This window comes from Leptodactylus fuscus, chromosome 2, assembly GCF_031893055.1.
Source record: "Leptodactylus fuscus isolate aLepFus1 chromosome 2, aLepFus1.hap2, whole genome shotgun sequence".
NCBI classification, from domain to species: domain Eukaryota; kingdom Metazoa; phylum Chordata; class Amphibia; order Anura; family Leptodactylidae; genus Leptodactylus; species Leptodactylus fuscus.
The window spans coordinates 229,301,855-229,446,033 of NC_134266.1; the positions used below are offsets into that span (position 1 = coordinate 229,301,855).

At 42.5% G+C, this 144,179-nt stretch overlaps 4 protein-coding genes across 6 annotated transcripts; all 4 read right to left on the minus strand.

Annotated features, from left to right (window-relative positions):
• Nucleotides 1-13,773: 13,773 nt before the first annotated feature.
• LOC142195749 (keratin, type II cytoskeletal 6C-like) lies at nucleotides 13,774-20,916 on the minus strand. Of its 3 annotated transcripts, none has more exons than XM_075265767.1 (10): nucleotides 20,440-20,916; nucleotides 20,168-20,382; nucleotides 19,847-20,067; nucleotides 19,326-19,386; nucleotides 18,743-18,838; nucleotides 18,034-18,198; nucleotides 17,145-17,270; nucleotides 16,351-16,571; nucleotides 15,179-15,213; nucleotides 13,774-15,098 (listed from the first exon to the last, which is right to left on the minus strand). In XM_075265767.1, exons 1-10 carry the CDS (start codon nucleotides 20,813-20,815, stop codon nucleotides 14,704-14,706), a joined length of 1,911 nt encoding a protein of 636 aa, XP_075121868.1. In that variant the 5' UTR covers nucleotides 20,816-20,916; the 3' UTR covers nucleotides 13,774-14,703. The 3 variants fall into 3 exon arrangements, with proteins under 3 accessions (XP_075121868.1, XP_075121866.1, XP_075121865.1); XM_075265765.1 differs by having other exon boundaries at nucleotides 20,437-20,916; XM_075265764.1 differs by having other exon boundaries at nucleotides 20,168-20,916.
• Nucleotides 20,917-32,289: 11,373 nt separating this feature from the next.
• On the minus strand, nucleotides 32,290-121,204 carry LOC142195748 (uncharacterized). Its single transcript, XM_075265763.1, has 17 exons — nucleotides 120,615-121,204; nucleotides 120,245-120,465; nucleotides 120,087-120,147; nucleotides 119,902-119,997; nucleotides 119,502-119,666; nucleotides 118,620-118,745; nucleotides 118,311-118,531; nucleotides 116,791-116,825; nucleotides 116,664-116,696; nucleotides 64,382-64,588; nucleotides 36,526-36,722; nucleotides 36,192-36,424; nucleotides 35,977-36,037; nucleotides 34,585-34,680; nucleotides 33,389-33,553; nucleotides 33,146-33,271; nucleotides 32,290-32,514 (listed from the first exon to the last, which is right to left on the minus strand). The coding sequence occupies exons 1-17, from the start codon at nucleotides 121,143-121,145 to the stop codon at nucleotides 32,290-32,292; spliced, it is 2,799 nt and encodes a 932-aa protein (XP_075121864.1). The 5' UTR covers nucleotides 121,146-121,204.
• Nucleotides 84,970-89,464, minus strand: LOC142195751 (keratin, type II cytoskeletal cochleal-like). The gene is made up of 9 exons (XM_075265769.1): nucleotides 88,830-89,464; nucleotides 88,460-88,680; nucleotides 88,283-88,343; nucleotides 88,079-88,174; nucleotides 87,700-87,864; nucleotides 86,808-86,933; nucleotides 86,499-86,719; nucleotides 85,947-85,981; nucleotides 84,970-85,852 (listed from the first exon to the last, which is right to left on the minus strand). The coding sequence occupies exons 1-9, from the start codon at nucleotides 89,415-89,417 to the stop codon at nucleotides 85,527-85,529; spliced, it is 1,839 nt and encodes a 612-aa protein (XP_075121870.1). The 5' UTR covers nucleotides 89,418-89,464; the 3' UTR covers nucleotides 84,970-85,526.
• Nucleotides 104,455-108,969, minus strand: LOC142195750 (keratin, type II cytoskeletal cochleal-like). The gene is made up of 9 exons (XM_075265768.1): nucleotides 108,332-108,969; nucleotides 107,962-108,182; nucleotides 107,785-107,845; nucleotides 107,581-107,676; nucleotides 107,196-107,360; nucleotides 106,302-106,427; nucleotides 105,993-106,213; nucleotides 105,441-105,475; nucleotides 104,455-105,346 (listed from the first exon to the last, which is right to left on the minus strand). The coding sequence occupies exons 1-9, from the start codon at nucleotides 108,920-108,922 to the stop codon at nucleotides 105,021-105,023; spliced, it is 1,842 nt and encodes a 613-aa protein (XP_075121869.1). The 5' UTR covers nucleotides 108,923-108,969; the 3' UTR covers nucleotides 104,455-105,020.
• Nucleotides 121,205-144,179: the final 22,975 nt, after the last annotated feature.

The window sequence follows — 144,179 nt, forward strand, 5'->3', positions numbered from 1 at the left end:
AGTGCAGATCTGAAAATAGCCATAGAGTAGGGGACAGGAAAATCAGATGACACACACTGCTGAACATTCAATACAGCAGGCAGTGGTAGTATAGTGAGGGATGCCTGTGGGAATTCCTGACTTAGGCCGGGGGCCCACATGGCATAAACATTTTACAGTCACTACAAAATGGATAAAATATATATCCTTGTACCGTGTTAGCCAGTGGATATGAAATGAAAGAAATTTTCTGAGAGAAGTCCTCAGTAGTTGATACCTTTTTTAATGGCTAACTCAAAAAGTTTTTTGATGAAGTATCGAGCTTTTGGGACTATAGATGTCCCTTCATCAGGATGGTATAACACAATGTCTGAAGGTAGGCATGTATATATACAGAGAAATGGAGTGTTAGATGCAAAATAGATGGAAAACAGAACATAAACAGTTTTAAAAAAAACACATATATATCAGTTCGCAGGAAAGTTCTCTGGGTTTATGGCTTCTTTGGTCAGTGACGTGGTGTCTAGTGGTTATAAAAGGCCATAAAACCCTGGGCCCTGTTTAAACCTTGTTGGAGAGTGCGAAAGGTCTTCATAAGTTTAAATTCCCATATGAGGCGATCTTTTCTGTCTCTGAAATTCCCCCTTAGTACCAGGATCTTCATATCCTGGGTCATATTATGATTTTGATTACAGAAGTGTTCTGGCATCGGGAGGTCCATTCTTTGCTCTCTAATCGTATGTCTGTGTGAGTTCATCCTCATCCTAAGTGACTGTCCTGTCTCACCTACATACAGGCCCTCAGGACACTTAGGAGGAGTCTATAAGAATACACAGGAGTCTATAAGAATACACACAGAGCAAAAGCTATACCTAACAAACGGGACCATCACTCACACTCAGATTTGGAAACACCGAACTGTGTGATCAATCTCTCTACTTATGAACCCACTGAAGCAGAATTTGGGGTACTCTCCAGGGGACTCTCATTTTGTCCGTCAAAAACCGTGGACAAAATAGAACTGTGCAGTGACATGGAGGATTTTTTCAGGAGACTGCGCCTGAGGGAATATTTTCATGACACGGATGACACAGAGGGAACCCAATCTACTCATACAGAGGGTCCAACCTTTGTAAAAAAGGAGACATCTGATTGGACTCCTCCCAATGGACGCAATATCCATCTTGATAATTACATAGACTGTTTTAGACACATGGTCAAATCAACTATACTGGATACAAATAAAGCACTGCCATCTAACATCAGTGCCTAGGAAAGAAGGGCCATAAAATCTCTGAGAAATAATAACGACATCATCATTAAACCAGCGGACAAGGGTGGCGCTATAGTCATAATGAACACATCAGACTACATACAGGAAGCACACAGACAACTGAATGACACACACTACTACTCCAAGTTGGATTCAGACCCCACAGTGGAATACTCCAAAAAACTAAAAACGGTGATCTCCGGTCTATCTGATGGAGCCAAATGCCTAAGCAGCCTCATACCAGCAAGTCCAAGGACAGGGACTTTTTATATGCTTCCAAAACTGCACAAACCTGGGAACCCAGGGAGACCGATCATCTCATGTGTTGGGACTCTTACTGAACAGATCTCTGGATGGGTGGAGGGCATCCTCAAACCCTTAGTGAAAGATACAGCCAGCTACCTACAGGATACTACAGACCTATTAAATAAACTATCCACTATAGGTCCCCTTCCAGATGGAACCATCCTGGCCACCATGGATGTAGAATCCTTGTACTCCAACATCCCACACCAGGATGGTGTAAACGCCTGCCAGTTTTTCATGGAAAGACAAGGTATGAATGCTGAAGCTGTGGTGAAACTCACAAAATTCATCCTCACCCACAATTACTTCTCTTTTGGTGACTGCATCTACCTACAGCAGACTGGCACCGCAATGGGGAGCAGAATGGCGCCACAGTACGCTAATCTCTTCATGGCCAAGCTTGAGAGTGACTTCCTCTCCACCTGCACCACCAGGCCTCTGGCCTACTACCGATTCATTGACGATATCCTAATCATTTGGACTGGGTCTGAACAACAGCTGAAAACCTTCCATGAACAATTCAACCAGTTCCATCCCACCATCAACCTGACGCTCAATCACTCCTTCTCAGAAATAAACTTCCTAGACACAGTCATCAAGATACAGGACAACAAAATTGAGACATCACTGTATCGGAAGCCGATTGACCGCCCTACCTACCTAAGATGGGATAGCTTTCATCCGAAACACATAAAGAAATCCATTGTCTACAGCCAAGCCATCAGATACCATCGCATATGTTCAGACCCGGTGGACAGAGACAAGCACATTGGGGGCCTCAAAAACACATTCTTGAGGCAGGGTTACCATCCAAGAACAATTGATAACCAAATCACCAGGGCCACCAGAATATCAAGATCGGAGTTATTAAAATACAATACCAAACAGGAGAACACTCGGGTGCCCCTGGTGGTCATATATAACGCCCACCTGGAGACGCTGAGAGGAATTACACGCAAATTACATCCACTACTGCAAAAAGACAACCATCTAAAATCCATATTTCCAGAACCCCCTCTCCTGTGTTACAGACAGCCACCAAACCTCAGGAATATGATTATTAGCAGCTCACTGTCACCTCCAACTAACAAAGGAACATTTCCATGTGGACAGAAGAGGTGCAAAACCTGCCCGCACATACTGACTACGGACAAAATAAAGATCCCGAACTCTGATCGACACTACAAGATCCCAGGTAACTTCACCTGCAGCACACCTAATGTAGTGTATTTGATATTGTGTACTAAGTGTCCTGAGGGCCTGTATGTAGGTGAGACAGGACAGTCACTTAGGATGAGGATGAACTCACACAGACATACGATTAGAGAGCAAAGAATGGACCTCCCGGTGCCAGAACACTTCTGTAATCAAAATCATAATATGACCCAGGATATGAAGATCCTGGTACTAAGGGGGAATTTCAGAGACAGAAAAGATCGCCTCATATGGGAATTTAAACTTATGAAGACCTTTCGCACTCTCCAACAAGGTTTAAACAGGGCCCAGGGTTTTATGGCCTGTTATAACCACTAGACACCACGTCACTGACCAAAGAAGCCATAAACCCAGAGAACTTTCCTGCGAACTGATATATATGTGTTTTTTTTTAAAACTGTTTATGTTCTGTTTTCCATCTATTTTGCATCTAACACTCCATTTCTCTGTATATATATATGCCTACCTTCAGACATTGTGTTATACCATCCTGATGAAGGGACCTCTATAGTCCCGAAAGCTCGATATGTCATCAAAAAACTTTTTGAGTTAGCCATTAAAAAAGGTATCAACTACTGAGGACTTCTCTCAGAAAATTTCTTTCATTACAAAATGGATGGCATTCTAGTTAATTCCTTTACCATGGTGTCACAAACCCAACTCCTAGCCCTAGCTACTTAGCATAGTAATATATAAATATTAACATTAATAAAAACACAACAACTTTATTTGTGAATAAAATAAGGCTGCAATGTTTGTTAAAGGTTACATAAAATTTAAATAATAAATCAATAAATCAATCAATCCATAAAATAATTAATCAAATAAATAATCAAATATAGTAAACTCAACCAAATCAACGTAACCATAACCAAAATAATCCGATTTTCATCGGTATGCAAATGAGTTTTCTCGCAGCACTGGGGGTGTACCCAATGCTGCCATAGAACTCTCCAGCACTGCCTCCATCTTCTTCAGGAACGGGCCTTCTTTGCGTCTTCTTCCGGTGGTAGCTTCAAACTTCTAGGCCTTGGGCAGCCGACTGCGCCTGCCAGACAGTCACTAGAAAATGGCCACTTACAATACTGTGTAAGCGGGCATTTTCTTGTGGCCGGTGGGCATGCGCAGTCAGCTTTGCTCTAGACCTGAGGCATACAAGTTTGAAGCCTCTGCCGGAAGAAGACGCGAAGAAGACCCATTCTTGAAGATGGAGGCGGCGCTGGAGAGTTCTCTCACAGCAGTGGGGACACCCCCAGTGCTGTTTGAGCGCTGGGGCCCACCCCCAATGCTGCGAGAGAACTCATTTGCATACTTACGAAAACCGGATTATATATCGAACAGCGGAGCGAGGAAGACATCTAAAGGTAGGAGAAGAATAGCCTTTCTTAAGACTATTCCTACGTGTTAGACAGAAAAAAATGAGTTTTAATGATAGGATCCCTTTAACTATTAGAGTTTGTCTCTGAAGGTAAAGTTCCCTGATTTAAGGCAAGATTAGTTTCATACGGAAGCTTGCAAAGGTGTGACGGTTGCTGTCACATTTACTCCATTGGTTAAATAAATCACATTCAGAACATTAATGTCTTTATCATCTGTGCTAAAGAAGACAGTGAGACATTTTGACATTAAGATAGCCTTTACAAATAGTGACATTGTCAAGGAATTGTACATGTCCCAGCCTGAAGGTTATATTAAAAAGGGAAGACAACCTTGTTTGCAAGCTGCAAATATTTCTTTATGGCCTAAAGCAATCGGCAAAAACCTGGAATACAAAGATGAACAAGGCTCAAAGTAAGTCAAGCTGATCCATGTTTATACACAAAATGAGCAGCTCAGTGGCGGATCCAGGGTTTGCGGGGCCCTGGGCAATTGACTTTGGCGGGGCCCTACTTACTGGGGGTCTCGCACTTCTAACCTGTACTTCCCAACTGTTGAAGACTAGAAAGAGGGAACAAAACGTGCGGCGCGCGCCGCAGCAAATTAGGCCCTGCCCACTTTTATGTTGACTCCACCCATTCTCATTCAATTCTCATGTGATTCCACACAGTATAATCCTCCTACAGTCACCCGTAAATTATATCTCCCCCCATTTTCATATACACCCTTCATCTACCCCTAGTTTCATGTCCCCCCCTCTATCTCTGTCCCCAGTTTCATGCCATTCTCCCCCTTTATCTGCCCACAGTTTCATTTCCCCCCGTCTCTGCCCCAGTGTTATGCCGTTCTGCCGTTCTCCCCCCTTCATCTGCCCCAGTGTCATGCCGTTCTCCCCCCTTCATCTGCCCCAGTGTCATGCCGTTCTCCCCCTTCATCTGCCCCAGTGTCATGCCGTTCTCCCCCCTCCATCTGCCCCAGTGTCATGCCATTCTCCCCCCTCCATCTGCCCCAGTGTCATGCTGTTCTTCCCCCCTTCATCTGCCCCAGTGCCATGCCATTCTCCCCCCTCCATCTGCCCTAGTGTCATTCTGTTCTTCCCCCCTTCATCTGCCCCAGTGTCATGCCATTCTCCCCCCTCCAACTGCCCCAGTGTCATGCTGTTCTTCCCCCCTTCATCTGCCCCAGTGTCATGCCATTCTCCCCCCTCCATCTGCCCCAGTGTCATGCTGTTCTCTCCCCCTCTTCATCTGCCCCAGTGTCATGCCATTCTCCCCCCTCCATCTGCCCCAGTGTCATGCTGTTCTTCCCCCCTTCATCTGCCCCAGTGCCATGCCATTCTCCCCCCTCCATCTGCCCTAGTGTCATTCTGTTCTTCCCCCCTTCATCTGCCCCAGTGTCATGCCATTCTCCCCCTCCATCTGCCCCAGTGTCATACTGTTCTTCCCCCCTCCATCTGCCCTAGTGTCATGCCGTTCTCCCCCCTCCATCTGCCCCAGTGTCATGCTGTTCTCTCCCCCTCTATCTGCCCCAGTGTCATGCCATTCTCCCCCCCTCCATCTGCCCCAGTGTCATGCTGTTCTTCCCCCCTCCATCTGCCCCAGTGTCATGCCGTTCTCACGTTCTCACACACACACACACACACACACACACACACACACACACTCACCATTCCTCGTTCCCTCGCAGCTCTCTCCCTCATACAGATATTGTAGCCGCGATGTGATGACGTCATCACATCGCGGCTACAAATGCCGGAGGCCGGAGCTCAGCGTTAAAGTAGGAGCTGAGCTGTGACAGCTCCAGCTTTAAACGCCTATGCATTCGGCTCATCGGCGTCCTACCGCCGATGAGCCGAATACATAAGCGTTTAAAGCGGGAGCTGTGAGCTCAGCTCCTGCTTTAACGCCGAGCTCAGTTGGAGTCGGGACATGCCGACCGGGACCATTTTGTTAGGTCCCGGCCGCGCCGCGGGGCCCCGGGCGGTTGCCCGGCTCGCCCGGCCCTGGATCCGCCCCTGGAGCAGCTGAGAAGTGGATAAACATTCTGTATAGGTCATGTCATTACAGATGACCAAAAAGACACAGAAATGTGCAATTTAGGTAAAATTTTCAACCAACATGGAGACAAAGACATTTGATTGTATTATCCGGGAAGTAGATAGGGTTTATCTTCTCAAACACTGTCTTAACATGACCACAGTCTGGAATAGTGATGGACAAATCTCAAAAGATTTAATTCTGGCGTACTGAAACATGAGAGATGCACCAGAATCATTAAAGGGGTTGTCCCATCACAAGGATCCTATCTATACTGCTTGTTAATGTGGATGTAAGACTTTTCCTAAATACATTGCTTCAGCAAAACTGCTTTGTTTGTCCACTATCTTACTTTATTCAATTCATTGTTGACTTATTTGCTCAAAAGTCAAGTGATGTGTCTGCTGCTCTCAGGGGGGAGGGAGGAGGGGCTAAGTGCACGGGAGCGAGCCTGTGTTTCTAGCTATTCCTGTGTCTACACCATGTGACCTAGCTTCCTGCTTTCAGATAGGGGAGAGGAGCTGCTTTCTTTTCTTCTGTTCTCCCCAGTGGCGGATCCAGGGTTTGCGGGGCTCTGGGCAATTGACTTTGGCGGGGCCCTGCGCGCAGCGCGCCACAGCAAATTAGGCCCCGCCCACTTTTATGTTGACTCCGCCCATTCTCATTCATTTTTCATGTGATTCCACACAGTATAATCCTCCTACAGTCACCCGTAAATTATATCTCCCCCCCATTTTCATATACACCCTTCATCTACCCCTAGTTTCATGTCCCCCCCTCTATCTCTGTCCCCAGTTTCATGCCATTCTCCCCCTTTATCTGCCCACAGTTTCATTTCCCCCCGTCTCTGCCCCAGTGTTATGCCGTTCTGCCGTTCTCCCCCCTTCATCTGCCCCAGTGTCATGCTGTTCTCCCCCCCTCTATCTGCCCCAGTGTCATGCCGTTCTCCCTCCGTTCATCTGCCCCAGCGTCATACTGTTCTCACACACACTCACCTTCCCTCCCTCAACTCCCCCGCAGCTCTCTCCCTCATACACATATTGTAGGCGCGATGTGACATCATCACATCGCGACTAAAAATGCTGGAGCTCAGCGTTAAAACAGGAGCTGAGCTGTGACACCTCCTGCTTTAAACGCCTATGTATTCAGTTGAAATCGGGACATGCTGACCCAGGGCCGGCTCCAGGTTTTTATGGGCCCTTGGGCGACAGAGCCTCAGTGGGCCCCCTTGTAAAGGAGGCGGGGGAGTCGAGACACTGTGCGTCACAGATGAAGCGAGTGACGTCATGCAGGAGTGTGGCGTCACCAACGCCATACCTCCTAATTTATAATGAGTAGAAAGAGGGGTAAAATGTGCGGCGCGCTCTGCTTGGCTCCACCCACTTTTATGTTGATTCCACCCATTCTCATTCATTTATCATGTGCTCCCACACAGTATAATCCTCCTACAGTCACCCGTAAATTATATGCCCCCCCTCCATCTCTCCCCCAGTTTCATATACACCCTTCCTCTGTCCCCAGTTTCATGTCCCCCCCTCCATCTCTGTCCCCAGTTTCATCACGTTCTCCCCCTTCATCTGCCCACAGATTAATGTCCCCCGTCTCTGCCCCAGTGTCATGCCGTTCTCCCCTCCCCTTCATTTGCCCCCCAGTTTCATTGGGCCCCCTCCATCTCTGTCCCCAGTTTCATGCCGTTCTCTCCCCACCCCCTTCATCTTCCCCAGTGTCATGCTGTTCCCCCCTCCCCTTCATTTGCCCCCCAGTTTCATGGGCCCCCTTCATTATGTTCCACCTTAATATTTAATACAAAACAAACACTTACACTCACCTTCTATCACTCACCTTCCATCGTTCCCCCGACGCTCCTCTCTCTCACTCCAGTCACATACGCGATGCAGGAGCTGTGACCTCAGCTCCTGCTTAGCTACGGCCCGGCTTGCGTGTGTAGGCGCGATGTGATGACGTCATCGCGCCTACACACGCAAGCCGGGCCGGAGCTTTAAAGCAAGAGCTGAGGTCACAGCTCCTGCTTTAATCGCGTATGTATTCTAGCTCATCGGCGGACGGACGCCGATGAGCTGAAATCGTGACAGGCAAGTGCCGGGGGGCCCCCAGAGGCTTTGTGGGCCCCGGCACTTGCCCGACTGCCGAGCTGACCGGGACCATTTTGTTAGGGCCGGGCCGCGGGGCCCTGCTAAGCGCGGGGCCCCGGGCGGTTGCCCGGTTCGCCCGGCCCTGGATCCGCCCCTGGTTCTCCCAGTTATTAGGCTAGCTAATTCAATTGTGTTCATTATGGCAGAGACAGGCAGTCTCTGTATGTAATACAGAAAGGAGTTGCTCCTGCCTGTACTTCATAGTCCAATATTGTGCATATAGTGTTGTTTGAGGACCTTTCATGACATCACAGGCCCTTCAGCCCCCCCCCATAGGATCACGCTATGCGGTGGATGGAGCTACATGCTAATTCGGGGGCGGAGCTAAATGGCAGGTTGCATATGAAACCCCGCCCACCAAATGACGTAAGAAGCCAGGAAGAAAGAAGATTTTACAGCAGCGAAGACTGGTGAGTAGGCAACGTGGGAATACCCCTTTAAGTGCCCAGAGCTTGGGCCTCTTTATACTTCAGTATCATCTTGCTCCATTGGGGGAATAGATTAAGACTAACATACGGAAAACCAATCTTGATAAATTCTCCCTATTGTGTCTATGGAACATGCTCCATAGACACAAGAAGTGAGTAATTTAGGTTTAGAATTTAAGATTTTTAGGATTTTTTTTCAAATATACAGTGGGTACGGAAAGTATTAAGACCCCTTTATATTTTTCACTCTTTGTTTCATAGCGGCGATTTGCTAAAATCAAAAAAGTTCATTTTATTTCTCATTAATGTACACTCAGCACCCCATCTTGACAGAAAAAAACAGAAATGTAGATATTTTTGCAAATTTATTAAAAAAGAAAAACTGAACTATCACATGGTAATAAGTATTCAGACCCTTTGCTCAGTATTGAGTATTTGCACCCTTTTGAGCTAGTACAGAATTTTTAGCCCAGACTTACATTCAGGTTCTTCTTCCTTCCTATCTTTGCATTGGCTCAGGGCATTCTGTATAAGGTTACTTTCATACATTAATAATATTGCTGGAATGTAACTTGCCAGCCCTCCTCTCCCTCCAGCAATGTCTTCTAGGTGGCAATTTCAATTCCAAAGACAGTTTAATGTTCAGCAGCTTCTGGTATTCTTTAAGCTGACGAGCCATCTCTTGTTGACTTTTAACACAATTTTGAAATTTTCTGAAAAAAAAAGTGGAAACTTTACCTGTATTTTTACATTTTTCTTTCTGTTCTTCAGCTCAATTCCATTTTGCAACTGCTCAAAGTGTTGATAAAAACAACAATCTAATAAGAGTTAAAAAAAAAAATGTTTGCCATTAAAAAAGGTATCAACTACTGAGGACTCTCAATTTTTACATGAAAAAAATTTATTTATACAATTCCCTAATATATTAAGCTTGTCAAAGCTAATATCCCTTGAACACGCCCAAGTGCATTTCCAATAAAGGGGCGAGTTTGTAGCTGATGCAGTTGGATGACACTCATGTCCAGGGGTGAACCTACCTTTTTCGCCGCCCGAGGCGGACGACAGAAAACCACCCCCCACCCACCCCCGGAGTAGGGGGCGGAGCGGAGGGGGCGGGGAAGAGGGAAAGGGGGTGGGGTGGAGTGAAGGGGGCATGGCGGAGCGGCGTTAGCAGGCAGAGAGCAAGCAGGGAGAGGACCTGCTCTCTGCCTGAGCGTCAGGGGAGGCCGGTGGAGCAGCGCTGCGTCCACAGGGCCTTCCCAATCCACTGCTCGATGACAGTGACGCTAAGCCAGTCCAGGACAGCTTGTCCTGGACTGGCTTAGGTAAGCAAAAATGCCACATGATGGCACAATCGGACATGAGCATGGAGCCTTAATCTACAGTCAGGAGCAGGGGGGCCCACTAGTCTGTCCCAAAAGTGCCTGAAGCAATAATCAAAACTTTAATTATGGATTATGGTTTAGTCACAAACTCATCCCAAATCGTGAAAATCCCAAACACTACAGGATTTCACATATCTGACAGATTTATTCTTGATGTCAATATAAGGAAGACAAAAAGAAAATTACATTTGTGAACATGAAACTGGATTGGGTCTGAGACACCTCTACCTGATGCCATTGATTAGATCTGACATTGCCAATGGATATGCCCAATGATGCCACTGTCATCTATTATTTTCCATACTGTACTGCTCCTCTTCTTGCTTCTACTACCTCTGCACAGCCAGACTTCTCCTGCCTTGCCTGTCATGTTTCATTCCGGTGCTGCTGCTTCAAATACCCCGACACAACTTCTATATTGTACTGCTGCTGTTGCATCCATTACTATCCTTTTTGCCACTACTACTACATATCTCCTACATATCTCCTGCATTGTCCATAATGTAAAGGTAGAGTATCTTCAGTTATGGATGAAGCTGGCACACACCACATTTCTTTATAGATTGCTGCTTCATAGAGTAACATCCCTGCCTCTTCGGACCTCCGCACCATCCTCCGGCCCATGCTACGACATAGGAGGCGTGTCCATATATAATCCTCTGCTCCTTTTGTGATAGCACAGCTGAGAATTCGGTGCAGTGTGTTAGCTCAGCCAGTCCTATTTGTCCTCTGGTTCCTATGGAGTTAACTTTTGTGTGCAGATGATTGACAGTCTATCTGCCAATCAAACCCGGGGCAGGTTTTGAACTTCCTTTAACTGGCCATCAGTCCACACATGTTTGCTGGCTATTGTGACTTTGTCTTTGCTAAGCATGTCTTTTTGCTCTTTATTGTATTTACCGACCTCTGCTTTTTGGGTTTTGGCTACTCTTTTGGATTGTGATTTGGTATTGCTTTATCTCTTTGGCTATCTCTCTGGCTTTGACCCTTAGCTTGATGTATTGTGTTTATGTTTACGCTTATCTAGAGAAGGCACTGTCGCCCAGTTGTCCTTAACATTAGGACAATTGAGGCAAGTTGGCAGGGACAGGGGCTGGGTTGAGTTTAGGACTCACTGACTCTGTCTTTCCCTTCCTCCCAGGTTTCAGCAGCAGCCACTGAGAAATTGCTCAACTGGCAATTCCCTAACACATAGAGTGGACAACGAAGTAGAGACTGTCTTAAGACCAGACAGCCAGGAATAGAAGTGTTGGATGATCAGTGAGCTGAAAATGACTGTTTTTATTATTTTATACCATTGTAACTGGACATTGACATTCATTATCTGGACAACCCCAGTAATATTGTTTCTAAAGCTGCTCCAAAATATATCCATACAAGAAAATGGTGACACCAGTCTTTGTTTATAAGGTCATGTTGATTATGTGGCTACAACAGTCAAGTAAACTTCATAATACACAAAAAAAAAAACCCCGTCTCTTTGGCACATAAGCAAATTCTAACACATTTACCGGCAATAAGGTATTGGCATGGAAGATAAGAACAAGACAATTTGCAGCAATATATTGAATTAAAACAGCAATTGGTATAACATAATATACTGCAAGTTATTTTTACTTGAACATAGTAAATACAACACACAGACTTACAACATTCAGTCTTGTACTGGTTTACTCTACTCTATAGTCAAAAGTTGAAGAAACCGTTTATGTCTGGAGGGTCAATTCCACTATTACAACAATTTTTGCATAGTGAATAATTGATGGATCTATTATTCATGCAAATAGGCGAGATAGCAGACTATTTATATACCGTATGGAATGTGGACACTGTGATACTGGAGGAAATACTGATAAAAATTTATTTTTTTTCCCTTAAATAGCCAGCTGAGGTCTAACTCTGTCTCAAGACAGTTTAGCTACCGTAACCCCCCCATACATTTCACATATTCTAATGCATCTACAATATATGTATCTCTTTGTTAGTTCTCCTAACTAGAGATGGGCAAACTCCTCCATAACAATCCTGATTCGATCCAGTTTTACAAGAGTTTAGTTTTTTGGCAAAAATGAAACATTTGCCATTTGTCTCAGCAAAGCCAGCAACCAGCAAAGTCTCCATTGTCACGTGTAATATAAGGATGAGTAGTATATAGGAGGAGAATCCCATGGCCTGTGACCCAGGTGGGCTGTTGTCTTCATCACCAGATAGCCTGTAAGGCAATGATGAGTGGTGGTTGGAGAGGGGACAGTTAGATATGGATAAGCCCTGTTTTTGCAACCTTGTGGCACGGAGTCACTGCTGAGGCCTGTGATTGGGTTTCACTGGTGACATGGGCACAGGATGACATCAATCTACTGAAGTTTGCCCACCTTTAGTGATAATGATGATGGCATATGCGCCATATAAAATTATGCCCAAGCTGTGATGCACTGTACTTTTACTGTCCACTGTCTGGCAGTGCAAAATCTCTTTTTTAACTTTTTTTAATGCAAATTCAAAAATGTATTTAAATTCAGCTTATATTCTGAATGCAAATGAGTAGTTGGCACATTAGGTGTGGGTCCACACGTGCTGGAGCCCCCATTTTTGTTGCTCATTTCCTGGGCAGCAATTTGCAGCAACCAAAAAAGAAGATGGTGCTCTAACAGGTCCCTCCCTCAGTGCACCAAACAGATCATTTTCATAGGGAGTGAAAGTTGAATTTCTCAGCAACAAGATTGCACTTTGACATAAGAAAGGTATGATCACTATGTCACTAAGGGCCCCTACAACAGCATATACGTGGTTTAGAAGTGGTTTGGTGGTGGCAGACTTTAAAGCTTAAAATGTACCTGTGCCTTTGTACTGAATATAAAGTCAGTAGTAAAAGTGAGTAGATCAGTCCTAAACCCATTCAGTTACATGAAATCTTTCATATATAATGAAAATAGTAAAGCCTCCAGGAAAATGTAATGCCACAGTGATGCAGTCTGCAGATTTTACAGTAATGTAATATTCATGGCAATTTGAATATGCGTCTTCCATATTCTTATATGTATCACCACAAAATAAATCTTTGCCTCTAATAATGTTATTAAAATGGCTGCAGGGTCATAGTTGGGGGGGGGGGGATACAGGGTATTAGAAGTCAGGAAGGGAGCCAATAAACTACTCCGACTAAATCAGGGTATTAGGATACAGGGCTAGGGGACAGTGGTGTAAATAAAGTCTTGTGGGCCCCGGTGTAATATTTTGTCCGGGACCCCCTACCTCATCCCTACAGTGAATTCTTGATAGTGATGGTTATGGGGGCTAAGGAGTTTAATCCACCTTAGTGTGGTTAGGGTAATCTGGGGGTCTCCTTGGCTTATGGGTCAGATGGAAGCCGCAATCTCAATACTGATGCCAGTGCTTATGGACCCCCTAAGGCTCCTGGGCCATGGTGTGACTGCACCCTCTGCACCCCCTTAAGTTCAGCTCCTGCTAGGGGACCAAACTGAATTTTTATGTGAATAAAAGCTTGCATATGACTACGCTGAATTGCAGGTCTGGATTGGGTACTTTTTTAGGGGATTAACCCCCAGATAACTACTTTCCTTCTATTTTAATTGGTAAAAAAAATACAAATGCAAACAGATATTTTGTATTATCATTTCTGCAATTTATTAGACAAACAATACAGCCAGATAGGAGGTTAAAGATTAACCAAAATGAATTGATGTTATATCTAGGACAAGCAGCCTATGTAAAAATAGTACAGTAATACAAGCGTAAAGTGCAATATACAAAACATAACATGCGCAGATGTACAGAGTAATGCTTAGAAAAAGACCTAAACGTGTTTACCAAGCCTACTTTGCCAATATGTCCTTTTTCTTCAATGTATAGATCAGTGTGTATCGAATTTGCCCCACTTTTCTGGACTTACTAACCAGTTACACTAAAAATCAGATCATTCGCATGTGACTACAGTCAATTCCAATCTCTTCTCTATCCACATGGGAAGACTAATGGTCGCTGAGGATTTAAGTTCTGAGACTTTCCAAAATTGTGTTCCCAAATATTGTCATCTCATGGACTGGATGAGTGTGACATGAAACTGAGAAGATCTATATGGGTGCTAAATACAGTCACCTCCGGATTAAGAGTGTCAGTAGGTATGTCAATGATTCTATGAGGTGAAGAAGCAATGGAGTTCTTTTTTTTTTTTTTTTGGTAGATTGTGAGCCCTATATAGACACACACAATTGCTCTAACAATGTTCCTGTGTACAAGCAGATGTAATCTGGAATATACAAATGCCACTTTTTGATTTACTTGACCACAATGGTTGAATTTCCTTAACAATTTGTGTTATTATTGAATCAACATGACAAACTCTTTCCAATATTAGAGGACACATAGTTGTAATAGTGATGAAACCACACCATTGGACCACCCCATTGTTGTATATCAGTGTATTACTGGTTATAATGCCAATAACATTCTTGTTTCAATGAGGTGAGGCATGTAGGAAAGAAGAACATAACCTAGCAGACAGAAAAGAAACTGGTCGAGAGAAAGGTAGGCTTAATTTGCTTTCCTGACTGATGAGGAAGATAATGTCTTAGAGATGATTGTCATGCCTTGCCCTTGTCTACTTGATGAGCTAAAGCCACCCCCTCCACTGTAATCTCCTCCTCCAAATCCACCACCTCCATATTCCATGCCTCCTCCTCCATATCCACTACCGCCTCCTCCATATCCACTAACTCCTCCTCCATATCCACTACCTCCTCCTCCATATCCTCCTCCTCCAAATCCTCCACCAGCAGCTCCGAATCCACCTCCTCCTCCAGCACCGTATCCTCCTCCTCCTCCAGCACCGAATCCTCCTCCGCCTCCTCCAGCACTGAATCCTCCTCCAGCTCCAAATCCACCTCCTCCTCCTCCCATACTGTATGAAGTGGAACCACTGACCACAGCTGCAAGAAGAAGTGCTCATATTAAAAGTCAATTTTTATAAATTCCAGAAAAATGAATACATTAAACATGGATTACTTACAGATGTTCACATCGTTTATGATCTCTCCTGACATCCTATAATTGACAATGCAAACAAAAAATTAAGTTTTGTAATATAAAACAAGTAAAAAATAAAGATCCAGGTGAAATATTGGCTATATGTGAATAGAATGTATACTACCTTATCATTAAATATTCATTGAAGTTGACAAGTTTGATAAGTAATTTTCTTTGAGTTCTCTTTAAAGTTACTATAAGGCGTTGGTCACATCTGCGTTCAGTAATCCATTTGGGGAATCCGTTGGGGACCCCCCGAATGAATTACCGAACGCATTGACAAGCAATGAAAGCAAACACACCCCATAGACTATAATGGGGTCCATGTGTTTTCCAACTGGTGTCTGCACAAATCATGTGGAGAGGAAAGTAGTTCATGAAGTACTTTCCTCTCCATATGACTCGTGTGGACACCGGTTGGAAAACACATGGATCCCATTATAGTCTATGGGGTGCGTTTGCTTTCATTGCTCACCGCTTGTCACTGCATTCGGCATTCCGTTCAGGGGGTCCTCAAATGGACTCCCCAAATGTAATACTGAATCCAGATGTGAACCAGGCCTAACTCCTAACTAAACTCTCTTTATACACTAGATGCATATCCTCACAACTCTCCAGTGTATAAGAGGGCCTCCTGATTCACCTCCTATAGGAGATGTCAGGGATTTTAACACACCCAGTCCTCTTCTTCTCAAGGAAATATACCACTGCTAGACATGTCTAGAAGCAGCTATCTCCCCTTTCACATACAGAACACATGCATGCTCAGCTAAAGTGGAAATGTGTATGGGGGGTAACAGGAGAGATGGCTGTTCTATCTGTCTATCTAATGTCTATGGCCAAGTATTTGTTTCTAAAATGTTTAATCTACCAACATTTTAGTCAGTGACTACAGGAAGGGGTTAATGAGATAGATGACAATTACTCAAGCTGAGTAACACGTCATGCTTTACTGTAGACCTGCTGTATTGCCAGTTTATCATAACTTAGAGCTATGTAGAGTCATCACTTTGCATCCAATATCATAGTCTGCCAAGTGATAGAGTGGTGAGGTCCTATAAGAAGGCTCCAACATCTCATACTTATAGAATTCTGATTAATGCAGGTAATAAATAAGATATTGGAATAAATACCCCATGATAGCCCATAACATACCTGCTCTCTTCTCCTTCCAGCAGCTTCCTGTAGGTGGCAATCTCAATATCCAGGGCCAATTTCACATTCATCAGCTCCTGGTACTCACGCAGCTGCTTAGCCAACTCTTCCTTTGCCTTTTTAAGGGCTGCCTGAAGTTCCTCAAGTTTCTTCCTGGCATCTTTTAGAGCAAGTTCACCACGTTCTTCAGCTTCTGCGATCTGAGTTTGTAGACTAGCACACTAAAAGCCAAGAAAATAATTAAAATAATTTGTAAATGTGAAAAAGTATATTTGTATCTTTACCGACACCCAGGACTCTCATGGATTAGCTGTGTAAGGAAGATGAACATTGCTATTGCGTCACAGGACATATGACGTCATGTTCATCAGTCACATGGCCTGATCGTAGCTCAGTCCCTTTCAAGTGAATGGGTTTGTTGTACAAATGTATGACATTGTGCATGGTAAGTGGCACTCAGCCAAATACTACAGTCTGTTCTAACAACTGATTGGCCAGGGGCCCGGGTGTTGGACTAGGGATAGGTCATCTACTATTTAGCCTGAAAACCCCTTTTAAGGCCATAAACCTTAAAATTGGTCCTGAATGGATATTTATAATAATGAGTGTGTGGTATTGGCATCTATGACTTGCAGTAAGTACCACTAAATACCATAGACAGCTTACATCCTTTGTTTCTAGGTATTTGCTTCACACATATGCCTATCCATGCCAGTCAGGTATATTGAATAGAATGATAAGCTTTTACATGAAATTGATAAAGTTGTGTATTTTTCTGTAAATACTGTTTTTACCTGTTTCTTTATGCTTTCAATTTCTGCCTTCAGTCTTTGAATCGCCCGGTTTAGCTCGGCTATCTCAGTCTTGCTGTTTTTAAGACTGCTACCATGTTGACCTGCAGTATCTTGTAGTTGCTGGAACTATAGAGAAACATAGGGATATTACATGATTATTTCCCAAAGGTATTAATATTACCATTTATACCATTTGTTCCACATGATATAATGTATCAACACATAATAGGCAACATTAGTATATTAACATTCATTATAACATTGGTTAAAATATCAAATCGACTAATAGGATTTAAAAGTCTGCTTATATAAGATGCCATTTACAATGATACTGGGCAAAATAGTCATTGAGCAGACTGGGTATGTTTTTATAGCACACAGATAGTAGTTGTATGTATAACCTGCTGTATTTTCCTCTACTACTATCTAATACATTCAATGTTCTTTGTTATGACCACCCAAAGCAATACTTTAAAGAGGGGGTGGTCACCACAAAGAAAATGGCCAGTATGCATAATGTATACCTGTATCCACATTTAACTGAATCCAATTCAACACAATATCATGATATACTAACAAGAGCCTAAAAAGATACAACTCGCAGCAGACATACGAGTATAGGATAGTTTGGTCATCACATTTTCCGCCCCCAGAATTGACAAGAAAGGGAGCGTCTTCTGAAAGATGTGGTTGTATGGAGAGACTTGACTGTACCTGATGGATATTGCCACACCCCATATCTGCCAGTATTCACATTCGATGATGATAAAATAGCGTACTAACTCTCTGGCCTGTAGTTAAAGTTCCTAAACTGCTAAGTCCTTCCATTTAAATATATTAGTCTTAATGCAACATGGTTTAGACATTACAAACATGGCAATGTTGTTACCTTCATGGCATACATGGCTTCAGCCTCTGCTCTGCTTTTCTGTGCAATCTCTTCATACTGAGCCTTAACCTCGTTGAGGAGGCTGTTGAGATCTAGAGATCTATTGTTGTCCATGGAGAGAACGACTGAAGTGTCAGAGATCATGTTTTGTAGATCATTCATTTCCTGCGATTTAAATACAGAAGCTTAGTGGTCATCAAAAAAGGAAAATGCCATATCTATCTATCTATCTATCTATTTTATATGCCTATAAATATAGCGAACTGAGCTGGGTAGCAAAAATGGATGTTCAGCTGATAAGCACAGTTGATTCTCTAAAATGTCTTATGTCATATTTATGTAGTTGGGTGGTTTAGAAATAAGATTTTCAGTATTTCTCACTTAACATGTGAGGATGCAAGACCCTGATTTTTATGGGTAAAGACTGACTACAGAGAGTATCTCTCATTCTGGAGGACCAAGAATGTCCATGTACTACACGGATAGTCTAATGATTTATGTGGGATCTGTGTAATGCTTCTTTCCACCAGTGGTGGCGCTGCAGAGAAACTGATTTGTTCCTGTCTGGTTTACACACAGATTAGAAGTGATCACTGATGATCCCTGCAATGAGATACCCAATGATCAGCTTGTTGTTGGGGAAAACTTCCAATTTGCACAACCTCTTAAATGAACAGACATGGCATTTATAGGTTGTATCTTAACTTACCGCATCATAGAGTGTCTTTAAGAATTCGATCTCATCAGTCAAAAGCGCTACTTTGCCATCTAGCTCCACCTTACCCATGTAGGCAGCATCCACGTCCTAGAAATAAGTTAAGACACTGAATCAATTTGTGCACAATGAACAGCCCTAAGGGGACCTATGGAAAACACTGGTAGCTGAAAGTCAACTTTTCTAGTTTGTGGTATACAGCTAAGCTGTACTGCTATCTCATGATAGCGGCACATTATGGTGCAATGTAATATAACAAATCCAAACATCTTGGAAAATTATTATTCATGTACGGATCTAGCAAAAGTTAACTTGTTATTTACTGAAATGCATGCCACTGAATTGAAGGGTATGTTAAATGTCAAGATAATATTTGTTACATCAAGCTAACATTTGCTACAATTGGAAACACTGGGCTATACAGCAACATAGTTCAGAATTACACCATTTGGTTAATGTGAGAGTTTAGGAACTTAATCATTATGGATATAGAAGAGTATAGAAAGAAACTGCACGTGTTACATAGATAATGCAATACTATAATCCTTTCTAGTGTCACACTTTTGGTAATGCTGACCTTCTTCAGGATCACAAAGTCATTTTCAGCAGTTGTGCGCTTGTTTATCTCATCCTCGTATCTACCAGGAAAGAAAACAAATATGCAACATACTGTATATTCTACATACTGTATATATAGCACATTATAACTGTTTTTATTTAGTACCTTTTTCCTAATATTAGGAGTACCAGAGTACATTAAAACAATGCAAAGGTTCTGGTATAAACATTGTATTTTGAATTGCAATACCAATTGGTAGCAGCAGCTCTGTATTCTGCGTACATAACCCATGCTTTTTTTATGATATCATCTTATTGGCTTGGAGAACTTGGCTCACATTCATTAGCAAGTCTCATAGTGATACAAGTATTAGCACATACCCACCTTTCTAGACCTATATCAGTAATATCTACTTAAATAAGCACACTTCTATCAAATGGCCATTACTATGTCCTAGCCTTCTAAACATATTTGCAATACATATAATACATGGAAGGATCTTTTTGTGTTCTAGACATATGTAATGAGATGAATCATACTTGTTTTTGTAATCTTCCACAAGGTCCTGCATATTTCGCAGTTCACTATCGAGACGAGTTTTTTCATTAAGTAATTGATCTAGCTGTCGCCTCAGGTTGGAAATGTATTTCTCAAAAAATTGGTCCAAGCCCGGCCTCTTTCCTCCCCCTTTTTGTCCTTGCTCCTGTAAGAATCTCCACTTTGTCGTTAGAACTTGATTTTGTTGCTCCAGGAATCTGACCTAAAACATATCATAATACAGCAAGCATATAATACAATGCTAAAAAATCCACAGAGCTTCAGGATAATGACAATGGGAAGTATTTAACAAATTACTTTACCTTGTCAATGAAGGAGGCAAATTTATTGTTCAGGGTCTTAATCTGCTCCCTTTCTTCTGTTCTCACTTTTTGAATGTTTGGATCAATTTCGAGATTAAGAGGTGCTAGCAGACTCTGGTTAATGGTGACTTGTTGAATTCCACCAGGTGGGCATACAGGAAAATTTGGGCCACCAAAACCACCATCTGGGAAGCCTCCTCCAGGTCCACCAAATCCTCCAGCACCGCCTCCCATTCCGCCACCAAATCCACCGCCACCTCCCATTCCACCACCACCTCCCATTCCACCACCAAATGCTCCAGCACCGAAACCACCTCCACCTGCTCCACCACCAAACCCATAGCCGCCGCCGCCACCACCACCACCACCACCACCACTACGGGAACCAGTTGCAATAGATAACCTCTTAGTTCCCCCAAGTGAATAACAACTTCTAGAGCCAAAGCCACCAGAATGTCCAAAACTGCCACCACCACCACCTCCACCACCACCAAAACCAACACCTCCTCCTCCACCTCCTCCTCTAGCTACAGAAACTGAACTAAAACTGCTTCTTACTCCACCACCACCACCACCTCCCCCAAGTGAAGAAGCTGTGAAGCTCCTGCCACCTGCCACAGACTTACTACCAAATTGACTTCTACTCATTTTGGCAAATTTTGGAATAAAGAAAAATGAAAGAAATGAATAAAATGATCCAGGAAAGCAAAAGTCAGAGGGAAGGAGTCTGAGCCCCTCTGTGCAGATAGGGTGGTTGTCTTCCCTTTTATATCATCTAATAAGTGGGTTTGGCTGCCTAGGGAGTCAGAAAATCAATTTACTGTAATCATGGGCTTGGCAGGTTTGGCATGCCTGGCAGCACATCTTTTATCTTAGCTGCTTATTGGATTGATAAATTGGGACACACCTCTAAATGAAGAGAAAGAAGAATGCGTTGAGATATTACTTCATTTGGCTTTGGGGTTATGAAATCCTTTCATGTATAAATTAGTGAACATATCCCAGGAAAGATCTCCAGGCTACATTTTTTTTGTTATCAATGTGCAGAATCAGCATATTCTAATCTGAGTTCCACCTCTTCATGTCATCCCAACTCATTTTAGACTCGGTGCCAAGTCATTAATATGGAAATTGCACTGAAGAACAAAAGGTTCTTTTGTGATCCCCTAGGTAGGCTACAATTGTCATTATTGTAAACTATAACCTAAACTAGTAGGAAAACAAAATGACACTAAACATACACAAAAAGAGACAAAACACAAGCTAATCTATATATGTATCTCACCTGCCACATAATATTCAGTGATGAAACAACAAATAATACATGTTCATAAGACTTCTATTCCACTAAAATCCTAAAAGAAAATTTTTATCGTCAATAACTAAAAATTGGGGCAAGTAATTTCGGTGTCAACTACAGTAACACACTATGTGTGTTCTAGGTACGTCTCAACTCAAGGATCCCAAACATTTCCTCCAAACCATGCAATGGGTCAAGCAGATTAAGACATTTTACAGTAGGTCTTTGTTTAGGTCGTTACTTAATAATAGAGGTCATCTAGAAGGTCAATAGTTTGCCTTCAAGGTCTTCAAATGTCCACATATTATCAGCGTCTATCATCACCAGTACTAAAGTATAGTAATATGAGAAGTTGTGCTATATTTTGCAGTCATTGTAACTCTAGGTTCACATCTGCGCTTGGGTTTCTGTTCTTCAGGTCCACTTAGGGTGGAAAAAGTAGTTACCCGTGAAAATTTGTGGTCCCCATAGACTGTAATGCGGTCCGTGGGGTTTCCACCCGGTTTCTGTGCAAAAAATGTTGTGCTTAAAATGAGGAGACAAGTACTAGGAATGATATGTGATAGAGAACCATGTATTGGCAGAATATTTTTTTTTATATTTTGGTTATTATAAATTTGATGCATTATTTAGAGAAAAAAAAAACCTGAATTTCTTTAAAATAAACTTTATTTTGCTAATAAAGAAAAGGTTTAATAACAATAATTTCTAAGCATTTCAAGGAATTATATATTTCATGGGCGCAGTTCACTAATAAAATACTGATTTGCATAGATTAACAAATCCCATAAGAACAAAAACATCTTTCATGAAATTCACATGGGATAATGTAGTGATAAACAATATAAAAGCTTCACTCATCGCTTGTCCTAGTGTTACCTATCAATGAATCATAGTCTATAAGCAATAACCTGTTTAGTGGAGCTCATGAAACAATGCCAGATATACACCTACTGGAACAATAGCCAATGAAAATCATCTCTGAATTTCCAACTAAGAAATAAAATTTTTTTATTGAGATCACTTTTTTCACACCGAACTGTAAAATAAAGTTTACAGGGAGTCTGTGACCAGAACCCAGCATATCAATCCAGCCCCATAGATAGATAGGTTAGATTCACCTGAATCAAACAGTGTTTCCCTCCTGGTGCACAACTGCCTCCATTGCTGAGATATCAGCATTTATGTCAATGTGCAAATGAGTTACTGAGGGTACTGATGCTTATATGTTAGGAACAATGATATCCCCCTTGTCGCTCAGAAGAGCTCATTTGCATATTGAAAAAAACAGCAATATCCCTACAACTGAGGTAGTGATTCCCAATGGGAAAACACCACTTGATTAAGGTGACCCTAACCTATCTGCTGGGCTGCTTTGATATACTGGGTTCTGATGACCCTAACCTATCTATCTGCTGGGCTGCTTTGATATACTGGGTTCTGGTGACCCTAACCTACTGTATCTATCTGCTGGGCTGCTTTGATATACTGGGTTCTGGTGACCCTAACCTATCTATCTGCTGTACTGCTTTGATATACTGGGTTCTGGTGAAACTAACCTATCTATCTGCTGGGCTGCTTTGATATACTGGGTTCTGGTGACCCTAACTTATATATCTGCTGGGCTGCTTTGATATACTGGGTTCTGGTGACCTTAACCTATCTATTTGCTGGTCTGTTTGGATATACTGGGTTCTGGTGACCCTAACCTATCTATTTGCTGGTCTGTTTGGATATACTGGGTTCTGGTGACCCTAACTTATATATCTGCTGGGCTGCTTTGATATACTGGGTTCTGGTGACCTTAACCTATCTATTTGCTGGTCTGTTTGGATATACTGGGTTCTGGTGACCCTAACCTATCTATTTGCTGGTCTGTTTGGATATACTGGGTTCTGGTGACCTTAATCTATCTATCTGCTGGGCTGCTTTGATATACTGGGTTCTGGTGACCTTAACCTATCTATTTGCTGGTCTGTTTGGATATACTGGGTTCTGGTGACCTTAACCTATCTATTTGCTGGTCTGTTTGGATATACGGGGTTCTGGTGAAACTAACCTATCTATCTGCTGGGCTGCTATGATATACTGGGTTCTGGTGACCTTAACCTATCTATTTGCTGGTCTGTTTGGATATACTGGGTTCTGGTGGCCCTAACCTATCTATCTGCTGGGCTGCTATGATATACTGGGTTCTGGTGACCTTAACCTATCTATTTGCTGGTCTGTTTGGATATACTGGGTTCTGGTGACCCTAACCTATATATCTGCTGGGCTGCTTTGATATACTGGGTTCTGGTGACCTTAACCTATCTATTTGCTGGTCTGTTTGGATATACTGGGTTCTGGTGGCCCTAACCTATCTATCTGCTGGGCTGCTTTGATATACTGGGTTCTGGTGAAACTAACCTATCTATCTGCTGGGCTGCTTTGATATACTGGGTTCTGGTGACAGACTCTCTTTATCTAGTTATTTTTGCCAAGATAATAAAACAAATGGAAACATACATTGGTTGGATTGCTGTTATTTTTACGTTTTGCCACTGAAAGAGTTGACAGAAGTTGATCAATAAGTTATATGTGCCCCGAAATGGTACAATTGAAATACAGTTCTTCCCGCAAAAAAAAAAACACATTACGCTGGGTTCACACCAGCGCCTGAACTCCGTTTTCAGGTTTCCATCATCTGCATGCCAAAGACGCAAACCTGTCATGCCAAGTCCGGAGCGTTTTATGCGTTCTGTGGCGAAACAGTTTTTTTAAAACCGGACACAGAGTACTGCATGTCCGACTCTGTGTCCAGTAAAAAAAAAAAACGCTTAGCGGGGCCCCGCGGCCCGGCCCTAACAAAATGGTCCCGGTCAGGCAAGTGCTGGGGCCCACAGAGCCTCTGGGGGCCCCCCGGCACTTGCCTGTCACGATTTCAGCTCATCGACGTCCGTCCGCCGATGAGCTGAATGCATACGCCATTAAAGTAGGAGCTGTGAGTTCAGCTCCTGCTTTAAAGCTCCGGCCCGGCTTGCGTGTGTAGGCGCGATGACGTCATCACATCACGCTTACACACGCAAGCCGGGCCGTAGCTAAGCAGGAGCTGATCTCACAGCTCCTGCATCGCGTATGTGACTGAAGAGAGGAGCGTCGGGGGAACGATGGAAGGTGAGTGATGGAAGGTGAGTGTAAGTGTTTGTTTGTATTAAATATTAAGGTGGAACATAATGAAGGGGGCCCATGAAACTGGGGGGCAAATGAAGGGGAGGGGGGGAACGGCATGACACTGGGGAATATGAAGGGGGTGGGGAGAGAACGGCATGAAACTGGGGACAAAGATGGAGGGGGCCCAAAGCAACTGGGGGGCAAATGAAGAGGAGGGGGGAACAGCATGACACTGGGGCAGATGGAGGGGGGGAGAACGGCATGACACTGGGGCAGATGAAGGGGGGAAGAACAGCATGACACTGGGGCAGATGGAGGGGGAGAACGGCATGACACTGGGGCAGATGGAGAGGGAGAGAACAGCATGACACTGGGGCAGATGGAGGGGGGGATAACAGCATGACACTGGGGCAGATGGAGGGGGAGAACAGCATGACACTGGGGCAGATGGAGGGGGGGAGAACAGCATGACACTGTGGCAAATGAAGGGGGGGGAGAACGGCATGACACTGAGGCAGATGGAGGGGGAAGAACAGCATGACACTGGGGCAGATGGAGGGGGAGAGAACAGCATGACACTGTGGCATATGAAGGGGGGGAGAACGGCATGGCACTGAGGCAGATGGAGGGGGGAGAACAGCATGACACTGGGCAGATGAAGGGGGAGAGAACGGCATGACACTGAGGCAGATGAAGGGGGGGATGGCATGACACTGGGGCAGATGAAGGGGGGGAGAATGGCATGACACTGGGGCAGAGACAGGGGGGGACATGAAACTGTGGGCAGATAAAGGGGGAGAATGGCATGAAACTGGGGACAGAGATAGAGGGGGGGACATGAAATTAGGGGTAGATGAAGGGTGTATATGAAAATGGGGAGAGATGGAGGGGGGACATATAATTTACGGGTGACTGTAGGAGGATTATACTGTGTGGAATCACATGAAAAATTAATGAGAATGGGTGGAGTCAACATAAAAGTGGGCGAGGCCTAATTTGCTGCTGCGCGTAGGGCCCCACCAAAGTCAATTGCCCAGGGCCCCGCAAACCCTGGATCCGCCACTGAGGAAACGGAAACCTGCAGAACGCAGTACGGGCGCAGATGTGAACGAGCCCTTATACTGAAGGACACATTAAAGTTATGGCTCATCAAAAACTATAATAATGTAAATAATAATGTAAAAAACACAGCTGCGCAAGGTATTACAGCTCATTGGAATAAACAATCAAAGTACAACAGTCCCTTGAAATAGTTTATCGGCAAGCTTGCTTAGACACAGACCCCCCACGTATGCTAAGGATGGACCACCAGTTTTTAAGTCTTGGGTAACCCCTTTAAATATTTATTTCCACATGTAAAGTGTATGTAAATGGTGCTTATATACAGTGGACTAAAACTGAAGTACAGTAAGAAATATCATTACTTTACTTCTCAACCATTTGTGTGAAGGAGAAAACTCTAAACTCAATATTTTCCATGGAAATTTTTTGATATCTTACCATAGTGACCTCTATGAAATGAGGAGAAAACGTAAGATTAATAGCAGGCATTCTTTTTTTTTCCCAAGAGGGCTTGTGAATTTAAAAGGGTTCTCTAAGGAGTTTAATTTTACTTACTTCCCCTGGAAATTTATTCAAGCTGGATTTTGGGTTTCTGGGCTGGTTCCAACTCCAGGTCATGTGATCGGAGTCAGAACCCAGTTGCTCCATCTACTGCTTCCTCTCCGATGTCCCAAGAGTTGGCAGACTATAGTAAAGTCTCCAGTAGAAGTAAGTAATATGAAACACCTTGGAGAACCCCTTGAATATCGGTGTCGGTATAAGACTTCATGCATACACCATGAACAGGAATAGTTACATGGTCTCTGCAGCTCCGTCATATGTGTGCTGCTTTATGGTGATCGAATAGTGAAGCGAAGGATGTATGCACAAAGTCAGAGTCATATGGTACCCTAAGGCTTAGTTCACACATAGATTACGTGTGGCTTATTTTGGCATCGGAAAAAAATGCTTCCTAATTAGGAAGCGTTTTTTTGGACCATGGCCCGCTTCTTGTGGAGCGTTTTTTTGTAAAAACCGCTTCCAACAAGGCCAGGCGGTTTTCTGATCCCTTAAAAGAGAACGGGCAAAAACGTGCTGTAAAAAACGCGTGTTTTGCGCTTCCCATTCACTTCTATTGCTTTCTTCAGGTAGAAAACACCTGAAGAAAGGTCATGTCGTTTCTTTTTTCGCCTAGCATAAAAAAACGCTAGCGAAAAAAAAAAAAAGCAAGTCCTCTACATAGACTATCATTGTATGGAGGTGAATTATGACGTGGATTAAGCTGTAAAAATCCGCCTCCATGTCCCCGTGTGAACTAGCCCTAAGGCTTCTAGGGAAGAAATACATATGCAAAAAGAGAAAGACATGGCCCGCACATCCCAATCTTATACATTGATCCAGCGCTTCTCAGCAAATTCTACAATACTGAACATGAGGTTCTTAGTAGACATATTGATCAAGGTGTATAAGCCCACTAACCACTTCACGGCGACCTCTTTATAGTGGGTCCCTACTGTACTGGGTGCGGCACCACACAGCGACCTGAATGTGGAGATACAGTAAAGTCTCATAAAAGTATATGAGTTCCCTGTTTTATTATTAGGCTCTATGGAGCCATCATGCGTTCCTGTACTTGAGTCCAGAAATGCTTTCCAGTTGAATAATATTCCAAAAAAAAGCCACACAGGCATGACTGTATGATACACGAAAGAGTCTGAAGTGGAGAAGGAGGTCAGGAACAAGAAAGTGTTTTTGCTTGAATTCATTGGTGTTGTTTTGGTCTCTGAGACATGGACTGTACCCCAAGGCTACTACCCTTTTACTAGGACCCTTCAAGCAAACGGCTGAAAAATGAGGAAGGTGTGAGAAAACAAGTAGTAGCTGTCACATACTGACTGTTTTGTCATTCATCAATAACCCTAGTTGTTACATAAGTCGAGCTCTGAGGCCTGAGCTCCTAAATAACTATCTCTGCGAAATTTATCTGCAGACAAAAATATGTCAAGTGCTTGGCAAGATGGAGAAGCCACTATGAAAGAAATACCAAGAACGCATATAATGAAATAACTGGCAGTCATAGCAGTAGACACGAACCTGCAAAGCTGCCAGAGTATACAACTAGATGGTAATGTGTACTGACGGATATGGCTCATTTCTAGTGAAGCATATCATTAGTATTTTCATTCATTTATTCCTGTACATTCATTTACAGCCAAAACAACAGTGTAATATGCTCATATTACAGTATGGCCAGCACTTCCACTGGACATAACTGATACCTACCGGTACAGCAGGGGTTAACATATGAACTTAAAGGGATTGTCCTCTTTCAGACCAATATTGAGTGACAAATGTTATTGTTTGAATAATAAAATGTTTTACAATTTCCCAATATACTTTCTGTTTCAGTTCTTTCCGGTTTTCTAGATCTCTTCTTGCTGTCTTTCATTCTATTTACCTATAGTGGATAAAAGTCAGTCCATGGTCATGTGATGTACAGTCGTTGTTTATGTGATGTACAGTCCTTGGTCATGTGATGTACAGTCCATGGTCATGTGATTTACAGTCCATGGTCATGTGATAGACACACAGGTGCTCAGCTCCTCACCTGGCAAATGTACAATGACTGACCTGTGGCTGTAACAAGCTGTGCACCTGTGTGTCCATCACATCACCATGAACTGTAAATCACATGACCATGGACTGATTTTTATCAACTGGAAGTAAGCAGAATGAATGACAGCAAGTAGAGATCTAGAAACCCAGGAGGAATTGATACAGAAAGTATACTGGAACAACTTTTTATTATACAAACAATAACATTTGTCTCTCAATATTGGTCTGAAAGTGAACAACCCCTTTAATATAGCACTACTATGCCAGTTATGTATTGCGGCCTTTCTTTATTTAGAACTAGAATGGCCACACTATGGACTACTTCACTAGCACAGTGCATCAGTCAGTGATTTGTATTCTTATTGTACTTTTACCTTGCTTAGAATAAACTTTACCTATTGGAGTTTTAGCATCTAAGTGTTTTGGGGGTTTTTCGTAACCCTTGTCCCCCCTTCCTATTTTCTAATCTTGGGTAACCCCTTTAAAGATTTGCACTACATGCAAATTACTGTTCCATTCACAGGTAACGTGGAGATAGACCCCTGTTCTCATCCTCAATGGGAGTCTCAACAATCAACCTTATCCTCCACAGGTGGATAGAGAATAAGTAGTGTGCAGTGTAACACTCTTTGAGGCCAGGGCCCACGTTGCAAAAACGCAGTGGCGAAACATGCTTTGTTTTACATTCCCTGCAAAGCAGATGGGATTCTGGCTAATTCTATCCACACATTGAAGAAAAAAATCTGTAGCAGAAAATCGCAGCATGTCAAGTTTACCTATGGAAACACTGGTGCATCCGCATCTTTTCCACATCATATTTTGCCGTGGCTCGCTACGTGGTGCCTTAGCCTCAAGTTGGAAATACTTAAACCTTCACCAAAGTCACATGAAAAATAGTCCTTTAATTAAAATTTGGTATCCAGTTTAGTTATTTGAATTAGGTTTGTTAGATATATTTAAGTTAAGGCCACATGTGTTGGTTCTGCTGAGTTCACAGCAGATTAGACACCGGTGATTTCACAGCAATTTCACTTGTGTTAACCTGATGTGAACTCACCATGTGTGTTGCCAACCTCAGGGCACGTTCGCATCTGCGTTGGTATTCCATCTGGGAGAGTCCGCATGAGGACCCCCCCTGAACGGAATGCCGAACGCAACTGCAAGCGGTGTGCCAGTGAAAGCACATGGATCCCCATAGACTATAATGGGGTCTGTGTGCTTGCCACCAGATCTCCTCAGGGATCATGCAGACAGGAAAGTAGTTCACAATCTACTTTCCTGCCCACATGATTTGTGCGGACAGCACGCGGACAGCACACGGACCCCATTATAGTCTATGAGGTCCATGTGCCTTTACTGCACAGCACCTGCAATTGCGTTTGGTATTTTGTTCAGGAATTCCCCACATGGAATACCAATGAAGATGTGAACGAGGGGTAAAGCTAAGGCAGATTTTTTGTTTCAGATTTTATTGCATTTTTTGTGCAAGGAATTGGAAATATCTAGGAAGCTTCTTATACTTCTCCATTTTGCTAAATCCACTCCTGGCTTTGGCTCAAAAAAATGAAACAAAATCTGCAACAAAAAAACTGCTTTTTCTGCAACGTGGGGCCTTAGCCTAAGGCCCCTTGCAGACGACTGTGGCTATGATCAGTGTGCTATCCATGTTTTTCTCAGATAGCACACTGACCCATACATTTTTATAGGCCCGTACACATCACCATGAATGATACGGTCATATGTGCAGGCCAACAGTCCGGGCCGCAAAATATATAACAGACCTTGCTTTCATGGCTCCTATTCATTGAATGAAAGGGGCCACGGAAGCATGGCCGGCACACGGGAGACATCCGCATGTCCCCTGTGCGCTGCCTGTGCCTTTAATTCAAAGCCGGCTGGCAGCACACGATCGTCTGCAACCGGCCTAAAACGTTCTAATTCACTACCACTTTGTGGAAGTGAAGAACAAGTCGTGACATATTCACTATGACAAAGTAAGTCATTTCTAGTCTAATTTACTACTGTTGTGATCTGGATGAGATCAGCATCTTAAATTTGGTCAAAAACAACAATGGTGGTATGAGTTTAAAATGCTCTTTATTGAAAGATAATATACAGTAATGCAGTAATGCAGGGACAGCGACAAAAGCCAAAGAAGTATTTTCAGCAGCAAGTTGCAACAGAAGTCATACAGAGAAGCTAGTCATTGATGTCTGAATTCTGATCTGTGTATTGTAACATATAGCAGATCTTCTGAATATCAAATAACTTCCATTTAGATGGTTAGACATTAATATACTGTATAGCATATCTCCAAAGCTGCATGCGATTGAAAAAGAAATTATTCTACCCATCTTTATTAAACCTTAAAGGATCAGCAGCACAGACTGGATTCACTTAAAATACATCTCTCCTGGCATCTGCGAATGTCATCAGAAGCGCTTCCTGCTAGTGGTAGTCTGAGATGAGGAGCTCACGGAAGAGTATGTTGTTTTTCCACTCTGGTTACCTCCTGTTATATAGGACCCAGTACTCTTGTCATTGCATGGCTTACAGTCAGATACACCAGAACTCACAGTCTTTCCTGTGGTGCTGAACACCGCTGTAAAGGAAAGTAAATTGTTATAAGATCTCTACATTGGTATGTGTGTGGCTTATACAAAGACTCTGTAACATGGTGGTCTACTGGAAGACAAACCGTGGTGTCAGACCTTGTAATATCTAGTAGGAAAAATATTACCATATATTGTGCTGTAAATGTATTATCACTGTGGCCCTAACTTTAGGAGCCACACCTGTTACTAGTATGTGGGTCGTAACTGAGCCACTGAGTTTTAAAGAAAAAGTGGCCATGGTCCATTGAAAGTCTATGGGATGGGTCATGATATTCAAGTACAGCACATGGTTATCTCCATTAGATCTTGAATGAAGTGTCAGTGTCAAAACACATGGATATTCCCCATTACAGTCATTGGTTGTCAATGGTACTCCGAACAATTTATTAACAATCTAATAGAATTTACATGATCAGTTTCCAAGGGTGGAGAACCTTCGATTCCATTGGGACTGTGTTAAAGGTATTAGGGAAATCACAAATTAACAACCTTTATAATATACTTTCTTGAAGAAAAGTGCCCATTTCTTCACCTATTTGTTACTTCTACCACTGATCAAATGTGTACAATAGAATTCTACGGAGTGGAGAGGGGGGAGGAAATGAAGAACTCCTTGAGGCAGAGAGACATCCTAAGGATTATTTTTATATATATATATAATATGCAACTTTTATAAAGCAAATATTCCTCACTATCACACTATGGAACTATATAAAGTTATTTTAGATTTTTAATTTAAAAAACCTATAATAATTGTACTTACATATTTTCACATTATTGTCAACATCTCCATGTATCCTGTAGGAAATAAAAATTGATTAATAAATTAAATAGAAAACCTAATGGTTACAAATATTTGCTCAAAACATCCTCCTTCAAGGTCCATAGATAATACTGGACCAATAGGGGAAAACATAGTATTAACATTTGCCCTTCCATCTTCTTATAGCCCGTGACAACATCTAATCTCTGTTGGCCAAAGTTTAAGACCGATTCACATTTTAGCTTCATGTAACATGTATATAGGGATGTATAAATTCAATACCAAAGTTATGATCAGTGATACCATTGAATGGAATAATCTAGTCTACTATGCGATTTTAATATATATATATATTTTTTTGCAATATACTTGCATAGACTGGCCACATAGAGGACAAAATCACTCTATGGACATGTTTAGTGTGTATGGCGGAAGCTTTCCCGATTCACATGCTGAATATACTTCACAATGTGAACGTAGTCCTGATATAAGATATCTAGGAGACTAGGAGATCTAAGAATTACATCAGGTCTGGAGAATCTTGGTTTGGATACTGGTACCAATCAGAAGTAACTTTAGGCCTCAAATCTTGTAGAATGTAGTAGACATGTGACGCTCAGTGTCAGATTACTACTCACCTGCACTCTTCTCCCTCTAACAGAGTGCGGTAAGTTGCTATCTCAATGTCAAGAGCCAATTTTACATTGAGCAGTGCCTGGTAGTCACGAAGCTGAGAAGCCAAATCTGCTTTGGCTTTCTGTAGAGCAGCCTCCAGTTCACATAGTTTGGCTTTGGCATCTTTCAGAGCAAGTTCTCCACGGTCTTCAGCTTTACAAATAGCAGTCTCCAAGCTGGCAACCTTTAGGAAACAAATACAATATATGGTTGGGGAATCTGTTTTGGGTCATAGGGTATTGTAGATACGAATACAATTACAAAATAAAAACTTGGCATTATTATAGATTCAATGATGTCATATTTTATTCACTTTCCATTACAGACATTTGTGGTTTGTCTGTATCCATAGCTCTCATAGTCTTAAATGGAGAGAGATGTACACAAATACAGTTGTCTATTCACTGTACCATGAAAGCTAGCACTTCACCTGGAAAAACAGGTGTTTTGAGGAACTTCTGTTCTCCTGATAGCTGGGGGTCCCATGCTGTTAAAATGCTATAAATCACTATGATAGAACAATCCCTTTAAAGAAGACCTCCAGCAAAAACAACTGTCTGACTGATCCAGATCAGATATGATTTTTACATTTTACCTGCTATTTTAGCTCATCACATTAGCAGCTAGAGCTAGGACCATCTCTGCCTGCTGGGAGGTATATTCTCCTGAATAAGCTAAGAAACCATGTTTATACAGTCAAGGAGGCTAAAATGTCATCGTCTACATTATTATTGTATAATAGGAGCCTGTCTAGTCATCATTAGCACCCATGATAGGAGCTTGTGAATGCTGCACTTAGACTTCCCAAGACCTACCTGTTTTTTCACACACTCAATTTCACCATGAAGTCTCTTGATCATGCTGTTCAGTTCTTGGATCTCAACTTTGCTGTTCCGTAGACTGTCCACATGTTGTCCGGCTGAATCCTTCAACTGCTGATACTAGTGAAAATGTAAAAAATATTCTTACCAGCTTCCTTTTTCATGAGAGCTTAAAATACACTATCTACTCCAAATATTCATGCAGTAAGGAAAGAATTAATCTAGAAGATCCCTTACTTGTCTAGCATAGGTAGCTTCAGCTTCAGCTTTACTTCTTGCTGCAATATCTTCATATTGAGACTTCACTTCAGCAATAAGTTCATCGAAGTCCAAATGACGATTGTTGTCCATACTCAAGACAACATTAGTGTTAGAGATATGTTCTTGCATTTCAGCCACTTCCTACAAAAGAATGAAAATGTCAATATTAGTCAGAACATCAAGAATGGAAATAATGGAACATGATTTTATGGCTAGGCTTCAACCAGTATCGTGGCTTCTATTATTACCAGGCCATGACTATTATTGCAGATCTTTGATGTAACAAATTGTGAAGACTCCTCAAGGTTCCCATTGACATGTACTATAACTGTGTTAGACAACACTGTTCTGGCCAGTGTTTGGATTGGTAACCAAGAGTAGTGTGAACTGCAGATAAGGGCAAATTTACATCTGCATCCTCCTATTCTTCCGGTCCATTACAGAATCAGGAGAATGGAAAATGGTCAGTTTAATAACAAATAACATTGAATCCCGAGATACCCCATTGACTATAATAGGGTTTTTCATTTGCCTGTTATTTTTTCACGGGTTTTTCAGGAGTTTTTGTTCAAGATTTGTGACAGACTCTGCACCAGAGACTCTAAATAGAAACTTGGACACACAGTGGTGTCAATAAAGTCCGGTGGGCACCGGTGCAATATATAGACTATTATGGGGTCCGTCAGGTTTCTGCCTGAAAAATGTGAAGAATAAAGTCTTGCTTGCAGGTCTATTCTCTCTGCATTTTTCAAGCAGATTCAGGTCGGAATCCCCAAATGAAATCAAAGCGCTGGTGTGAATCCAGCCTTACTCACCTTAATAGATTTTTAAGTTCCATTAAAAGCAAAAAAAAACTGTCTGACTGTGATTTAAAGGATAGATAAGAAAAACATGCTTAACTAAGATACATCATTGCACTGATAAAACATATCATTATGTAACTGAATATATAATAAAATGTGTCTTTTTGATGGGCTTCAACCTGAGCCCAGGATTAAATAAAAGCTACTTTCATACACCCTATAATTATTCGGCTTCATAATGAGATAGACACACAAACGCTATAACACAACTGCTGTGAATGTCTTATTATGATAAAGCTTTAATCCATATCTCTTGTTGGTCCAGTCAAAATATCAGATAAAACTGTAACAACAGAAATCACTTAATACCTCATCATACAGGGCCTTCCGGAAGTTGATCTCATCCTCTAACGCCTCTTGTTTGTTTTCCAGATGGATTTTTTGTAAATAAGCTTCATCCACATCCTTAAGAATGAAAAATAAAATTATATTTTAGTAAATAAAGTCCTTTCTGTGATAATGATCTGAGATCTGTTACACCAGATATGTAAAGCACACCAAAGCTGGACATATACATTACACACATTCCTCCTGAACCACCGTGCATCTTTTCAATGAGGAGAGATCAAATGTTAGATCAGATAGTGTTATCTCCCTAAAGAACAGACATTGGGTCATACTGAAGTTCTCTGACTTCTGCAAATAACAGAGAGTAGGAAGGGCCTGCTGAAATTGCCAGGTTTGGTCAACATTCATCTAATACGTATAACCCCTTTAAAGGACATCATATAGAACACCACATCATCAATGGATTAAAGGAAATATTAATATTTTAACATATGACATAACAAGTGGTGCCCCTGATTAAAGGGGTTTTCCCTTCTCAGTGTTTCAGCCAGGCTGCCTGCAGTGTCTGCTTCTCACTTCCTGTATTTCTCCTCCCTCTCCCCCCTAACTACTGAATGGGACACAATCCTTCTGAAGATCAGATAATATGCATATGCTTGTACAGAATGGGCTCAGTGTTATCTGTGTGTTTACATAGAGAGATAACAGATTTGGCTTTATCAGCAAACTGCAATTAGCAAAACAGATTGCCCTGCTCATACTCAGTAAGTGATTTCACTTGTCCTATCTCCCAGGTCCATGGTTATAGCAACTCTGTGTAAACAATGGAAGGAATAAGGTCACATTGCAGGCAAAGAAAGCAGAATTTCTAAAGCAATACATTTAGGAAAAGTCTTCAATTTACATAAGCTACCAGTATAGATAGGATCCTTGAGATGGGACAACCCCTTTAAAAAAAGGTTTGAGAGAAATAGTGCCACCCTTGTATGTGTGTGGTCTATTATTGCAGTTCTGCACCATTCCTTTGAATAGAGCTTACATGATCTATGTGATATTACTTCTGTTTGTTGTACAACATTACACATGCAGGTTCAGTGTCACAGTAAAAGAAAAATAACAAGGTCTTACCTTACAATAGCAATTTCAAATCACAAAAGCAAAAAGTTGCATTTATCATAAACTAATATTTTTTGGTGCATAAAGAGTTGAATTGGAATAAATCATCACTGAATTTGATAGAGCCTACCAAGTGTACCGAGGAAATGGGCAAGGAGTTTGTATGTTCTCTCTATGTTTTAGTGGGTTTCTCCAATTTCCTTCGCCATGCAAACATTGCTGATAGGGTGATTGTTCCATTTTATAAAATATTATATATGACATATATGAAAGAAACCAGATCAATGTAAAACTCACTTTCTTCAAGGTCACAAACTCATTTTCAACACATGTGCGCTTATTAATCTCTTCTTCATACCTAGGAAAGAAAAAAAGATTATTCGGCCTCTACACTGGGAAATTTTTTAGTACCGATCAAAAAGTTACTGATCAACATCCATATTTTGCTCCATATTGAAAAAGTACCAACAATAACTGCAAAAAAATATACAATAACTCATGGTATTACTTACTTTTTCTTAAAATCCTCCAAAACATTTTGCATGTTACTGAGTTCACCATCCAGGCGGCATTTTTCGGTTTTGGAATTATCAAGCTGCCTTTGAAGACTGTTAATGTAAGCATCAAACAAACTTTGATATTGTCTATCATGGATCTCTTTCCTGGCCGCCATCTTTTGACTTTGCTCTTTCAAAAAGCCCCATTTTGTTTCCAGAATTTGGTTTTGTTGTTCAAGGAATCTAACCTAAGATAGAGAAAAGAGATGCAAGATACATCACATGTAGTATAACTCCTAATGTTATAAAATTTAGCAGACAGACATCAAGATGATATTTTTGGACTTACCTTGTCTATGAAGGTTGCAAATTTGTTATTCAAAGTTTTGATCTGCTCTCGTTCTTCAGTTTTGACTCTCTGAATATTTGGATCAATTTCTACCTTGACTGGTTGGAGGAGTAATTGGTTGACGGTAACATTTTGAATACCTCCTGGTGGACAAACTGGAAAGCTTTCGGAAAAGGAGATATAATCTTTACCACCACCTATGACAACTCTGTTGCTTCCAGTGCTGATCCTCTTGTTCCCACCAAGGCTAAAAAGGCTAGATGAGCCAAATCTGCCTGTTCCACTTCCAGCTTTACTTCCAGATCGTATGACCGTAGAAGTGACATGGACTTTTCCACCTCCATACCCGCCACCGGTTGAGCAACTGCTGAAGTTCTTATTGCCACAAGAACTCCCAGTGCTACACTTCCCAAGCTTGGCGCTCAATGCTTGGCTCATGATGGTTTTGTAGAAGGAAGTTTACACACTGTGCAGAAGCAGATGAAAGAAGAGAGTAGACATAACCTCTATGGTGGACCAACATCTCCTTTTATATGTTTTGTGATAAGGGTTTGGTCACATGGGAAAATGATAATACTTTTTACAACATTAGAGGGTTTGGTCTTGGGCATGGCAGATGTGCCAGTAGGCATTCCTTCTTCACTTACTAAATATAGATGTAAATTAATTAAATTAATAACATTGTGAAAATATAAATTGTCCTTTTTATATGTTCTACTTTAATGTGGTTTTATTTAATATAATATTTTATGGAGGACACTGAGCAAGTCTGTCTTTTGTACTCACCGCGAATTGAGCTGGAATTTTAAACTCATCTGTGAACACACATTTTTTTTTTTATTTCATAATATGCCATTTAATTATTTATTTAACTTGTTTCCTCCTTTAGTTTTGAAAATTATGAAAAATCTTAAATTTAAAATTTTTGGAAAAACATGAAAAATAAACTTCTATTTTGGAGCTTTAAAAAGAAAATTTGTATTTAATATTCCATATTTTCCTTCTAAACATGTCTGATCCACTATATCATGCAGTCGAGCCCCCTCCACTTAACTCCATACTACCCACTTTTTAGATAGATTGTAAGGCTCATGGGAAAAGGCACAAAATGGTAAGGTACCAATTTTGTGATTTTTTGTGACTTTCTTATTCCATTTTCTTATTTTTATTCTGTTTAAAAATGACACATACAAAATGTAGGGTATTAGAGATAAAGAAAAAAAAATAGATTCATATGCTCTACTTCTTTAGGTAACCCTATAAATTCACATTGTTTTTGCTGTGTTAATGTAAGGACCTATAAAATATTTACTTTAATACAGAGTATAATTTTCATGTCTGAAGAACGTCAGTGCCTCCTCTTATCTCTTTACCATAAGGGTTTATTGCATTGTTTCATAAACCATTAGCCTCTGTTGTGATGGAAATTAAAGATGGAATTATTATTTTAATTAGGAATGAGATTATAACAGAGGCTGTAATTAAAGGAGGACGCAACATCTCGCCTGAATTATCCTGTAATTTACAGTCTAATGATTTTTGTTACTTCCTCGGTTTATTTTGTAATATAATCGTGGAAAAGTAAAAATAAAAATAACAAGGGAATATTTACCAAAATTACAAAGCATGTAAAATTTTGTATCATATCTCAGAAGACAAAATGGGTAATGCAATAGCACCAAGTTCTGTAAGGCAGGGCCATTTTAATATATTAGTGGGTCCAGTTCAAACATTTCCCAAGAGGGCTCCCCATACATACCCACATAATTTAATTTCCATGTAGATAGCACACATAATCCCACCTCAGTAACTATTCATAAATATTACATACAAATAAAAAAAAAGAAAAGTCATACTCAACTAACCTATACCCAAGGAGTTCCATTGTACAGTATGTAACTTTATCTATATCCTAAGGATGCAAATAGAGTTGAAATCAAAACCTGCCACAGTGGGACAGTATAAAGAATGCAGAACTATCCCACGCAATCTGGGTAGGCTGAGGGCCTATTGCCAATACAGCACTTGTAGTATGGTTAAAGTCTTTATTGTGTGGCCACACGGTGGCTCAGTGGTTAGCACTGCAGCCTTGCAGTACTGGAGTTCTGGTGTTCAAATCCTGCCAAGGGCAAAAAACTATCTGCAAGGAGTTTGTATGTTCTCCCGGTGTTTGCATGGATTTCCATCCCATATTCCAAAAAGGACATACTGATAGGGGAAACAAAAGTCTCTGTTGTAAGGGTTTTGGGATAAAAATATTGATAACCTATCCCAAGGATAATTAATCAAAATCAGATTGGTAAAGGATAGAGATGAGCGAGTACTGTTCGGATCAGCCGATCCGAACAGCACACACCATAGAAATGAATGGATGCACCTGGTACTTCCACCTTGACGGCGGCCGGCCGCCTAACCCCCCCCGCGTGTCGTCTACGTCCATTCATTTCTATGCGAGCGTGCTGTTCAGATTGGCTGATCCAAACAGTACTCGCTCATCTGTAGTAAAGGACCAATACCTGGCAGTCCGCCCAATCAGCTGTTCTCAGGAGCAGATACAGAGAGAATGGAGCAGAAAGAAGACATCTTTGTTCTCTGTTTAGTGGCCAGACAAGGATATTACAGATGATTGCAATAACCCGGTTCAGCCACTATACATTGCAGAATTCCGGTGATCACAACTTGCATGTCTTTTATTTTATTCTATTATGTGCTACAGTTTGTTTATAAATCTTTTTTGTATTGCATTGTATGTATTTTGTATGTGTTTGCAGTTTCTCTAATGTGTTTTCCCTGTTGGTATTTTCCCACTGTTGGCTACCCCTCTGTTAGAGAGGGCTTGGTACAGCACTGACCATTCACAGGCCACTGGACAGAGCTAGGAGACTCTAAGTGTCCAGACGACCATTAGAGTCTCAGTTGTAGTGTGTGCAGGCATTGTGACAATAACTCTGATGTGTTCTCAACAGCCCCTGAGGGAGAGGTGAATAGGAGAGCCCATTTTTATCTAAAGACAGCCCTGACAAAGGGAAAATTCAACTTTTTACTACACAAGACTGTGAGTGAGCCTGAAAGGAGGCTAGGAGTTGTGTTTCTCTAAAAGCTGTATTCTGGAGCCTATTTGGCATGTAGGTATTTGGACCGCTGGGACTTTATTGTGTTCAGCCCAGGTTTCAATACTGAGAGAGGCGAAGTTGGAGTGGAGTAAAGGCACCCCTTCACCACCACAGTCTAGGCATCCGTCATCCCAAGCCTGGGTGTAGACTAAAAGCTGGAGATTACTACCCCTATTGGGAAGCTGCACAGTTTCACTGTTTTGAGTTCCATGGGTAAAGTTCACTATGGTTCAAATGTATCACTGCCTCCTGATTTGTTCCTTCGCTTAACATCAGGGCCCTTCTGAACACCACCACATGGCTCAGGGTGAGAGAAGACCCTTCTCCAACTGGGAAACAACATCAGGTACCATGCAGGCCCCTCTCATCAGTGTCTTGCCTGGTTGGTAGGTGGGAGGAGTTTGGTTGAGTGTACTTGGCCTACCCTGTGAAATCACCACAATCACTACTGCTATCATCCTCTGGTTCCCTCCACTGGGTTGCAGAATAAAAGTGTACAATCTGCTTCCTATTCCATTTTCTATGTATCAGGTGCTGAGAACAACTAGTCTGTATGAGTGCCAGGTGCTGGATCCCATTGATCTGATATTGATGACCTATAGAGCTATGAATGTTGACAGATCAGCTTGCGGCAGGTGCAGCCAAAGGATCAGGTTCGCAGCCTGTTTCCGCTGTTACTTGTGTTTTCTGGTGGTGTTTGGCTGGGGATTTAAGCCGGTGTTCTGTGGCTCTCTGGTTGTTTTCTTACCACTGAGCTATTCATTTGGGAGTTAAGTATCTGCCTTAAGTGTACACTTGAGGTTTCTTTTATGCGAGTCTCAGGTGTATGACATACTCATTAACCTATCAGATTGTTCCGGGATCTGTATAAGGCAGAGGGATGGCTTCAGTTTTCACCAGTTTTCGTTGTTTCCAACCTGAATTCTTGGTCCAATTACGAAGAGTTACTTGTAGAAGTTGCACAGTCTCAGGAGCTGCTTTAGGCCGGGTTCACAAGGAGTATTCTGGTTCGTCATTTGGTACGTAGACGCCGCGGGAGGATTTGCGGGCCGTATATGCTCCCATTGTTTTCAATGGGAGCCGGTACCGTACACGCGGCCACCACAAAATCACAGCTGCAAAATAGCGCCGCGTCTACGTACCAAATGACGAGCCAGAATACTCCGTGTGAACCTGGCCTTAGAAGTGGTGTGAGTGTTACCTTGTGTGAGAGTCTGTTTTTCCCTCAACACTTCTACTCAACCCCTGCCCTACATTTTCTGGTTGCCTAACACTGTCTTAGTAATAGTGAGGTTTTGTTTAGGGTTTCAGGTTTATTTTGCTCCTGTCCAGACACCCATGGAGCCATCAGCAAAGGGGGACATGACTTTGGGATGGGGGAACCAATAACTCCTGTAGTTTTTTCTTTGTGCAATAGTTGTGTAGATTTATACAGACTGGTTCAGCTTTAAGAGTATATCAGTGTATATTCAGCTTTAGGAGTATACATACCTCCCAACTTTTGAAGAGAAAAAAGAGGGACAAAATATGTGGCGCGCATACGTGCCGCAGCAAACTTAGCTCCGCCCACTTTTATGTTGACTCCGCCCATTCCCATTCATTTTTCATGTTCCCCTAACACATTATAATCCTCCTATAGTCATCTGTAAATTATATTCCCCCCCTCCATCTCTCCAAGTTTCATATGCCCCCAGATTCATGTCCCCACTTTCATCTGCCCCAGTGCCATGCCGTTCCCCCCTTCATCTGCCGCAGTGCCATGCCATTCTCCCCCACTTCATCTGCCCCAGTGTCATGCCGTTCCCCCCCCTCATCTGCCCCAGTGTCATGCCATGCCGTTCTCCCGCCCCTCATCTGCCCCAATGTGATGCCGTTCCCCCCTCCATATGTCCCCAGCTTCATACAGTTACATTACGTTCCCCTTTAACACAAATACTTATACTCAACTTCCAACGCTCCCCTGCCGCTCTCTCACTCCACTCACATAGTTGACGTCATCACATTGCGCCTACATACGCCGAAGTGCAGCGGTAAGGCAGGAGCTGAACTCCTCCGGACACTGATGAGTTGAAATCGGGACATACCTCCCGCCGACTGGGACCGCGGGACAGGACACCGAATTCGTTAATGTCCCGCGGAAATCGGGACGGTTGGGAGGTATGGGAGTGTATAGTGCTTAGTGTCATACTGTAGGGAGTGAGGAGTTTAGGAATAGATGACACTTCCTGTCTTATCTATCTTCATCCTCTTTCTCATCACTAGACCTGGATGAAGCATGTCTGCTGTATCAGGGAGCATAATACTGGGGTTTATTACTTCACACAGCACTGGTGTGACCACATTCACATTACACCGCACTACTAGTGTAGTATCACCAACTATACTGTATATGATGCAGTATTACCTCAGGATATATACAGCCACAGAGTCCCTTCTTTTATTTACTTCACACACTGCTGATATGGCTAATATATCATATGTATACTACAATATTACCTCAGGATATATACAGCCATAGAGTCCCTTCATGTATTCTGCATCCTGTATGGTATGGTGCCCCTGAGCCAGTGCTTGTGGCTGGGGGTAATTTGGTGTGGCGGAACAGATTGGCGGCCAGACTTTTGAAGCTCCAAGGACCACTCCCCCCCCCCCCCCCAAGAAGAAGGGGTTTATACCCGGAAAAGTTAAGAGCTTGTGTTATTGTGTTATTATTCCTTTATATGGCGTCTAATGAGCTATTTATGACCTCCATATTAGGGCCCAACACATTTAGACAATGGATATTAGACAAATACTGCACCGGATTATTGTATTTCTTAGTCTTCATGTCTTACAGTCTGTATCCAGATAAGTGTATGGATTACCATTATTATATGTTACATCATATAATGCAGCCGGTCCCATTACTATGGCATATACTATGTGATGGGATATTTCTCAGTGGGGTCCTATAACAGTATAATTTTGTCCCCACTGACAGCTGCTGAGTCTTTCCTTATTACCTACATGGCTCTGGATTATTCTGAAGCGGGTATGACTTAGTATTATTGCTTGTACAGTATTTAGCGTGAGCCGTGAACCATGCATAGTCCCAACATAAGTACAATACTGTACATACATGTCTAACTAGCTGAGTGATCTAATACAAGTAGAAGAGAAGACCCTGTGTGTCTGGGTCTCCAATTTTTAGGCCAGTGTTTTACTTTATTACTGTCACTGGCCTTATTATGTAACCCTAAATGACATGGTTGCTTAGGATTGGGACACATACAAGTGCTTCCAAGCCACTATGTAACAGGTGGTTTGCGTTTGCGATACACTAACAAGCTTTTTTTTCTTTTTTTTTTTTTTTGCCATTTCTTGATCAAACGTGTTTAAGATAAGATAAGATAATCCTTTAATAGTCCCACAGTGGGGAAATTTCAGTATGTTACAGCTGCATAGTAATACAGATACATGATAATACACAGTAATATATTACAGAAGTAGTAGACACATATATGCTGAGAAGAGAAGATATACTAGGAGTCCATAGCAGCTAAGGAACAGAGAAAAAAGAAGGAGGACATTCATAGTCATTTAGTTCTCTGTGCGGAGTGATCTTCGCTTGGTCTGATGTAGATTATACAGCCTGATCACGGTTGGAAAGAAGGACTGCGAAAGCGCTCCTTCTCACACTTGGGGTGAAGCAGACGGTCACTTACAGTGCTGCCAAGTCCCATCAAGGTCCCATACATGGGATGGGATTTTTTCTCCCGCATGGAGCTCACCACAGACAGGCCACACTGCTCCCCCAGCAGGCCACACCGAAAAAGATGGCTGAGGCAACCACAGAGTTGACAAATGCCCTAAGAAGTGTCCCCTGGACTCCGAAGGCCCTCAGCCTCCTGAGCAGGTAGAGTCTGCTGTGGCCCTTTCTGTGCAGCGCCCCCAGGTGATCAGCCCATTCTAGTTTATTATTGAGGAGCACACCCAGATACTTATAGGTCCTGACTATCTCAATGCATGTCCCCTGGATCTCCACTGGGGTCGGAGCACTCCTCCGTTTCCCAAAGCCCACCACCATCTCCTTGGTCTTCCCAGCATTAATCCTGAGATGGTTCTGCTGAATGTAATATAGTTATTTACTAATGTGTTTTCTTAATACTTTAGCTTAAATATAATCCTAAACTATAGCTATTGTTGTGCATTATAATTCGTACTATTAACATTAAATATGTTTTTTAATGTGTCCTTGAAGTTACTTATAATTTGGACAGTAATGGGCAACCACCTTGGGTGTAGCCCAGTGTAGGAGTAACCATCGGAGGTATGGCCCCCTGGTGTGGAGGGGTGACCACTGGAGGTATAGCCCCCTGGTTTGGAGGGGTGACCATCAGAGGTATGGACCCCTGGTGTGGAGAGGTGACCATCGGAGGTATGGCCCCCTGGATGTGGAGGGGTGATCATCGGAGGTATGGCCCCCTGGTGTGGAGGGGTGATCATTGGAGGTATGGCCCCCTGGTGTAGAGAGGTAACCATCAGAGTTATGGACCCCCTAGTTATGGCAAACCAATTAAATTTAAGAAGACCCTGTTAGGGTAAATCCCTAGGGTCATGGCTATCAGTTTTCACATGCCTGTGCACAAAATTGAGCCCTCCGAGCTGGGGCTGGTTGCGGCTGGAGGCAGAGAAAAATATTTTATTTAAAAAAAAAAAAAGGCATGTTTTGATAAAAACATATAGCTTCATGGACCCTTTCTGATGATTTTTACTTTTCTTAGTTAAGATATATGACCGCTTATATTGACCAACTCATTTCTCTTAAGGTTGCCGACAGTTCATACCACCATAGCTGCAGTAGAGTGTTTCTTGTAGCTAGCTAGTGAATGGAGCCCAGCACTGCTTACCATGATAACCCCATTCTGTGTGTGCAGGAGCTGTATAGGCCTATAGCCTCCCCCCTCACCTTGCGGAATGGGCAGCATCAGGATGGTGCTGGTCCATGTCCAGCAAAGACGAGAATCTCAACTTCTACTTTCAGTTTTGGTGCCCTTGGGCCAGTGCATGCGGCTAAGGGTAAAGGCCATCAAGTGCTCGGAAAATGATTGAGAGATGACAGGAGAGAGTCTCTCACTGCCTTTAGAGACTACTGTATCTCAAGCGGATCATGGGCTTATTTTCATCATGCTAAGCATCATTTAAAGGCTTGTTTTGCTGTTGAAGTGGTTGTGACCCATCAAACAACAATGGAGGGTTATTTCACTCCAGTAAGTGCCCTGGGGTTGCTGTAGTATCTGGAGAAGCCGCAGCACAACAAGTGCTTATCTCTTCCCTTCTTTATACTCTCTATGTCTTTCCTTGCAGTATTGCAAGGTGGAGCGTGCCGCCCCCCTTTATTTATTTATTGCTGTCTGGCCGGGTGCTGTATGTCAGACAGCTGGGAATCTCACAGTATTCGTGAATCCCAATGGTCTAGTACAGGGGTAGGCAACCTTTTCTGTTCGGCGTGCCGATTTCAATAAAAAAAATCAAAGATGAGGTCCTCAGAGTGCCGGGCAATAATTGTAAAGCTGACGACACCTACACTAAAGTCATATAGCACAAACCACAACATAGGGGTGCTGTCATACTGCGCTCCCACCCACATGCGCTTACCACTATTTGCCTGGATACACATGTTCTTTTCCATTAGAAGCAATGTAAGTACACGTGTAACCCACAATTAGTGGTAATGTATGTGACTGGGAGCAGAGTGAGGTCATACCTGTAAAGAGCTGACACACAATGTACCTGTATGCTCCATCCAGTCCTCGGCTGTTAGTAACTTCAGTTTTCTGTAAGGGGGCGTTCACACTACCGTCAGTGTCCGACAGCTAATGTCCGCTGCTAATGTCTGTTCAAAATCTTGTGCGGATATTAGTATCGGAAACTAGCTGTGTCAGTGACATTTTGCATTGACTTAAACGGACACCGGGTGCGTTCTTTTACTGTCCGTTCCTGTCCTTAACTGTCCGTTCACAAAGATGTCCGACTTTTCAAGCGGCCAGCAAAACCCAACATGTAGGTTTTTCTGTCCGCTTGAAAAGTCGGACATCTTTGGGAACGGACACTTAAGGACACCCACGAACAGTAAACGAACGCACCCGATGTCCATTTAAATCAATGCAAAATGTCACAGACACAGCTAGTGTACGCTGCTAATGTCCACACAAGATTTTGAACAGACATTAGCAGTGGACACTAGCTGTCGCACACCAACGGTAGTGTGAACGCTCCCTAAGTGAAACGCAGATTAATTTGTCACTTTTAGTTCCTGGTGGTGCAGTAACAGAAAAACCCCAGCCAGGAATTAATCGGTGTCACACTTACAACAAAGTGAATGCACTGGTGCCCAGGAACTGGATTTGGCTAGAATTGCATCTAGTTACAGTGTCACCATACAATAGAATCACACTAAGGCTGAGGCCCCACATTACAAAACTGCAGCTTTTTTATTGCAGATTTAGCTGTGTTTTCTTTCCGTCAAAGCCAAGAATGGCTAGAAAACGAATGGGAAATATATAGGAAGCTTCCTATACGTCTCCCTCCTGCTCAATCTACTCCTGGCTTCGGCTCAAAAAAAAAAAGCAAAATCCGCAACGAAAAAAAGCTGTTTCCCCCTACGCCAAACAGCAGCACAAGATGGGGTATTCCTGCCCCTGTGTGCTGTTAGGACAGGTGGAACTTTTAATTAGCTAACAGTTTTTCCCCCTATAAGAGGCCAGAGCGACCTCCTCCCCCCTGTGTTTTTTTCTGTCCTGTGCGACTGGACAGGTGGAGGAGGCTGTGGCCTCCTCTATGGTTTAGAATAAGGTGTCTTAGATCCTTTCTTCTCTTTTCCTTCTTTCTGAGTGAAAGATCTATGTTTATACTGCAGTCTTTTGTCTTACCTGCCTTGTGCAGATTACTGACTTTTTCAGCTGCAGTTCATTTATTGCCCTGCAGTAAGGTAAGCCGTGTCCTCTTTCAGCTTTCCCTCTGTGTTCACTGCAGAGACTAAAAGCACTAATTTCTATTGCTATGGGCACTCTGTCAACTTCACAATATCGAAGTCGATTCACCGCCATTATGGTAAGATCCAACCAAATTTTTGTATTTCTTGCGGTTTTTCAATGTGCATTTAATTCCTAAGCGGGGACTATATGCTGTGAACCTAAAAGAAGGGTTCATATACCTATGTACTATCATTACTTATTAGGTGCATATTTGCTTATTGCTCACATGATGGTGGATGCTCTAAGGCAATTTGTTGTAAGGTTATGCATGTCTGCACTGCTGTCAGTACGGGGTCCTCCAGCTAGGAGCCCTTCATTTATTGTTGTCATCTCCTGGGTGAAGGAGTACATGCAGATTTCTGGTAAGGTTCCCTCTCCCAGTTTTCATAAGAGGTCTTAGGGTGCATTCACACTACGTAACGCCGGGCGTGTATGAGAGCCGTACACGCCGGCGTTACAGCAGGGCTGCCGAACACTTCCCATTCACTTCAATGGGAGCGCTCGTAAACGCCGCTGTTACGAGCGCTCCCATTGAAGTGAATGGGAAGTGTTCGGCAGTCTGCTGTAATGCCGGCGTGTACGGCTCTCATACACACCCGGCGTTACTCAGTGTGAATGTACCCTTACTTAGAAATAGAAGCCCTAGTGGCTCAAGCTGTAGGGTTACAGACTTGTATGCCTGAATCCACAGTATCCTGGGTTCAATCCCAGTTGCACTTTGCATTTGTGATATGGAAAAAAAAAAAAAAAAAGTTAATAAGGTACTTGTGGTTCTCATGGTCCATTCACATGGAGAAAGTCTCTAAACTTCATGCTGGACTCTGTCTGCTTGAAAATCTCCCTCCTCTAGGTGGGAAAAGATCATATCAGCAGTGCATTATTTATAGGTGATACAGCGGGTTTCCATCCTAACTGCCAAAGGTTACTGGATCTTATGTCAGGGTCTGCAGTTGCAGTCCCTTGGGCCATATAGCGCATGCGGCCTGCAGAAGGTAAGTCTGAGGCCTGGAATCACAACCCGTGGGGCCTGGAGGGGCTTCATTTTAAGGGCTGGATGTCCATGTCCAGATAGTCTGGACCCTGTTGACCACAGAGACAGCCCTCTCCGGTAGAGAGCGCATCTACAGGAGATTCCCATACGGGCAATGAGGAATTGGATGGAGGAGGCTGTGTCATCCAGCTGACAAAAAACTCAGCAGTCTGGGTCAAGCCAATTTAGTTATTCCTCAAAATTTGTCTTTCATCCAGGTGGTGTTCCATCTTAAGGACGGGATGTCCATGGTCCAGCTAGCGCTGGACCCTGTTGACTATAAACGCCCCTCTCTCACTAGTGGGGCGAATCTAGAGAAAAGTTCCATAGGAATAAAGTGGAATTGGATGAAGAGTTCATGGTCCAGTTTACCTGGACCCTGTTGCCCACTGATGCATCCCTCTCTGGTGGAGAGTGTCCACGGTCCAGCTAAGGCCGGACCCTGTTGACTACCTATGTCTCCCTCTCTGGTGGAGAGCACATCTAGAGAAGCATTCCATAGGAGGAACATGAAATTAAATGTAGAGTCCATGGTCCAGTTTACCTGGACCCTGTTGACCACTGATGCATCCCTCTCTGGTGGAGAGTGGCCATGGTCCATCTAACGCCAGACCCTGTTGACTACCTATGCCTCCCTCTCTGAGGAGAGCACATCTAGATCGGCTGGGTAGGCTATTTGGTCTCATCATATGTCCGCCTGATCACGGCTTATCCAAGATCCATCGGTCCTTCAACTTGTTCAAGCCAGACAAATACGTAAGGACCCTCCCTCTTCAGGGCATCAAGCAACTTTATCTAGACAGCTCTCCCATTCGGCAAATCCTTGGCCCCCCACACCTTCACAAAGGTAGTGGCCCCGGTCGTAGCCGCCCTGCGCCTCCAAGGGATCTTATTGTCCCATAACTAGACGAATGGCTCCTAAAAGCCCGGTCAAAGGAGGTGCTTGCCACACAGTTGGAATCCACTGTGGCTTTCCTAAATGAGCTGGGCTGGCTAATAAACTGGCAGAAGTAAGTAGTGGTTCCATCTACCCCGATTCAATTTCTGGGTTTATCTTGGATTCTCTCAGCATGATGATCTCCCTGCCTCCTCCTTGGAAGGAGAAGATTGGTCAAGCGGCTCATCACCTATCCACAACCCGGAAGGTTACTATCAGGACCGCCATGAAGGTCCTAGGTCTCATGTCCGCAGCCATCAAGGCAGTTCTGTGGGCCCTATGGCACATGCGCCCCTTACAGTGCGAGATCCTGAGAGTCGGGAACCACAGTCCTTCGGGGCTACAGAAGCCTATCCAGTTATCCATCAGAACCCGTCGATCACTGGCTTGGTGGTCCCAGCTCAGAGACGGGAAATCCACGGTCCAGACATCCTGGACCCTGTTGACCACAGATGCCTCCCTCACAAGATGGGGAGTGCTTCTGGGGGAGACCCCGGTACGTGGGACCTGGAACCAGCTTAGAGAAGGCTCATTTGTCCAACTGGCGAGAGCTCACTGCGGTGCACCGTGTGCTTCTAATGTTTGCACCCCACCTGCAAGGGAAAGCTGTGAGAGTGAGAACAGACAACTTAACAGCAGTCCGATATATCAGCAAACAAGGGGGGAACCAGATCCCCCTCGCTTCTGCAGGTGACAAATCTAATATTCTCCTGGTGGAGAGGAATCTTTCACAACTATCAGCGGTTCATATTCAAGGTGGGCTGAACATCCTTGCGGATCAGCTAAGCAGAGGCCTGGTGATGACAGGCGAATGGTCCCTAAATCCGGACATCTTTCATCATCTCACTGAGATGTGGGGTCTCCCCGAGGTGGACCTGATGGCCACCCAGTACAACGCCAAAGTGACGAGGTTTTGCTCCCTCTACTGGGAAGACAATCCTTTGGTGGTAGATGCCCTGTCAATACCTTGGAGGTTCAAACTGGCATACGTTTTTCCTCCTATTCTGATGATTCCGAAGGTATTGGCGAAACTCAGGCAGGACCAGACTTCGGCAATAGTGATCATGCCGTTCTGGCCAAAAAAGGGCATGGTTTACCCACCTCATCCTAATGAGTCAAGGGACCTACTGGAGGCTTCCACAAGTCCAAAACCTGGTAATTCTGAACTGACAGCTCTGCCAGGACCTGGACAGGTTCAACCTCATGGCCTGGAGGTTGACCGCATCGTATACGGAGATAGACGATTATCCCAGGCCGTTCTAAGAACGTTGGCCCATTCAAGAGCGGATTCAACTAACAGGAGTTACCAAAGGATCTCGGATAGGCAGCTTAATAACTCTGCTATCGAATCGGTCTTGGAGTTCCTACAGAGTGACCTGGATAAGGGGCTAACTCCAGCTACCCTGAAGGTTCATGTTTCAGCACTTTCCGCTCTTCTAGGGACCTGGTTATAACAAGATCCTCTATTAAAGTAATTCCTTAAAGAGGCCTCTAGGCTCCGCCCTCAGATGCAGCCCCCTGTCCCGCAATGGGACTTGGCTGCGGTTCTTCAGGGGCTTTGTTCTCCCCCGTTTGAACTCTTAACAGAAGTGGACTGGAGATATCTCTCCTACAAGGTAACCTTCTTGTTGGCAATTACCTCTGCCAAAAGGATTGGAGAATTACAAGCTTTGGCTGCCTCGGAGCCATTCATTACCTTTTTCCCTGATAGGGTTCAACTTGGGTTCATCCAGGGATTTTGTCCTAGGGTCGCATATATCTGCGCATATATTTGGATTGTACAGCTTCCTTTCGAAGAACCTGCTCATCAATACCTACGGCCGTAACAAAGGTGTTAAAGCCACCCTGTCAAGATGGATCAGGGAGGCCATCGCTTGCTCTCTTCGCGCTCAAGACCTACCAGTACCGGAATTGGACCAACTTCCCGGTCAGAGAGACGCTCGCTCTCCTTAGAGCAGATATGTTCCGCTGCTTCCTGGAGTTTTCATCTGATGTTCGCCAGACACTGCAGATTGGACTGGCGCAGCTGAGAGGCCACAGCCTTCGGACATTCTGTCTTGGCATCTGCTTGCCAAGATCTCCCACCCTAGTTGGGATTTTACTTGCTAGATCCCCATCTTGTGCTGCTGTTTGGCGTAGGGGGAATGGAAGATTATAAAGATAATCTGTTTTCCCTTAGCCCAAACAGCAGCACAAGGCTCCCTCCCATTGTTTATGGTAATGTTTGTATTGTTATATTGCCTTTTATACTTTTTGACTAACACAGGGGGGAGGAGGTCGCTCTGGCCTCTTATAGGAGGAAAAACTGTTAGCTAATTAAAAGTTCCACCTGTCCTAACAGCACACAGGGGCAGGAATACCCCATCTTGTGCTGCTGTTTGGGCTAAGGGAAAACAGATTATCTTTATAATCTTCCATTCTGCAACGTGGGGTTTTAGCCTAAGGCCCCCACGTTGTTGGAACACAGCTTTTTTGTTACATATTTTGCTGTGTTTTTCTGAGCCTAAGCCAGGAGTGGATTGAGCAGAAGGGAGACATATAAGAAGCTTCCTATATATTTCCCATTCCTTCTGTAGCAATTTTTAGCTTTGGTTGAAATAAACCACATCAAAATCTGCAACAAAAATGCTGCGTTTCTGCAATGTGGGGCCTCAGCCTTAGGCCTCCTGCATACAAATGGCACGCATGTGGTTTTCACTGACCTATACATTAAAAATGAATTGACAGGGCTGCAAATGCAGACAGATATAGGGGATGTATAGGACAGATATAGGGGATGTATAGGACAGATATAGGGGATGTATGGGACACATATAGGACCTGCTCCATAGTTTTCAGGTCAATTTGGCCCAGATACACAGCAACAAAAAGAATGGCTGTATATATGGGTCAATTGAAATATATAGGTCTGTACTTTATCCACAGTTGTAGATAAAGAGTCTGGTCATGTGCATTGCAGGTTACAACTCAATGTGCCTCATATTAATAGCAGTTAACCCCATCATGTCCCTCACATTAACCCCCTGTGTACTTTACATAAGGGATACTGATATGTGAGACATATGGAGATAATAAGTGAATATCTTCATTATATAGGTCCTTTATTAGTACCCCCATATGTCTCACACATCAGTAACCCTTATGTGAGCCACACAGGGTTAATGTGAGGGACATGATGAGCTTAACTGTTATTAATGTGAGGCACATGGAGTTACTAAAACTAAAGTAATAACCCCAAATGCCTGACAGTAATAAGAATAGTTAGTAAACACACGTACCTGGTGTTGTTTTTACTTTCACTTTGCTTCTCCTCCTCAGGGCTGCAGACGGCAGGAGCTCCTCACGTGTAGCAGCAGGTCCAGGGAGCCCTTATCCTGTGCAGTGAGAGGCTCACCTCTGATTGGTGGGCAGTGAGAGAAAGGGGCGTGTCCTACACCGCAGCTCTAACAGAGCACTGAAAGGACGCTCTCTCTCTCTCAATTTAGTGTGAAGTCTCAGGCTGGCTGGCGTGCCAGCAAAATATGCCTCACGTGCCAGTCTTGGCACGCATGCCAGGGGTTGCCGACCCCTGGTCTAGTACTTAACCTGACTCCTTCTGTCATTATTTTACATCTGTGAGTTTAATAAAGCTGTGGCCATTTTGTCACCCAAAATAAAGTTGTTTGTGCATTTATTCCAAAGTCAATATTTACCGTAGTATGGGTGGTTTTAGGAAGGCGTGAGGGACATCCCATATCCAAAAGTCATGTGTTCCCCTTTCCTCACTATTCCACTGTTCCTCTCCTCATACTCCTGTTGGAACATGGGAAGAATATGCAAATCTGACTTCCATGATGTAATTAGGAAGCCAGTGCTTCAGGTATTCACACCAATAGAGGGCGCTCACTGAGAATGTGCAAGTCTGTCTTCCATGATGTAATTAGGAAGACAGAGCCTCAGTCAAGCAAACCAATAGAGGGCGCTCCCTTTAACATCATGCTGACCTTCTCAGAGGTCTTTGTTTGCTATGATGTTGGAATTTTATCAGGCACAGTTTCGATGTCATTGCATCTCGTCAGCTTGGCGCAGAGAGGACTGACCTGGCAGAGGTGAGAGGCTTAGACAGGCTTGAGGGGATATCATCACTCCATAGGGAGAGAACCACCATTTAGGTGTGTGGAGTCTTATTAAGCCATGAGCGCTCCACTGTGCAAAGGAACATGGGAAGAATATGCAAATCTGACTTCAGTGTGCAGTGTGCATACCTGAGGTACTGACTTTCTAACTACATCATGGAAGTCAGATTTGCATAATCTTCATGCTCTTTGCACGGTGGAGCCCTCATGGCTTAATAAGACTCCACACACCGAAATGGAGGTTCTCTCTCTATGGAGTGACGATATCCCCTCATACTCCTGTTGTGAGTTTATGTTGTGCTGCGTGTTTGTTTTCCAGCACATCCTGCCCTAGTTGTTTCTGTTTGCAGCTTCACCTATTCTTTGTTAGGGGTGACCACCTCTAGTATCCCAGTTCCTAGCCTCTTTCAGCTCTCTCCTTACCTATCCGTTAGGGCTTCGTGTTTAGAGAGCCAGAAGTTGTCGGGGCTAAGCTTAGCTTGGGAACAGCTGACAATCACCCTCAGGCAAGGCCTAGTCACCTGTTGTAGCACCAGGGAGAGTTTCCTACCCTATTCCCATAGAGGTCCATGCAGCATTCAGTATTTGGTTGCTTGGGCATAGACACAATTGTGACACCAAGCTCCTGAGGGGGCCCACTCAGCAGTGGAGGAGGGTTTGGGACCGTGGCCATCTGGAAATGACTGGGGCCCCGGACCAGCATGATAGTGGTCGAGGAAAGCATGGTTCCCTTACCGCTATACATAGTGCTAATGGAGAGGGGCCTGGCGATCACCAGGCACCTTTTCATTAGATATCAGGCAAGGGTAAGTGATTAAAAATAAAAAATACTGATATTCACCTGTCCTGGGCTCAGCATCCACTCCGGAGCTCTTCTGGCCGGTGCCTGAGATCTTGTTCCCCAGACCTCACTGCTGGGGCCTGTGATTGAGCCCCAGCGGTCACATGGAACGTGTCGGCATAATGACGTCATTGCGCCCCTTGTGACTGTTGAGGCACAATCACAGGCCCCAGCAGTGACTTCTAGGGAACAGGACCTCAGACACCAGCCTGGAGAGCTGAGTCGCAAAGGCAGAAGAGGAGCAAGAATACACAGGAGAGGTGAAGCAAGGTGGAGTATAAGTGATTGATATTTTTAATCACTTACCCTGGGCCTCTGATTATTATACTCTGGGGTCTGTGTGGGGGCCACTGTGTAGCCGTAATGGCTACCATACTGTGTGGGGGCCATTGCGGAAGATATAATGCTGTGTAGGGGCCATTGTGGAGGATATAATGCTGTGTGGGTGCGACTGCGGAGCACATAATGCTGTGTGGGTGGCACTGTGGAGTATATAACTCAGTGTGGTAGCCATTACGGAGCATATAATGCTGTGTGGAGGCCACTGCAGAGCATATAATGGTGTGGAGGCCACTGTGGAGCATTTAATGCTGTGTGGGTGCCACTGTGACCCATATAATGCAGTGTGGTGGCCACTGCGGAGCATATAATGCTGTGTGGGGGGTCACTGTGGAGCATATAATGCTGTGTGGGGGCTACTATGGAGCATATAATGCAGTGTGGTGGCCACTACGGAGCATATAATACTGTCTGTTGGCCAGTATGGAGCATATAATGCTATGTAGGGGCCACTCTGGAGAATATAATGCTATGTGGGGCCACTACAGAGCATATAATAGTGTGGAGGCCACTGCGCACCATATAATCCATGTGAAGGCCATTTCAGAACATATAATGCTATGAAATGATGTATTCCTTGAAAAATTTAAATTTTACACTGTGCAGCTGATGGTGTAATCATTTCTGAAGAATAGATTAATCCTATAAAGCAATTGAACAAGTATGGACGCGCTTATTAGGATACCTTAGAACTTCAGGAAATTCCAATTCCAGTCAAGCTCTTGTTGTGCCTGGTAGGGCGCAAAAGAAGAATATTAACCGAGTACAATGGGCAACGTCCACCAGCGACGACTCTTAGGTTGGAGTATACGATGCAAAATATATTGGGGAAAGGTTCCTCAATGTATAAACCAGCCACGCGCTCCCTCGGTGTAGACAAATATCGATACACGGATATGTAGACAAAAGTAGATTTTATTGTAAAAGATGACGTGTTTCGGGTTTTTTTTTTTTTGGTACTCTGAGTGCCACCCCTTCATCAGATCTCTTATTGAAGCTATATCAGCATGTACTACCTAGTGCACTACCTCTATCAGCATGTACCAGGTAGTATATTACCTATATTTTTTAATGTGAAACTTTTTTACGTGAAATCTTCTTTTGACGAATTTGCTGGTTTTATTTTTAATTTTCCACATTACTATCTATATTTTTTTTAAAAGTACTATATCCTGGAATTTTCACTCTGACTACTAAACCTAATAATAAACAGACACTTGACAATTCTTTTATTTCTTTTAATGTAGATTGTGAGCCCCACATAGAGCTCACAATGTACATTTTTTCCCTATCAGTATGTCTTTGGAATATGGGATGGAAATCCATACAAACACGGGGAGAACATACAAACTCCTTGCAGATGGTTTTATGCCCTTGGTGGGATTTGAACACCAGGACTCCAGCGCTACAAGGCTGCAGTGCTAACCACTGAGGCACCGTGTGGCCCCCGACACTTGACAATTCTGTATGGATTCTCACTTCAGTAGTAACCTCATTTACATCACAAACAAGGCAGACAGGAGCACAATAGGTCACACCTCTATAGACAACACCCATAGTGACCCATTGTTGCATCCACTACTGACAAGAGATCGTCAGAGCCCATCTATATCACCATATCAGATTATCAGGATACCACTAAATGTTGTTAGAGCAAGAGGGCTTAGGCAAGATCCCAACTGCCATAATCATGTATGGAAAATAGAATAAAAATCTAAAAATAAAAACAGATGAGAAAAAGTGAAATATTTCACCATCTGTTTTTAATTAATGCATTTCAAAATTGACGATACATTCCTTTAAAGCTGAAGGTTTGAAATTCCAAATTTTTTTTGTTCTCACTGAACTTTGAAGGCCTGTCCCATCGGTCTTTTCTTAAGAAATGTTGTGCAACATCCTGGGGCTAGCAAGTTAGAGATGATGCCAAGGAAGGGGCCCAAGATGGCTACTGCTCACTCCTTGTTATGTCATGTAGGGTTTGGCACCAATTTCTCTTGCAAGCGCCTGGGGCAGCACTTGGTGATCACAGAGAGTTCTTCCAGGGTACTCCCTACTCTGGGTTTCGCATAAAGCTGGATAAGTGCAAAAAAAATTGCATAATGCATATTAGACATTAATCTGACAATTAATTACAACACTTTATTACAAGTAGTGTCTGTAGGTGACACTGCAGTTCTTTATTTTTTCTGTCTCTGTAGCTGGTACTGGGTTTGCTCTGTTGTCCTGTCTGTAGATACTGACCATCTGCCTGCAGGTATCAGTCCTACATGTATTCTGCGAACGCTGAATCCTGAGCTTGATCTACTTATGTGGTAACCAGGAGTACATGTGGATCTCATGTGGTGGGATGAAAAAAAGGGGACCAAAAAAAAAAAGGGGGGGGGGGTCGTATATTGTGTGAAGTAGAGCTGAGTTTTTAAAAATTCAATTCGACCGCTTCTCCAAATTTCCCAAAAAGATTTTATTCTATTTGAATTAATTTGTGGCAAATAGCGTTAAAAAACAGCTATTTCCTGGCTGCTGCAGTAACACACATAGGGAATCTGCTGTGGTAGTCAAACAATACAGTGAGTGAGTATGACACGAACATGACAGGCGTCACTCTTAGAACCACTGCACACCTCACTTATTTGACCAGTTACAGGGCCAAAACTGACCAAATAACTCAACTGTGAACTCAGCTTTACACTTCAATGTTAGTATCAGATATAAACAACCGTGCAGAGGCTCAAGATCCTACTGTAGGGTGAAAGAGTGCACTCTTTTGACACCCTCGTCTGCTGATTCCACTCGGATGTCTACAGAACCTGTTCTAGTAAATGCTTATACAAGCAGAGCCCTCCTGACAGAGTGGAGAGGGCAATGAAAAATTACCATTCAAGTACCCTTATATGGATAAAGGGAGACCCAAAAAATAGAATACTGCGCTTGACCTGATAAAATTGGATGTGATACTTTATTGAAGACACGTTATAATACACACTATGCCTATGTCGGCATTTCAGGGTTCACGTCCCCTTTCTCAAGTGATGCACAAAAGATACAGAGGACCCTGTAACCCAGAAGGAATCCACCTAGGGGGCCTCATTGCGTGTCTCACAATTGCAGCATCCACGTGGTATGTATGTGTAACAAGCGCAGTATTCTATTTTTTGGGTCTCCCTTTATCCATATAAGGGTACTTGAATAGTCATTTTTCACTGAATTCTACCACTCAAAATCTGGGCTGTTGGAACTACTGCTGCTACCAGTACCTGTCATCACATATAGAGTGGTCAACCCTACAGGGTGCCTACCTAAATGACAATATCGAACATTCTACAGATCAGCTCGGTGAGTTAATTTTCCCTGCCTAGAGTGGAGAGGGCATCATAGTGACATAGTGTTGAGGTAGCAGCAGCATGAGGAGGCCATACAGTGACCCTTTGGCAGAATGGGGAGGTTGCAGCAGCCTTAGGAAGCAATACAGTGACCCAAGGGCAGAGTGAGCAGCCGGAAGAAGTGTTAGAAAGCCATACAGTAATCCAGTGGCAGAGTAAGAATGTGGCAGCAGCCTTAGGAGGCCATACAGTGGCCCAGAGACAGAGTGGGGAGGTTGCAGAAGCCTTAAGAAGCCATAGAGTGACCAAGTGGAAGAGTGTGGAGATTGCAACAGGCTTAGGAGGCCATACAGTGACCCAGTGGCAAAGTGTGGAGGTTGCAGTAGCTTTAAGAGGTCATACAGTGACCCAAGGGCAGAATGAGCAGGCAGCAGCAGCGTGAAGAGGCCATACAGTGACCCAGTGGCAGAGTGGGGAGGTTGCAGCAGCCTTAGGAGGCCATACAGTAACCCAGTGGCAGATTGAGCAGGCTAAAGCAGAGTTAAAAGGCCATACAGTGACCCAGTGGCAGAGTGTGGAGGTGACAGCAGCATGAGGAGGCCATACAGTGACCGAGTGGGAGAGTGTGGAGGTTGCAGACATGAGAAGAGGCCTTACAGTGATCTACAACCCCTGGCAATATTTATGGAATCATTAGTACCTGAGGATGTTCCTTCAGCTGTTTAATCTTGTAGAAAAAAGCAGGTTACAGACATGACAAAAAACTAAAGGCATTTCAAATGGCAACATTCTGGCTTTAAGAAACACTAAAAGAAATCAAGAAAAATAATTGTGGTAGCCAGTAACAGTTAGATTTTTAGAACAAGCACAAGTAATAAATTATGGAATCATGTCCCAATGCAGATTCCAGATTCATCACTGAATATGAGTTTCATCCAATCATCCACAGTCCACCATTGCCTTTCCTTAGCCCATTGTAACCTTGTTTTTTCTGTTTAGGTGTTAGTGATGACTTTCTTTTAGCTTTTCTATATGTAAATCCCATTTTTGAAGAGTCCTACTTATCACTCATGAAGTCAATGCCTCAGAGACTGCAAGCAGTTATAAAAGCCTGAGGTGGTGCAACAAAGTACTAGTGATGTGTTGGAGTGTTATTTTCTTTGTTTGTTTGTTTTTCACGTTTCCATAATTTTTTCCTCAGAATTGAGTGATTCCATAATTTATTTGTTGTGCTTGTTCTAAAAATCTAACTGTTACTGGCTACAAAAATTATTTTTCTTCATTTCTTTTAGTGTTTCTTAAAGCCAAGAAGTTGCCATTTGAAATGACTTTAGTTTTTTATCATGTCTGTGATCTGCTTTTTTTTTCTACAAAATTAAACAACTGAATGAACATCTTCAGGGACTGGTGATTCCATAATTTTTGCCAGGGGTTGTAGTGGCAGAGTATGGAGGTTGCTGGAGTATGAGGAGTCCATACAGTGCCCATTGACATAATGTGGAGGTAGCAACAACCTTAAGAGGCTATACAGTGCCCATTGGCAGTGTGGTGAGGTTGTGGCATCCTTAGGAGGCCATACAGTGACCCAATGGCAGAGTGTGGAAGTGGCAGCAGCCTTAAGATGCCGTACAGTGACCTAGTGGCAGAGTGTGTAAGTGGAATCAGTGTGAGTAGGACACAGAGTGGCAAAGTGATATAATGTGGAAGTAGCAACAATCTTAGGAGGCCATACAGTCACCCACTGGCAGAGTTTGGAGGATGCAGAAGCCTTATGAACATGCCCCCTTTTCCTATTTAGCCAAGTCTGGTGGTCTAGATAATACACATCAAGAAGTGTGAGATGTACTAACGTGCTATGATGTGCCAAAATATGTCACAGTATCCAATCATAATCACAAAATGAAATCTGCCTCATTGGAAAAATTTTGCTAAGAGTGGTGATCCTTACGCCAGTCCTAATTTATTCCCCGCCAGTCACACACCTCCTAGTAATTCTAGCATCTGGTCACAGATCTGTGGTATAACTCATGCCAGGTTCCTGCCTTGGCAACCTGGATTCTTGCCCTGCGCCATCCAATGTCAATCCAAAAAGTGGCAGGCAGAGAGATGCAGCACAGTGCGGCAAAAATGCACCAAGTTGAGGGGCTTCTTTAGCCATTTTCCAGGCACTTCCACATTCGTGAATATGGGCCATTGTGTTCATAATACACAGTCCAGTCACATTAATGTGACCACCTGTCAAAATCCAGAATAACCACTTTTCGCAGAGCGGACCACTGCAAGACATGCAGGAAGAGAGGGGATGTTGTGATGATGTTCACTGGGATGTTGAGCCATGCCGACTAGAGTGCCGTGGCCAGCTGCGCTAGGTTACGCAGTTGAGGATCCATGGCGACAACAACCTGATCGAGGTGGTTCCACAGATTCTCAATTGGGTTCATGTCCGGGAAATTTGCTGGCCAAGGGAGTACGGTAAACTCATCCTGGTGCTCTTCAAACTATGCACATACACTTTGAGCTTTATGATACATTGCATTGTCCTGCTGGTAGATGCCATCATCCTGAGGAAAAACAATTTGCATGTAGAGGGGTGAACATGGTCCACAAGGATAGGTGCATACTTGAGTTGACTCATCGTGCCTTCCACAATGAGTGAGTGCACCCAGATGGCTGATGACACGTGCCTTCTTGGTTATTTAACCTTGACGTCAAAAGTAGGCGGTGGTCACATTAATATGACTGGACTTTATATGTGCAAGACAACAACAGATCAATACAATATGGTACTTTTACAGAAAACCATTTGGGGTATTTTAGCAGCATGTTTTGCTCTGTTTTTAACTTAATCATATTTGAATATATATTTATTTTACCAAATGTTATTTTAACCTATTCCCAACCCCTTTCCTACAGTTACAACAAAAAAAACTCTCATTCTAAGAGGTTACATACACAATGGGGCAAATTCATCATCAGTTTTCTGACATAGAGAGATGATATTGAGAGGCATGTTTGGCATAATTTCCTAATTATCTTTTGAACCTGTCACAGAAGTGGAAGTCTCCCAGCTACTTTCTTCATCTCGCCCCACAACCTGCAGTAGTGACCCCTTCCCCTCACACCTTCTCCAATCTCTGTCCCCTGCTGTCACTACTTACCTTACTAAAATATTTAACCTCTCTCTCTCTTCTGGAATCTTCCCATCCTCCTTCAAGCATGCTGTTATAATCCCGCTACTGAAAAAACCCTCCCTGGACCCATCCTGTGCTGCTAACTATCGACCCGTCTCTAACCTCCCCTTCATCTCTAAACTTTTGGAACGCCTGGTTTATTCTCGGTTAATCCGTTATCTCTCTGCTAACTCTCTGCTTGACCCCTTACAATCTGGTTTCCGCGCTCTGCACTCTACTGAAACGGCTCTCACAAAAGTCTCTAATGATCTACTAAAGGCTAAATCCAATGGTGACTTCTCTCTTCTTATTCTTCTGGACCTCTCTGCAGCTTTTGACACTGTTGACCATCAACTTCTCCTCACTATGCTCCGCTCAGTCGGCCTCAATGACACTGCGCTCTCCTGGTTCTCCTCTTATCTCTCAGACCGCACTTTCAGTGTATCATTTGCGGGCTCTGTTTCCTCCCCTCTTTCCCTTGCTGTTGGGGTTCCTCAGGGCTCGGTCCTCGGCCCCCTGCTCTTTTCTCTCTACACAGCCCCCATTGGACAAACCATCGCCAGATTTGGCTTCAGGTACCATCTTTATGCTGATGACACCCAATTATACACATCTTCCCGTGACATCACCCCTGCACTCATACAGAACACCAGTGACTGTCTCTCTGCTGTCTCTAATATCATGTCCTCGCTCTATCTGAAACTAAATCTCTCTAAGACTGAACTACTACTGTTTCCACCATCTAACAGATCTGTCCCTGATATATCCATTGCAGTCTCAGGCCTTACTATAACTCCTAGGCAGCATGCCCGCTGCCTTGGGGTCATATTTGACGCAGACCTTTCCTTCACCCCTCATATTGAATCACTCGCACGTTCATGTCACCTCCACCTCAAAAACATCTCCAGAATACGCCCTTTCCTTACCAGAGATACACTAAAGACACTTATTGTCTCTCTGATTCATTCTCGCCTTGACTACTGTAATTCCTTACTAATCGGTCTTCCCCTCACTAAACTCTCTCCTCTACAATCTATTCTGAATGCAGCAGCCAGGCTCATCTATCAGGCTAGACGCTACAGCGATGCCTCTGGTCTGTGCCAGTCACTACATTGGCTGCCTATTCATTATAGAATAAAATATAAAGTTATTACTCTCATCCACAAGGCTCTCCATAATGCCGCACCTCCCTACATTTCCTCCCTCATCTCTGTCTACCGCCCAACCCGTGTTCTCCGCTCACTCAATGACCTAATACTTACATCCTCTATTATCAGAACCTCCCACGCTCGTATACAAGACTTCTCCCGAGCTGCACCACTTCTCTGGAATGCTCTACCCCGGACAATAAGATTAACTCCCAACTTCTACAGTTTCAAACGCAAACTAAAGACGCATCTTTTCAGACAAGCCTATCACAATTCCTAATGCACAAAATTGTCTGAACACTGTATAAGCAATGCCGCCCCTGCTACCTCTTGTGTCACCCCCTCTACCTCATAGATTGTAAGCTCTTTTGAGCAGGGCCCTCAGTCCCATTGTGTGAAATGACGTTCTTTGTTATGTATGTCTGTATCTGAACCCTATAAATTGTACAGCGCTGCGGAATATGTTGGCGCTATATAAATAAAATGTATTATATTATTATTATTAATTAGTGTAGATGAAGCGAAAGAGGGACCGTCCTCCTTGTGGAAGATGAATGAAGATTTGAGTGACTCCCCTGGCACTTTATCTAGTGCTTGAGGGATTTTTTACAACATGGCCTGATCTGTATGTTTTATCTATAGTGAGCTATTTATGTTTACCTACAAGTTGAATAATGTTTTAGATTGCAATGATTATCATCTCTCCTATTTGTGTTGTGTTAGTAAGGTTTATTTAATTTAGCAGTTCTATTTTATGTGATTATTCACACATCTAATGAGACTGTTAGAATTCTCTTAGCTTAGTCCATAAGTGTAGCAACTTACTGGACCTTATCAGGATATCCTTAGCCTTTGTATAACTGGATATTTTAACTATTTATCTAAATTTTGAAGTATTTATTGTTGTTCTGGATGTTGTTGTTAATTTTAAGGTTGATCATATGCACTTGAGAAAGAGCAGTATGCTCGAAACGCGTTGTGCAAAATAAAGTCTTTTCATTGTACCTGGGCGAGCGCGGTTTTCCTTTCATCTTCCACAAGGAGGACGGTCCCTCTTTCGCTTCATTGCCTTGACGTCTTGCAGGCGTTCTTTCCAGCGGCTGCCCGTGTCCCTATTGCTTCCAATATTATACGTAATAGAGTTGTTGTGTCACACACAACTCTTCCAGGTGAGCGGCCAATTTTTTGCTTACCTACCTTTTACCCATCATTTCTACACATTGGTTGGCTCGGTGCCCCTCTCTCTCTGTATTTTAATTAGTGTAGATTTCCATTCTGGTGCAGACAACGTCTTTATTAATCTTTTGGTTCCTGTACCAGTAAGACCAATTATTAAGACTGGAGTATGAATTTCCCAAATTGATTTTTGGGAAAAAGCTGCAAAATATATATGCCCCCTTAAAAATTTATGCTTAATGTTCCTGCAAGGCATAAACAGACAAACATGAGCACCGTATCACATGTATCTTACTGGCAAGGTAACAAAGTGGTAGATATATTCATGGTGCATGTATTATACATAGCTGATAGAATGTCCTATGTTCTTCTTGAGTGGAGGTCCTCTTTATGCTGAAGTCCCCATGAATTGTATGGAATATTAAAGAATATCTAAACACTTTCAACATTTTTTTCATAAATCAACTGACCAGATGATAGTAGCAAATGTTTTCTAATATATTTTATTATATGTTATTAATAAATGTTTAAATGCTTTCTTTTTTTTGTAAGCTTTTCAGGCAGAGACACTACATGTATGTGAAAACAACCCGGAATCATGTCTGGACTAGTGGCAAGACCCGGACCACAGATAGTTCCTACATTCACTGTCATATCAATTGGCATCTTCATAAATTACTCGATCCCTGCGCCAGGTGTGTGGCACCGCCTTAAAGATAGAGCAAAGCAAGGCCTGGACAGGAATGGGTGAGGAAGAATATTGTTTGTCACCTGTTGGAATAATCCAGGAGGTAGCAGAATAATGTGTCAGTGTGTGGCAGTCAAAAAAAGGGGCAATATACTGTGGAGGCCAAAAAAGCGTGAGTCCCAGTTAAAGGGAATATAGACTGTCAAAATAATAGGGACAATATACGGGCCAGTAAAGGGAGTGATACATAGGGTGGGGGCTAGTACAGGGGGCATTATATTGCATGGCAACTTTTTCAACCTGCAAATGGGAGGTTCAGTTACAATACAGAGGAGGCAGAGCCCCTAAGACATCCTTGATCATTAAACCGTAGTATGTGAAATCCTAAAAATGCAACATGATACAAAATAAGTACAAACTAGAATTCATTTTAGATCCACATGCAGTTTTTTTATTGCAGTTATAAAGAAAAGACAAGACATGCGAGCCTGGAGCTGAAGGATCCAGTAATGCATTAAACAGTATTTATATACAACAAACCCAAATCCCTGACTCTCTAGAACAAAGAAAGCAAGAAAATACAGGTCAGCCATGACCTAGCTCAGAAGTCTCGAACAAACTCTCCTAGGTATGTTGCAGGGAGATATATATATATATATATATATATATATATATATATATATATTCATTCATACACTGGGTGTATAAGGGACACATCACCATGTAATTATATTGTGATCTTTTGTTATGGCCAATTCTGTGAAATTAGCTTCCCAAATGCCTGGTAATATAGTCAGCAATCCAACTGATGGATATAATTTATCTAAGATGTGAAAGGGCAATATGAAATGGAATATCTACATAACAGTCAATTAATATCCCTGAGAACAAGCAAGGTATGAGCCAGGATGATACAACTGAACATACTAGGGAGTATCTAGTATTTTCTTCCCTTAGAGGCACCAAACTGACCACTGCTGCCTCCTCCAGCACCAATTCCTCCTGCTCCTCCACCAGCGCCAAATCCTCCTGCTCCTCCACCAGCGCCAAATCCTCCTGCTCCTCCACCAGCGCCAAATCCTCCTGCTCCTCCACCAGCGCCAAATCCTCCTGCTCCTCCACCAGCGCCAAATCCTCCTGCTCCTCCACCAGCGCCAAATCCTCCTGCTCCTCCACTAACACCAAATCCTCCTGCTCCTCCAGCACCACCAGAGATGCTTGTACTTCCGCCGACAACAGCTAGATTTTAGAATAAGAGACATGGGTTACATTTAACTCATTATTTTAATATAATAATTACATTTCTTTCGCCACAATGGTGAGATGTACTTACAGATGCTGACTTGGTTGGAAATCTCTCCAGACATTCTGAAAGAACAAGAAAATGAGACGGTTCAGTTTTCAATGTCTTTTAAGCAAATTCATAATATGAAACAAGTTGAGATCTAATCCGGTTGGTAACACGGATTACATGTATTTTGAATATCTATGTATACGATAGCATTGACAAATATTACCCAAGAAGGTTAGCATGATGTTCTAGGTCCTTGATCAAACAATTAAAAACCAAGGCCCTTTCATTTGGTATCCAAAAGAGCTGTTCATTGTGGCATAGGTGAAGAGAAGTAATGAAGTCCAGCACCCACACAGTCGCTACTAGTCAGCCAGTCAGCGCATGCGCTTCACTAATACAGGGATTTACCAGTGACCATGATAATGTGTTGGAACCTCGAGCTAAGTATCATATGCTGTATCATGGGCTGGTTTCAAGTTGCAAAATTCCAGATAAGGTTATTGTAAGTAAAAAATATTGCAAAATGAGACCCTTGTAACCTGAAAGACTGCTGTATGAATATTTTACAGACTTCTTTTCTACCACATGAAACTGACCTGTCCTCCTCTCCTTCCAGAATTTTTCTGTAGGTGGCAATTTCAATATCAAGGGCAAGTTTCGCACTCATGAGCTCCTGGAGGTCACGCACTTGACGGGCCAGGTCTTCCTTAGCCTTTTGCAATGCAGCTTCAAGTCCAGCCAACTTCTGTTTGGCATCTTTGAGAGCAAGTTCACCACGTTGCTCAGCATCAGCAATGGAGGTCTGGAGAGCTGCAATCTATTAATATAAAGTTAATTATTTTATCAGTTTCCAATTAAGTCTCTTAGTTCAGATTCAGCCATCAATTCTAACCAGCTAGACCAACCTGCTTCTTGACAGCCTCAATATCAGCCTTTATCTTCTGGATCCTACGTTTCAGGTCTGAAATTTCGTTCTTTGAGTTCTTTAAGTGATCACCTTGCGCTCCAGCGGCAGCTTGCAACTGTTTATACTAATACACAAAAAGAAAAGTCATTACTCATTATTTAACGAAACAATGAACGAACAAAGTGCACAAACTTTGTTTTACGAAAATACCCCATAATACTATTAAACTGAGAAATATAAAGAGACATTTTGTATCTCGGGAGCTCAGCCATATCCCCCCTCCTCCCTACTGGTATGTGACAGGCTGCAAGACAACTGACTGGAGCAGCAGTCTCCCCCTGTCTGCAGAAGGACAAAAGATTAAGACCCAGCCCATTTTATAACTCCACCCCCTCTAGCCAGCCATCAGTCATTGACAGAAGTGATCAGCAGGAGATTATCCCCTGTGTACTTTGTAGGATTTCCATGTCATATACAGTGCAAAGTATCTCAGACTGATGGACAGTGAGGGCAACTATATTTTCCAGTTTACATTTATCATCCATTTCTAAGTGAATGTTCCTTTAATCTCATGATATGATATTTAATTTGAGCTTCTATAAAGAGTAACAATAATGATGTGAGAGAATATTATTATAATAAATTATATGTGCTCCATAGAATATTTCATAACACTTCGTTCTAGGTTTGGACTTGCATTGGCAATCTATCTATAAGGAGTATAGGGTGGAGTCTAATTATATATGTTAATTAGGATTGTGATTCATCTATATTAGCAGGTGGATGACACTAACCTTGTCGTCATATAATGCTTCTGCCTCAGCTTTGCTCCTCTGTGCAATCTGGTCATATTGAGCCTTAAGGCCTTGGAGGATGTCATTAAAATCCAATGAACGGTTATTATCCATTGACAGAATAACAGAGGTGTCACCACCGGCTCCTTGTGCTTGTTGAAGTTCCTGCAAAACACATTAAAAAAACATTGTTCACATAGTTATAAATGAAAGATCGCATCTAAATATATATATATATATATATATATATATATATATATATATATATATATAAATTTCATTGTATTTTGATTATTTAATACAATTATATTAAATTAACAATGAATTAAAATTACAAAACAATTAAAACATATTGTAGTGTTTTTATATTCAACAATTTGAGATGGAATTGAAAAAAGATACACTGCTCAGAAAAATAAAGGAAACACTACAATACTACATCTTAGCTATCAATGAATTAAATATTCCAGCTGCAAATCTTTATTCATTGCATAGTGTTATGTGTAGAGAACAATACAACATTAAAATTATCAATGGAAATAAAAATCCCATGGAGGACTGGGGGCTTGGAATGATACTCCAAATCAAAGTGGAAAATCAAATTACAGGCAGATTCAACTTTGATGGAAATGCCTCAAGAACAAGGAAATGAGGCTCAGTAGTGTGTGTGGCCTGCACATGCCTGTATAACCTCCCTACAATGCCTGGGCAAGCTCCTGATGAGGCGGCAGATGTTCTCCTGAGCGATGTCCTCCAAGACCTGGATTAAAGCATCAGTCAACTCCTGGACAGTCTGTGATGCAACATGTTGGTAGATAGTCAGTCCATAGCATCAATGCCTTCATCATGCAGGAAATGCTGATACTTCAGCCCCATGAGGTCTAGCATTATCATGCATCAGAAGGAACCCAGGGACCACTTCATCTGCATATGGTCTCACAATTGTTCTGAGGATCTCATCCCGGTACCTTATGGCAGTCAGGGTTCCTCTGGCTATACCATCGAAGGCTGTGTGGCACTCCAAAGAAATGCCTCCCCACTCCATTACTGACCCACTGCCAAACTAGTCATGCTGGTGAATGTTGTAGACAGTTAAACGTTCTCCAAGGCATCTTCAGACTCTTACGTCTGTCACATGCTCATTGTGCACCTGCTCTCATCCGTGAAGAGCACAGGGCGCCAATGCCGAATCTGTCAATCTTGGTGTTCTCTGGAAAATGCCAATCGCCCTGCACAGTGTTGGGCTGTAAGCTCAACACCCAATTGTGGACGTTGGGCCCTCATACCATCCTCATGGAGTCTGTTTATAACAGTTTGAGCAGACACATGGATGTTGATGGCCTGCTGGAGATCATTTTGCAGGGCTCTGGCCATGCTCATCATGTTCCTCCTTGGACAAAGAAGGAGGTAGCAGTCTTGATGCTGGGTTGCTGCCCTCCTACGGTCCCCTCCAGCTCTCCTAGTGTACTGGTCTGTTTCCTGGTATTTGCTCCATGCTCTGGACAGACACAGCTAGCTTTCTTGCCACAGCTTGCATTGGTGTGCCATCCTGAATGAGCTGCACTACCTGAGCAACTTCTGTGGGTTGTAGACACCACCTCATGCTATCTCGAGGGGTGGATCAATGACAAAATGCAAAAATTACCAAAACAAAAGCCAAAAAGGATGAGAACAGTGTAATGGTCATCAGAATCCTCATTTATAGAGATGATCTTGCTGATTGCCTATTATTTCTACCTGTTATCTGTTCCATTTGTAAATTTCATTTAGGTTATTTAAATACATTTATATTACATTAACAATTAATTAAAAAAATAGAAATAATTAAAGACATATTGTTTTGTTTTTATATTCACCAATTTATCATTAACATAATCATAAAACAAGGAGACTTACAGCATCATATAGAGTTCTCAGGAAGTTAATTTCATCTGTCAGGATATCCACTTTGCAATCCAAATCTGCCTTTCTCATAAATTCTGCATCAACGTCCTGTAATGGATAGTGAATACATTCATATAATGAATCTCAATAACTTTACTGAAACATGATACACAAAGTAAAATGTCATATCAGCTTTACTTCACTTGAATACAATTTACCTTCTTAAGTACAACAAATTCATTTTCTGCCTGAGTACGCTTATTAATCTCATCTTCATATCTGTAGAAAATACAAAGTATTATACAAAGTGTGCTAAAATTTCTTAAGCTAGTATATTAAACCAATACACTGTTTTAATAATTGATCTCTTGCATGGAAGTTGAAGGCAAGTTATTCATTCAATAATCACAGGGTTATCTTACTTTTTCTTGTAGTCTTCCATCGTTTCTTGCATGTTCTTCAGTTCATTCTCTAGACGGCTCCTCTGGCTTATTATACCGGCAAGATTTTTGTCCAGACTGCTAATAAAAGCTTGAAAAAGGGGTTCTAAGTTGTTTTTGTTACCGCCACTTTTTGACCCTTGTTCTTGCAAAAAGTGCCATTTTGTTTCTAAGACTTGGTTTTGTTGTTCCAAGAATCTAACCTATTAATGAAAAGCAAGGTATGTTTATACCATGAGACCAAAGATAAGAAACAGCTTAGTATCATTTCATTGTGTAGCAGTTTCTATCATGAATGTTTACATATACCTAATAAAGTTGCAACATTTACTAAAGTTAAGCTTTATCTTACCTTGTCAATGAAAGATGCAAATTTGTTGTTGAGGCTTTTAATCTGTTCCCTTTCTTCAGTTTTGACTTTTTGAATATTTGGATCTATATCCACATTTATTGGCTGCAGAAGGCTTTGGTTGATGGTAACGTTCTGAATTCCACCAGGTGGGCAAACAGGAAAACCTTTTTCACCTCCAGATCCACCAAATCCTCCTGCACCACCACCAAATCCTCCTCCTGCACCACCACCGAATCCTCCTGCTCCACCACCACCGAATCCTACTGCACCACCATGGCCTCCTCCAACTTGAACGCTGGTTGCACTTATTGCTGTTTTCTTTGTTCCACCAAGACTATATAGACTTCTAGATCCAAAACTAGAACGAGAACCGGATCTTCCTCCACCAACTGAGCAGCTACTAAATCCTCTGTTTCCACCACCACCACCACCACCACCACTAATACTACCACCACTTTGTCTTTGCATATAAGCCATAATGGAGTATGAAAAATAAAGGTGAAAGAGAACAGATAAGCTGAAGGAGAAGAGTGGGCTCCTTTGCACTGAACAACAGCTATCTCCCTTTTTATGTGTTTGGAAAATTGGGCTTGGTTGTTTGGGTGTCAAGATAGGAGTCTAACGCTGGCATGCACCCATCAATCTGATTGTCTGATAACACCTATGAGAAATATGATGCTGTATATGCTGCTCAATCTAAGCAATGTATTTTCCTACATCTACATATATGATGAAATTATTCATTATTTCAGTCATTGTGTGTAATTTAAATTGTAATTCTTCTAATATAATAAATTAAAGCAATAAGCCCAAAGGGCTTCATTGCATAATTCCCACGATCATTAGGCTATATTAACACTATATGTTGCATTTTAAGATAGATTAGCCTAATGATTAAATGGAGACACCTGTCTATGGAACTTGCACATGCTTATCAGATACTTGTTTATACAACAACTTTAATTAATGTAAGGCTTCTGTAGGTCAATCAAATATGTAAAGAGCACCAGACAATCCCCCGGCAAAAACTATGTGATATGTATAGAACTCCACATAACTAAACAATATATTAGGATTAGGATAGTTATACAGTTTTATCCTTCATAGCCAGAAATGAATTACAATGTCTTCATTCACATTAGCTATGCTACGTGTATATAAGCATTACTTGACTTTTCTAGCTGGATCAGAAAAGGAAATCAATCTGTATGTGTGTATGTATCTAGTATGTAATGGATGGTAGAATAGTACTGTATATGAGCCAAGATGCCCACTGTTTGATAGAACAGATAGTTCAGGTAACAAACCAAGTACAAAGTAACAAAGCAAAGACATTACAATGCTACTAATACCTATGAAAAATGGGACTTTGGGAGGGGGGACCAAGAACTCCTGGAGTAATCATTCTGTATATTTAATTTTATGGATTTAAGATAAGATGGATAGTTCCCTTTTAGCAATAGGAGACTGTCTGTGGGAATAGTGGTTAATGTAGGGAGGTTAGGCTTTTGAAGTGACAAGCTGCTGCTCGCAACTCTGTCTATGTGTTGTTGGCATCGATGATCTGCCTGCTGTGGCGGTTTGGCAGCTCTCAAGCTGTCCTGCTGCTGAACTAGTTCCTCGCACCGTGCCTGTGAGTATTCAGGCATCTTAGCAGCTGGCTGGGATGCCATATAATGAGCATGTTGTTGGCATCGATGAACCACCTGCTCCGGTGTTTCAGCAGCTGTCAAGCTTGCCTGCCACTGAACTCATTCCTCACACCGTGCCCGTGATTGTTCAGGCATCTCAGCAGCTCGCTGGGACACCATATGATGAGCGTGCTGTTGGCGTTGATGATCCATCTGCTCTGGCGTTTTGGCTACTCTAAGAGCCGCTTGATGCCTAGCTGCTTAATCATCCTCAGCTCTGCTTGAGGAGAACTCTGTTGAATTCTGACTACCTTCATAGCTCTGGTTGTTTTAGAATTTTTCAACAAATCAGATTTTCTTCTTCCCGGCATGTTTAAAATTGGCCAACTGCCAATTTGGATTAAAGGGGTTTCCCATGTCAGTGTCTCAGCACTGGAGCAGATCAGATAATATGCAAAAAGCCTCCCATTGAGTTCAATGGGTAGAGCGCGTAAGACCGAACCCATTGAAGTCAATGGGATTCTGTTTTACATCACGCACTCTGACAAGTGTTTACGTGTCAGCATGAGCATAGTGTTACTCCGTGTGAAAGCAGCCTGACTTGTTGCAGTATGTCAGGCAAATGTTAGGGTCTCTAGTCTAGCCTCTATTTTATAATGTATTGTGCACTGGCTGCTAAAGCCATGACTGTCCCCAATAAATTAAGGAGGCGCCGGTAGAGTCGGCCATGATACAGATATCAGGAGGAGCAGTTGCTATGTCTGCCTGTTGGAACACAGGTGATGCAGATGGTATAGCTTGCAATGCCTTCAAGCGAGCCATCATTTCCTGGAGTGATGGACAATGTGCGTCAGAAACAAAAGAAAATGTAGTCATTGGCTAGTAAAGTGAAGTTTAATGTTGCATATGCTTAGTGATCTCCATATACACTAAAGGGCCTCTCACTCAGCAACAATTTTCATCCCTGTGTTCATCCACTGATATATTGGCAAAGAAAACCACGGTACACCCTACTTTGGTTTAATTCTCACACTAGACTTACCGACTGACTAGACTGACTGCACACAATAGCTTTCCATTTTCAGTCTGTTTTTTACTGACCGTAAAAAAAAAATCTATTTTTGAGTAAAGTGAAAGACTGATGAAAATGGGCACCACTCAAAAACACATCTATGTAAATGGCAGGACAGAGCAGTGCCACTCTTGACTATAGTCCGCTAGTCCATAAAATCGTACCTCATACTGCAAAGACCATTAGGAGCACACGACTACAAAATACAAAACATACTGGGGCAGATGAATTAATAAAAATGCATCACCACTGCGACCACCCTCATCGTCTAATGTCACCTTGTCACCCTGACCCAGTTGCCTGGTCCTTTTTGCCTAAGAATCATAACACCACGCAACAATGATTTTGCTACTGAGAGCAAAAAATGTGATTTATTCTAAAATGAGCGTGCTAATTCCAAATATGAACTCAGAATTTGCCTCACACATCTAGATTTTAAGTTATACATGTAAAGCCTATTCAGTTATAATATTAATGCATTATATATTGGAAATATCCCAATGGACATACCCAGACCTGTCCAGCACCAAAACTTTACACTTTCGTCATGGACACACCAAGTTAGCTGCATACTATGCAGTGAAAAGCATGGTCTGTTTCTATACTGATTAGGGTTGAGCGATTGGGATCAGAAAAGATCGGATTTCAATCGGTGATCGAGAAAATTTCACGATCGGAATTCCGATCCCGATCTTTTCCGGCAGGATCAAGGTTGGAGGTTATCTCAAGAGCGGCTCAACCCCATTCCTGTATATATCGTGAATAGGGGGGTTGAGTGATCGGGATCGGGAAAGATCGGATCCTGATCGGCAATCGAGGAAATTTCACGATCGGGATCGGCTGGAAAATGATCGGAAATCGAATTTTAAAACCGATCCTGAAATCTCAAGATCGGCTCAAGCCTAACACTGATGTAAATGGTCTTATGATGGAGTAAGATGGTACACATGTTACTGATGAATGGAGGCTAATGGGAAATGATCAAATACTCAGAAAGTAAATGGAAAATCTGTGTTGACCTAAAAGGATAGCACTGCTTCTTGGCCTACAGTTAGGGTACACAAAGCATACAGTGGGGCAAAAAAGTATTTAGTCAGTCACCAATAGTGCAAGTTCCACCACTTAAAAAGATGAGAGGCGTCTGTAATTTACATCATAGGTAGACCTCAACTATGAGAGACAAAATGAGAAAACAAATCCAGAAAATCACATTGTCTGATTTTGTAAGAATTTATTTGCAAATTATGGTGGAAAATAAGTATTTGGTCAGTAACCAAATTTCATCTCAATACTTTGTTATATATCCTTTGTTGGCAATGACAGAGGTCAAACGTTTTCTGTAAGTCTTCACAAGGTTGGCACACACTGTTGTTGGTATGTTGGCCCATTCCTCCATGCAGATCTCCTCTAGAGCAGTGATGTTTTGGGTCTGTTGCTTGGCAACACGGACTTTCAACTCCCTCCAAAGGTTTTCTATAGGGTTGAGATCTGGAGACTGGCTAGGCCACACCAGGACCTTGAAATGCTTCTTACAAAGCCACTCCTTCGTTGCCCTGGCGGTGTGCTTTGGATCATTGTCATGTTGAAAGACCCAGCCACGTTTCATCTTCAATGCCCTTGCTGATGGAAGGAGGTTTGCACTCAAAATCTCACGATACATGGCCCCATTCATTCTTTCATGTACCCGGATCAGTCGTCCTGGCCCCTTTGCAGAGAAACAGCCCCAAAGCATGATGTTTCCACCCCCATGCTTTACAGTAGGTATGGTGTTTGATGGATGCAACTAAGTATTCTTTTTCCTCCAAACACGTAAAGTTGTGTTTCTACCAAACAGTTCCAGTATGGTTTCATCAGACCATAGAACATTCTCCCAATGCTCTTCTGGATCATCCAAATGCTCTCTAGCAAACTTCAGACGTCCCGGACATGTACTGGCTTAAGCAGTGGGACACGTCTGGCACTGCAGGATCTGAGTCCCTGGCGGCATAGTGTGTTACTGATGGTAGGCTTTGTTACATTGGTCCCAGCTCTCTGCAGTTCATTCACTAGGTCCCCCCGTGTGGTTCTGGGGTTTTTGCTCACCGTTCTTGTGATCATTTTGACCCCACGGGGTGAGATTTTGCGTGGAGCCCCAGATCGAGGGAGATTATCAGTGGTCTTGTATGTCTTCCATTTTCTAATTATTGCTCCCACAGTTGATTTCTTCAATCCAAGCTGGTTGCCTATTGCAGATTCAGTCTTGCCAGCCTGGTGCAGGGCTACAATTTTGTTTCTGGTGTCCTTTGACAGCTCTTTGGTCTTCACCATAGTGGAGTTTGGAGTCTGACTGTTTGAGGGTGTGCACAGGTGTCTTTTTATACTGATAACAAGTTTAAACAGGTGCCATTACTACAGGTAATGAGTGGAGGAAAGAGGAGACTCTTAAAGAAGAAGTCACAGGTCTGTGAGAGCCAGAAATCTTGATTGTTTGTAGGTGACCAAATACTTATTTTCCACCATAATTTGCAAATAAATTCTTACAAAATCAGACAAAGTGATTTTCTGGATTTGTTTTCTCATTTTGTCTCTCATAGTTGAGGTCTACCTATGATGTAAATTACAGACGCCTCTCATCTTTTTAAGTGGTGGAACTTGCACTATTGGTGACTGACTAAATACTTTTTTGCCCCACTGTATGTGTTTCTTGTGCCTATAGAACAGTCGTGATGACAACACATCTGTTATCCCAGAGTTTAGAGAACAGACTTCTCAGAGTCAAGCACACAGTTGGCCAGTACAACGTATAACACAAATCACTGGTCGATCCACTTCAAGTTTATCTTCCGCCACTTCACTGAAAAATGTTGTAATTGCACTTGATTATGATGGAAATGGTTTCCAGTATTTGAAGGAGAAGTTTAGCACACTGAAAAGTAAGGGGCAGAAATTTTATTGGCTCCAAGATCAACAAACTAATACATGATGGCACATTCAGAACAAAACTCAACCCTTTGGAACTTGCAGCTTGGGATGTATTTGTGCAGAACTTCCTTGGGAACAGACGAGCAGAAAACTCTGCTGAATTAGTAGACACCAGGCTTACAGCATATGAGCAACTTGGCTGCCCAATGTCACTGGAAATGCATTTCTTACATTCCCATCTTGACTTTTAACCACCCAATTTGGGACACGTAAGTGACGGACATGGAGAGCGGTTCCATAAAGATATTTCTACAATAGAGAACAGATATCAAGGCTGCTGGAATCCCAATATGATGGGGGGTTAGAGTAGTATCACACCCCTGCCACCACTACCAGTCATGTTTTCCACCTCTGGTATTTGGTGAGCAGAAGCAAAAATCATTATATAACAAGAGTTTTTTTTCCTGATTGGCGAATGACAAATTTTTTAACAAGATTCAGGGGCATAACTACTGGGGTAGCAGCAGTAGTGGCTGCTAAAGGGCCCAGGACATTAGGGGGCCCGATGGGTCCCTGATGCGTTTTTTTTTTTTTTTTAAACAGGGTTCGTTACCTGCTGGAGTAACCCCAGCAGGTAACGGGCCCTATTTACTTACCAATCCTCGCTTCTGCTCACGACCGCCGATGCTTCCCTTCTGCGGATGAGGCTGTGAGCAGGATCGTGGATCGGTAATTGAGGCCATGGCCCGCGAACCACACAACCACTGCTATCATTATACTCAGGGTTCTTTACAGACTCCAGAGTATAATGATCGTTGGGCCAGGAGAGGTGAGGGAAGATAAAAATCAGAGTTACTTATCTCTCTTGCAGTCTGGAAGGCTTTGGGCCTGGTAGTGACGTCACAGATGTCATGTAGCCGGTGCCATTATGCGTCGTGATGCCGGCCAGAGGTCAGATGACATCTGGTCCAACACTGAAGAGATCTGCAGGGAGTGCGCCAGAGCCAGAGAGAGGTAAATAACATTGTTTTCTATGTTTGTATCCTCCACTTGGTCTCTTATTATTATACTGCAGGGTCTGAAAAGACACTGGAGTATAATAATTGTTTATAGGTGGTCCACAGTGGCGCATAATGCTGTGTGCAAGGGGTCACTATGGGGCATAATACTGTGTGCAGGAATGTGTGGGGATGAAGGGGGCATGTCAAATGTTCGCCTTGGAGCCCCCGCCATTCCTAGTTATGACACTGACAGGATTGTTTTGTCACTAAAAATTATGTTTAAAGACTGTGCATACAGGTGAAAATACTCTATTTCCATAACAGACACAATTAGAATTTTCAGATCAATTTTCAGTTCAGGTATTTGATAATGTAGCTTTAGGTGAATACTTTCTTCTCACACTTCAGTGTTATGTGCATCAATAAATGCAATCCAATAAAATGTAACGTTTTAAGGCCGCACAGCATCATCAGACCAGATTGTCAATGAATTTAGAAAAAGCTGGAACAAGATGAGGAAAATATGCGAGTATACTGTAGATTATCTCTCATTCACTTGATTAGGAGTTGATCTGCAGTAACCTAATATAGTCAGTGTCTTGTATCTCCCTTTACCCTCCTATCAGCCCTATTATACATACACATCAGATGGCAGAACGTAACGGACCTGAAGGGGTAGTGGAGTGTAGCACATGACTAGAAATGGTATGAGAGCAGTTAGGGCAAGTTAAGGTGAAGGGGTGAAACTAGGGACAAGGGGGTGGATCAAGGTTAGATATTTTGTAAATATGGTAGCTTAGTGAAGGGCTCATTATCTCTAGGAGAATCATGGGGTGAAGTTGTCTCCTACCATGGCTGATATAGACGCGCTGCTCCGGGAGATCCGTCAGGCTGCTCAACTTCAGGGCCCTGGCTGGCTTCGGGAGCGTTTCTTGGGGGCCTCTCCGGTGGTTGCTTCTCCTGCCTCTGGAGGGGATCTGCGGCCATTTTTTGCTAACATGCAGGGTTTTTTCCAAGGTTTTCAACAGTTTTCAACAGTTTTTGTGTGCTGGGGGGGGGTTTGGTAGGGGGTCCCCTGTTAGTGTTTGGGAGGCGGCGCGTCCGGGGGCCTTCGGTGCTTCTGAGGTGGCGTGTGGTTGCGGGGCCCCGGCTAGCGGTGCTGTTGGGTCATCTGCGGCGCAATCAGCGGCTGTCAGTGATGGTGGGGGGTCTGCGGCTGCGGATCCGGTGGTAGCTGGGGGTGCGGCGGAGGTTTTAGGGTCTGGTGGGGAAGTTGCTGCTGCTGGGGCGGAGGCGGCGAAGTCTAAGGATGATGTTCGCCTGGCGGATTCCGCCAAGGCGGAGGTTTATGTGTGTTTTGAGGGGCCGTTAGGGGACCACTTGAAACAGGAGGTGAGGGAAAGGATCTGGAAGGGGGAGTATGTGGAGATTTTCTCCCTACTCCCCCTTGAAAAATTTAATTTAGATCGGGTTAAGCCAGATGAGTGCAAAAAGGAGGAGGAGGAACGGCGTCGTTATAGGCTCATTCCTCGTACCTTCTCGAACTGGCTTCAAGCCTTCTGCATCCTAGCCAGTGTGGTGGGGGAAAAAGCGCCGGACAGTTGTTCGGCCTTATTTTGCTACCTTGATTCTATTGGTGAGGCGTATCGGGTCTATGGGGGTAACGCGTGGCTGAGGTACGACGAACACTTCCGTCAGCGTAAGGCAGTGCGTCCCTCCTTGCGTTGGGACCACAAGGATATTAGCTCATGGATGAAATTGATGGCGGCTTCCCGGGTTGGTGGGGGTCAGTCCTTTCGAGAAGGGGCCGGCGGCTCTGGGTCCACGGCGGGGCGGTCGGCGGGAGCACGTAGAGGATGCTGTTGGCAGTATAATGAGGGGCAGTGCAAGTTCGGGGGAGACTGTCGCTTTAAGCACAAGTGCTCCGGTTGTGGGGGGGCTCACCCCCTCACGCACTGTTTTAAGAAGGGAAAGGGTAAAGGGGGGGATGCTGACAACAAGAGGGGCGACTCCGGTGAAGGTGGAAAGGATGGTGGAGTTTCTAGGGCAATGTCCAAATAGGGCGGCGGCCGCGCGTTTGTTTCGGGGGTTTTCTGTAGGTTTTAGTATTCCGTGTTCTAATTTGGGGGGTGGGGGGAGCCTAAAAATCTGGCGTCGGCATTGGCGCACCCTGAGGTGGTGTCGGCTAAGTTGGCGAAGGAGGTGGAATTGGGCCGTATGGCGGGCCCGTTTTCGGTGCCGCCTTTGTTTGGTCTTCGGGTCTCACCTTTGGGGGTGGTGCCCAAAAAGGAGCCTAACAAATTCCGCCTCATTCACCACTTGTCTCATCCTGAAGGGAGTTCTGTCAATGACGGGATTGATCCTGAGTTGTGTGCAGTGTCTTATGCGTCTTTTGATGCGGCTTTGGCTTGGGTGCGTCGATATGGCAGGGGGGCGTTGCTTGCTAAAACTGATATTGAGGCGGCCTTCCGTCTTTTACCGGTGCATCCTGACAGCTTCCACCTTCTGGGGTGTAAGTGGCAGGGGGGGTATTTTGTTGATAAGTGTTTGCCAATGGGGTGCTCGATCTCCTGTGCTTACTTTGAGGAGTTCAGCACCTTTTTGGAATGGGTAGTGCGGCACCGGGTGCAGGTTGACTCGGTGTTGCACTACCTTGACGACTTTTTGTTTATCGGTCCCCCTGGCAGGTGGGTATGCCCCTTGCTGTTACAGGCCATGGAGGATACCTGCCGCGATTTTGGAGTCCCGTTGGCACCGGACAAGACGGAGGGTCCGGCTACGGTGGTTAAGTTTTTAGGCATTGTCATTGATACCGAACGGTTGGAGTGCAGATTGCCAGATGACAAGTTGGTTGCTTTGCGGGAGTTGGTAGGGCGGGCGGTGCGGCAGAGGAAACTTCGGTTGCGTGAGTTGCAATCCTTGTTGGGACACCTGAACTTTGCTTGTCGCATTATGCCCATGGGGAGGGTGTTTTGCCGTCACCTGGCTGCTGCTACGGTGGGTGTGCGGCGCCCATTTCATTTTGTGCGTTGGGGGCGGATTTGCGGGAGGATTTGTTGGTTTGGGAGGGATTTTTGGCTAGGTATAACGGTCGGTCGCTGTTGCAAGGTGCGCTGGTTTCCAATCAAGATTTGGATCTGTTCACGGACACGTCTGGGGCTCATGGGTTCGGGGCTTATTTCCAGGGGCAGTGGTGCGCGGGGGAGTGGCCTCTGACTTGGCGGTCTAATGGGTGGGTGCGGAATATGGCCTTGCTCGAACTGTTTCCGATAGTGGTGGCTGCGTTTGTTTGGGGTGACCGGTTGTGTGATCGCCGGGTCCGTTTTCTCTCTGATAATTTGGGGGTAGTACAGGCCATTAATTCACAGTCTGCTCATTCCCCTCCTGTGGTGAGGTTGTTGCGTGCATTGGTGCTGCGGGGACTTGAGCTTAATGCGCACTTTGTAGCTGTACACTTGCCGGGGGTTTCTAATGTTATAGCGGATTCCATTTCTCGTTTCCAGTGGGACAGATTTCGGGAGGTGGTGCCGGAAGCGGACGAGGAGGGTATCCCTTGCCCGGAGGAGCTGTGGTCCCTGGTTTGAGTATGGCTTTGTCGCTGGTGAGGAGGTCTTTGGGGGACTCGACGTGGTCGGGGTATGCTAAGGTTTGGTCGGAGTGGGAGGTGCTGTTGCGGGAACTGCATGGTGGGGGGGTTCCTGATGATTTTGAGGCGTCCATGCTGGTTTTTGTGGGTTTGGCTTTTGGTTCTGGGGTATCTCCGTCGGGTTTGTCCCGGAGGCTGTCTGCGTTAGCTTTTTGGTTTAAATTTAAGGGTTTTCGTGATTGCACTAAGTCTTTTTTGGTGCGCCAGGCCGTTAAGGGCTTTCGCATGGGATCTTCGGTCAGGGATAGTAGGCGCCCGTTGTCCTTTGTGATTGTGCGGGACCTGGTGGGAGTTCTTGGTCGCGTGTGCCTGTCGGATTATGAGGTGGCGTTGTTTAGCTTAGCTTTTTCGCTGGCGTTTTTTGGGGCCTTTCGGGTTTCCGAGTTGGTGTCTCCTAGTCGTGTGTGAACGGGCGGGCTGTTGCTGGGGGATTGCCGTTTGTTGGGGGATGAGTTGGTTTGCCGCATTCGTCGGTCTAAGACTGACCAGGAGGGTAGGGGTTTGGTGGTCCGGTTGCATAGGTTGCAAGGGTCTGTGGTCTGTCCGGTGGGGTGTTATGAGGCCTTTTTGCGTCTGCGGCCGGAGGGTGGTGCGGCATTACTAGTGCATGCTAATCTGTCTTGTTTGTCAAAATTTCAATTTGTGCAGGTGCTGCGGAAGGGTCTGGCATTATTGGGGCTTTCCTCGGCGGATTTCAGTTCCCATTCCTTTCGGATTGGGGCTGCCACTGAGGCGGCACGGTGGGGTTTGCCTGCGGAGGTTATCCGCCGTATTGGGAGGTGGGAATCGGATCGTTTTCGCTTGTATGTTAGGCCTCATCTGCTATGATTGGTCAGGGTAGTTTTTGGTTGTTGGTTTTCTTTTAACATCGTGGGGTTGTTTTTATATTTTGTTTGTTCTGTTGCAGGTTCGTCTCCCTGTTTGGTCTGGATCGCTGGCCATTCTTATGTGTACTGGGGAGGAGTTCGTACTGATGCTCGGCCGTCGGGTCGGCAGTTGGGTTTCGCAAGGTCGGAGGTGCAGATCAAGTGGATCGGGGTTAGGGGTTTGCTGTGGTACCGACTTCTGGGTGAGCTACAGTATTTTGTCGATATGGATAGGGCTCCTGATGTTTTAGTCATTCACGCCGGGGGGAATGATTTGGGGCTGAGGGCGTCTAGGGAGGTGACTCGGGATATTAAGTTGGATCTTCTGCGCTTATGGGCGACCTTTCCCGGTCTTCTAGTAGTTTGGTCGGACATTGTTCCTCGGTTGTCCTGGATGCATGCTCGTTCGGTCGCGGGCATTAATAAGGCCCGGATCAAGCTTAATCGGGCAGTGGGTCGGTTTGTGGCTAGGAACGGTGGGGTGGTGGTTCGGCATCGCGAGCTGGAGGTTGCGTCCCCTGATCTTTTTCGGCCTGATGGCGTACATCTTAATGCCATTGGTATCGACATGTGGCTGTTGGGCATTCGGGACGGTGTTGAGCGAGCTGTGCGGGTGTGGGGAGACGAACGGGTGTAAGGAGTCACTCCCGTTCGTCGTGGCATGGTCAGGAGGGGTCTTTGTAGGCAAAGCGCGGGTGGAGGACCAAAAGGGGGTTAGCTCCACCCACTTTCTGTAGGGATGATAGTTTGAAATTTAAGGGTTGATAAGTCCTGAGGCAGGGTACCCAGGATGGGTTTACACTCCGGTGTGGGTGCCCTTGGGCTAGGAGTGCACGGCCAGGGGTAATAGCCGGAATTTGTTGTAGTTCTTATGGGGGTAAAAATATTGCCTTCAGAGACCCCTCCTTATGTCGGGGTGGAGTTATCGTGGGGGAGGATTATGGTGATGTTATGCATAATGTTATTGTTATTTTCGAATTTAGTCAAGGATATTTGTTAATGGTCTTAATAAAATTGGCCGCTGTGGCCTTTACTTCCAACTAACGTGTCAGTGTCCTTAATGGGAGTGAGGGTGAATGGGGTTTGGATTTAGGTCACAGCTCTTACTAGACCATTTTATTAGTCAAGTGTCAGGTTCTTCCTAGGCCCTCACTCAAGCTGACACAGGCTCCAGGTTTTGACAGGCCCTTGTTTGACCCAGTCTCACTGGGTTTTCTGTCATGGTAAGAGGCACAATCTATTAAATCCAGTAAATACTGTGATACATACAGAACATCATATCTGCTTTTTCTGAGAAGACAATGGAAGTTTCCATTTTTATAACATTGCAGTAAGTAGGTGGTGGATACAAACAGAAGATGCTCCATCTGCATCTGTCATTCTGTCACAACAACAAACTGAAAAGTGGGAAAAATATGCAAATCTGTTTCCCAAGATGTAAATAGGGAAACAGTGCCTCTGCTTGCTGCCCTCTAGGGGTAGCTCCCTTGAACATCACGCCTGACTTTCCAATAAGCCTTGACTGCCTTTACTGCCTAGAGGGCAGCAAACAGAGGCACTGTTTACCTATTTACATCTTGGGGAACAGATTTGCATATTTTTCCCATAATCCCCCCAGTGGAGCTAAAATGGCTTTTTGTCAGACTCCACATGCTTGAGAAGGTGGTCTCTCCTTAGGGAGTGACATTATTTCCATAACCTGGCCTAGAAGTCTCTCATCTCTGCCAAGTTAGTTTTTCCTACGCTGTGCTGAAGAGATGCAACCAGATTGAAACAGCGCTGTCAACAGCTGGGATACTGACTTGGCAAAGTCCCTCATCACTGCAGTAAAGGCTTGTTGGACAGTCGGGCATGATGTTCAAGGGAGCTATTCCTAGAGGGTAGCAAACAGAGGCACTGTTTCCCTATTTGCATCTTAGAAAACAATTTGCATATTTTTTCCCATAATCCCCCCAGTGGAGCTAAAACGACTTTTTGTAAGACTCGATACGCCAGAGAAGGTGGTCTCTCCTTAGGGAGTGACATTATCCCCATAAACTGAAAAGTGTGAACCTAACCTAATAAAATTATCTTACATAGGAAACATTCATTTTAAACTTATGATGTTTTTACCTGTTAATGCAAAAAAAAAAAAAAAAAAAATTAACTGCGTATATGTAAATGCAAACCTTATTGGCTGAGTTGCTCCTGTTGGGAACTCTTTGATTTGAGACATGGTGGAATTACAACATAGCCATTCTCTCCTTGATCATCTTTGGGTGCCAGATCCCTACTTCCTAAGAAGCCCTAAATGCGACGTTTTACTCAAAGGCCCCTGTGAGACATGGGTGAAATGGAACCCACAATTGGCCCCTCTCCCCTCTAGATTATGCCCAGCGTCTGTTTTACCAAGGCTACTAAAGAAACCTATCAAGGGCTATGCGGATTTTTGGGAGAAACTATCAGTTCTATCAGAACTTTATAATTTTAACCTAGTCCCATTAACCTTGGAACAACTCCAATCACATCTCCCCGACACTCCTATCACCCACCTTCATTACAACCACTTTAAGTGGTGTACTGGCTCACTGGAACAAATGATTTCATCAACCTCAAGATCAGGGAGAAAACTGGCTAAATGTAAATCAGTTTTACTTGACTCGTTCAACACAGAGAAACCTCAATTTTTTATAGCTTGGGAGAAAGAGTTAGATACTCAATTCACAGATGAAGAGACCTCTCAGAGCTTGAAACGCTCCCATGGTTTCTCCAGATGTGTAAAACTCCAGGAACTACATTACAGAGTCATCTCAAGATGGTACAGATCACCTGTTTGGCTCTCCACGCATAATCTAGCTGATAATGACCTATGTTGGCGCTGCAAATCGGAAAGAGGCACTCAACTACACCTCTGGTGGGGTTCCCCATTATTCAGGACTTCTGAGATCAAATCCAATCTCATATCCAAAGAATCGTTGGTCATCCATTTGTTTTATCACCTTCAATGGTCTTGCTCTTCCTGCCCTCAGACGAATTTAAGCTGAATCGTAAAAATCTCACAACTCACCTACTTGAAATCGCCAAATCTTCAATTCTACATTATTGGCTGCAGCCAGCGGCTCCGGCTGTCCAACACTGGATCAAAAAAGTTTCCCAGGTGGTGAGATTTGAGGCACTATTAAGTTGGACCCTGGACTGCCACAACCAATTTTTGAAGACCTGGAAACCATGGCTCCTAGATCAAAACACCCTGATTACTACTGACCGTTAGCTTTCACTGGCATGTCTTGTCAGGTGGCGTAAAATTTCTCCTCTGTCTTTACTTTCATCCTCTTTCCCCTCCCCCCCCCCCCCTTTTTCTTCATCTTCTCTCCACTTTTCTTCTTAGTCATCTATTATTACTCCTTTACTGTTAATGTTACACATTTATTACTGGTTCTTACTTGGTACATGATTCTTAGCTTATGAGGGTACCGGTTGGAGAGGACTCATCTACCGATCCCACATGGAGACTTAATCCAATTTTATTATCAGGTGCATTATTTTGTTTTTGTCTGTGTTTTAATTTCTTTATCCAGCTTTGTTTCCACGGATGATTTGTTGCAGCTAACTTATTAGATATATCAAACTGAAATGGCTGTTGCAAACACCAAAATATTTAGAACTAAAAATGATTAAGATTAATAGGGGTGCCCAAACTTTTTCATAGGACTGTACTGCTAGAAAGCCAACAGTGCACTGAATTCATTATATGCCCCGGGTGAAGAACTATCGGTGCATTTACCAAGAGCTCTTCACTGTCAGAAGGGTGTTCCTGATAGTGTAACTGGGAATGCCCCTCCTGACAGTCTGCCCACAGCACTGTACTGCAAGGAGGTGTTCCTTACAACCCAGCCATGACGCTGCCCCTTCACAGTACAGCGCTGTGGACAGACTGTCAGGAGGGGCATTCCCAGTTACACTGTCAGGAACTCCCTTCTGACAGTGAAGAGCTCTCGGTAAATGCACCCTGCACACGTGCACAGAGAGTTGATCCTTCCTTGAACCAAATGTGTACCACAATCCCCATTTTGCGCCTCGATCATTATTGTGAGAATTAGGGCACAGTGGGGCAAGTTACAGGGTAGGCAGACCTTGACACGACATATTCTTTATAACTCATACCACTTTCATGGTCTGAGTAATAATGGAAATCTACACTAGTTCATAAATGGAACCTCTTAATAAATTACTCATTCCCTACCCCAGATGTGCAACACCCCCTGAAAGCCAGAGCAATGGATGGCCTGTATATAAACAGGAATAGGTGAGTAAAATACTGTCTGCTACCTGTTGAAATTATCCAATAGGAAGAAGACTAATGTGTCCATATGTCAGCCAAAAAAGGGGCAATACACTGTGAAGGCCAGAAAAGGAAGCTGTGTGGGACCACAAAAGAATAAAATATAATATGTGGGGCAGTTAAAGGGAATATATACTGTAGGTGCCAATAATGGAGACAATATACTGTATGAGGGCCACTAAAGCAGCCTGTGGATGGTAAAAGGGGCATTTTATTGCAAGGGGCCAATAAGGGGAGATTTTTTTAACATTCAAATGGGAGGTGCAATTACAGTAAAGAGGGAGCGTGGCTTAAAAATTTTGATTAGGGGACCCCAAGACATAATTTTTTGGGGGCCCCCAAAATGAAAAGTTTCCCCTTGATCATTCAACTGTAGTATGTGAAATCTTAAAAATGCAATATGTTAATAAATAAGTACAAACTACAATCCACTTTAGATCCACGTGCAGTTTATTGAAGAAATAAAGAACAGACAAGATATGCGAGCCTGGAGCTGAAAGATCCAGTAATGCATTAAACAGTATTTATATACAATCACCCAGAATCCCTGACTTACATAACTCTCAGAAACAAAGAAAGCAAGAACATACAGGACTAGTGTCAGCCATGACCTACCTCAGAAGTCTCAAACAAACTCACCTAGGTATGTTACAGGGATACTCATACAATTACATTCATACATGGGGTATATAGAGGACACATGATCCTCTAACTTATATAGTTGTGATTTTTTTGTTTAGTCAAATACATTGATGTTTACTACTTGATAATATATTCAGCAATCCAACTGTTGGATAAAACTTAAGTAAGATGTGAAAGGACAATATGGAATGGAATATCTACATTATAGTCAATTGTATCCCTGAGAACAAACAAGGTATAAGCCAGGATGATACAACTGAACATACTAGGGAAGTTTCTAGTATTGAAACAGACTGGCAAAAGAATAGTGCAGTTTGGAGCCAAATGGAAGTGACTGGTGCAAGGAACATATTAAAATTATGCCCTCTTTGATGATTTTGATACTGCCATTGAGGTTCTGCTTGCAGAATGGCTGTAACTGCTGCTTCCCTGAGAGGCACCAAATTGACCACTGCTGCCTCCTCCGAATCCACTTCCTCCGCCAGCACCAAATGCTCCTGCTCCTGCTCCTCCACCAAAACCATATCCTCCTGATCCTCCGCCAGCACCAAATGCTCCTGCTCCTCCACCAAAACCATATCCTCCTGATCCTCCGCCAGCGCCAAATCCTCCTGCTCCTCCAGCGCCAAATCCTCCTGCTCCTCCAGCACCACCATCAAAGCTTGAACCTCCGCCGACAACAGCTAGATTTTAGAATAAGAGACATGGGTTACATTTAATTCATTATTTTAATATAATAATTACATTTCTTTAGCCACAATGGTGAGATGTACTTACAGATGCTGACTTGGTTGAAAATCTCTCCAGACATTCTGAAAGAACAAGAAAATGAGACGGTTCAGTTTTCAATATCTTTTAAGAGAATTCATAATATGAAACAAGTTGTGATCCAATCTGGTTAGTAACATGGATTACATGTATTTTAGAATCTTTACGTATATAAAAAAGTTGACTTATATTACCCAAGAAGGTTAGCATGATATTCTAGGTCCCAGATCAAAGTAAAAACCAAGGCCCTTTCATCTGGTGTCCCAAAGAGCTGTTCATTGTGGCACAGGTGAAGAGAAGTCCAGCACCCACACAGTCGCTACTAGGCAGCCAGTCAGCACATGCGCTTCACTAATACAGGGATTTACCAGTGACCTGACCATGATAATGTGTTGGAACCTCAAGCGAAGCATCATATGCTGTGTCTGGGGCTGGTTTCAATTTGTAAAGGTCCAGAAAAGGTTATTGTATGTAGAAAATATTGTAAAATGAGACCCTTGTAACCTGAAAGACCACTGTATGAATATTTTACAGACTTCTTTTCTACCACATAAAACTGACCTGTCCTCCTCTCCTTCCAGAATTTTTCTGTAGGTGGCAATTTCAATATCAAGGGCAAGTTTCACACTCATGAGCTCCTGGAGGTCACGCACTTGACGGGCCAGGTCTTCCTTAGCCTTTTGCAATGCAGCTTCAAGTCCAGCCAACTTCTCTTTGGCATCTTTGAGAGCAAGTTCACCACGTTGCTCAGCATCAGCAATGGAGGTCTGGAGAGCTGCAATCTATTAATATAAAGTTAATTATTTTATCAGTTTCCAATGAAGTCTCTTAGTTCAGATTCAGCCATCAATTCTAGCCAGCTAGACCAACCTGCTTCTTGACAGCCTCAATCTCAGCCTTCATCTTCTGGATCTTACGATTCAGGTCTGAAACTTCGTTCTTTGAGTTCTTTATGTGATCGCCTTGCGCTCCAGCGGCAGCTTGCAATTGCTGATACTAATATCAAAAGAGAAAAGTCAACATGAGGAACATAAACACAAGTATATCACATATAAAGTGTATTGGTATTAATAATATAGAAAATTGCGAAGGCTATTTTATTAAATGCATAGGTATTACAGATTGATCCTCTTTACTTAACAAAACAATGAATGTAGAAAGTGCACAAACTTTGTTTTACAAAAATATCCCATAGTACTATTAAACTGAGAAATATAAAGAAACATTTTGTGTCTCAGGAGCTTAGTCATGTCCCCCCTCCTCCCTACTGCTATGTGACAGGCTGCAAGACAACTGACTGGAGCAGCAGTCTCCCCCTGTCTGCAGTAAGACAAAAGATTAAGATCCAGCCCATTTTATAACTCCACCCCCTCTAGCCAGCCATCAGTCAATGACAGAACTGATCAGCTGGAGATTATCCCGTGTACTTTGTTGGATTTCCATGTCACATACAAAGTGTCTCAGACTGATGGACAGTGAGGGCAACTATATTTTCCAGCTTACTTTTATCATCCATTTCTAAGTGAATGTTCCTTTAATCTCATGATATTATTTAATTTGAGTTTCTAGAGGGAGTAACAATAAGAATGTGAGAGAATATTATTATAATAAATTATATGTGCTCCATAGAATATTTCATAACACTTCGTCTAGGTTTGGACTTGCATTGGCAATCTATCTATAAGGAGTATAGGGTGATGTCTAATTATATATGTTAATTAGGATTGTGATTCATCTATATTAGCAGGTGGATGACACTGACCTTGTTGTCATATAATGCTTCTGCCTCAGCTTTGCTCTTCTGTGCAATCTCCTCATATTGAGCCTTAAGGCCGTCGATAAGGTCATTAAAATCTAATGAACGGTTATTATCCATTGACAGGATAACAGAGGTGTCACCACCGGCTCCTTGTGCTTGTTGAAGTTCCTGCAAAACACATTAAAAAAACATTGTTCACGTATTTATAAATGAAAGATCGCATATATATATATATATATATATATATATATATATATATATATATATATATTTAATTGTATTTAGATTAATTCAATACAATTGTATTAAATTAACAATGAATTAATGAATTAAAACATATTGTAGTGTTTTCATAGTCAACAATTTTCTATTAAAGACTTACAGCTTCATACAGAGTTCTCAGGAAGTTAATTTCATCTGTCAGTCCATCCACTTTGCACTCCAAATCTGACTTTTTCATAAATTCTGCATCAACGTCCTGTAATGGATAGTGAATACATTCATATGAGCCTCAGTAACTTTACTGAAACATAATACACAAAAGTAAAATGTCATATCAGCTTTACTTTACTTAAATACAATTTACCTTCTTAAGCAAAACAAAGTCATTTTCTGCCTGAGTACGCTTATTAATCTCATCTTCATATCTGTAGGAAATAAAAAGTATTATATATACACTGCTTTATTAATTGATCTCTTGCCTGGAAGTTAAAGGCAAGGTATTCATTTAATAATCACAATTATAAACTAAAGGTCATCTTACTTTTTCTTGAAGTCTTCCATCAATTCTTGCGTGCTCTTCAGTTCACTTTCTAGACGGCTTTTCTGGCCTGTTATACTATCAAGATGTTTCTTCATACCGCTAATATAACGTTGAAAAAGGGGTTCTAAGCTGTTTTTGCTACTGCCACCTTTTGACCCTTGTTCTTGCAAGAGGCTCCATTTTGTTTCTAGGACTTTGTTTTGTTGTTCCAAGAATCTAACCTAATAATGAAACGCAAGGTATGTTTATACCATGAGACCAAAGATAACAAACAGCTAAGTATCATTTCATAGGAAAGCAGTTTCTCTCATGAATGTTTATATATAACAATTTAAGGTACAAAATTTACAAAAGTTAAGCTTTATCTTACCTTGTCAATGAAAGTTGCAAATTTGTTGTTGAGGGTTTTAATCTGTTCCCTTTCTTCAGTTTTGACTTTTTGAATATTTGGATCTATATCCACATTTATTGGCTGCAGAAGGCTTTGGTTGATAGTAACGTTCTGAATTCCACCAGGTGGGCAAACAGGGAAACCAGGGTCACCTCCATGTCCACCATATCCTCCTGCACCACCACCAAATCCTGATCCTCCACCAAATCCTCCTGCAGCACCACCACCGAATCCTCCTCCTGCACCACCACCGAATCCTCCTCCTGCACCACCACCGAATCCTCCTCCTGCACCACCACCGAATCCTCCTCCTGCACCACCACCGAATCCTCCTGCAGCACCACCACCGAATCCTCCTGCACCACCATGGCGTCCCCCAACATGAACACTGGTTGCACTGATTGCTGTTTTCTTTGCTCCACCAAGACTATATAGACTTCTTGATCCGACACCAGAACGAGAACCGGATCTTCCTCCACCAACTGAACAGCTACTAAATCCTCTGTTTCCTCCACCACCACCACCACCACTAATACTACCACCACTTTGCCTTTGCATGTAAGCCATAATGGATTCTGAAAAATGAAGGTGAAAGAGAACAGATAAGCTGAAGGAGAGTGGGCCCCTTTGAACTCAGCAACAGTTGTCTCGCTTTTTATGTGCTTGGAAAGTTGGGCTTGGTTGTAAGGGTGTCAGGAGAGTAGTCTAATGCAATAGTGGGTTTGGCAAAGCTGGCAACCACCCATCAATATGATTACCTGATCACACCTATATTATTGTGCTTATGCTGCTCATTCTAAGAAATGTATTTTCCTACCTCTATATGTATGATAATATTAAGAATTATTTCAGACATTGTGTGTAAATTGGATTGCATTTTCTCCTAATTTAATAAATTAAAGCAGAAAGCCTCAAGGGCTTCGTTGCAACATTCCCACGATCATTAGGGTATATTAACACTGCATGTTGTATTTTAAGATAGTTGAGCTTAATCATTAAATGAAGACACCTGTATAGAACATGCACATGCTTATAAGATAATTGTTTATGTAACAACAAGAATAAATCTAAAACTTCTATCATAAGTTAATCATTTCTTGTTTACATGCTTTTACTTGTATAAGTCAATCAAATATGTAAAGAGCACAAGAAAATGTCCTGGAAGTAATTATATGATATAATAGATATACACATAACTATACGATATAATAGATATACAAATAACTATACGATATAATAGATATACACATAACTATACGATATAATAGATATACACATAACTATATGATATAATAGATATACACATAACTATACGATATAATAGATATACACATAACTATACAATATAATAGATATACACATAACTATACGATATAATAGATATACACATAACTATACGATATAATAGATATACACATAACTATACGATATAATAGATATACACATAACTATATGATATAATAGATATACACATAACTATACGATATAATAGATATACACATAACTATACAATATAATAGATATACACATAACTATACGATATAATAGATATACACATAACTATACGATATAATAGATATACACATAACTATACGATATAATAGATATACACATAACTATATGATATAATAGATATACACATAACTATACGATATAACAGATATACACATAACTATACAATATAATAGATATACACATAACTATACGATATAATAGATATACACATAACTATACGATATAATAGATATACACATAACTATACGATATAATAGATATACACGTAACTATACGATATAATAGATATACACATAACTATACGATGTAACAGATATACACATAACTATACGATATAATAGATATACACATAACTATACGATATAATAGATATACACATAACTATACGATATAATAGATATACACATAACTATACGATATAATAGATATACACATAACCAGGCTCGGACTGGCCCGCCGGGTAACCGGGGAATCCCCCGGTGGGCCCTCGAGCCCTGACTGAAAGTTTTGATTTTACTAATGCAGATGCATTGGTCGGGGCCCGATCGGGATGGCCAGGGGCCCCCAACCGGGCACCTGGCCAATGCATCTGCTTCCACACACAGGGGCCCCCATTAGATGATGCTGAAGCTGTACACATCGGAGGACACCATGTGTATGTATCTTCAGCATCAGCTAACGGCCTCTCCCTTCACTTACCTGCAGCTGCTATGCTGCTCTCCTGTGAGGTCTCCCCCTGCTGCCCGCATGCACTTCCTCCCTCTCTCCCCCTCCCCCTCACACTGAATGATCTGACATCGCAGCGTGTGGGGAAGACAGGAGCCGACTGCTGAGTTTACTACTGCTGCAATGGTGAGTAAATTCTTTTTGTAAAATGTTTAATATGTATGTATGTACATTTGTGTAAAGTATGTGTCTTGTATACTGTGTGAGTACTGTATGTTTGTATACAGGTATGTGTGAGTATATACAGTATGCTATAATAATGTGTATGTATATATGTGTGTGTATATATAGTATTCATACAAGTATATATATGAGTTATATGGTATATGAATGTATAAATGTATATGTGCTATAGTCCTATTAATATTATAAATGTGAAAGTTTGTGGGTTTGTGACTTTGGATGTTCGGATGTTTGTTCCTCAATCACGCAAAACTCGCTCGACCGATTTGGCTGAAATTTTCCACAAACATAGTCACTACACCCGATTGCGCAATAGGCTACTTTTCGTCACAATAGCGCACATACGTTTGTGCCAGGACCCCCACAAAACCCAAACTCACACCACCATCTCTGCAATCTCACACACTTTGGACCATAGCAAGCCACAAAATTCATATTGCCCTCTGCAGCCTCGCCCCTAACCCCACACAATCACATACACATATACTTTACCACTTTGCCCCTCACCTTAACGATACTCCAGGAGGCTCTCTTTAACGCTCCGGAGCAGCCATGTTTGTCGACCCCCACCGCTCTGACAATCCGTGACACCGCCCACCCATGTCAATACCCCTAGGAGGTCTAATAAATGCAAAATAAAAAGTTTTAAAAAAGTAAAAAAATATATAAAAACAAATAAAAAGGATTAAAAATTCAAATCACCCCCCTTTCCCTAGAACACATATAAAAGTAGTTAAAAACTGTGAAACACATACATGTTAGGTATCCCCGCATCCGAAATCGCCGTTTTTTCACTGTCATCAAAAAGTGATCAAAGCAATAACATTTCCTGAAAATGGTAGAACTACAAAGTACACCCGGTCCTGCAAAAAAAGACGCCCTATACATCCCCGTACATGCACGTATAAAAAAGTTACGGCTGTCGGAATATGGCGACTTTTCAAAAAAAAATTTTTTTTAACACAGTTTTGGATTTTTTTTAAGGGGTCAAAATGTAAATAAAACCATATAAATTTGATATCCCTGGCATCGTAACGAAACACAGAATACAGGAGACATGTCATTTTGGTTGCACAGTGAACGCCGTAAAACCAAAGCCCGTAAGAAAGTCGCAGAAATGCATTTTTTCTTCAAATCCACCCCATTCTGAATTTTTTCCCTGCTTCCCAGTACATTATATAGACTAAATAATGGAAGCATCATGAAGAAAAATTTGTCCCGCAAAAATTAAGACCTCATATGGCTCTGGGAGCGGAGAAATAAAAAAGTTATGGGGTTTAGAAGGAGGGGAGTCAAAAACGAAAATCAAAAAATGCCATCGGCGGGAAAGGGTTAACTTCAAATCCCTCTGTCCCAAAGTCACTATGTAAAGTTTCTCACAACACCGTATAGCAGCTCAAATACAAATTAACTTCAACACAAAAGTCTCACGTATTCTCTGAATTACAGCAAAAACAAGATACAAAGTTACATTTCATATCCCATCCCTTATACACACTACGAAAACCTTACCCGCGCCTGTATATACCCACTGCTACAATCACCGCAGACGAAGTCGCGGGTACCAGCTAGTATTGTATATGTGTGAGTATATATGGTATATGTATAAGGCCTGGTTCACATCTGCGTTCGGTGATCTGTTTGGCGAGTCTGCATGGGAACCCCCTCCCCCTTCCCCACGAACGGATTACCAAACGCATTAGCAAGCAGTGTGCAGTGAAAGTACATGGACACCATAGACTATAATGGGGTCCGTGTGCTTTCCACGCGGTGTGCGCACGAGTCATGTGGACAGGAAAGTAGATTGTGAAGTACTTTTCTGTCCGCATGTTCTATGCAGACACCGCACGGAAAGCACATGGACCCCATTATAGTCTATGTGTGCTTCCACTGAACACCGTCTGCTAATGCGTTCGGCAGTCTGTTTGAGAGAGTCCCCATGCGGACTCCCCGAATGCATTACTGAACGCAGTGAGTGCAATCCCATCCACACATTGCAGAAAAACACACACGGCGGACACACTGCAATTTCCAAAACTGTTGCGGTTTTGGAATTTGCAGCATGTCACTTATATCTACAGAAACACCTGCAGTTTCCCTATAGGTATAAGGCTAAGTTCACACGGGGTTTTTTGGTCCGGAACCTGAGGCGGAGGCCGCCTCAGGTTCCGGACCAAGAAACGTGTAGCCGCGACTGAATGCCGGTGCACTGCACTGGCCTCCAGTCACGCACTCTGCTCCAGATTAGGCCCAATAAATGGGCCTAGATAGGAGGAGGGAGTGTCTTCAGGCCGAATCGCGAGGCAAAACGACCTGAAGAATGAGTATCTCGCTTCTTTTTCTGGGAGCTGGAACAAACCGGCTCCCGGAAAAAAGAACTGACCGGCTCCCATTGATTTCAATGGAAGCCGTCTTTTTGGTCAGGATTTTGAGGCAGATACGGCCTAAAAATCCTGACCAAAAATCCCCGTGTGAACTTACCCTAAAGGAAACAAAGTCCTCAGAGGAAACTTCTGTGGAGTTTCTGCAATAAGCGCTGCAGGAAAAACTGATGTGTTGCCGCCGGGGTTTTTCCCGCAGCGCTTTTTGCTTTGTCTTGCTACATGGGGCTTTAGCCTGACGCTAGGTTCACACTAGCGTTCGGCAGTCCGTTCTCAGCTTTCCGTCTTCTGCATGTAGAATACGGAAAGCTGTCAGACCGGGTGCGGTGGTGAGCGACTCTGTGTCCGATTTAAAAAATGGTTTCATAGCGGAGAGCATAAAACACTCACTGCCACTCACGGCCAGACATCCTTCAAACCCATGAAAGATGTCCGGCTGTGAGCGGCAGTGTATGAAAGAGTCCTGCAGGTTTCCGTCTTCTGCCTCTGTTTTGTGCAGGAAATGGAAACCTGCAGAACGGAGATCGGGCGCAGATGTGAACGAGCCCTAAGGCTGAATTCAAATGGAGTTATTTGGTCAGGAATCCACCTTAAAATCAGCCTCCAAAAAAGCCTCCCAATAGAACTCTAACCCAATAGAACTCTAACCCTCCCAATACAACCAAATTCCTGACCAGAAAACTCTGTGTGAACTCAGCCTTATAGTATAATGCTCAGTATATTGAGATAATAAGGATGAGGCCCAACACCGAGACGCAGCTAAAAAAATAGCGGCGAATCTCAATGTATTTTTTCCACAGTGTTTTTTTTCCCCGCACTTTCTCCCGATTACGCAGCTGAAAGTAACCGGCCATGTTTTTAGAAGCGCTCACATTTTAGAGTTTGCGGCTGTTCCACATCTTTTTCCTGCAGTGTGTGGATGAGGTAAATTTGATTAAATTTCATTCACTCTGCTGGTTCCATAAAACACTTTTTTTTTTTCTGTAGTAGCCGCAGACGTTGTGTTTCTGCAATGTGAGGTTTCAGGTATTTATGGCTTATACTGAGTATAGGCCATAAAAAAAGTTTAACCCTGGAAACCCCTTTAATATGCCCCACACAGTGTAACATCCCCCTTCTGCACAATATGTTAGCCCCATCACTGCTCCCACACAGTATAATGGCCCCATCACTGTTCCTCCTACATTATGGGGGACCAGTGAAGTGGCCATAAAATATTTGGCCCAGACAACCCCTTAAAACAGGTTGTCTGTAAACTGGAGTGATCACTGGGCCGCCAGGGAGGTGTAAAAAAATTTTTATTTTATTTATTTATTTATTTTTATTTTTTTTTAAAGTGTTCTCACCTGTCCTCAGCACCTCGTTGTCCGCCAGTAGTGTCTGTTTGGTCTCATGGCCTCATTTCTGGAAATCCTGTACCTAATTGGTCTCAGCAATCACATGAGGTGCAGGACTCCCAGCAAGGAGCACAAGACCAAATAGACACTACCGGCGTACAACGGAGAACCAAGGACAGATGAGTATTCTTTTTTTATTTATTTGTTTTTTATTTTACTCCTCCAGCCCGGCACATGGGTTGCTCCAATTCCTGGACAAGCACTTTAAAGGATTTATCCATCTTTCTAATATTGATGGTCTGTTCTTAGGATAGGCCATCAATATTACATCTGTGATGATACAACAGTCAGGACCTCTGCAGATCAGCTTTTCCAGGACACTTCAGCTACAGGTAATGGTAACATTTGTAGGAGCCATGATGTTCACTTGCCATACAGGCTGTAGCAGTAGGTATATGTACTGCACATGGTATAGTGTGTGAGTAGCATGGCTCCCAACATGTTATTACCTTTAACCGCCCTGTCTCGGTACCGCTGATCTGCAGGGTCCTGGCGGTGGGCCCCTAGAAACAATTCCACTGGTGGGCCCTAGACATCCCAGTCCGACCCTGCACATAACTATACGATATAATAGATATACACATAACTATACGATATAATAGATATACACACAACTATACGATATATTTATATTAGGATAGCTATATCATTTTATCTTTGATATTCAGAAATGTATTACAATGTACTGTCTTCATTCACATTAGCTATGCTTTGTGTCTGTGAGCATTATTTGCCTTTTCTAACTGGATCAGAAACTAAATCAATCGTCTGTATGCATGAATACATCTAAAGGTAGGTTCACATCCGCGCTTGATGGGAACTTGGAGATTCCGTTTTCCATTCCGCGTTAAAAATGCAGAGAGAAGGGGGCGGAGCTTGGCGGTGAAGCGGGATGGCCGCATTGGTTTTGAGCTCCGTGACTACAGCCTGTTTAGCGACTTTCACAGCGACTTACCCGTGCTTTTCTTCCAAATCCATCCTGGCTTGGGTACCGGGTCCCACCTCTGACATGCCTAAGAGGAGGAAAACTGGTGTTTGACCGCGAAAACTGCCGGACTTCTATTTTACCCATGGAGAGTGTGCTATCCAAGATGGCGCAGGCTCTCACTCTGGCGGGAACTCCAGGGCCTCGTCTCCTCAGGACTCGACTTCAGTCGCACAGTATCCTTCCTCTCCATCTCGGGGGACGTTGCCGGAGACCGCTCTTCCTCAACTGTTGCCTTCATCTGAGCCTTCTTTGGAGGAAAACCCAGCAGGTAATACTGACGATAGGAGACGGTCGGCCTTACAAAATGGCGCCTCTCCTTCCTCACCGCGGGGCGCTGCTCACCAGACCTCTCCCCCTGGCAGTCCCTTTAAGCTACGACACAAACCTCACTCCAAAGCTCATGTTGCCGGAGGGCAAGAGGAATCTTATGATCATGGAGACTTATTGGCTGATATCCCTGCTTCTACCAATTCACTCACTGAGGCCTCCATGAAACTAATGTTAACTGCCTTTTACAAATCTTTGCGGGCTGACATGTCTCGTATGGTAGCCCCTCTCGACCATGACTTAAGTGAGATGAAAGAGCGTACTTTACATATGGAAACTAAAATGGCGGAATTTGCCGCCTCTCATAACGATCTAATTGATGCCCATTATGATGTGGAGAAAGAAGTGACCTTTTTACGTGCTAAAGTGGCAGATCTGGAAGATAGGTCCCGCAGAAATAATTTGAAATTTAGGGGCACACCAGAATCTATCACCCAAAAGGACTTAACTCCTTTTTTGCAGAAATTGATTACTACGCTACTCTCAGATCAAGAATCCCTGGATGTGACTATTGATAGAGCCCATAGGGTTCCTAGACCGACATATCTTCCTGACACTATCCCTAGGGATGTACTAGCCAGGATTCATTTTTACCGCACAAAGGAACTCATAATCTAATCCTCCCGCAACATGGATTCTCTGCCTGTCCCTTCCAGGACATAACTATTTTTTCAGACTTGTCTGCTACTACCCTACAACTTAGACGCCAACTTTTGCCGGTCACTCTCGCCCTGCGACAACACCATATTCCATATAAATGGGGCTTTCCTGTTCGCCTTGTGATTATTAAAAATGATGTTACCCATGTGATCCGTTCGTTGGAAGAGGGCAAATCCCTATTGCATCAATGGAACATCCCACTGTCTGACTTTTTGAAGAAGTCCTCACTGAATCCCTTATCTGATGGATGGACCTCTGTACGTAAACCGCGCAATAATATTGTCACGGACTCACATATTTAAGGCTGGGTCTGCTTGACTCTGTGTGTCTTTTCGTTTCACGCCGCTGTTTGGACTATTTCCCCCCTTTCTTGCAACAGCTGCTGGTCCGCTGTGTTTAAGTTTAGAAACGTAGCGATGCTCTGTTCTCACCGCGACCATATAGGTCTTGTTTACATGTTTTACCCCTGTTCTTTTGTTATATTCCCCTATCTAGGCACTAACTCTGTAGCAACTCTGGATGGAAGGTGGGAGGACTGCTGGTCACACTATTTTGAAGGTTGTGGCACAGGTGAGATGGTGTATGTAGTGAATCCTTTTACTTACCATGGTTCTTAAGCTATTATCCATGAATGTCAGAGGGTTGAACTCCCCTCAAAAACGCGCCTCGATGTGGCGTGAGGTACGAGACCAACACTGTGACATTATTGCCATTCAAGAAACACACTTATTGGAGCAAGATGCCCTGCGCATCAAACGTCCCGATTACCCCCATATTTTTCAGTCTCACTACTCTTCTAAAAGCAGGGGTGTACTATTGGGGATTAGGAACACTGTGGCATTTCAACTTTTGGATACTTATTCCGATCCTCAAGGCCGATTTGTGGTGGTTGTTTGACTCCTAAACTGTGTAGTGTATACCTTGGTCTCAGCATATGCCCCTAATCAGCACCAAATAGCCTTTTTTAAGAAACTTATGAGAATAGTGATGAAGAAGAAACAGGGTTGTTTACTTCTCATGGGCGATTTTAACATCGCTCCTGACCCACAGATCGACACCTCTTCCCGCTGTGCATCCCGTCATCCAAATTTCACGCATTCACTATGGCGTCATAACGTATATGATGTCTGGCGTATTCACCATACATCTGAAAGGGATTATACATGTTTTTCCTCAGTGCATAATAGCTACTCCCGCATTGACCTCTTCCTTGTTGATCAAGCGACCTTGCCTTTGGCAATGAAATCAGAAATATCACAGATCACTTGGTCAGATCATGCGGCTATTCTTCTTACTTTAGCGGAAAAGCATAGTGGGAGCAGGGATTACGTTTGGAGATGTAGCGACTATCTTTTGTCTAACCCTCATACTAGGAAACAGCTGGAGAGCGACTTGGGAGAATTTTTTAGATTTAATGTTCCATCCGTATCTAATCCTGCGATTTTGTGGAATGCTCATAAAGCATTTATTAGAGGTACTTTGATTCGCCTGGGCCATATCGAAAAAAAACGCAGACTTTCTGATATCAACTCTTTGTTGCAACAAATTAAAGTTCTTGACACTGCTAATAAGCGCCTTCCTTCGGCTTCCAATGCGGATGAATTGTCAACTCTCCGCAGGAAATTGAACGAATGCCTTTTGTTTCAATATGAGAAAAATTTGCGCAAGACTAAAGCTTTGTATTACTCCCAATCTAATAAGGCTGGTAAACTTTTAGCATCCCGTTTGAAACGGAAACACGATAAGTCTAGAATTCCCTATTTATGGGATAAAACGGGTTCTCATAAATTATATGATCCAAAAGGAATAGCTAATAGATTTCGGTCCTTTTATGAAGAACTATACAATTTAGCTGATGACCCCTCTCAATCTGTCCCCACCCAAGACAAGATTGACTCCTTTCTTGAATCTATGGCTTTACCCACCCTGTCCCCCACACAACTTGATAGTCTTAACGCCCCGATCTCTCCGGAGGAATTGACTAGAGTAATTAATTCCTTACCAACTCGGAAATCTCCGGGTCCTGATGGTCTGACAAATGAATACTATAAAACGTTTTCCCCTCTTCTGTCAGCCCCTTTATTGGCCTTTTTATCCTCTGCAATGATCACCGCTCAATTCCCTAGGGAAAACCAGGAAGCCCTTATAGTTACCTTGCCGAAACCGGGAAAAGAACCATCTACTCCCCAGAATTTTCGCCCAATTTCCCTTTTGAATGTGGATCTAAAGATTTATGCTAAGCTCATATCGACTAGACTAGCTGAATGTCTCCCTACTCTGATTAATTATGACCAAGTGGGCTTTGTGAAGGGACGCCAGTCCTATGAGAATACCAGACGTATCATTAATTTAACCCACTTTCTCACTCGAAACAAATGTGAAGCACTTATGCTGGCTCTGGATGCCGAGAAGGCGTTCGACCGCATTTGTTGGTCGCATGCCTTTTCGGTACTGCGAAAAATGGGCTTCTCTGGGACTATTGATGGAGCGATCCGAGCTTTTTATTCCAATCCTTCAGCCAAAGTATTTACTAATGGCACCTTTTCAGATGCTTTCGATATAACGAATGGAACCCGCCAAGGTTGTCCATTGTCACCCTTAATTTTCGTTTTATCTATGGAACCTCTAGCCCAGTTGATTAGAGATGATTTGATGGTGCGGGGTGTCACGGTGGGAGATCGCTCCCATCTGATATCTCTTTATGCAGATGATGTTATTCTTATGCTCACAGACCCACACTCCTCCCTTCCTCGCCTTATGCATTTGATTGATATCTTTGGAACATTATCCTACTACAAATTGAACCTTTCGAAATCCCAAGCCCTTTCCTTCAATATTTCACCCACTTCTCTCCAGACCCTGCATTCGCTGTATGGCTTTGACTGGCGACAAGACTCAATTCAATATTTAGGTGTTCATATCACCCCCTCTCCCAGGTCACTCTTTGGTAGCAATTATATCCCATTACTTAAAGCATTACAAGACGACTGTGATAAGATGATGCCTGTAGAAGTTTCATGGCTGGGCCGTGTCGCTGCCTTTAAAATGCTTCTCCTGCCCAAGCTGTTATATTTGTTTCGCACTGTGCCGATTATTGTTCCTGCTTCTTACTTTGAATCCCTACAAAGATTAATTTCTCGCTACATTTGGCAGGGTAAACGACCTAGGATAAACAGAGGTCCCCTGTCTAAACTTAAACTATGTGGAGGTTTAGGAGTTCCAATGATGTACAATTATTATATAGCTACTTTGGTTGCCCAGTGTGCCGGATGGTGGACCGCAGATTTCTCTGTCCCCTGGATTCACCTTGAACATTCCTGTATCCCACGTGGGACCTTAAAAGAACTACTATTGTCCACTTTCTGGACTAGTGAGCGTCCCCCTACATTGTCCCCTACCATGACTGCTTCGTTAATAGCCTGGTCCCATGCACATGCCGTATCATCACCGAGGTCGCAGTGGACTACAGCAACTACTTCTGTTTCACTGCTATCTTGGATGATGCCCGACCTTAATTTGTCCTCCTGGGAAACATCTGGTATCACTTTTCTCTCCCATTTGTACTCTTCGACTGGCTGTCTTTTGTCCTTTGCTGAACTACAGTTGAAATTTCGGCTTCCGGCCTCTCACTTTTACAAATTTCTTAGGATTTCGCATTTGTTATCTAAATCCCCTGTCCCCCCCATTCCATATTGTAAGAAAATAATAACATTTATTTCAACTAACATGAAAGGTTTACGCTTTTTATATGATAATTTGGGGAGTACTACTACTTTTCATAAATCTCCCCCATTTAGGTGTTGGGAGCGGGATCTTCGTACTCAATTTTCGTCAGATGAATGGTGTCAAGCTTTTCGCCTCATTCATAGATCCCTTAAATGTAGTTCACATGTAGAAACAGCCACTAAAGTGACCTTGCGCTGGTATTATACACCCTCGACACTTAAATTTATGTACCCATCTTCTTCGGCCATGTGTTGGAGAGGTTGTGGGCAGGAGGGATCGCTATTCCACATTATATGGCTTTGCCCGGCAATTACTAGTTATTGGTCCTCTGTATTTGCCTTAATTTCCCACATTTGCCGCTATACTGTTGCCCCCTCTCCAGCACTGGGCATACTCATGCTGAGATTACCTGAAATCCTTCGCCCACATAAAATCCTAATATGCAAAATTTTGACCATGGCCAAATTGCTGATTTTCCAGAGATGGAAATCTACCTCCACCCCCTCTATCTCGTACTTGGTGGACATGATTAATATCACTTATTCGTATGAAAAGACACTGTCCTTAGGTAAAGCCTCCTACTCATCTTTTTTGCGTACATGGGAGATATGGTCATTGTCTACTTATCACAAGTAACCCTTTTGTTTCTGATGATTTAATGGGTTTGCTCTTTCTGTGCCAGCAGTCCTCACCACTGACCTTGAGATGGTAACACTTGATTGCTATGTCTTTATTGTGCAGCTTTCACCTACTCCTGATATTATACGATATCACCAAGATGACTTTATGTGCCTTATATACATGATTATTTTCCCTGTTTGCACCTTTACAGCTTTATGTTCATTGTTCATGATATACCACAATGTCATGTTATTGTACTACCAAGACAACTTTGTATATCTCTATACTGTGGATGACGTAGGCATGCCCTTTTCCCTTTTTGTCTTGTTAAAACTCCTTAATAAAAATGATTGAAACAAAAATTGCAGAGAGAAAAGTCGTGCAAGCAGAACTATATATCTTCATAGAATGCCACAGAGCTTCATTGTTACAAATAATTCATACACTAAAATACAAAATTTGATAAAATATTGGTTGACTGTGTAAGCACTTGCTTAAATGGGCTCTATCACTGGGAAAAGTAATTTTTAACTAATCACATTGAATGGGTTTGAAAAGTGACTGCCGGTTTCCGTCTCCTGTCAAGTTTCTCAAGCAGAAGACGGAAACCTGAAAGCGGAAACCAGGGCGCAGATGTCAACCTGCCCTGACTGTGGTTCTCTAGTCCATAAAACTCCGGCCTCAAGCTGTAAAGATCATTAGGAAGCCACGTCACTACCTGAGAACTGTGTCAGGGAAGAATGTGGAAAATACATGGTTGACAGTCCACAAAGGCCCTGACATAAATTATATGTTGTGAAGGAGAATGTAGGCACAGAAGCCTGGCAAAAAATCCCTTCACTCTTGGATACAATATCCTACTGTGACTGAGATGAGTGAGCTAAGTAATAAACTTCATCTTCATTCTCAGTAAGTAATACAATACTGGTGGTGTCACCAAGACCAGTAGTGTTGCTACTACCATCTACATTCTTACAGTTAGTACTTACATGTGTGTTTCCTCATCCCCCTCCTCTTGCTTGTCTCCTGCCCTTTTTTTAAAAAAAAAAAAATCTTTTATTTACTGCACACAGTGTTTAATTATAGTAACTGGCAACAATTTTGGCACTGTATGTGTGTGTTTTTTTTATAATTATTTCAAATAAAGTGCATTTTGTGAGCACAGCAGAAAAAGAATACATTAAATAAGATTTTTTCAGATTAATACAGACTAGACTATGTATTTGTGAACAACAACAAAAAGCTTAAATAACAGAGTTTTTTTTCAGATTTACACAGATGGAATCGAATTTGATATTAAAACAGATATTGCTATGTATTTAATGAAAAATAAAAACATTGTTTTGTCTCTAAAAAAATCTCACAACTCACCTACTTGAAATCGCCAAATCTTCAATTCTACATTATTGGCTGCAGCCAGCAGCTCTGCCTGTCCAACACTGGATTGAAAAAGTTTCCCAAGTGGTGAGATTTGAGGAACTGTTAAGTTGAACCCTGGACTGCCACAACCAATTTTTGAAGACCTGGAAACCATGGCTCCTAGATCAAAACACCCTGATTACTACTGACCGTTAGCTTTCACTGGCATGTCTTGTCAGGTGGCGTAACCTCCCAGGTTTACCAGGGAGATTGAAAACTGCAAACTTGGATATAGGAACTGTCACAGCAATCCATATATGAGTGAAATCCTGCCATAATCTTGCCATAAACAGTCTATAAAGAAAAATAACTTTGTTTGCAAAATGGTCACTTTGAATAAACTAGCAGAGAAAGGAAGTAGGTGGAGGTGGGGGAAGGAAGAGAGGACTGCAATGGTAGAGCTGTGAGGAGGACTGGGGAGAAAGAAGGAAGAATCCTCTATCTGATCTGGGAGCAGATTTGTAGAAACTGTTTCATCATATCGGAGGTGAAAGAGAAAAGAAATGAGTCAACCCTCATAGGGCCTTGTTGCCTAGCATGATAATATTGTCAGACAATTAAAGAGGAACTTTCATGTCCTCGGAGCACATGCGGTTTTATATACCACCAGAAAGCCAACAGTGTACTGAATTCATTATATGCCCTGGGTGAAGAACTATCGGTGCATTTACCAAGAGCTCTTCACTGTCAGAAGGGTGTTCCTGATAGTGTAACTGAGAATGCCCCTCCTGACGTCTGCCCGCAGCACTGTACTGCTAGAAGGTGTTCCTTACAACCCAGCCATGACGCTGCCCCTTCACAGTACAGCACTGTGGACAGACTGTCAGGAGGGGCATTCCCAGTTACACTGTCAGGAACTCCCTTCTGACAGTGAAGAGCTCTCGGTAAATGCACCCTGCACACGTGCACGGAGAGTTGATCCTTCCTTGAACCAAATGTGCACCACAATCCCCATTTTGCGCCTCGATCCTTATTGTGAGAATTAGGGAACAGTGGGGCAAGGAACAGGGTAGGCAGACCTTGACATGACATATTCTTTATAACTCATACCACTTTCATGGTCTGAGTAATAATGGAAATCTACACTAGTTCATAAATGGAACCTCTTAATAAATTACTCATTCCCTACCCCAGATGTGCAACACCCCCTGAAAGCCAGAGCAATGGATGGCCTGTATATAAACAGGAATAGGTGAGTAAAATACTGTCTGCTACCTGTTGAAATTATCCAATAGGAAGAAGACTAATGTGTCCATATGCCAGCCAAAAAAAGGGGCAATACACTGTGAAGGCCAGAAAAGGAAGCTGTGTGGGACCACAAAAGAATAAAATATAATATGTGGGGCAGTTAAAGGGAATATATACTGTAGGTGCCAATAATGGAGACAATATACTGTATGAGGGCCACTAAAGCAGCCTGTGGATGGTAAAAGGGGCATTTTATTGCAAGGGGCCAATAAGTGGAGATTTTTTTAACATTCAAATGGGAGATGCAGTTACAGTAAAGAGGGAGCGTGGCTTAAAAATTTTGATTAGGGGACCCCAAGACATAATTTTTTTGGGGCCCCAAAAATGAAAAGTTTGCCCTTGATCATTCAACTGTAGTATGTGAAATCTTAAAAATGCAATATGTTAATAAATAAGTACAAACTACAATCCACTTTAGATCCACGTGCAGTTTATTGAAGAAATAAAGAACAGACAAGACATGCGAGCCTGGAGCTGAAAGATCCAGTAATGCATTAAACAGTATTTATATACAATCACCCAGAATCCCTGACTTACATAACTCTCAGAAACAAAGAAAGCAAGAACATACAGGACTAGTGTCAGCCATGACCTACCTCAGAAGTCTCAAACAAACTCACCTAGGTATGTTACAGGGATACTCATACAATTACATTCATACATGGGGTATATAGAGGACACATGATCCTCTAACTTATATAGTTGTGATTTTTTGTTTAGTCAAATACATTGATGTTTACTACTTGATAATATATTCAGCAATCCAACTGTTTGATAAAACTTAAGTGAGTTGTGAAAGGACAATATGGAATGGAATATCTACATTATAGTCAATTGTATCCCTGAGAACAAACAAGGTATAAGCCAGGATGATACAACTGAACATACTAGGGAAGTTTCTAGTATCGAAACAGACTGGCAAAAGAATAGTGCAGTTTGGAGCCAAATGGAAGTGACTGGTGCAAGGAACATATTAAAATTATGCCCTCTTTGATGATTTTGATACTGCCATTGAGGTTCTGCTTGCAGAATGGCTGTAACTGCTGCTTCCCTGAGAGGCACCAAATTGACCACTGCTGCCTCCTCCGAATCCACTTCCTCCGCCAGCACCAAATGCTCCTGCTCCTGCTCCTCCACCAAAACCATATCCTCCTGATCCTCCGCCAGCACCAAATGCTCCTGCTCCTCCACCAAAACCATATCCTCCTGATCCTCCGCCAGCGCCAAATCCTCCTGCTCCTCCAGCGCCAAATCCTCCTGCTCCTCCAGCACCACCATCAAAGCTTGAACCTCCGCCGACAACAGCTAGATTTTAGAATAAGAGACATGGGTTACATTTAATTCATTATTTTAATATAATAATTACATTTCTTTAGCCACAATGGTGAGATGTACTTACAGATGCTGACTTGGTTGAAAATCTCTCCAGACATTCTGAAAGAACAAGAAAATGAGACGGTTCAGTTTTCAATATCTTTTAAGAGAATTCATAATATGAAACAAGTTGTGATCCAATCTGGTTAGTAACATGGATTACATGTATTTTAGAATCTTTACGTATATAAAAAAGTTGACTTATATTACCCAAGAAGGTTAGCATGATATTCTAGGTCCCAGATCAAAGTAAAAACCAAGGCCCTTTCATCTGGTGTCCCAAAGAGCTGTTCATTGTGGCACAGGTGAAGAGAAGTCCAGCACCCACACAGTCGCTACTAGGCAGCCAGTCAGCACATGCGCTTCACTAATACAGGGATTTACCAGTGACCTGACCATGATAATGTGTTGGAACCTCAAGCGAAGCATCATATGCTGTGTCTGGGGCTGGTTTCAATTTGTAAAGGTCCAGAAAAGGTTATTGTATGTAGAAAATATTGTAAAATGAGACCCTTGTAACCTGAAAGACCACTGTATGAATATTTTACAGACTTCTTTTCTACCACATAAAACTGACCTGTCCTCCTCTCCTTCCAGAATTTTTCTGTAGGTGGCAATTTCAATATCAAGGGCAAGTTTCGCACTCATGAGCTCCTGGAGGTCACGCACTTGACGGGCCAGGTCTTCCTTAGCCTTTTGCAATGCAGCTTCAAGTCCAGCCAACTTCTCTTTGGCATCTTTGAGAGCAAGTTCACCACGTTGCTCAGCATCAGCAAGGGAGGTCTGGAGAGCTGCAATCTATTGAAAAAATGTTAATTATTTTATCAGTTCCCAATGAAGTCTCTTAGTTCAGATTCAGCCATCAATTCTAGCCAGCTAGACCAACCTGCTTCTTGACATTCTCAATATCAGCCTTTAGCTTCTGGATCTTACGATTCAGGTCTGAAAGTTCGTTCTTTGAGCTCTTTATGTGATCGCCTTGCGCTCCAGCGGCAGCTTGCAACTGCTTATACTAATATGCAAAGAGAAAAGTCAACATGAGGAACATAAACACAAGTATATCACATATAAAGTGTATTGGTATTAATAATATAGAAAATTGCGAAGGCTATTTTATTAAATGCATAGGTATTACGGATTGATCCTCTTTACTTAACAAAACAATGAACGTAGAAAGTGCACAAACTTTGTTTTACAAAAATATCCCATAGTACTATTAAACTGAGAAATATAAAGAGACATTTTGTGTCTCAGGAGCTTAGTCATGTCCCCCCTCCTCCCTACTGCTATGTGACAGGCTGCAAGACAACTGACTGGAGCAGCAGTCTCCCCCTGTCTGCAGTAAGACAAAAGATTAAGATCCAGCCCATTTTATAACTCCACCCCCTCTTGCCAGCCATCAGTCAATGACAGAACTGATCAGCAGGAGATTATCCCGTGTACTTTGTTGGATTTCCATGTCACATACAAAGTGTCTCAGACTGATGGACAGTGAGGGCAACTATATTAATCTGTTTACTTTTATCATCCATTTCTAAGTGAATGTTCCTTTAATCTCATGATATGTTATTTAATTTGAGTTTCTAGAGGGACTAACAATAAGAATGTGAGAGAATATTATTATAATAAATTATATGTGCTCCATAGAATATTTCATAACACTTCGTCTAGGTTTAGACTTGCATTGGCAATCTATCTATAAGGAGTATAGGGTGATGTCTAATTATATATGTTAATTAGGATTGTGATTCATCTATATTAGCAGGTGGATGACACTGACCTTGTTGTCATATAATGCTTCTGCCTCAGCTTTGCTCTTCTGTGCAATATTCTCATATTGAGCCTTAAGGCCATCGATAAGGTCATTAAAATCTAATGAACGGTTATTATCCATTGACAGGATAACAGAGGTGTCACCACCGGCTCCTTGTGCTTGTTGAAGTTCCTGCAAAACACATTAAAAAAACATTGTTCACGTATTTATAAATGAAAGATCGCATCTAAATATATATATATATATATATATATATATATATATATATATATATTTATATTTAATTGTATTTAGATTAATTCAATACAATTGTATTAAATTAACAATGAATTAATGAATTAAAACATATTGTAGTGTTTTCATAGTCAACAATTTTCTATTAAAGACTTACAGCTTCATACAGAGTTCTCAGGAAGTTAATTTGATCTGTCAGTGTATCCACTTTGCACTCCAAATCTGACTTTTTCATAAATTCTGCATCAACCTCCTGTAATGGATAGTGAATACATTCATATGAGCCTCAGTAACTTTACTGAAACATAATACACAAAAGTAAAATGTCATATCAGCTTTACTTTACTTAAATACAATTTACCTTCTTAAGCACAACAAAGTCATTTTCTGCCTGAGTACGCTTATTAATCTCATCTTCATATCTGTAGGAAATAAAAAGTATTATATATACACTGCTTTATTAATTGATCTCTTGCCTGAAAGTTAAAGGCAAGGTGTTCATTTAATAATCACAATTATAAACTAAAGGTCATCTTACTTTTTCTTGAAGTCTTCCATCAATTCTTGCGTGCTCTTCAGTTCACTTTCTAGACGGCTTTTCTGGCCTGTTATACTATCAAGATGTTTCTTCATACCGCTAATATAACGTTGAAAAAGGGGTTCTAAGCTGTTTTTGCTACTGCCACCTTTTGACCCTTGTTCTTGCAAGAGGCTCCATTTTGTTTCTAGGACTTTGTTTTGTTGTTCCAAGAATCTAACCTAATAATGAAACGCAAGGTATGTTTATACCATGAGACCAAAGATAACAAACAGCTAAGTATCATTTCATAGGAAAGCAGTTTCTCTCATGAATGTTTATATATAACAATTTAAGGTACAAAATTTACAAAAGTTAAGCTTCATCTTACCTTGTCAATGAAAGAAGCAAATTTGTTGTTGAGGGTTTTGATCTGTTCCCTTTCTTCAGTTTTGACTTTTTGAATATTTGGATCTATATCCACATTTATTGGCTGCAGAAGGCTTTGGTTGATAGTAACGTTCTGAATTCCACCAGGTGGGCAAACAGGGAAACCAGGGTCACCTCCATGTCCACCATATCCTCCTGCACCACCACCAAATCCTGATCCTCCACCAAATCCTCCTGCAGCACCACCGCCGAATCCTCCTCCTGCTCCACCACCACTGAATCCTCCTCCTGCACCACCACCGAATCCTCCTCCTGCACCACCACCGAATCCTCCTCCTGCACCACCACCGAATCCTCCTGCAGCACCACCACCGAATCCTCCTGCACCACCATGGCCTCCCCCAACATGAACACTGGTTGCACTTATTGCTGTTTTCTTTGTTCCACCAAGACTATATAGACTTCTTGATCCGACACCAGAACGAGAACCGGATCTTCCTCCACCAACTGAACAGCTACTAAATCCTCTGTTTCCTCCACCACCACCACCACCACTAATACTACCACCACTTTGCCTTTGCATGTAAGCCATAATGGATTCTGAAAAATGAAGGTGAAAGAGAACAGATAAGCTGAAGGAGAGTGGGCCCCTTTGAACTCAGCAACAGTTGTCTCGCTTTTTATGTGCTTGGAAAGTTGGGCTTGGTTGTAAGGGTGTCAGGAGAGTAGTCTAATGCAATAGTGGGTTTGGCAAAGCTGGCAACCACCCATCAATATGATTACCTGATCACACCTATATTATTGTGCTTATGCTGCTCATTCTAAGAAATGTATTTTCCTACCTCTATATGTATGATAATATTAAGAATTATTTCAGACATTGTGTGTAAATTGGATTGCATTTTCTCCTAATTTAATAAATTAAAGCAGAAAGCCTCAAGGGCTTCGTTGCAACATTCCCACGATCATTAGGGTATATTAACACTGCATGTTGTATTTTAAGATAGTTGAGCTTAATCATTAAATGAAGACACCTGTATAGAACATGCACATGCTTATAAGATAATTGTTTATGTAACAACAAGAATAAATCTAAAACATCTATCATAAGTTAATCATTTCTTGTTTACATGCTTTTACTTGTATAAGTCAATCAAATATGTAAAGAGCACAAGAAAATGTCCTGGAAGTAACTATACGATATAATAGATATACACATAACTATACGATGTAACAGATATACAAATAACTATACGATATAATAGATATACACATAACTATACGATATAATAGATATACACATAACTATACGATATAATAGATATACACATAACTATACGATATAATAGATATACACATAATTATACGATATAATAGATATACACATAACTATACAATATAATAGATATACACATAACGATACGATATAACAGATATACACATAACTATACGATATAATAGATATATACATAACTATACGATATAATAGATACACACATAACTATACGATATAACAGATATACACATAACTATACGATATAATAGATATATACATAACTACGATATAATAGATACACACATAACTATACGATATAATAGATATACACATAACTATACGATATAATAGATATACACATAACTATACGATATAATAGATATACACATAACTATACGATATAATAGATATACACATAACTATATGATATAATAGATATACACATAACTATACGATATAACAGATATACACATAACTATACGATATAATAGATATATACATAACTATACGATATAATAGATATACACATAACTATACGATATAATAGATATACACATAACTATACGATATATTTATATTAGGATAGCTATATCATTTTATCTTTGATATTCAGAAATGTATTACAATGTACTCTCTTCATTCACATTAGCTATGCTTTGTGTCTGTGAGCATTATTTGCCTTTTCTAACTGGATGAGAAACTAAATCAATCGTCTGTATGCATGAATACATCTAAAGGTAGGTTCACATCCGCGCTTGATGGGAACTTGGAGATTCCGTTTTCCATTCCGCGTTAAAAATGCAGAGAAAAGTCGTGCAAGCAGAACTATATATCTTCATAGAATGCCACAGAGCTTCATTCTTACAAATAATTCATACACTAAAATACAAAATTTGATAAAATATTGGTTGACTGTGTAAGCACTTGCTTAAATGGGCTCTATCACTGGGAAAAGTCATTCTTAACTAATCACATTGAATGGGTTTGAAAAGTGACTGCCGGTTTCCGTCTCCTGTCAAGTTTCTCGAGCAGAAGACGGAAACCTGAAAGCGGAAACCAGGGCGCAGATGTCAACCTGCCCTGACTGTGGTTCTCTAGTCCATAAAACTCCGGCCTCAAGCTGTAAAGATCATTAGGAAGCCACGTCACTACCTGAGAACTGTGTCAGGGAAGAATGTGGAAAATACATGGTTGACAGTCCACAAAGGCCCTGACATAAATTACATGTTGTGAAGGAGAAGGTAGGCACAGAAGCCTGGCAAAAAATCCCTTCACTCTTTGATACAATATCCTACTGTGACTGAGATGAGTGAGCTAAGTAATAAACTTCATCTTCATTCTCAGTAAGTAATACAATACTGGTGGTGCCACCAAGACCAGTAGTGTTGCTACTACCATCTACATTCTTACAGTTAGTACTTACATGTGTGTTTCCTCATCCCCCTCCTCTTGCTTGTCTCCTGTCCTGTTTTTTTTTGTTGTTTTTTTTTTGTAATCTTTTATTTACTGCACACAGTGTTTAATTATAGTAACTGGCAACAATTTTGGCACTGTATGTGTGTGTATTTTTTACAATTATTTCAAATAAAGTGTATTTTGTGAGCACAGCAGAAAAAGAATACATTAAATAAGAGATTTTTTCAGATTTGTACAGACTAGACTGTGTATTTGTGAACAACAACAAAAAGCTTTTTTTCAGATTTACACAGATGGAATCAGATTGCTAGCATGCTGCTTCTACTACGGCCTCTGCGCATGCGCCCAGGACATTTTTTTTTTAGCAATGTCAGCACCGGAGGAAGACGAGACCCGAGGACATCGCAGGAAGAGGAGGCGTGGATGAAGAAGATGGCGCACCCTGAATGTCCGCCCACCGTGCACGATGGGTAAGTTGATCACATTCTTTTTTAGGCTATTATTTTAAAACTGGGGGGTAGTTTAATATAACTTTAGCGGTGCCTGAATAGCCTTTTTAAAGGCTATTCACGCATATGTGGGGTTCTATCAGCATGATTTTGCTGATAGAGCCCCTTTAAAACAGATATTGCTATGTATTTAATGAAAAATAAAAACATTGTTTTGTCTCTAAAGAATAAGATATGATATAAGAATATGTTTAAAAACTGTGTATACAGGCGAAAGTACTCTATTTGCACAACAGAAACAATTAGAATTTTGGCAATGACTGTTAACTGTCCTATCTGTGTGTCTGTAACTTTATATTAGACCAGGAATGCAGCAGTCTCAAGCTCAAACAGAAGCTCAGCTATGCCCTCACTCCTATCTATTGGTTTTGATTACTGATCTGCCTGTGTAATTGCTTGACTCAATTCTCCTACTCTAACTATTGCTTGCAGTCTTTTCAAAACTGTGCTCCGCATGATGCAGTGAGATGAATTACAGATCCTTCTCTATTTCTCACCATTACTGCAACTATCTCGTGATGACGCTTCTAGCAAATTATATTGTGTATATGACACCTGCACTGTAAGGTGTTTACCTACCACTGTCTATTGGCTAAGAGGCTGTCAGCTGATGTCAGATGGTATGAGATAAATCACAGATCCTTCCCTATCTCCACCATTACTGCAAGTAGCTCGTGATGATGTTTGCAGCACTTTATATAGTGTATACGACACCAGAGCTGTAAGGTGTCCATCACAACAATTCCAAAATAGTACAGATGCTGTGTACAATGTAAAGAATGCAATGATTTGGAATCTCATTCAACCTTATTTTTTATCTATAGAACATTGAAGTTGAAAGTTAACATTTTTCAATTTCATTTGAAAATATTAACTCATTTAGAAAGTGATGACAGAAAGACATCTCAAAAAATTGAGACAGGGCTCTATCTATCATTCTTAGAGATGAGCAAAAACTGTTCGGATCAGCCGATCCGAACATCACGCTCCCATAGAAATAAATGGAAGCACCTGTGACGCTGACTTTGCCGGCGGCCGGTCGGCGTCACAGGTGCTTCCATTCATTTCAGTAGGATCCCTTCAGCTTTTTACAGCCGTCTGTAAACATTTAGGAAAGTGAGGAGACCAATGACTGGAAAACTGTTCTGTGATCAGAAGAATTCAAATTTGAAATTCTTTATGGAAATAATGGACGCCATGTCCAGTGGACTCAAGAAGAGAAGAACCATCCAACGTATTACCTGAGTGTAGTTCAAAAGCCTGCAGCTTCCACATCTTGTAAGGCACTTTTTATCTCTTCATAAATACAGTCTTAGCTGTGATTCTTCCATAATCTTTGTAGACTCTTTTAAGAAAAGACTAAGTATTTTTTGTGTTGGTTGAACTCATTGTAGAGTGGATCTGTCCCTCTATTATATTACCCTTAGAGGGATTTTCCCATTTATGGCATATAGTAAATTGAGCAGCATACTCTGGTGGCAAATACATTTTAAAGAGGACCTTTCGTGTCCTCGGGCACATGCGATTTTATATATCGCGAGAAAGCCAACAGTGCGCTGAATCCAGCACACTGCCGACTTTCCTGTTATGTGCCCAGAGGCTGGAGATATCTGTGCCGTTATAATGGCAACAATCTCTGCACACTATCAGAAGGGCGTTCCAAACACTCTTAACTGGGATGTGAGGAATGCCACCCTGACAGTACCCGTCCATAGTCCTGCTCATTTGCCAAGAGGGGGGAGTGGGGAAAATATGAAGCTCTCGCTCTATCAAGAATTAAGATAGAATTATATTAGAATCGCCTGATTTAGATAGCAGAAAATACTTAGCCAATACATAACAATATACCTCTGATGAATTGCTGCATCAGCAAAGAAACGCGTTAGGTGTAGTTACGTGCATGCTGCTGATATGACAGAATGCTGTGGTAGTGACTTTTGATTGTGAGATATAGAGACAGGGAGGCTAAGAATGTACAATAGCCACAATAGCAATTCTCGGTGATCTCTATAGACCAGAGCATTGGACTTGATTACTTAGGTCCTTATATGCAAATCAATCAAGATTCTATATATGCAAATAAGTCAGCTAATGTTGCTCCAAATGTATTAGGCATGATGGCAGGGGTGGTATAATTAACACCTATTAGTATCCATAAGGTGAGTAACAATTCTTAGAGCACTGATAGATCCGTCAGAGTTGAATTTATATATGGACCTGCTGCATACTTACCCAGTGTACATATAGGGTTAATATCCAGGTGCCCTATTATTTATGTGTTTGTTTTGATATATTGCTCTTTTGGGAGCTTCCACTTCCAATTTTTAACTTTTGTTAACAATAAAGTTTTGTAAATTTTAGCCCGTTTTTGTGAATTACCCCCACATTTTTTTGTATACTTTAGTTATAGGGCAATACTATTGACACCATTTTTGTTTTTTGGTATTCCTTACTGCCCAGTCATGATGCAAAACTGTGAGGAAACAACCCCCTCGTGACTGTACCCATCCATAGACTAGTAATGGAGGGTGTTCTTCACAGCTGAGCATCATGGCTGGTCGGTAAGGAACACCCCCCTCTGACTGTACAAAGCTATGGACGAGTACTGTCAGGAGGGGCGTTCCTCACAGCCCAGCTAGACTATAGGAACACCCTTCTGAAAGTGGGCAAACATCGATAATGGATTCGATATCTCTTGCCCCAGGCCACATAACAGGAAAGCCGACAGTGCACTGAATACAGGTCCTCTTTAAACTGTCTTATTTGCCAACTGCCAGAAGATTCGCCCTAGAGATGGGTGAACCTCTGAAGTTTTGTTTCTTTTCAGGTCAACCCTCTGTTTTATTCCAGTCTAGAAGAGGCCCAAAAGAGGTAAGGGTAGTTGAGTATAACTGTTTGTTATGTTTTTACATGTCCCCAGGACTTTCACCTATTATATTCTGGGATATGAAGAGACCACAGAGCATAATTATTTCACTGTGGGTTTGCAAGTGATGAATCCCCCAAATTTTTGTGTTCAGACCAAGACAAAGCTTTTGGAAACTTCAGGTCGCATCTGGTTTGATCTGAATCCTTTCACTCATATCTAGTTGTCACTAGTGGACATTCTTCCCTATTATTCCATTTATCCTCTCCCCCCAAGAAAAATTCTGTACAGTAAATCTAAAAAATATTTTTTTTGTCTTATAACTATGTCTTAAGACCCTACAAATCTCTTCCTCCTTTGCCTGTCTATGACTGGGAGAACCTGGGATTTTGTGCTAAGTTCATATAGCATTTTATTGTTTAGGATTTGTGTGTGGATTTTAGTAATTTGCCGAAATAACATAAATGCTTTTTTGCAAATGATCTATTTTTGGATAATAGTATAGAAGCAGAAACATTTATACCAATTTTACAATGATGGGCTACACAGAACTGTTGTAAGGTGTAAAGGGATTATCCATCCTTGGAAATTTGTCTCATCTTTTGTCTCATTGAAGTCTATGGATGACCCTTACAGTACTTACAGAGGTTGTCCTATCTCAAGGATCCTGTCTATACTGCTAGCTTATGTGGATTTAAGACTTTTCCTACATACATTGCTTTATCAAAACTGCTTTGTTTGAGATTATTTACTTTATTGTTTACACTGTGTTTCCATAACCACGGACCTGGGGGATGGTCTTATCTCTCCGCCCAGGACAAATGACGTAGCTCCCTGCTCTCAGGAGGGAGGTGGAGCTGAGTGCTCGGAGCAGCTTCTATTTCTGAGCTGTTTATCTCCCTCTTCCAATTATCAGGTCTGTTAATTCAATTTTGTTTTTAAGGGCTGAGACGGAATCTGTTACCTCTGTATGTAAACACAGACCTAAAACAGAGTTTATTGCAAGCTGGCTCTTGGTCCTGTAGCATGTAAGTTTGGGATTATCATCATCTATCAAATCCATCTCTGCTACATCAGCTTCATATTGTGCATCTTCCAGTGATACTGTGCTAATTTATTTACAACCCTCCCTCATTACTGACTACAAACATGTACTGCTCTGAAGAGAGCTAAGTAGAGCTGTCTTTGTCTGGGAGACAGCAAGTGAAACCCCGCCCACCAAATCACAGAGAAAACCAGGAAGTGAACAGAGCAAACAGCCTGCAAGTAGGTGAACAGGCAAGTTGGGAAAACCCATTTACCCATTGCTGCTAAATATGATATGATGAGTCAGCAGTACAGCTGATATTCCGAAAGTGAATAACCCTTTAACTGGAGTATGTTGTATTGTATCATTCAACAGTAATATGTTATATCTAAAAAAAAAAAATGCATCATGGCAGAACAAAGAACAAACTACAATCCAAATTAGATCCACATGCAGTTTATTGAAGAAATAAAGAATAGACAAGACATGCGAGCCTGGAGCTGAAAGATCCAGTAGTGCATTAAACAGTATTTATATACAATCACCCAGAATCCCTGACTTACATAACTCTAAGAAACAAAGAAAGCAAGAACATACAGGACTAGTGTCAGCCATGACCTAGCTCAGAAGTCTCAAACAAACTCACCTAGGTATGTTACAGGGATACTCATACAATTACATTCACATGGGGTATATAGAGGACACATGATCCTCTAAATTATGTATTTGTGATTTTTGGCAAATACAGTGATGTTAACTTCCCAAATGCCTGGTAATATATTCAGCAATCCAACCAATGAACATAATTTATCTAAGATGTGAAAGGGCAATGGAATGTCTACATTATAGACGATTGTATCCATGAGAACAAACAAGGTATGAGACAGGTTGATACAACTGAACATACTAGGGAAGTTTCTAGTATTAAAGCAGACTGACAAAAGTATAGTATGGAGTCGAACGGTGGTGACTAGTGCCAGGACGATGGAACATTTTAATATGTCGTCCTCTTGGAAGTCGATAATGTTTTTGATACAGCCACTGAGCTTTTGCCCCCAGATTGGCTGTAGCTGCTGCTTCCCTGAGAGGCACCAAACTGACCACCACTGCCTGCTCCAGCGCCAAATCCTCCTGCTCCAGCGCCAAATCCTCCTGCTCCTCCCATGCCAAATCCTCCTGCTCCTCCAGCGCCAAATCCTCCTGCTCCTCCCAGGCCTAATCCTCCTGCTCCTCCTGCACCACCAGAGATGCTTGTACTTCCGCCAACAACAGCTAGATTTTAGAATAAGAGACATGGGTTACATATAATTCATTATTTTAATACAATAATTGCATTTCTTTAGTCACAATGGTGAGATGTACTTACAGATGCTGACTTGGTTGGAAATCTCTCCAGACATTCTGAAAGAACAAGAAAATGGGAAGGTTCAGGTTTCAGTGTCTTTGAAGAGAATTCATAATATGAAACAAGTTGAGATCATATCCGGTTGGTAACATGGATTACATGCACTTTAAATTTCTATCAAGTGTATACAATCACTTAGCCTGATGTTCTATGTTGTGGTTCAATCAAGGACCAATGTAACTTAAGAGGTTGACCAATAAGAGACAGCCCCTTTCAGAATGCCCCCCCCCCCCCCCATGCAACAAGCTGATGACACCAGATTGTACTCCTGTCCTACAAGCAAACAGTAGATTTTACAGGGGAAAGTCGCAACATGGCAGTCCTTGAAATGAATAGACAACCATGTAATACATGTTTTGATGAAGTCTCTGTAAGTGTAAGACACTCCGAGAGAAATGTTAAATTCTGTCTGTCAGTAGGAAAATGATGATAGCACCTTGTAGGGTGAGCTTTACACTTTCCAAAGATGCTTTATTTTTATTCTGCATCACTACTCCATTTTTATGAATATTACTTATTTATTCTTGTGCAAATTAGTTGAAAAGGACTTTAGGGGTTTTTCTTCTCCTGCTGGGGCTTAACCCTCTGCTCTAAATAATTGCCCCTAACTACAGACAAAGTTGGAGATGTCACTTAAGCAATTGGGGATGGAGTTGGGTGGTGGCTAAGTGAAGTTATCTAGAGTAGAGACTGAAGCCCCAGAAGGAGAAGAAATACCCCTTTGGAAAATTTAGAAGCCGCTCTACCAGATACTGTAATTAATTCAATACCAATTCCCCTGCTGACAGACTTCCATATAGCCTAGCAGTGCATAGGAGTCATTAGGTATCCCCTTTTAACATATAGAGGTGTTCCATAAGTTACGATATTAATTGGTTCTGGGAAAGCCATTCTAAGTTGAAACCATAACGCAAGACCAAAACTCTATGGAAAAATAATAATTGGTTCCAAGGATCCCAAAAAGTCACAAAAATCTGAAGAAATGAAGATTATTAATTAAGATATTAGATAATTAAAATGAATTTCATAACACAGAATTCAGTCATAGAGCAAATTCTTGTTCATTCGAGTCAGAAAAAGCAGCAGGAAACCTTAAATTGCTTTCTCTGCTGGTTTTTGGGGGTCAAGAAGAATAAATACAATGTACCTAAAAAGATAACAGCACTCTCATCTGGTGTCCAAAGGATCTGCTCCTGCTGGCACAGCTAAAGAGAAATACAGAAGTACAGCACCCATAGGGGGCGCTTCTAGTCAACTAATCACTAATACAGGGGTAATCACTAATACAGGGGTTTACCAGTGACATGAACATGATTTGTAGGAACATCCAGCTAAGCACTGTATGTTGTGTCTGGTTTCAAGTAACAATGATTCAAAAAAGATCATTGTATGCAGAAAACATTGTAACTTCAGGCCTTTGTAATTTGAAAGATCACTGTATGAATATTTTACAGACTTCTTTTCTACCACATGAAACTGACCTGCCCTCCTCTCCTTCCAACAGTTTTCTGTAGGTGGCAATTTCAATATCAAGGGCAAGTTTCACACTCATGAGCTCCTGGAGGTCACGCAGTTGACGGGCCAGGTCTTCCTTAGCCTTTTGCACTGCTTCTTCAAGTCCAGCCAACTTCTCTTTGGCATCTTTGAGAGCAAGTTCACCACGTTGCTCAGCATCAGCAAGGGAGGTCTGGAGAGCTGCAATCTATTAAAATGAAGTTCATTATTTTATCAGTTCCTAATGAAGTCTCTTAGTTCAGATTCAGCCATCAATTCTAGCCAGCTAGACCAACCTGCTTCTTGACAGCCTCAATCTCAGCCTTTAGCTTCTGGATCTTACGATTCAGGTCTGAAACTTCGTTCTTTGAGCTCTTTATGTGATCGCCTTGCGCTCCAGCGGCAGCTTGCAATTGCTGATACTAATATCAAAAGAGAAAAGTCAACGTCAGGAAGAGACTGGAAACTCTAATTTTACAAAATTATTATTTACCATTTTTTTCAACTAGGAAAATATGTTAGGCAACTTGTATATATTGTTATTTCTGTATTTTAATTTGATAAAGCAGTCTGGTAAAAATGGACGTAACGATAATATAACATATACTTGCCTGTTCAGATATAGAGAACGTGATATAAGCATCTTAGTATTTACTATAAGAGTCCATTATTAATATACTAATGCAGAGGTTGATAACCGATTATAGAATATTGATGTTATTAGCATAGTCGTCTATGTAGCGCAGAGTACAGGATTTGTTTAGTGTTGTGGTTATCACGAAACCATAAAAAACCTGCGCATGCACATTATAACTATATTGGCAAAATAACTATGATCCTGCACAAACATGACAAAACGTGGACAAAAAGTGTCTCAGACTGATGGACAGTGAGGGCAACTATATTAATCTGTTTACTTTTATCATCCATTTCTAAGTGAATGTCCCTTTAATCTCATTATATGTTATTTAATATGAGTTTCTATAAAGAGTAACAATAATGATGTGATTGAATATCATTATAATAAATTATATGTGCTCCATAGAATATTTCATAACACTTCATCTAGGTTTGGACTTGCATTGGCAATCTATCTATAAGGAGTATAGGGTGGAGTCTAATTATATATGTCGATTAGGGTTTCGATTCACATATATTAGCAGGTGGATGACACTGACCTTGTTGTCGTATAATGCTTCTGCCTCAGCTTTGCTCTTCTGTGCAATCTGGTCATATTGATGCTTAAGGCCGTTGATAAGGTCATCCAAATCCAAGTTACGGTTATTATCCATTGACAGGATGACAGAGGTGTCACCGCCGCCTCCTTGTGTCTGTGCAAGTTCCTGCAAACCACATAAAAAAAAAAAAGTTCACATATTTCTAAATTAAAGATCATATATAAAAAAAAAACAACACATTTTATATTCATTTTTTATTTTATTTTTTAATTTACATTTTGTATTTAGGTTATTTCAATTCAATGATATAAAATTAACATATTAAACAATGGAGACATATTGTATTGTGTTTATATTCACCAATTTATCATTAAAATAATTATAAAACAAGGAGACTTACAGCGTCATATAGAGTTCTCAGGAATTCCAGTTCATTTGTCAGTGACTCCATTTTGCACTCTAATTCGACTTTTTTCATATATTCCTCATCAACGTCCTGTAATGGATAGAGAATACATTCATATAATGAGCCTCAGTAACTTTACTGAAAGTTTATAGGCTTTACTTCTCCTAATCACAATTTACCTTCTTAAGCACAACAAAGTCATTTTCTGCCTGAGTACGCTTATTAATTTCTTCTTCATATCTGTAGGAAATACAAAGTATTGAGCGCTAAAATTGTAGTCCAATGTGCTTTTTTATTCATTAATCTTTTGCCTGTAAGTTAAAGGCAATTTTCTTACTTTTTCTTGTAGTCTTCCACCGTTTCTTGCATGTTTTTCAGTTCAGTCTCTAGACGGCTTTTCTCGCTTATTATACGTTCAAGATGTTTCTTCATACCGCTAATAAAGTTTTGAAAAAGAGGCTCCAAGCTAGCTTTTTTACCTCCACCTGTTGACCCTTGTTCTTGCAAGAGGCGCCATTTTGTTTCTAGGACTTTGTTTTGTTGTTCCAAGAATCTAACCTAATAATGAAACACAAGGTATGTTTATACCATGAGACCAAAGATAAGAAACAGCTAAGTATCATTTCATTATAAAGCAGTTTCGATCATGAATGATTATATATACCTAATAAAGTTACAAAATTTGCAAACATTAAGCTTTATCTTACCTTGTCAATGAAAGTTGCAAATTTGTTGTTGAGGGTTTTGATCTGTTCCCTTTCTTCAGTTTTAACTTTTTGAATATTTGGATCTATATCCACATTTATTGGCTGCAGAAGGCTTTGGTTGATGGTAACATTCTGAATTCCACCAGGTGGGCAAACAGGGAAACCAGGGTCACCTCCATGTCCACCATATCCTCCTGCACCACCACCAAATCCTCCTCCTGCACCACCACCAAATCCTCCTCCTGCACCACCACCGAATCCTCCTGCACCACCGAATCCTCCTGCACCACCACCAAATCCTCCTGCAGCACCACCTCCGAATCCTCCTGCACCACCATGGCCTCCCCCAATGTGAACGCTGGTTGCACTTATTGCTGTTTTCTTTGTTCCACCAAGATTATATAGACTTCTTGATCCGGAACCGGAACGAGAACCCGATTTTCCTCCACCAACTGAGCAGCTACTAAATCCCCTGTGTCCTCCACCACCACCACTAATACTACCACCACTTTGCCTTTGCATGTAAGCCATAACGGATTCTGAAAAATGAAGTTGAAAGGGAACTAAGAGAACAGATAAGCTGAGGAGAGTGGGCCCCTTTGCACTGAGCAAGGGCAGACTGTCTTTTTATCTGCTTGAAAATTTGGGCTTGGTTGCCTGGGTGTCAAGAGCCCAGTTTAATGCAATAGTGGGTTTGGCAAGATTGGCATCCACCCATCCATCTGATTATCTGATCACACCTATGAGAAATATTACTGTGCTTATGCTACTCAATCTAAGCCATCTATTATCTTACATCTACATGAATGATATTAAGAATTATTTCCGTCATTTTCTATCAATCATATTGTATTTTCTTTTGATATACTAAACTAAAGCAAAAAACCTCAAGGGCTTCATTGCAACATTCCCATGATCATTAGGGTATGTTATCAGTGTACAGTATGTCGGCTTTCATGACAATAGAAAATTATTAATTGAAGACATCTATCTATAGGACTTGCAGAAACTTCCCGAGAGTATTGTTTATGTAACAACTAGAATAAATCTAAGAATTCTACCAATATTGAATCAAATAAGTAAAGAGCACAAGACAAATTTCTGGCAATGACAATAGGGCATATATAGATGTACATCTAACTGTACAATATATTTAGATCAGAATAGATATACTGTCTTCCTTTTGATATTCACAGTCCATTGTGCTGTATTAGTCTAAATCCTTGAGCTATGCTATGTCTATATGACTATTACTTGCCTTTTCAAACTGTATCTGGAAAAAATATCAGCTATGTGCATATTCTGACATGCAATGAATGGTGGTACATGATCTATGATGCCCAATGTTTGCTAGATCTACCAAACACCAAAACTAACACATTACAATGCCACTCATAATGGACGTTGCAAGTAATAGCAAGAGGGTATAGATGTCTATGTAGCATGAAGGCAGACCATGCAACTACTATGGGGAGAGTAGACTAACCTGGGTTAATCTCTCAACTTTTTGCTAATGAGTAGCAGGAATACTGCACAACTTCCGTCTCTAAAGGTTCCCGTCCACTCTCTGTACTCTGTGAGCTTTATTCAAACAACTATTCATATCAACTTCACTATACACAATGGCTTGACCAAGTACTGTATATGTGTTCTCAATGGGAAGAGGGCAGTAAGTTACTGTCAGACACCTCAGGTAATTCCTTGTCAACAGATAATTGAAAGGATCAGTCATAATAAGATTCAACATGCCCTGTCCTTCATTCCTCCCAACATCACATGTTAGAAGAGAATTGGAAGGCTCCCATGCACGCAGTCAGGTTTGGTTTAATTTTGTATTATATGTATTTGGAACTTGGATTTGCGCCTATGTAGCGCCCCACAGAGTGGGTCACTACAAATGTCATCTTATGTGATCTATACTGTGTACTGTGAAGGTATAGTGAGATCCAGTCAACCTATTAGCATACACAAAGTTCCACAGCCATTATCTCTTTAAGAAAAGGGGTGGAGCTACAGACTGGAAGAGGGTCTCTCTCTTTTTCAGTTCCAGTTCAGAGGGTGCAAGAGTGTGTAGGAGAGAGGAGCAGGTGTGTTGAGGTGCAGGGTATGCTGCAGCCTCATGGTGTGATAGCACAGGAGGCCGGAGACCTGCAGAGGTGAGATGAGACCTCACAGGCACGGAGCTGCAGTTATAGGACCATCAATTCCTAACTAGTGTGAGAAACACTTAGAAAATTGAGAGATTCACTGGACTGAGGCCTAGTGAATGCAGGATTCCTGGAGGCTCAGTAACATACAGAGTTGGGGTGAGTGTCTGCATCCAGCATCCCAAAGAACTCGTGTTACCTGCTGCCAGAAGGGGTATCTACCCAGTTGCAATTAACCTTTGAGCTCCTGGAACCCAGGACCAGAGGAAATCTATTAGAGAGTTTGAGCAGCAATGGAAGGCTGAATCATACTAGTGGTAAAAGGGAAGACTGGCATCTCACTATACTGGAGCAAGGTGAATCCTCTTGTAACATCTGTTATCTCCTGCTGACTACAGAAGTAAACTGTAAGTGTTTGGTTAACCCCTGTCTGGACTGTATTCTTTCATCGATCCTCTGTTACTCCTCCTGGAAATCATCCCTTCCTCACCTATATCATCTGGCCCTGGGACCTGCCCTGGTTGGGGAGGGTATAACATCTGGCACTGCATCACCACCTATTCCCAGAGGCCCTATCTACAGTGCCCGGCTTCACCTCAAGCTGAAACCCCAACTGGCGTCACGACAAACTTTTATTTTTCTTTATTTTTCTTTAATCCATTTTTGCTTAAAACTCCCCTTTTTCAAGGCGCTGCCGCCCCCGGTGTCGGGCCTGCTCGCACCGTGAATCTACATAGGCCGAGCCGGGGCGACTCACCTACACCCTGCACACCCTATTACTGCATGTACACCACTAGTAGAGTGTCATAACTGCTTCATTCTCCTTCCTGTTTGGGGTCTCTACTTACAGACTCTCAGCAACTAAGTGAACCTACATATGCATTTCTTTAAAGGGATTCTACCATTAAAACTTTTTTTTTGTGGATAAGACGTCGGAATAGCCTTTAGAAAGGCTATTTGCCTCTTACCTTTAGATGTGGTCTCCGCCCACCATTCCTTAGAAATACTGTTGTTTACCGGTATGCAAATTAGTTATCCCACAGCGATGGGGGCGGGCCCCAGCGCTCAAACAGCGATGAGGGCGTCCCCACCGCTGCCAGAGAAGTGTCTCCAAACGCCGCCTCCTTCTTCGTCCGCCACGTCATGTTCAATGTCTTCTTCCAACACAGGCTCATAACTTCTAGCAGAGCAGGCGCACAGGTCATGGGAAAATGGCGCTAACAATACTGTGCAAGCGGCCATTTTACCGTGACTTTCCTTCTTTCTTCTCTTTCTTAGCTGCTACGGACTCCTAGTACATCTTCTCCTCTCAGCTTATGTGTGTCTACTTCTGTAATACACTCACCGGCCACTTTATTAGGTACACCATGCTAGTAACGGGTTGGACCCCCTTTTGCCTTCAGAACTGCCTCAATTCTTCGTGGCATAGATTCAACAAGGTGCTGGAAGCATTCCTCAGAGATTTTGGTCCATATTGACATGATGGCATCACACAGTTGCCGCAGATTTGTCGGCTGCACATCCATGATGCGAATCTCCCGTTCCACCAAATCCCAAAGATGCTCTATTGGATTGAGATCTGGTGACTGTGGAGGCCATTGGAGTACAGTGAACTCATTGTCATGTACAAGAAACCAGTCTGAGATGATTCCAGCTTTATGACATGGCGCATTATCCTGCTGAAAGTAGCCATCAGATGTTGGGTACATTGTGGTCATAAATGGATGGACATGGTCAGCAACAATACTCAGGTAGGCTTTGGCGTTGCAACGATGCTCAATTGGTACCAAGGGGCCCAAAGAGTGCCAAGAAAATATTCCCCACACCATGACACCACCACCACCAGCCTGAACCGTTGATACAAGGCAGGATGGATCCATGCTTTCATGTTGTTGACGCCAAATTCTGACCCTACCATCCGAATGTCGCAGCAGAAATCGAGACTCATCAGACCAGGCAACGTTTTTCCAATCTTCAATTGTCCAATTTCGATGAGCTTGTGCAAATTGTAGCCTCAGTTTCCTGTTCTTAGCTGAAAGGAGTGGCACCCGGTGTGGTCTTCTGCTGCTGTAGCCCATCTGCCTCAAAGTTCGACGTACTGTGCGTTCAGAGATGCTCTTCTGGCTACCTTGGTTGTAACGGGTGGCTATTTGAGTCACTGTTGCCTTTCTATCAGCTCGAACCAGTCTGGCCATTCTCCTCTGACCTCTGGCATCAACAACGCATTTCCGCCCACAGAACTGCCGCTCACTGGATGTTTTTTCTTTTTCGGACCATTCTCTGTAAACCCTAGAGATGGTTGTGCGTGAAAATCCCAGTAGATCAGCAGTTTCTGAAATACTCAGACCAGCCCTTCTGGCACCAACAACCATGCCACGTTCAAAGGCACTCAAATCACCTTTCTTCCCCATACTGATGCTCGGTTTGAACTGTAGGAGATTATCTTGACCATGTCTACATGCCTAAATGCACTGAGTTGCCGCCATGTGATTGGCTGATTAGAAATTAAGTGTTAACGAGCAGTTGGACAGGTGTACCTAATAAAGTGGCCGGTGAGTGTATATTACTGTTTTATTATCCTGTATCTGTAGTAATATGCTGCTGTAACATACTGAAATTTACCGACTGTGAGACTACGTAAGGATTATCTTATCTTATCTTAAACCCCATCAATATTTGGCATGACTGTCCTTTGGAGGAGTCCTGGAAGTGATGGCACCCCACAGAACATCATCTAGTCTGTCTGGCATAACATGAAAAAGTGAGAAGGATTTGAGCATCCCTAAATCCACAAAGAATCTGTGCTTAGTGCACCAAGATATCTGGAACCACCTCCATGCCAAGATATTTCAAAACTGTCTGCAAGTGTACTAAGAACTGACGGGTCACACCAAATATTGATGAGATTTACATTTCTCTTTTTTCATGTACTTAGCATTTAAATTGACAAAAATAAACTATCACTTGTATTTTTGAAAGCATTCGAACTTTCTGGCCCTTTTTTCCACACCTACTGAAAATGTTGCGCTGTACAGAAGAAGAGGCACAATGGCTTAATCTAGTAATCACAAAATAATGCTATACAGAAATATCTCACAAATGCTTGATATTTACATTGAGACTTCTAGAGTCTGCAGTGCTATGGACTAGTATTAACATTAAACATATTTCTACATACAGAGAAGCCAGTTTAGACAAGATCAATATCACAAGATATCATATCAATCATATTAATCACATATAATGAGACAAAGATAATAACATCCTTCACCAGTAGGAGGCACATAGCAAATTCATCTTTTTATTCCCTACCATTAGAATAGACATATATTTCCATTTTGGCTGTTTGGGGTTTCCATTTTTTAGCATTCAGCGAAAATAAACCATGACCATGTGTGCAACCTGCCTTCTCTGTGATGGTTATAGTTATGCTGGGTTCACACTGGGGGGTTTTGGACCAGATTTTGAGGTGGTCTGCAATGCACTGGCACCCAGTTGCGGCATTCCGCTCCGGATTAGGCCCAAATGAATGGGCCTAGTCGGGAGGGAGTGTTCGCACCACAGGCCTCTGCAGCAGATTACACCTGAAGAAAGGGCATGTTGCTTCTTTTTTTTTCCGCAAGCGGAAAAAGTAACCTATTGAATTCAATAGGAGGTGGGTTTTTGATCCAGATTTTGAAGCGGATTCTACGTCAAAATCTGGTCCAAAAAACCCTGTGTGAACCTGGCATTACAGAACCATCACTGATCATGACACTTTTATGACGTGCATAATTTTGTCATTTGCTAGAAAATCCTCTAAACATCCTGATAGTATCTGCCATACATTTATGGTGATATGTAGCTAGCGCAAAGTTCTGTACGTGCACAATATGGCATGGAGATGGCACGGGTACATCCTCAGTCAATAGTATAATACTGTTGACTAGGGTTGAGCGATCAGGATCGGAAAAGATCGGATTCCGATTGGAGCTCGAGTAAATTAAACGATCGCGATTGGAATTCTGATCCCGATCTTTTCCGGGATCAAAGGTCAGAGGTTATCTCAAGATCGGCTCAACCCTAATCATGTATATATCATTAATAGGGTCAAGCGATCGGGATCAGTAAAGATCAGATGCCGATCGGCAATCGAGCAAATTTCACGATCAGGATTGGGATCAGCTGGGAAATAAAATGGGATTTTAAAATCGATCCTGAAATCTCAAGATCGACTCAACCCCACTGTTGACCCTTTACTAACATGGCCAAGGTAGCTCAACTGCCAGTTGTTTATCTCCTTGGATGCCATGTTTAATAGACCATGGGGCCTGAGAGGTTGGACAATAAAAGGGGTGACGGTGAAGTCGATCAGTTTCCATGGCAGCTAGAGGCCTTATGAATTCTATCAATTTGTCAAAATAGACAGGTCTTATGAAAATATGATTAATTAGAAATAATTATGTTCCCTAACCTGACCTTGTTAGCATTTATTAAAACATGGGAGGTATTGTGAAACCTCATTAGAAAATCTCCTGAGAACTGACAGCTAAAATGCTTAAAGGAGAATATGTAAAGGTATTTTTTGCTGAGATGAGCAATTAGAAAGAAAATATAAGTAGTTTCAATGGGACAAGTGCCAATAAAAACTAAACTCAGATATTAAAATGCAGATGGCAAAAAACTATGGATCATTGAAAGTATGATTTTTATATTGAAAATGCAAAACTGTACTACTTTTATAGTGCACCTATACAGTGAACCTACAGAGTGCAAGTTATAGAGCAGGAGGAGCAGAATTATGTATAGTACTATGGTAAACAATTCAGTATAGGAAGTAAGGTAAAGAATTCAGTATATTCAACTTTAAAGGATTCAGTATAACCTGGATTTCAGGTAGGTGGTCCTACTATACTACTACAGACACCCCCGGAGCCATCGGCAAAGGGGGACATGACTTTGGGATGGGGAAACCAATAACTCCTGCAGTTTCTTCTTTGTGCAGTAGTTGTGTAGATTTATACAGAATGGTTCAGCTTTAACGGTATATCTGTGTATATTCAGCTTTAGGAATATGTAGTGCTTAGTGTGTTACTGTAGGGAGGGAGGAGTTTAGGAATAGATGTAACTTCCTGTCTCATCCACCTTCATCCTCTTTCTCATCACAAGACCTGGATGAAGCATTTCCCTCCCGCCCGCCCTCTATTAATCACTATTTTACAATTGTTTTTTGTTTGTTTTTTTACATTTTCCTGTATAATGTATTATTGTATCATTTCTTTGTTACTGCCATTGTGTATCTGGCTCTATATATACAATTCTGAGATGAGTTTCGCAAATTATTGTTGGCATTATCCTTCTAAGCCCAAGGGAAGGGCAGTCCTCCAGCCATGGTTCCCTATAGGTTTCCTCCACAGGGGTTTTTTCCTCTCCTGAGTGCTGTAGGATGACTCTTCGTGAGTCGGGGGTTTGTCGTGTTTGGTCCATATTTTTGTCATTTGCCTGAACGTTTAGTTTTGGAGTTAATTGTTCATGGCATTGGCAATGAGTGTGGAAGTAAATTAATTCAATAAGTATAAAAAAAAAAAAAATGAAATAAAGATAGTCAAGTAGAATGTGATAAAGTGTTACATGTCACATGGTCTACTGGTAAACTGTCACAGCTTTACTTTTGCGGTTGAGGAGTCAGGTGGAAGTTGCAGGCAAGTTATTGTGGACTTATTTTAACTAATAGAGGAGGTTAAACCTCATGGTGGTGAACAGGCTGTGCTTTGGAAATGGCCAGCCTGAAGGATGTCGGAATAGGAACGTCATCCAGGGGCGGGCACAGTGGTTAAGCACAGGGTTGTTGGTGCCCTTAAAGTGTACTGGCTCTGCTAGAATTGCAAGCCGGAGTGTGCCGCCCTCTTTATTTATTTATTGCTGTCTGGCCGGGTGCTGTATGTCAGACAGCTGGGGATCTCACAGTATTCGTGAATCCCAATGGTCTAGCACTTCACCTGACTCCTTCTGTCATTATTTTACTTCTGTGAGTTTAATAAAGCTGTGGCCATTTTGACACCCAAAATAAAGTGTTTTGTGCATTTATTCCAAAGTCAATACTTACTGTAGTTTGGGTGGTTTTAGGAAGGAGTGAGGGACATCCCATATCCAAAAGTCATGATAGCTACCTCTGTTTGCACACTTATACAAAGAATTCTCAATCACTATAAAGACCATCCAATGCACTCCAGAGTAGCAGACATATCAACACATTTCCAGTGTATTCCCATAAGACTATATAGCAATCTGCTCATGTCCTCCTGCTCTATAACCTACTTCCAGGTGCATAACTAAAGGGTCAAGGGCACTGGGGCAAAAGCTCAACTTGGGCTTCCCATTCACAATTTTGCTTCAAAACCAGTCACATGACATCCATAAACATTTACCTTTCATTCTCTATCTGGGCTCAGACCACCATGAAAACTTGTTCATAACATGTCTGTACACATAGGCTGTGTATCATAAATCTTCTCGCTCCAGTGCACCAGATGGCAGGGGTATGTTGCCCTTACACCGCATAGGGAAAAGGGCTAGGACTGCTGGGCCAGGTCTGGCTGCACGGTTGCCAGGTAAAGTTGTTTTTCAAACCTAAGCCTGCCCCTGTTACTAAGAAATGTATCAAAATTGGTAGTTTATATATTTAGGGGCACGTGGCCAGGGCTTCATACCTTTAGTCTCGGATTAGGCTGAAAGTACTCCCGCCCACCCTGCCCCTACGTTTTTTTCTATGATGTTGGATTTTGTGTGTGTCTTTTCTTTTTTGCAGTTGTCACAGCAAGCGGGTGTCTGATCCATGTCCCTAGAAGGAACACAAGTGGTCTACATGTCAGCTGTGGTCAACAGATGCCATAACAATGAAGATCAGAGTCAACAGGGACATGGAGGAAATGCATTATTGATTGTTTGGTCAAATTCGGATAAATATTTACTCTAAGTTGTGTTAAGATTAATTTAAATAAAGTTGTGGCCAATTCCACTAACCAAAATATAGCGGTGTCCGTGTTATTTGGGGTTTAGGGGGCGGCCTTACTTATTTATGGCTTTAGGTGTGCTATAGGTCCCAGGAGTCAATAAATTGATGGACAGACTGCCAGCCATTAAGAGAAATCAGAAAGGAGATCAAAGAAGTTAATCCGCAAGGGGCAGAATAACCCCCTGATTTTTTTTCTTTAAAAAATACAGGCATCTGAAAGTAGACAGAGGAGAGCAAAGAAGAAAAAACATTGGAATTATTCAGCTTTATAATGAACTTTTTTTTACCAGTTTTGGATATCCTGACAGATCAAAAAACTGAAAACACATGACTTTTCGATATGGGATGTCCCTCACTCCTTCCTAAAACCACCCAAACTACGGTAAATATTGACTTGGGAATAAATGCACAAAACACTTTATTTTGGGTGTCAAAATGGCCACAGCTTTATTAAACTCACAGAAGTAAAATAATGACAGAAGGAGTCAGGTGAAGTGCTAGACCATTGGGATTCACGAATACTGTGAGATCCCCAGCTGTCTGACATACAGCACCCGGCCAGACAGCAATAAATAAATAAAGGGGGGCGGCACTCTCCGGCTTGCAATTCTAGCAGAGCCAGTACACTTTAAGGGCATCAACGACCCTGTGCTTAACCCCTGTGCCCGCCCCTGGATGACATTACTATTACCACATCCTTCAGGCTGGCCATTTCCAAAGCTCAGCCTGTTCACCACCATGAGGTTTAACCTCCTCTATTAGTTAAAATAAGTCCACAATAACTTGCCTGCAACTTCCACCTGACTCCTCAACCACCACAGAAGAGGCCATTTTGACACCTTAAATGGACTCGACCACCACCAAACTGAGTAGGAATGCACTAGCCTCTAGAAACCTTATATATTACTTATACTTATTATATTACTAAGCTATGAATGTTGCTGAAAATGCAACTAAAGTGATCTGGCTGTAGTCAGAAACTAGTAAAGAGAAATAGACTATAATACTGAAGTTGCCAGAAACCAGTATACATGGGGAATACCGCCATACCACAGACATGTAATTGCCAACCATTTATGCAAAGAAGTACCTACTCCCACTTATGAGGTGTGAGGTCCCACTTATGGTGGTAACTTTATACACATGATATAGGTTTATATACCATGTACAAGATAACACCTCTTCAAGGAATACCTCTCCCACTAAAAACTAGAACTGTCGATTTACAAACATTGGCAACCCTATACCCACTTATACTGCAAGGAAAGACATAGAGAGAATAAAGAAGGGAAGAGATAAGTACTTGTTGTGCTGCGACTTCTCCAGATACTACAGCAACCCCAGGGCACTTACTGTAGTGAAATAACCCTCTATTGTTGTTTAATGGGTCACAACCACATCAAAAGAAAAAGCACTCTTCGCGCATTCCCTGGGTCCCAGATAAGCAATACTTCCTTCCATCAGAAGTGATGGCTCATTGCACCCCTACTGACAGATGGTGAGGTGGGGCTTTAGGTGATCGCCTACCCTTACCTGTCATCTTGCAATCCCTTAGAGGTCTTTACATATTGTACTGTGCAAAATGTATGAAATTGCAAACACTGTGTTGGATTTCCAGTTCTTTTCCCATCTCTCGATTAGGGGGGAGAGTAGTAATGGGCTAAATGCATCATACAGAGACATGATCTGGAATTAAAGCAAAGCCAGAATATATTCTCCAAAAGAAAGATAAGAGACAATAACCGTGAAACAGCTGCGGATGGGTATATATTCCTTTTAAAGGAGATATTCTGGTTTGCCTATAATTGCAGATCATGACATTAGGTTTCAGGAAAAAGCAGACATTGATCTATAGGGAACGACATTACAAAAAGGTGGCAAAAGAGCAAGTTTCCTCCATTTCCCCTGAGTAATTTGCATATTCTTCTCCCACAATCCTTAGAAGGGCATGTATATTTCAAGGTGGCCTAAAAAGGCAGTTATCTCCTTAAAGGGGTATTCCCAGACATAACAATAATGAAATTAATAGACAATTAAAGGTTAATCATTTTTGCAAATATAAGACATTTTGCAGAGTTTTAATGATTTCCTCTAACCATATCAGTGGTGACATCTTTTGTCTTGATCAGTTGCCAATGGATATAACCATGAATGCAGGGACTTTCTCTGATCGGGCACTTGTCAGAAATACAGCCATGATTTCCTTATTGTGGATAGATTAATAAGCGGGGACAGTACATGCATGAGAAGGGAACCCCAAAGCAATAAGGAAATCATCCACCAGCCTTCATTATTGTTTAGGTTAAATGCTGGCTTGTTCTCAATGGGAATTATATGTGAATGTATGAAAGTGTGCATACAGGGGCATTATATCCGAAAAATCAGTGTTGATAAGTCAACATTAGGCTACTCACTACCACAATGCCCCAGAGAGTGAAAGACAAAGATGTGAGAATGCTCTGCTTTCAATGAAATTTAAGTATGGGTTATACATCTCATTAAGAAGATATAGAACTAAAGATATATTTATTTGGCCTCATTGCTTTCCTTAATTTGCATAATCTAACCATGTTAGTCATACAAAGAATATTGTATCAGGCACAAAAGTGCATCACAGCCTATTGTTACATCCTGATTTGCCTACAAAAGGGTAATTGATATACAAACTCAGCAACATTATCAGATTAGAGTGAGCCACAGTGACCCCACAAGGTATAACATGCTCCACTGTGGACCCCACACAGTATAATATGCTCCACAGTGGACCCCACACAGTATCATATACTCCACAGTGTCCCAACACAGTACAATATGCTCCTTAGTCACAGGCCCAAAGAGCCCCGAAGAGGATGCTGGAAACCATCAGAGTTTCAGGAGGGGTGAGTATATGTATTTGTTATTTTTAATAATCTCCCCTGGGCAGGCTTCTATTGGCTGGGCTCCTTTCCATTAACAATATGTATAGTGGCTGAGGAACCAAGCTTTTTCTGATCAATATCATGGTGTTGCAGGGCACCGGCCATCTCCAGCTGACCATGGGCCCCATACCACTCCAGGCCTACTCTGGGCCATGAGTATTACGACCCTGGTAGATGCACTTGTATGTAAAGGCCCTGACTGTAATTGTAATTCAGGAATTCAAGGCTGAGAACCCTCCCCTTGTTCCACCATGACCCTGCTCTATAAGTATATATAGATTATCCAAAATCATTTAATTCAATATGATGGTGGGTCCATTTTAAAGAGTAAACGGTAAAATCTCACTTAAAGTGTACCTCCAAATATAAAACAACTTTTCATAAATGAATAGTACAGGTAAATATAAGAAACTTTACAAGGTTTCCTTTTCCATTTATGAAGATGAGTTTCTTTTACATATTAGTCTATGGAGAGTTAGATGCTGCTGCTGCTACATTGTGACTTGGGTAGCTAGCTCTATTAATAGTGTCATGCTGCAAGATACAGGCTACCGTAGCACAGAATGAGGTAATAAATCAACTGACAGCCTCCTACTCCCCCTTACCTCTCCATAGAGATCTGTGTGTGAGCTAGACACCTATAAGGAGTCTATGTAAGTAAAAAGACGGATAAAGTGATAAGAAGGAAAGCATCTTAATAAGTGGGAAAGAAAACAGATTTTTAAAATAAGATATTTTACAAGGTTTTTCGTATTAGCTGTATTATTCATTTATAGAGAGTGGTTTTATAATTGGAGATGCGCTTTCAAACATTAAAAATTAGCATACAGCAAAATCTGCTATGCAAACTGAAATTATTTATATAAATCGGAATTCCCTAGAACAGGGGTGCTCACACTTGTACACGGGTTGAGCTATTATAAATTGACCAAGTCAAAATGATCTACTGTGTGGGCAGGGCCTGGGTCTGCTGTGTGGGTGGGGCCCACAAGTCTAACAAGACTGGGCGGGGCTTAACAAGTCTAAGGGGCAGGGCCTGCTCTGATGCAGATGTTCTCATTGGCTCAGAGCTCACATGCCACTGCCCGGGCACAGACTCCCAGCCTGGAAGGCTCTGCCTGCGGCTGCCTGGAGACTGGAGAGCGGGGAGCGCGTCATCCCCCGGAGCTGCTGCTGCTTGTGTCCCATATGTCTCGGCAGCGGAGCGGAGGGATGACACGCTCCCCGCTCTCCAGTCTGACACGGAAACTAGGCGGGGCTGCGGCCCAGGACCCGCCCACACAGCAGACCACACCTGCAATGAACGCTTCTGGCAGCATCACGCGATCGACCCATACTTCCTTCGCGATCGACCAATATATCACAATCGACGTATTGGGCACCCCTGCCGTAGAACATGACTTTTTATTGCTGGGAATTTTGTCTTCTTAAGAAGAAGAAAGAAAAATTTGGGACACTAAACCAAAAGCATGTCCATATGGATTGGGGTGATTCAGTGTCCTAAAGATATTTATAGTAAGCCCATCCACCCCAGAGTTACACAATTCTGCAAGCCAGGACAGTATATCTTGGCTTCTCTGTACATGCGCTGTATGACAAGTCCATGCGCAGTAAAGTCAAGGTATACTGCTTTAGCTTTAATGCATGAATGTGCATGTGCTGAGAGCAAATCTATTAGTATTAGGGAGTTGTGTTAAATAACCTCAAAGGTGAAAGGCTTACCATAAGAGTATTTAGCGCAGTAAACTACCTATCTAATAGAAATGCTCGTGGTTTAGTGTCCCAGATTCCTTATCAGCACTAGAGGGACTTCTGCGCTCCTAAGTGATGCCACTACTCCTTGACTAATACTCTACACTAAATACACAATCAAGTGAAATCCCTTCAGAAATATAAACTTTTGACACATTGTGGTTTTTAATATGCTACAGTTTATTTTAGCGCTCATACCCGAGCAGTCATAAACCAAAGTCTCGTAGTAAAATAGATTTAATGAGCTGAAGACTATAATTTTTTTTCTTCATTTTACTGTCATTTTTATTGAAGAACCATTATTATCCTTACATAAAAACAAAAACTACACAACAAGATTTCTTTCTTTATTTTTTAACAGTTTGTGAAATTTCAGAAAGATCTGAAAAGCCCAATGAAATACCTTACCGGACAGGCGATGTTGCCCTGAGCCATTTGAAGTTTTGTTTATCTTAATCCATTCAGTCATTCCAAAGATATAAGCCATGTTAGTGTTCATACAAGATAAAGTATACTAGCCAAGTGGGTAGTAACATTGATATACAGAATACAGAGACCCCATGTTCAGAGAAACGAGTGTTACCGTCCACTTGGCTTGTAGACCCTAATATGTATCAACACTAACAGGGCTTATATCTCTGGAATGGCTGAACAGATTTAGATAAACAAAACTCCAAAATGTTGTAGGTGACAGTGCCTGTCAGATAACATATGGCATTGGGTTTTTCAGACCTGGGGACAGGTCCTCTTTAAAGTATATATACAGTTAAGGTTAACTGGTTAGTTAATAAAAAATATGATAAAATAAGAGCAAAAATATTATAACAATTCAAGTGAATAAAGCTATAGTTGCAATATCAATCACATAACAACCCAAATTTTGGGTTCAGGTGGAATGGGAGAGGGCCGAACGAGAGAGGACATGTGCAGTTGGCACTTTTGGACCCAGAGAAGAGGAGCCTGTGAGAAGTAAGCGGAGGAGGTGAAGAAGACAGGCCATTGCTGGAGAGTTTTCAAGCAGCACTGGGGACACCCCCTGTGCTGTTTGAGTGCTGGGGATTGCCCCCAATGCTGCGAGAGATGTCAATTACATAAGGAAAAAAGATATTTCTAAGGAACAGCAGTGCAGATCAGAATAATAAAGGTAAGAGAAGCATAGCCTTTCTTAAGGCTATTCCTACGTGTATTTAGTTTCAGGCTTAGGCCCCACGGGATGATTTGCAGTGCTAAAGCGCTGTGGGAAAAACCGCGGCGGCAATGCATCGCAGTTCTTCCCGCAGCGCTTTAAACAGAAAGTTCACAGAGTTTTCCTCCGTGGACTTTCTGTTACCATTATATCTACGGGAAAGTTGCAGGCGTTTCCGTAGACATAATTGACATGTTGCGATTTCCAAAACCACGCCAGTTTTGGAAATTGCAGCATGTCCGCACTGCGGTTTGAAACGCAAAGTGAGCATGGGATTTGCATGAATCCCATCCACTTTGTAGAAACTGTAAAATGCCGTGATTTTTTTTCAGCTGCGGGCAAATTGCTGCATTTCCAGCCCGTGGGACCCCAGCCTAAAAAAGGTTTCTAATGATAGAAACCCTTTAACAAATTAATTTTCCTTCACTTGAAGCACGCAGCAAAAAGAGCTTCATGAGATCTATAAACTTTCACTTTTGGATCTATAGTATTTAGTATAGGTAATAGAGATGAGCGAGTACTGTTCGGATCAGCCGATCCGAACAGCACGCACGCATTGAAATCAATGTACGCAGCCGGCACGCGGCGGGTTAAGCGGCCGGCTGCCGTCAAACCGGAAGCACCAGGTGCTTCCATTCATTTCAATGCGTGCGTGCTGTTCGGATCGGCTGATCCGAACAGTACTCGCTCAACTCTAATAGGTAAGAATTGTATTGTAGGCAAAAATATATGCCACAATTCTGTGAATGGAGAGAGGCGCGGTCATCATGGCCATCAGCACTCAGCAAAGCCTCCTGTCATCACCATGCACGGAATACAGTGGTTGTTCTACTGACTGCTCCGTAAAAACTGCTGCAGGGAATAGATAAACCTTCAGGTCATTTACCTCCAGAATCTGAATAGATCCTTCTCATAAAGGATTGCGTAATACAATGCCCTTATATATGTTCATAATAGAACTGCCCTTATAACTACTATACAATTATATATGTTATTTTTATATGCATTCACTCTGTATCTAATTTAAGGATTAGATACACAGATTCATTTATATACAGTATCACAGCGTCTTTGATCCAGATATAGTAAATAATAATTTGAATGTCAAATTACAAATCAATATAAAAGGAAATCATAAAGTGTGGGCAACACCTAGCAAAAAAACATATCCCTACTGTTATGGTACCTATTAAATAAAGTCAACATTACAATTGAAGCACATAGTAAAGCCTGTACTGAGACTCAGTGGCTCTATACTATGCAACTATATGCAGTTTGTGTGCATTCATCATGGTAGTGATGAAAAGTATTACCGATTATTCTATTTTTATTAGATTTTATTATTATTATCCTTACTAATATTATAATTGTGAAAGTTTGTGTGTTTGGATGTTTGTTCCACTTTCACGCCACAACGGATTTCAATGAAATTTCGCTCATACCTAGAGTGGCACTCGGAAAAGAACATAGGCGCCTCACAATCCCCATATGTTGCCGGTTTGGCCATCTGCAAGCAGGGGTGAACCTGCTCCTTTCGCCGCCCGAGGCGAAGTACAGAAAGCCTCCCCCCGCCGGGGGAGGGGTGGAGTGGGGGCGTGGCTTAGCGGAGGGTGCGTGGCAAATTGAAGGGGCGTGGCTTACCGCCGTTCGCCGGCAGAGAGCAGGCCCGAAGACTGCCTGCGCTCTGCCTGAGTGTGAGGGGAGGCTGCTGGAGTAGCGCTGCTCCAGTGGCCTCCCCAAACCACCGCTCTTGTCCTGGACTGGCTTAGGTTAGCAAAAATGCCGCCCTCCCTGAGGCCCTGGCATGGCGCCGCCTGAAGCGCTCGCTTCAGGTTGCTTCATGGGAGGTGCGGCGCTGTCTGCAAGCACCGAATTCACGGTCCTTGTAGGCTGCAGGACCTGAGCTGACGTCACCACGTCAGGCGCGGGGCTCCGATTGGACCAGGCCCCTGCAGGGGCGGAGCTATAGAACTACAATCCGGTCGCATGCTGACATGAAGAACATGGCGTCCTGCATGCCGGCAGCCGAGAGCTGCACATGCCGGTATCTCTGGAGCCCAGCGCACGGCGTGGACTGGTGAGTCCGCCGGGGCCCCAGGGGTGCAGAAGGGGGTGTGTGTAGGGGGGACAGGGGGCCGGGGTTGTGTGGGAAGGGGCCCCGGGGTCGGAGGGAGGGAACAAGGGAATAGAGGAGCGGGTAGGGAAAAAAGTTGGGGGTCCAGGGGCGAGAGAAGAGGAAGTGGGCCGGAGGGGCACAAGGTGGGGGTCCATGGACGCACTGCTGTTGGACGGGCCCACTGCGCCCACAAGGAAGAGACAGGGGGGCCGGGGCGGCACTGCAGGTGGGGTACGCAGAGGGTGAGGGGGTCGTGGATGAAGTCGCGGGTATAGCTAGTTATACATATTTTTTACTGTTTTAAACTTGAACCAGTCTTAAAAAATACCAAAGTCAATCTTATGAAAGTAACACAATTGAGAATGAACAAAAATAGGGGTACTCTGTGTTTTGACAGAGTGGACTATGGACTATATACAGGTTGCAGTTCTTTAAAATGGGGAATGTTACATAAGAGTTGGTGCTCAGCTGTAGCCCCAGAGAGTTGTCTATACGTCAGACTCTAGGCATAACTCAGGGCTCTAATAACTCAGGGCTCTAATAACTCAGGGCTCTATCACCTGCCAAAATCCTCAGATGACATGTTTTGTAAAAAAAAGAAAAGAAACAGCCATCTGTACTTTCTTTGAGAAAATTGAATTCAGGGCTATTTGCAGTGGCGTAACTACCACAATAGCAGCAGAGGCAGCTGCCACAGGGCCCGGGACATTAGGGGCCCGGTGACAGCTACCTCTGCTACCCCCGCTCTTATCACAGACAAACTGTTGTAACTGCGATAAGAGCGGGGGAAAGCTTGAAGGACCTTGTGTGACGTCAGCCGTCACATGACTAGGTGGGCGTGTCTTTATAGCCCATGCAGGGGTAAAGTGAGAGGCAGAATGGAGTGTGTGTGTGTGTTGTGTATGAGGGGGAGGTCAGTGTCAGTAGGTGGATCAGTAATCTACACATTGTTTGTATTTAGACTTGCCTGCAATTGCTGTTACTAATGACTGTCTAATAGTAGTCAGGGGGCGCTCTGTGTATTGTATTGTATTGTATTGTACTGAAGGGGAGGGGGATGTGAGATGCAGAATGGAGACTGTGAGTATGTATGTGTGGTGTGGAGCAATTGAGGAGCAACAGTAACCTAGTGGCAGAGATGGAGGGGAGGACATGAAAATGGGGGTAGAGATGAGAGGTGCATGAAACTGGTGGCAGATGGAGGGAGGACATGAAATGTCATGTGACATCCGTGCGTTATTAAAGATGGCCAACACTATACCTGGTAAGCTGTCGGCGATTAAGAAGGACCTCTTGGGGCATTTTCTCACGGCCGCCAGGGCTGTCATCCCGAGACACTGGCGTAGCTCCACCCCTCCCTCCTTGCTTAAATTTCTCCAAGAATTCCTTTTTATATGGAGGATAGAGGCTTTGGTGGCGGAGGACTCTCTTGATTCCTCCAGGTTTGAGCGCCTCTGGCGGCCCTGGATTCTGTTTCAAGAGTCATCTGACTTTTCCGCTGCCTTTGCTTGAGTGTGACGTGGCTTTCTTCCTTCTTTCCCCTCCATTTGTCCTCTTCCTTTCCTGCTTTCCCCTTGTGTTTCGGGTCTGGCCTTCCCCTTGCTGTTCTCTCTTTCTGTGTTTGCGTTTCTGGTTTCTTTCTCCTGCCTCTTTCCCCTATCTGCACTGAGATGTTTTTCTTGGTTGTTGGTTGTTTTTTGTTTTTCCCTTCCGGATCCCTGTGTTTCTCCTTTTTCTTTGTGGTGTTGTTGTGCGTATCCTGCACTAATATTGCAGCTTGGGGCCTTTATCCTGGCCGCCCTTCTTGCCTGTTTATTTGCTTTTTGGACACTGCACAGTTTACCTTCTGTTTGTATGTTATCATTTTTGAAAAATCTTTAATAAAACCCATTTATACATAAAGATGGCCAACACCACCAAAGACTGCAGCGGAGCCGGAGACAGGTAAGTAACTTTTTTTTTATGTCTGTATCTCCTCTCGGTCTCCTATTATTATACTCTTGGGTCTGAAAAAACCCCAGAGTATAATAATTGTGCATGGGTGTTCATTATGGGGCATAATCCCGTGTGCAGGGGCCACAATGGGGCGTAATACTGTGTGCAGGGGCCACTGAGGGACATAATAGAGCGCGCAGGAATGCAGCGTGGGGGGAGGGTCGGTCAAAGTCTTCGGTGTCGGTCAGGAAGGGGGGGGGCCATGTCAAAAGTTTGCCACGGGGCCCCGCCATTCCTAGTTACGCCACTGGCTATTTGCCATGGTTCAGACAAGACATATTTTACAGTTTTTTCATTCATGTCATTTTGAGGGCTATGACATATTTTTCATTTCAATTTTGCAATATATATTACATATGGTTTAATTTTTATGTTTTTTTTATTTTTATTCATTTGACCCCATAATGACCAAGGACGTAATAGTATGTCATTAGTCGTATGGGAATGTATGAAGTGGGCTTAGAAGCTGGGCTTTCTCCATATATAATACTGCGAGCACCTGCCCCATAGTGGCCCCAGTACACAGTATTATGTCCCATAGTGGCCCCAGTAAACAGTATTATGTCCCATAGTGGCCCCAGTAAACAGTATTATGTCCCATAGTGGCCCCAGTAAACAGTATTATGTCCCCATGCTGGCCCCAGTACACAGTATTATGTCCCCATACTGGCCCCAGTACACAGTATTATGTCCCCATACTGGCCCCAGTACACAGTATTATGTCCCCATACTGGCCCCAGTACACAGTATTATGTCCCCATACTGGCCCCAGTACACAGTATTATGTCCCATTGTGGACACCCATGAACAATTATTATATTATATAGTATAATAATCGGAGACCCAGAGGGATACAAACATAACAAACTACTGTTACTTACCTATCTCCCGGCTCCTCTGCATTCTCCGTCGCTGTCAGCCATCTTCCGGGACGTCATGGGACCCTGTGTCGCGGGTCATATGACGTCACGCAAGTAGGCTGAAGCCTGCCTGGAGAGGTATGTAACACAGTTTTTTATGTTATCTTACCTCTCCCGTACCTCTAATCGTTATACTCGGGGGTCCGAAAAGACCCCCGAGTATAATAGTGCTTGTGGGGCCAGCGCTGTCACTTACTGATCCTGGGCCCTGCCAGGATTGGTAAGTATATAGGGCCCGTTACTGGCTGGAGTTACTCCAGCTGGTAACGGCCTATTAAAAAAAAAACAAAACGCAGCGGTAGTGGCTGTCACCGGGCCCCTAATGTCCCGGGCCCTGTGGCAGCTGCCTCCGCTGCTTCCCCGGTAGTTACGCCCCTGATTAAATGGGATCTATCATTGGTATTATGTAATTTTAACTAATCCCATCATTATATAGCCTTTAGAAAGGCTATTCTAGGCATACCTGTCCTGAAGAAATTCAATATGGAAATGAATCAGGGGCATTACCCCTGTGCTTCAAGTACACCCGCGTCATCAGCATCAACTTTTCTTCACCACCGCTTCTTCAAATTGGGACTCCTCCTCTTACCACTTCGATGGAACTACACTCGTATGAAGAAATCCAATATGGCACACAGAGCATGCGTTGTATGCTCGGCCAATTCGGCTTCAGAAGATCTGTGCTCTTTGCCTTTCATCAATTCTTCTCGGTACACTTGCAGACAGTTTTAAATGAACTTGGTAGGAGAATTGTTCCAAACATGTTGGAGAACTGAGGCAAGGTTCACATCTGCACTCGGTAGTCCGTTCAGGGAGTCCGCATGGCAAGCGTTGAGCACTGAAAGCACACGGACCTCATAGACTATAATGGGGTTCGTGTGCTTTCCGCACGGTCCTCGCACGAGTCATGCGGACACAAAAGTAGATTGTGAAGTACTTTTCTGCGGACACCACATGGAAAGTACACGGACCCCATTCTATTCTGTGGAGTCCATGTGCTTTGATAAGCTCACCGCTTGCCAATGCATTCGAATGTAAAATAGCTTTTTTTCATACCATGATCTACCCACAGGACATACAGACCCCACACATATATTAGCTGTTGCTGCAGCCTCCAGTTGCCTGTAGCTGATAGCGTGTACTGTATATTAGTGGTGCTGCACACACTCCCCATTCCCTAGCAGCTTCCACCCAGAAGCTAGTACAGCTGGTTTGTGCATGGTCTTGGTGTCAGACCTGACAGATCACATACTGAAGACCTATACTGTAAATAGGTCTCACCTACTATATGTGGCCCATCCATACCATTCAGTAGTTTTGCTTTAGTAATCAATCAATTCAGCATTAGCAGTCAGTCTTAGGGTCAATGCACACAGAGCTTTTTGATGAGGATTTTGAGGCGGATTTGGATTAGGGTCTTGCAAGATTAGGAATACAAATTACAAGGCATATGCTTTGCCCTCTACATATTGGCGATGATACATTTATAAGACAACTTTTCTTACATGGCAGCTTATATACAGCAAGTCAACTCTCTGTATATATCTATAATGCAGTCACTAAATAATGGTCTGATACCAGATCAACAAAATGCTCAGCATACTTACATCTATTGACGTCTTCTTGGACAGCACTAATAGAATCTTTTAGATCAATGGTTCTCAAGGCGTGTACACTTCGTACTTCCCACTATTCCCAGGGGTACACGCTGTGGTGAGAGCCCTCTGCTCCCTCATAATGGTAGTTTGTGGGGTTCAGACCCTCAGAGTATATTTAGTGGAGGCTTGGGGGAGTAAACTGTGAGTGAACGAACTCCCCAAATTTCAAGTTTGAAAAAAACCCATAAATTGTTAGAAAATCCCTATGTATGTGTGGGATTTTAATTTTTTTTTATTAACATAGGGCAGTGATGGCGAACCTATGGCACGCGTGCCAGAGAGGGCACGCAGAGCCCTCCATGCTGGCACGCGTGCGGTTGACCGGATCGCTCACCAACAGGGAATCCGGTACAGGATTCCCCGTTGATGAGCGATCACTGCCTTCAGTTGTATGTGCAAATGCACATACAGCTGAAAGCTGTCAGGGTAGGCCGCGGATCGCGCGACCGCGGCCTACACTGGCTGCAGAGTTTGACCTCTGCCCCGACGCGGGCGTGATGACGTCATCAGCGCCGCCAGTGACAAGAAGGTGGATGCCGGCGGCTCTTCAGGGGTGAGTATGAGAGTGGCTCACTGTGTATATGATGTTGGGGGGAGCGCTTATAATACTTGGTGGGGTGTATGATACTGGGGGGAGTGTATAATACTGGGGGGGCTTATAATACTGGGTGGGGTGTATAATACTGGGGGGAGTGTATAATACTGAGGGGGCTTATAATACTGGGGGGAGTGTATAATACTGGGGGGGCTTATAATATTGGGTGGGGTGTATAATACTGGGGGGAGTGTATAATACTGGGGGGAGTGTATAATACTGAGGGGGCTTATAATACTGGGTGGGGTGTATAATACTGGGGGGAGTGTATAATACTGGGGGGGCTTATAATACTGGGTGGGGTGTATAATACTGGGGGGAGTGTATAATACTGGGGGGAGTGTATAATACTGAGGGGGCTTATAATACTGGGGGGAGTGTATAATACTGGGGGGGCTTATAATACTGGGGTGGCTTATAATACTGGGGGGTGTACTAAAGAGCATATAATACTGGGGGGGGGCCTATTTATAAGCACACAATACTGTGTGTGGATGCCACTGTGGAGCATATAATCCTGTGGGGGGGGGACACCTACTGCGGAGCATATAACACTGGGGGGCTACTGTGGTACTGTGGAGAATATAATATTGTGTGGTGGGCCCACTGCAGAGCATATAATACTGTCTGGGGTCCCCTCACTATTTATATCACACAGTATCTGTTTTATAGCAGACGTGATATTAGTACAGGATGTAAGAATATTACACGGTAACTATAAAACAGATCCTGTGCGATGTAAATAGTGAAAATTAATTGTTCAAAGTACCAAATGCCGAGACCTTTACATTTCAGTACAACGTTGTTTGTATTATTGAAAGCTCTGTAAAGCCCCACATGACTGTAATTTTTGGTCAGTAACTGTCCGCAATTGTGGATCCGCATAGTATTAAGTCTATATTGTCGTGTTGGCACTCCGCGAAAATTTTGTGGGTTTTGGGTTGCAGTTTGGGCACTCGGTCTCTAAAAGGTTCGCCATCACTGACATAGGGCCAGTATGGAAAGTTCACTATGGAAAACTATACCGCATGGAGGTCACTATGGGACATTATTCTACATGGAGGGAAGATATGGGGCATTATACTGCATGGAGGGCGAATATGGGACATTTCTTAACAGCCTGAGGCCCATGGTACCCTTAATTTACCCTAGTGGTAGTAATGAAAGAAATATTATGAATGATAATCTGTTTTCCCTTAGCCCAAACAGCAGCACAACTGGGGTATTCCTGCCCCTAATGAGCTGTTAGGACAGGTGGAATTTTTAATTACCTAACAGCTTTTG

Excerpts from the sequence above, each read along its gene's own strand:
- LOC142195748 (XM_075265763.1), bottom strand. The coding sequence starts at position 121,145 with ATGGCTTACATGCAAAGGCAAAGTGGTGGTAGTATTAGTGGTGGTGGT. Across the intron at positions 118,746-119,501 it reads AAGCATTATACGACAACAAG|TATCAGCAATTGCAAGCTGC; the intron begins GTCAGTGTCATC and ends TTTTGATATTAG. Across the intron at positions 32,515-33,145 it reads TTGAGTGTGTGAAAAAACAG|GTTGCCAGCTTGGAGACTGC; the intron begins GTAGGTCTTGGG and ends TGTTTCCTAAAG.
- LOC142195749 (XM_075265764.1), bottom strand. The coding sequence starts at position 20,815 with ATGAGTAGAAGTCAATTTGGTAGTAAGTCTGTGGCAGGTGGCAGGAGC. Across the intron at positions 15,214-16,350 it reads CTGGAAGGAGAAGAGAGCAG|GATGTCAGGAGAGATCATAA; the intron begins GTATGTTATGGG and ends TGTCAATTATAG. Across the intron at positions 15,099-15,178 it reads CATAAACGATGTGAACATCT|CTGTGGTCAGTGGTTCCACT; the intron begins GTAAGTAATCCA and ends TTCTTCTTGCAG.
- LOC142195750 (XM_075265768.1), bottom strand. The coding sequence starts at position 108,922 with ATGGCTTACATGCAAAGGCAAAGTGGTGGTAGTATTAGTGGTGGTGGT. Across the intron at positions 107,677-107,784 it reads ACTTTGTTGTGCTTAAGAAG|GAGGTTGATGCAGAATTTAT; the intron begins GTAAATTGTATT and ends TATCCATTACAG. Across the intron at positions 105,476-105,992 it reads CTGGAAGGAGAGGAGGACAG|AATGTCTGGAGAGATTTTCA; the intron begins GTCAGTTTTATG and ends TTGTTCTTTCAG.
- LOC142195751 (XM_075265769.1), bottom strand. The coding sequence starts at position 89,417 with ATGGCTTACATGCAAAGGCAAAGTGGTGGTAGTATTAGTGGTGGTGGT. Across the intron at positions 88,681-88,829 it reads TTGCAACTTTCATTGACAAG|GTTAGATTCTTGGAACAACA; the intron begins GTAAGATAAAGC and ends TTTCATTATTAG. Across the intron at positions 88,175-88,282 it reads ACTTTGTTTTGCTTAAGAAG|GACGTTGATGCAGAATTTAT; the intron begins GTAAATTGTATT and ends TATCCATTACAG.